Raw genomic sequence first — 144,179 nt, 5'->3', positions numbered from 1 at the left:
CTAATTTGCATATCATTGTTAAAAAACAGAGGAAATTGTACTTGATCACCATGCAGGAACACATTAATTAGCTCATACTGATAATAAGAAGTTCACACAGGCATAAATTTAGACTGAAGCACCTTGTAGAAATGAACTCACATGTATCTACTGTCAAGCTTTTGTTTGGGCCTTCCTTAGAAGCTGGTGTTGCAGCTTCGCACCCATACAAGTTACATGGATTTATTATAGAAACGCATGTATCCGTCACCCTTTCAGATGTTTTAATTAACTATAATGAGCCAGGAGAGGAGGTTAACTTTGGATCATTGCCCCTCCCAAAAGTACTGCCTGGCAAATACAGCTAGACAGGCAACTACAGGTCAGTGATGGACACTCAGACTGGCAATATTCTGAAATAGCCCTCATAAAACATTACATCTTATTACTTAACCACCAGTTTTTTAATCCTGTGTTTTACTACGGCACATTATGACCACTACATCATATTCAGATTTTTTTATTACTGTTTTTTATTACTTTTTATTACTACTGTGAGCTTGTGCAAATGTGTAGATGAGTGTCTGGGAGAAAGAGGTAATAGGGTGTCTTATACTGTCATGTTCACCTATAGGTACTGTATGTGTGTGTGTGTTACCTCATTGGGACTTTTTTTGGTATAATCACTCAACCTTTTGGGACCAGTAGTCCTCATGGGGACCAAAGCCTGGTTCTTATGAAGCAAAAAGTAATTTCTGACATCCTGGTTAAAGTGAGGGTTTTTCTTAGGCTTTCCACAAGGATTGGAAGTTAAAGGTTGAATATGTAGAATATTTATTAAAAGCTATATATTTTTTTAAAAATAATACAGCCACGGGGCGTTTTGAGGGGTACAGAATGAAAGTATTGCTTTTCCATAAAAAAAATATTTAGTCTGAATTAATATTTTTAAATTTTTTTGACGGGTTCGACAATGACGTTCTGACACGTTCTGTGTACATTGTACCAGCCAATTAACGGCCGGAATTGCGGGTTGCCAATATACAGTCTATGGTTGCCAGGGTTGTCTGTTGTTCCGGTGCAGCTACTGTAGGCTGGCACTGGGTGAAATGGAGTTGTAAACAAACACGGCCGTGTTGGACTCACTAAAACCAGCGTTTTTTGCTCTCAAGTACAACTTTTCATCACAAAACTTCGAAGGTAAGACAGAATATCTGTTAGTCACTGTAAATAAGTGGTTGTTTACCTTTGTATGCTGCTGGTTCACTGAGTTTTTAGCGCAATAATAGTGGTACTGTTGAACTCGCCAGGGTCTTAGCTTTCATATGAGATGCTATTTGTTTGTGTACCATGAAGTATCAAAACGGTAGTAATGGAAATGTGGAGAGTGGGTTGACTTTCTGGCGCTATTCGGATTTTGATATTTGATCATTAACCTCTTAACGCACGCTGTTCCGTGCACGGGACGGGACGGATGTTAGGAGGTAGCCACACGGTCTTCTGAATGTTTTAAACACCAACCCTTAAACATATATACTCATGCCGTACATTGTTGGAAAGCTTAGATTGTTCTGATTCATTCAAGACCACTCACGACTTATATGGTTGCTCACAGCCGTAATAGTATTACCGATTAGCTCGGCTAGCCACTCAGCTAAGTGAGAAAAGCTATAATGCCTACATACCTTCAAAGTCTTCCCTTTATCCACAACGATCATCTTATGACTCAGGACTTTCTGTACAGCTCGCCAAGTATCCATTCTTGTGAAATATGAAATCCGTTTTCATAAAACCGGAATATTTTCCACAATATGTCCATGTATTTAGTCCAACACGTAATGTAATAACACAAATAACAAACCATATACGGTCCGTTTACGTCATTTCCTGACCTGCGCGTCCATCTCAGACTACACGTGACTAGATGTTTACGTCTCTGGTTTACGACCGCGAGCCTCTTCTGCTTCTGACGACACCACACACAAGCCAATCGGTGTTTAGGATTAGGCAGTACATGCAGAGACATTGCTGCTACTCCCACTGGCGTTACAATGTAATGTACCTCGGTGGTTTCAAGTCAGTTACAGCGAGGATATGTTCGCTTCCTGTTTTCAAAATAAAAGCACCAACTCTATCGTTATGGTTTTCTTAATAATAAAAGGCAACGGGTGTTTTATTTTGTGAAAATTACCGGAAGTGCGTTACTCGCTACGGCTAACTTGAGTGGTTCCGAATTCGCAGGAACAAAACTTTAAGCAGATGTTATTTGGACAAATTAGCGTCACATTGTGGATCTAAAGGGCTACTTTCTCGCCTAAAAAGGTTAGACATGTGGATAAAGTGGTATATTTACAGAGTTAGAGCTAAAATGAAATCCGGCACCGGACCTGGCAACCCGACTGCTGGAATTACTTTTTGGTTGTTGCGACTACGATCTCGAGACATTAGATGGCGTTGTTCTGCTCATTCTACATATTCTACCTTTAAAGATAGCTACACAAACTTGTAATGTGTGTGTGTGTGTGTTTGTGTGTGTGTGTGTGTGTGTGTGTGTGTGTGTGTGTGTGTGTGTGTGTGTGTGTGTGTGTGTGTGTGTGTGTGTGTTGTCTCAGAATGAATGGTTTGTCCTTTCCACTCCCCTCCAGCAAGGAGAGTAATGAGTTGTTAATGATAGGGCCGGTGAGAGGAGGAACATGGAGCAGTTAGACTGACCTCTACCTCTCTGCACCTCCATCTCTCATCCTCTCCTCTCCTCCTGCTCTCTGTATTCTTTTCATTTTTGTCTTTTCAAAAAGATCTCCATTTATTTCAGACTTGATTATTTATCCACTTCGCCCTTTTCTATACTACTGTACTTCTGTTAGTCATTTATTTGGCTCTCCCACCATGTTTGCATTGTGTGTAACTGTAGGAAGTATCTTAAATAACACTGCATTGTGTCTCTCCCTGTGTTTGCATTTGTCCCCTTAGACAAAGCTGATGATGACCTGGAGATGACCATGGTGTGTCATCGGCCGGAGGGCCTTGACCAGCTAGAAGCTCAAACTAACTTCAGCAAAAGAGAGCTCCAAGTGCTCTACCGGGGCTTCAAGAATGTAAGTGACTATTCAGGTGCACTTCAAAACAAAAGCAAAAAAATTGATGCATTGCATATTGCTTTGTTTTTTTGTGAGACTTGTTCTGCTCTTACCATTAGGTGATGTGTCAGTCAGTACTGTAGATAGTTTGCTCCAGTGCTTATGTGATTTTGGGATTTCTGCATTTTTAAAGTGAAATGCTGATGGAGTGAGGTCTTCACTACAATATGCTTGGAGGTGATGTGTATAGTGTCATAAAACTTTTCCATTAGATTGAATGCATTTAATAAATACAAAAGTTTTACAAGACTGGTTATTAGTCATCAGTTATCTTCTGGACAGTTTATTAAACTTAATTTCAGCACCATTTCAGACCTATTTATTTATTATTTATAGCCCAGTACAGAAAAAAACTCAGACAAGACATTCACATCAAGATTTTAACCCTTTCAGTTTGATGTCCTTTGACATAAATCTGAGCAAGCTTAACAGGGCCCTGAGAAAGAGAGAGAAAGCTCAGAAAACCCCCACCAAGCATGAAATATACAACATTTGATAAACACAAAAAGAAACAATCAACATCACAAAACCACTAAAGGCAAATGAAGGGTTGCTGGGGAGGTGGAGGGAGTTAAACTCTGGAGGCAGTGGTGTCGCAGTAAGGACAACCCACTACAAACTGAATGAGTGCCAAATGTAAGATATGACAGAGGAAGGTCATGGGCATGTCGTTAAATTCGAGGTTGTATGTAACACGTGACTCTAAACTGACTTTCTTGCCTGCCTGAACTACAGCGAGGCTCCATCATCACTTTGTATGTCTCTCACTGCATGGAAAGTATTTATTAGAATGTAAATTAAGGTAATTTAATTGGGATTAAAATGGTTTTATGGATATTTCTCTTAGTGTTGGTATATTCAGTATATCTATGAAACTATATGTTACTAACTGTATGTACTAAGAGGTTTTAATGGAGGCTGGTTTGTTATTACATTGGTGTTTTTGTATGTGTTACTCTGTCAACTGTATTGCAGGTGTGTGTGTTTTCTTCTTTTTTTAACGTTTATAATACATATAAATGTAAGATTGAATTAATGCCAAAGTATTAGTTAGAGTCATTGATCTACCAGCAACACACTGACTGATTTATATTAGTGTTTGTTTGGCTAAGTAGAAGTGCACCACTGACAACAGGAGACAATTACCTAATGCCGGGAAAAAAGTGATCACATCTACGTTTAACCAACAGCTACACTCTGATCTGCCATCAGTCTCTCTAATGCAATGTGGCTTCATATGGTAATACATTATCTGAAGTAAGAGGCCAAATTGTGAGACGTCATAAAGATGGGATTACAAAATCATCGATAGGCTGTTGAACAGAAGCCAAAATACAGTTGCAGTAGTGGTTAGGAGGTACAGGAAGATCCATACCACCAATAACAGAAGGCGCAGTGGCCTTCCTAAAAAAATGACGTGGAAAATCAGTTTTCGCATTGAAAACCTGGCACAAGGATTTTCTGTGGAAAGTGGTGTTTCAGTGACTGCCCAGACAGTGCGACCTCTACTGACACCATCTGAGAAAAAAAACTACTACAGCACAAAACTGCAAGTTTAGAATTTGCCAAAGACGTGAAAAGAAGCCTGATGGATACTGGCAGCACATTATTTGTTCAGAAGAAACCAAAATAAATTGGTTTGGATCAGATAGAGTCCAGCATGTTTAACATGGACCTGACCAGGACTACCACAGTTACAGGAGTGTGCTGATGTGGGGCTATAAACTATACATTCAAGTTAGTATACTCAAACACTGAATAAAAAGATGAACCTTCATGAGATCAGTCTCTTGAAGTTAGACGGATAAATATTGAACAATAAAAGAATGGAGTCTCACTAATGAAGCTTTTGCTGACTTTTGTTGCAGTTCTTAAATACAGACCTTTCATTAGAGTTTATTTAGTCAAACTTATTTCTTTAATTAATTGACTTGATTCTTGTTGGCTTTTTCTAAAAACAAATACATTTGTATTAAACGGACAGGATTTAACATAAATTAACATTTTAGTGATGTTGACCAGGGTGGACTTACATATCCCCCTTCCCACTTTGTCTTTTTTATCTCCCTTTCTGTTTCCAGGAGTGTCCGAGTGGCATTGTAAATGAGGAAACTTTCAAGCAAATATACTCCCAGTTCTTCCCACATGGAGGTAAAGAATGTTTGTTATTATTGTTTGGTGTGTTACTGGTGTCTCTGTATTGTTTCTATGCAGTGTGTTGACAAAAGATTTTCCTCCTCTCCTGCAGATGCCAGCACCTACGCACACTACCTGTTTAATGCATTTGACACAACAAATTCAGGCTCCATAAAGTTTGAGGTTTGCTTGATTCTGTTACAAAAAAAATATTCTTGTTCTATTTTACCATTTATTTTCAGATTATTATACTGTCATTTTGTTTTACCAGGACTTTGTAACAGCTCTGTCCATCTTGCTGAGGGGCTCCATCACTGAGAAACTCCAGTGGACCTTTAACCTCTATGATATCAACAGAGATGGATACATCAACAAAGAAGTGTGTTTTTGTGCGCACATGGCTAACTTTTAATTATATGTTACACATGTGGTTATAATAATCTCACATCTGTGATTTGGTTTCACAGGAGATGACAGACATCGTCAGAGCGATATATGACATGATGGGGAAGTACACATACCCAGTCTTGAAAACTGACGCACCCAAACAGCATGTGGATGCCTTTTTTCAGGTAAAGATATCAGACCTTTTTTTATTAGGACATCAACACAAATAATATGGGCACCAACAAATAACACAAGCTTTGGTTGCTAAAGAGCAAAAAAGGAGCAAAACAAACTTAGAAATGTGAAATTCTTTACTTTTTTATGTTTATGTGTGCTTCAGTTTTTAGGTAGAGATAATCTAGTTTATCAGGCTTATTACTCCCTTCATATTGATTTTTATTTTGTGGTTTGATTTTAACCTGTGCACTTTGTCACATCACAGAAGAATGTGTAACCACTCAGCCAAATGTGAATGAAGTCCTGTATAAAATACACAATTTAAAATAGGCCTTGTTTTCAGTTGGAAGACAAGCAACAAGGCTGATATTTTTTTAAATTAAGTAACATTACGAGCCACTGTTTATTTCTGCATACATTTTGTAGGTAAATACAAGAAGACACATCCTGGGATCAACACAGCTATTGTCTTGAATTGTTTTAGGATGTGATATTTAATATGGTTGTATTGGAGATTTTGTTCTTGATTTATAACTGTGGTGTTTGTGTCTGACATTTTGATGAACTGAGATATATTTTGTGTTATTTGTTTTATGTTGTTTGTCTGTAGTTGTTGTTGCTGCCAGGGCGCACTTGAAAAACAGATTTATAGTCTAAACAAGGTTATCCTGGTTAAGTAAAGGATTACAAAACATGGTAGTGGACACACTGATGAGCAGCAGGTGATCTCTGATAAGTGTGATTCACAAACAAAATAACAAAGCTGCCAAAATGAGAATCATGTCACTGAGTAGGATACTAATCTTTGCGAGTTGCGTCTGTATCTTTGATTTATGTCTTAGCATCTTCACAAGCTTTGACAAATGTCATGACCACATGTGTGTTTCTCTCCACAGAAAATGGACAAAAACAGAGACGGGGTGGTCACTCTTGATGAATTCATCTTTTCTTGTCAAGAGGTACTCTCTCTCTTTTCCCTCCTTCTGTCTTGCATAATGCTGAGGCTCTCTCTAACTTTGCTATAGGCCGTTTTGTGAAAGACATTTAGTTATGTCACAGTAGGAAAATCACGTGTAATTAATAAAATGAATGATGGCTGAATTTCATTTAGCTGTTTTAGTTTCAGGGTCCTGGTATTACACATGCTGGCTCACTGTCACATTGTCATGACTTACTGGGACAATTGAATAGGCAAGAGCCATCTTTAATGTTATTAGTAACACTTGTGCTTTTACGACTATGGCAAGTCATAATGTGTGCTGAGTGGCTTTTTGCACAAAAAGTCAAACAATTTTACTTTCTATATAAAAGGCATTTGTTTTATCCTCCTCCTTTGAAAGTATCATTATACTTGCTATTAATTATGGTCTTTGCTGGTGCAGAAATGTTTTCAGGATGTTTGTAGGCAGTGATTACTCTCCATATAACATTGTCCTCATTTTACAAGCTTTTACTGCCCCCTAGTGGTCTGTAAACTAAATTAAATGGTGATTGTTTGTCGACTTTCTGATTACAATTAGCTTTTCATTCTTCTCTTCACTTGGCACAGGATGAAAACATCATGAGGTCTCTACAGCTCTTTGAAAATGTCATCTAGACAACAAAGAAGAGGGAAATGCAGTGCAACAGACACAAGCACAGACCAAGAGAGGAGGAGAGAACAAAGAAAAAAGAGAAGAGAAGAGAAGATGGTGCAAGAGGGGAACCTGCAGAGAACATACTTGCAGACGAAAGGAAACAAGCACTTTGGGTGTGACAAACTGCATAACACTGTAACGGAGGTGTTTTGTAACAAATCTGTAACAAATCCATGGTGACAAACCATCACTGGTTTTGGGAAATGTCCTTCAGACTCAACCTGTCACCTTCATTCGACCTTTCTGTAATCATTTACATCCATCTTTCTTGTCTGTTGCTGTTTGTTACTTTCTGTCACCTTGGGACAGTGTGTCTTTCACCGCATTGTGTAAATAATGATAATCTCACAAATGGTTGAATACCTTTCTGAAATATGTAAATTGAACAACGTAATCAAGCAGGGCTCCTGGAAGCAGCTTAGCAGTGAGATCAACCAAATCCATAATTGGTGCATTACTGGCTTAAATAATAACTATTCCCATCATGAATTTTCTGTGTCAGTGCATCGAACATAAGCAATATTGTAAAGCATGCAAGACAGAGGCACACAGTGTATTTAACGTGTATGTGCCATTTTAAAAGTGGTGGCAATATACTGACCATCATGCTAAGTGGACTCCTTTTGGAAGACAGGTGTGGGTGTAGCATCACACAACGACACCTCAGCTGTTTTCAGAAGTCTACTAAACTCAGACACAGAGCTGAGCGTGCAACAGTCTTATGTCTTGTGACAGCTTGCGACAAAAAATGCCCACATATCTCATTCTGTGTGTGTGTGAGTGTGTGAGTGAGTGTGTGTGTGTGTGTGTGTGCCAGTGGTGTCAGTCAGTGTTTCAGTGTTGTAACAACTCAACTGTAGATATTTAACTGTTGTATTAGTGGCTTCTACTCGCTGTCCGTGTCTGTCTGTGTGTTTCTCGACTTATCTGTCTGTCTTTCTGTCAGATTGGATATAACTGTAATTCTATTGCCTGACGCTCACTATACACTTTTATTGTCAATTAAAGCAAACATTTAGAGGTTTACTGGCATATAAATGCAGAGCGGGACAGGGATGTGCGTGTGTGTCAGTGTATGTGTGTGAGTCATGATGTAAAGTTTCCGTTTGCCTGAATATAAAAGTGTCTTTTATTCTAGCATGTACTGTATCTTCATCTTGTGGACATTTACAACCAGGTGAACTGACCGTGTCTCTGCTAGAGAGGAGAGTTTTGTCTTCAACTCTTGTCTGTTTAAAAACTCAGAACGACCAACCTTTCACTGTGAGGGAGAGACAGAAAAGTGGGAGCTGGAAGGAGGGACGGTGACAAAAAAGAATAGAAGGGAAGACAAAGATGAGAGAATAATGAGGGAAGATGAGAGTAAAGACCTTTTCACTGACTCTGAAGGAACGGAAGCCATGTTTCAAACAAGAGCCATCGCTTTGAAGATTGAGCAAGACAAAAAAATACAGATTTAAATATGATATAGTGTCATACCCACTCACTGTGCTACCAATAATGTGATAATATTCTTTGTTGAGATGTGCTGTAGCTCATCTCAGATGTACCCAGACAAACTTTCAGACAGACTGACAGACGGAGAACACGAACAGATCGACAGGCATACAGACAGACAGCTTAAAACTGTCAGGATGAAATATTGTGTGTGTTGAAATATTGTATAAAATCATTATATTTATCATTAAAGTTTTCAAGAAACAACATTAATTGTCTGCTTTTTTTTACCTTGTCGCTTTACAACTTCTCTCTGTTATAATTATATGTTAAAAGCTTTTAAAAAATGTTTATGGTGCATCATAAAAAGCATGAGAAAAAGGGTCACAAGAACAGTTTATACTATTATTTACACAGCTATACAATGAAAGTACAAAAAAGGGGTTGTACATCTGTGCCTCCATTCCAACATGGCCTACAAATAAAGCTTATAATGTGCATATGAAAAAACCTCACCACCATTACTGAACATGCATCACTCCCTTTATTACCCAACTTACAGCCTCTTTCATATTTTCTTCACTTCTCGGCCCACTAATCCTGACATCTGTTTTCCCCTTTATTACTGCTTGCAATAGCTTTTTTCATATGTAACACTTTAGGCATCTTTTTTGGGGGCTAAGGTGGTCTACCACACCTGGATATGTGCAGGTGATTGCAGTGGTGCTACAGTAAATGATAAATTAGATGTGAAGAAGATTTTAGCACCAGAATGATAAAACATTTCTCTACATCTGCTTTTTTTTGTGTGAAGATATTTTCATATTTTGATTAAACAGAAGAAGGAGATTCATTAAAAGCAGGTGAATACATTTTGACATGAGTACTCTGTCTTATAGGTGTTGTGTGTAGGGCTCTCCTTGGTTTTCTGTTTCACAAAAAGGAAATAGTTGCATTGAGAGAAAACTCCTCCACAAAACGCTTAATCATGTCATGGCTTAATACGGTGGAGAATTAACTGCCTCCTTCAAGACTGTGGAGTTAATTCCTCACTCCTTTTTTATTGTAATAAACAGAATAAGTACAAGCAGATAAGAACACAATCACAGGGTGACAAGATAATTTCAATGACAACCTCTGTTCAGCACTTTTCTTTTCTTTTTTTTTGGATTTGACAAGTTTCAAAGTAGCCCACAGAGTTGTGAAAATGTCCAAGAAAGTTCAGTTTCTGCTTCAAGACAGACATCACTCACCATCTTTTCAGGTCCTGTTTCACAACCATCCACTCAAAACTGGTGTGACCCATTCTTCAGTTTGTGTTGTCCAACCGTTTTTTCCTCTCCATTGCATGGATCAAAGTAAGTCCCAAAGATGCAGTCCTCATGTAGGCCTAATTTAATTTATTTATCCTCCCAGGGATAATAGATAGTGCTCATTGATTTGAGCGTGGTGTCTGGTCTCTATTCCCTTTCCTCGGCCCACGGTTGGAGGTTCTGCAGGGCGTACAGGGAGGAGTTATGGGCGCACAGCGGATCAGACACCGCTGATTCGCTAAGGGACTTCTGGAGGGCGGATTGCTGCAGCTGCAGGATGAGACGATTGGCCTGCTGACGCTCCGCCTCCCTCTCCTCGGCTGTCTGTCTCCTGACAAGAGACAGGAGAAGAAATTAAACATCAATCAATAGGCTCAATGTAAGATTATGTAAAAAAAAATTAAGAAAAATGTAAAAAAGAGTTTCGTGTCAAAGTGTGACATTTAGTATAAACTGCAACACACTAATGATACAATTTTAGATTAGAAATAAAATGATTTTATCATTTATTTATTTTAAAGATAACAAGATCCGTCTCAAACATGAACAATTTGCAAAGTAAAATGTATATCTTTGACTCGCTTGAATACTTTTCATTAACTTCATTTTTTGACATCTTTAAAATGATTTTAGGCGAGTTCAAATTGAACAAATTGTAGAGCGTATCCCTAAAATATGTTTTTTCAGGGGAGAAAAGGGGAAAATGGCAATGAAATCATTCTAAAGCTTAAATATATTTCAGTTTAGTTTTTAGTATTTCTGTTCTCTGTTAATTAGGTTATTTAACAGGAAAGTATGCATGGGGTCATCTGACACACGGGAAACTTTTTTTCAACTAGGAAACTGGCGTAGGAGGGCTGCAGTGTCCAGGTTTAAACGTATAACCCGTGTTTAACTATAGTTATAAATATAAGTGTACACAACTTTGACTCTGAATATTAGTTTTCATAACAACCTCCACTTCGTCCTGCGGTTTTGGAACCAGGTTTTGACCTGCGCATCTGTCATCTTCAGACTCTTTGCCAGGGCTGCTCGCTCGGCGCTGGCCAGGTATTTCTGCCGGTGGAAGCGCTTCTCCAACTCACAGATCTGAACTCTGGAGAAGGACGTCCGCGGCTTTTTCCGTTTTGGGGGTGTCCGGTTCTGGTACGGGTGTCCTATCCGCCGCGTAACAGCGAATGGCACCAGAGCCGCTGCAGGCAAGACAGAGAAAAAGACGCACGGTGAGTAGAAGAAGAGATTGAAAAATGAGTCAATGTATAGAAATTCATGTCCATACATCACAGATATCTACTATGATTGACAACGATTCCTTAATTAGACTGACGATATATGTGAAACAGGAGTTTGGCAAAAGTATGTTTGACTCCACACTACTAATTACAGAGAAGACAGCAGGCCTTATTCTTTTAATCTGTCCTTTACATACTGTACTGTAGGCCTTTATCATAAAACTTCTATTAATCTTCAATAAAACAAGCACCACTGTCTGTGTGACATAATGTTTTAAATCAACTTTAATTTACAGTATTTTTATTACATTTGTTAAATCCAGACATCCTTTACTAATTTATTCAGTAGTTTTTACTTTTCTTTTACTTTACTTTTACTATTTTATATTCTAATAATTCTTCAAATAGTCAGTCTTATATTTTTAATTTAGCTTATAAATATATTTTCTGCACCACAGGGATGAGATTAGTTGAATGAATACTACACTTTTCTACATGATTTAGAAGAATAAGAAGTAAAATATACAACTCCTAAAACATGAGTGAAGTCAGCAACACAGAAACAAGTCATTATAGAATAAATGTAGTTTGCTTTATTATTTTAAAAATAATCGAAAACTTGTATAATATGTATGATTTTCCTTCTTAATAATTAAAACGAAAAACATTTCAGTTGACTGCAAATAGCCTTTTCAAATATTTGGCACAGGTGTTTGTTTTATTTAATGGTCCAGTAGCAGTTATTGACGTTTATAAATATGGATAAAATATTAATGAAGGGAACCACTGAGTCTAACAGCTGGCCTACCTGATATTCTGTCCTTGGCGAACCTGTTTCCTATCCACGGGAAGCACAGCCCTCCAAACCCAGGGACAGCGCTTTGGACGGAGGCTGGGGGTCCCGGAGCTGTCACGGGTCTGTGGGCCGGGACTCGAATCACTCCCCGGCTGCCCAGACCCCTGCTCTCCCCGTATGAACCTGAAGCCTCCACCGGAGGCATTATACCGGAGAGGGAGATAGACAACGCTGTGTAAGAGGGCGCGCTGGCCCCGGTCGGGCTTCCTAAACTGCAATAACCGTCCGCGTTGCTTAAATCGGATCCACTTTGTCTTCCAGCCGTGCGCGCGTTCTCTGGCTCCGTACCGGCTCCCAGGATCTGGTCGATACCGAAGCTGATGGGTTCGTGATGGGCCGGTTTGGGAGGAGGGCTCGGCGCGCTTGGTGCTTGCTCCATCCCTGTCTCGCTGTCGGAAAAGAAGAACGGAAACAACTGAACAAGATGTTTTCAGGGAAGATTCACAGCAGGGTCAAACTGTTCCAAAAGTCAGTAATGTCTCCATTGCTGTCCAGCCGTCTTGCCCGGAATCCAGCGTGTCCTAGTTGTCTCAAACAGGCCTCTTCTGGAGGACTGGGTCCTCACGACAGGCTGTGGTGAAAGTTTGCTGGGCGTTTGGAGAGATGTGACGCTCTGTCCTCCTCTCAGCGCGTCAAAACGCTCCGTCTAGCAGCTCCGTCCTCCTCCATCTCTCTCCACCTTTCATTGGTTGGCACCAGGATGACTGATTGAATGTTAATGGGGGTAGGCCCACGATTTGGCACAGTAACTAAGATTTCCCATAACCACCGGCATCAGCGTGGTAGCTTCATGCATTCTAAGTGAGTCAGTATTTGATGTTGTCGTTTTTATTCATTTTAATGGAGAACTAAGTAGCAAGCGACAACTTCATGGAAATTTATGATAGTATATGTAAAAAAAAAAAAAAAAATCGCACCACGGATCACAGAAGACCAATGCTCCTCTGAGCTGTTTGGAGATGAACATGTAATATTTTATCGTTTCAACCAAATGGTGTTTTGTCAGTCATTTGTCAGAGTTCCGCTCATCTCCATAAATGTAAACAATATGAAAGGGTTTATACGTTTTGGTGACAAATGATATCAGATGGAAAAACATTTTTACTCACCTTAGAGTTTTATGGATTGACGCTTCTGCCTATTACCACTTTTCAGACTAGACACAAAGTGCGCATCATTTGTCCTCTTGCTGTCTGCGTCTTCTCTTCAGTCTGTATCATTTGACACATGTGGAATGTACGATAATAATAACTTCAGAGGGAAAAAACTGCTTGGCAGCTATTAGGAAGTGCTTTATAACCCGAAGACTATTTATCAGGGACGTTTTATAAAGGATAAACCAAAGGAATAAGTGTCAGTGTCAATTTATATTCCTTTTTATTTAAGTCCTTCGAATGGTCCACACATTGTAACCAAATGCGCAGGAATTAAATGTATTTTTGTGATATCCGCCTGCAAAGTGGCTTTTAATATTCAGCCGTTTAAAAATGTTGGACTTTTTGAAAGAAGAACCCAAAATGAACAAATATCTTAATTTTCACAATTTATTGAATTTAAAGCCCAACAATTGCTGATACCTTTTATAGCCAAAAGCAAAGCCGTCATGTTCATTTATTGGACTTTTGGAAACATTTAAATCTGTGTTGGTTTGATATCAAGTTAGAGAATAGATCATGTAAAAATCACTGAAAAACATTTTAATTTATAATTCATCTTAACTGATTTGATTAAATACGCAAAGTACCTACTTTTATGAAAGCAGAACAAACAATATAAATAAAGACTAATCACTTTACCAGTGCGTAATTACGCACATCCAATTCATGACATGAAACCCACCAAGTCTCTCTTTAACAATAAAAGGACAGCAGCCTTATTGAACATTGGCAGTGAATCACCAACACCTATTGAGCTTGGCACAGATTTGCGTGGCCTTATTTGTTCCTGGTTGCCAGTTCCACATTAAATGACCTGACAAGGGAAGGCCACGGGCTACTTCAGATAAAGTGTCCGGGCTCTGGAAGCTGCTAACCGCTCAGATTCAATGTAACAGGCGCCCAAAGTGACCGGATAATCACATTTTCACTAACTTGTCTCTGGGACAGACAAATGCGCATCGGGTTTGGATGCGGCAGGTGGCTTTTTAGGCTATCACATTACTCTAACAAACCAGCATATTCATTTATTGACAAACGAGGTTTATATTTGTTGTCTTTTTAAAAGGATATCTGCGTTAATGCATTGCTTTTATTCACCTGTATTTAAATTACTGAATTGATTACATTTTAGTTTGGGAGTTATGCTGCTGGATTGGCAAACATTTATGCAATGTTAGCTAGGAACCTATTTGTTCTATAAGCACGCCCCATTATCAAATAAAACTTAATTGGTCTGATACTGTATTTAAAATGACATAGGAAAAATGTTCTGATGAGATAAATGAAAATGTTTGAATTGTAATTTGTGATGCTACAAAGTCAAACGGAAATGCAAGGATTCCGTGGTTGGTAATATATATTTTAAAAGGGATCGCCCTTCACAATATAGTCTTATGAAGCAATATGAGATGGGACGAGGCCCGAGGTGTTTGTTTGGCAATATGGACAGACTGAGTGTTGGCTGGTCCAGCCTGCCATATGTGAGCTCACCGGTGGCTTTTGATGGGGGAGAATTGGTCTGTTATAGCTGTCATCTTTGTGGACATTTTTATGTTTCTCTTGATGACATTTGCAAAATAATTCCCCAACAGCAATTATGTCAAAGTTTGACACAAACACGCGCGCGCGCGCACACACACACACACACACACACACACACACACACACACACACACACACACACACACACACACACACACACACACACACACACATTGTATTTAATTAATGCACAACATTTGCATGCCTACCCTTTATAGGGTGATTCACACCTGGACTACAATTGATTAATTGCGTCACGATGAACATTAATAATTATTGCATTATTTATCCGGACTCCTCCAGAGCGAGGTCAGTCTCTTCAGCCTGCATACATGCAGCAGAAGTGGTCCCACTGGTTGCAGATGTTGGGTGTTACTAATCCGGTGTAATCCAATGATTATGAATGATAATGACACATTAGCTTTGACCTTATCCAAAACCACTCATTGATTAAAGGTAAAAAAAAAAGAAAAAAAAGAAAAAAAGAAAACAAAGAAAGAGAAACAAATGAGAAAAAAAGAAAAAAGAATTGATACCAAGAGTCCACAAAAATCGTTTGGTTATCTCGTTTAGGCCCAAATATTTAGACACCGAACCATCATCATTACGGGCTGTTTTTTGAAAGGCATACAATTAAGATGCACATCAATCCTCGTTTTTTTCCACAGGCAATATAAAAGCTGACACCCTGATTCCAAAAGTCCAAAAAAGAAACGACAACAAAAGAGTGAAAGAGTGCGATTTGTTTGAGAAATTACCACTTGATCTGCATAATCGGGGGTCTGGGCTGCAGCTCGGTACCCGGGGGCTGCGTTTTTATTGCGCGTCTCTTCGCAGTTATCAATTTCAGCAGCGCGCCTGACTTTTTAAAAGGGGGACGAGGCCGGCTGCTTCTGAATAATGAATGACACGCTTTTATATTGTCGCTAAAGTGCCCGTGATGTTACAATATGAAAAGGCAGCGGTAAGTAATAGTGCATTTAAAGGGGATGTAGTGTATTATTATGATGTAAAAGAGAAGGAGAAGAGGGGGGAAGAGAGAGGGAGATGAGTGGAGAGCAGCACCGAGAGAGAGATTGTTTTATTACAATAAGAGGAGATGAGTTTGCCTCGCAGCGAAATGGGGAGCAGTTAATGAAACTTTACCGCAGCTAACGATTTCCCCTCCCTCGCTCTAAAAACGCCCTTATGAAATATTTAAACTATTTAATATAGGTAGTATTAAGCTGAAAGACACTGGCATCTGCCATCTGACAACACTGGATTTTTTAAAGTTAGGTAAACAAAGCTTTACATCCCGTTCTCCCTCAACACACATGCAACAAAAAGCATGCTGTAAATCACGCTCACATTGAGTGCAATATAGTGCAAATGGGTTTTTACTGTTGAGGGGACTTGATTTAGTCTAATTTACACGTTTCTCCACATCGCACCATGCATCTTTACAGTTTACAATCCCATCCTATCAATATGAGCCTGTCTTGTCTATAATGGGAGGGAGAGCCTTGCCCGGCCACTGTGTGGAGGTATAGTGTTTCATATTGACATGCTCAGTGGGATTGTTGGATGAGAAGAGAGGAATGGGATCCCCCATCAGGGACCCGGGCAGGACCATCATCATACGGGCTGTCACTGGACCACTGCTCTAATCCATGTGTTGACACAATTTATCCACCAGGCAGTTAAAAAGCAGATAAACCATGTAAAATGTTACTGTAAATATCAAATATATGGTTTGGTAGATATTAAAGGATTTTAATTGTCTAATATGGAGGCTGTCATCTCAAAATGTTCCTTTATAGCCTTTATACTGTAGGAGGAAAGATAATTCCCTAAATGACAGATGACCAAAGAAAATGTTATTTCACTTGAAGTAATGGTGGATTACTGGATATATATTTTTGTAATGGAAGCAAACAGCAACCAAAAGAGCAACTTTCTGATATACAAATCAGTCAAGAAGGCTTATTTAACCATGTAAAGATGCCCTGATATGGTAGATAGTTGTTGCAATGAACATTGCATTCTTGTTACAGCTGAGGAACAATATGCTTTGACTCTGTGTGCGTGTGTGAGGGTAGACCATGTTACTCTGTCTGATGGTTGAATGCATGGCTGCCTCTTCACGCTGGTTAAAAGTCAGAGAGGGAGGGAGGGAATGAGTGGAGGATGGAGAGGAAGAGAGTGAGAAAGGGAAGTAAGTAACTGCACAGACCTGAATTATAGGGATGGATGCAGAGCAGAGAGCAAAACAGGACGGATGGCAAAGATTGAGATGTGAGAGAAAGAGTTAAAGCATTAATGGGGATCATTTGGGACTGATGATAATTGAACACATGGTTTGAGTTTGCACAAGAGGATTCTCATATCATCGTCTAGTCTTTGTGTGTGTGTGCGTGTGTGTGTGTGTGTGTGTGTGTGTGTGTGTGTGTGTGTGTGTTATCCCTTTGAGAGTTCCTCTGTCTTATCTGTACTAAATAAAAGTTCCTCTTCTGTTTTTGTGGACATCACAAGTCTATGATCCCTCTTAGTAGCTTTCAAAGTCATCTGCCATAGACAAAATGACTGATGTAATTAATAAATGAGCGTGTCTGCTAATGCTTGAATGACTTTTGACTGATTTATGTGTGTGTGTGCAGAGAGAGTGTGCCAGTGTGGGTTTGTGTTTAAGAGCAGCTGAGTTCTGCTGAACGCCCCTGGTTGTGGCGCTAATGTGTTAATTCATTACTGCTTGTAGTTGGTTGCATTGTGTCAGAGCTGTGTTTCCCGTCTCTCTCTGTCTGTGTTGTCTCCGCTTCATAAAAGCCGATTATCCTGCATGTCGCCGCTGTTCCACCAATTCTCTGCTGCCTCTTGACCTCCTCACCCCTCCTGTTGCCTGCCCGCGGGGCGCTCACGCAGGGGAGGAGGGGAGGGAGGGATGGAGCACCAGCTGCCACCAGCCATAGTGCTCTGGTGCCTGGCAGAGGGAGTTACTCCAGCCCCCTGCTTTGCTGGGCCTTCTGGCCCCTCAGGGTTGAGGGGGGGCACCAGCCTCATGCCACCAGCCCCACCTGTCTTGCCCCAGGCGCAGGAGTGTGACCGATTAGACACACACACACAGCTCTGATATACACAGCCACACATACATTTTATTGCAGAGTGATCTCAAAAATGTCAGTTCTCCAGTAGCTTTGATTTGATCCAGTTTCACAAGCTGCAGAATTCAGTTGAATTAAAAAAAGATATAAATAAAAATAAAAATAAATAAAAAGATGGAATTAGTTGTAACAGTAAAACTTACATGCACTAGGGAATAGACATACTTAAGTGTGGCTCCACACACACACTGACACAGATTTCCTCAACACACATGCTCACATAAAGTACACTACACTACACTCCTCCTCATACACAACCACACACACACACATGCAAATACACAGAGGCACTTTGCTGTGAGGCGTGAAAGAGCGAGAGCTAAGTGAGGCCACTCCAGAGCGCTATTCTCTGTATTGATTTCCCATTATCAGACCCCAGTCCCTGTGGAGTCATTAGTGCTGGGATCAAACAGACAGACAGAGAAGGAGACTAATACCAGTCACTTACACCAGCACGGGAGATCACCTTACCTCCCTGAGGGTAGAAAGGCCAGAGAGGAGCAGAGGAGGAGAGGAAACGAGGAGTAAGGGCGGAGGGGGGGGGGTAGTGGATGGACGAGTGCAACGGGCTAACAGATGGAGATGGCAATGTGTAGAGAGGAAGAGGAAAGAGGTGGGGTTTCGCAGTGGAACGTTCATGGATAAATGGTAGACACTCTTTGATCACTTTATTTGGCCTTTCTGTTTTGTCTGTTGGAGCGGAAATATCATATATTGCTCTCTTACTCTCTCATCTCTGCTCTCATTTGCTTCTGAGCTTCCAACTCAGACCCCCAAAAACATGGCTGCCAGTTTCATTACTTTATTCAACTTCTCATGTTTTCACTGACGGGTGACTTTTGTCTTTGTCCAACCTTGTAAAATGTAGCCAATATAGCTCCAGGTCCTCTTTTCTGTCAATAATTTTATGGTAAAGATGCAATGATGAATGGTTTTCATGTAGCCAGCAGCTGTCCCTACACCAGAGAGACAAAGAGAGAGAGGAATGGTGAGAAAGAGGAATATGAAATGTGAGATACTCATTTTGGTCCCTTGCTTCATAATTTCTGTGGATGTTTTTATTCTCTGTGGATTCAGGGGGAACAATGAATTCGTAGTTTGAATCAACACCATCCATCTTATTCACGTCTGCCTGCCAGTGAGCCCTGTGAAGTGGTGGTCAGGCTTTACTCACACACATACACACACAAACTGACACACACACATGAGCGGCTCAGACGGGGGTGACCCTGGCCTGACCCCCCTGCTGACCCCCAATCTGTTCCCCAACCTCACACCATGAGAGACCGGGGCACACCAGGATAGGGACACACATATACACACACACATTGGCATATCGTGCAATGTGTGATCTGACGGATATCTTCTCAGACAGTACCATGTGTGTGGGCAGTGTGCGTGTGGACATTTTGTGTGTGTGTCTAAGTGTGTGTGGTGCCTTACCCTCTGCCCCCTCCCACTGGTGTTAATTGATTCTTGGTGCGCTTTGCTGATTGGTGTGAGGACCCCTAGAGGCGGGCCCAGTCTCTACCAATGCCCCCTCCCCATTTGTGTAGCACCTCTACACTCACACACACACCCACACACACACACACACACACACACACACACACACACACACACACAAATACAGTACACTGCACAAATATACAGTGTATGTATATCTCTATCGGTGTGTGTGTGTGTGTGTGTGTGTTGATACTGTAGCACATGTGTTGATTGCGCATATACTTGTAATAAACACACACACACACACACGCTCATGTCTTTCAGGGGGTTTTCACACCCTGGTAAAGAGGAAGCTGGCTAGCTGACATGAGCAGATTGTGGATCATATGAGACGATCCACACAGAAAAAATCAGTGTCTTAGAGGTGATTCATGAACAATATAGGTGGGCGTAGGTGTGTGTGTGTATGTGTGTGTGAGGGAGAGAGCCAGAAAGACAGTAAGAGAGATGAATCTCTGGTTATTAATTTCCAGCCACGGCCCCTGGGTGAGATGTTAATATAGGGCTGATTGTGACTAATTTCTTATTAATTGCCATCAGCGATTACACAGTGGCCAGTAATGTGGCTAATTTGTTGAAATTAATTTGGTTTTCGGAGGCATTTTAATTGCTGCAGGTGGGCAGCTTCCTCCGCACACTGTCGCTTTTGTTTTTCAGCAGGAAACTTTTGAAGTTGTGCTACTGCTGCGTGTGAATTATTGGTCATATTGTGTGAATTATACAGTAGCATATTACTATAATAATAGCATGTGTACATGTCTGTGCTTGCTGAGTGTTTGTATATGTGTGTCTGACTGAAGACTGAAGACATGCACAAAAACAAATCTTTGCAGCATCATTGTAAGCCATTGATATCTTATTCATCAGGTTTATCCCCCCTCCTACTTCCATATATCTCTACACATTCATGATCATTACAGTGGGGACAGAGGGACATTTAAGTTCTTGCCTTTGTTTGTTGAGTGTTTATAGCTTCCGTTAGCACAGTCACAACGACCACTGAGGAACCAGTAGATACAAAATCCAAATCCCCCTATAAAAGAGGAGATGCCCTCTGGGCAGCCATAGCTCATAGTTGGCCTGATTTAGTGGCAGCCAGGAATCTGGGCTTGAATAAAGACAGAGAGAGCGAGGAGAGAGTGGGAGAGAGAGAGAGAGAGGGGAAAAGATAGCTCCCTGTGTGATAAATAGCCCCGGCTCTCTCTATTGCATTAGCCGTCCGGGCCGATAGATTGCGAGCCCAATAGACCCAGACGTATGCGATTGGTTTCTCATATAAAAGTTGCATATTAAATTCCTTCACAGGACTGTGCCCCCCAAGCATGAAGGAGGGAAGGAAGGAATGGGAGTTAAAAAGCAGAAAGTGGAGAAAGGAATGGAAGAGCAAGAAAAAGGCTTTTTATGAGAGGCGAAACGAAGGCAGAGAGTTGGGGAAGCCGCAGAAGAAGGGGGAAAGATAATGGCAGGAGAAAAGTAGCTTGATGGTAGAAAAGACAAATGGTGATGTCATGTATTTAATAAGTCCATGGATATTGGGCGATGAGTGCGACCGTACGTCCATTTAATCAGTATTGCCTCCCAATGAAGATTTCTCTCTTGTTTTGCGCGCACTCCCCCCTTCCTCTGTTTCCAGCCGCTCTCCACATGCTAACGACCTTTCTAATTGTTTCCAAGCTCATTAAGATGCTGATGTTTTAATAGTAATTAATCCGTCATTTGCCTACATGCAAACACGGACCACTGAGGTTTGTTCATTGCTGTTTCAATACACTGATAATGCAGTAGTGCATTCAAAGGAGACAATATCCTGCTAATTTAGCTCATCACTGTTAATTGGTTGTTAAGTGCCTTTAATTACCAAGCAGGCTTTGGGATTTAGGTCGGCAGAAAGAGAGGGATTGCTATGATTGTCCCTGCCTGTCTAATGGTTCTTGAGTGAACTTTGAAAGCTGGAATAAAGGACCAGCGGGTGAAAAAGAGACATATGTTGACCCTGTTCTTCTTTTCTATCTGTGCCGTTTTCTCTCTTCTCTTTCCTTTTTCCTCCCTTTCCTCCATCCTCCTGTCCCTTCCTCCATCTCTGTCTCACTCCCTATCTCTTTCTCCAGATATTATTAACTCATTAAGTTTTTTCATTATTTTTAATAAAAGATGAGTTATGGCTTTAGCCTCACTGTGGCAACATCCCCCCACACCCTCCTCCTCCTCCTCCTCCTCCCTCTCTCTCTTCCTTCCCCTTTAACCATTTACTCCTCCTACTCCCCCCTGCCCTCCTCCCCCCTTTTTCTCCTTCCTTCTTGGCCATATTGTGGCTCCTCCAATTTGTTTGACCCCTGAACTGCAGTTTCTGACCTCGGTGTTGCTGGTTACAACCTTCTGTCCATCTTCCTCGCTTTCGCCACCCTCACTCACATCTATCAATCATCTCTTTCTCATAGCGCTGAGCAGTCTTTAGATGGCATTCATAAGATTTATGATTCATGATTCTCCCTCTCTTCCTCTGTATGTGTGTGTGTGCGTGTGTGTGTGTGTGTGTGTGTGTGTTTGAGAGAGAGCGAGAGGGGGGGGATAGAAAGAGAGAAAAGGAGAAAGGGAGACAAAGAGAGGCAGAAGAGAGAAGGAGAGGGGCTTGTCAATGACAGTTGAATAATGACAATATCTATGATTGATAGCTTATACAGAGCTAGTCGGGTGTGTGTATTGTATTTGTGTGAGTGTGTGCTTGCGTATTACAGGAAAAGAAAGAGAGAGTTGATATGTTCTGTTTTTTCTCCACATTAATCTGATGTTAAAGAAGCAATGATGAATGGCTTTCATGTAGTTTAAACTGTCAATGGTCACTCAGAGAAAAACGGAGCGAGAGAAAAAGAAGAGTAACAAGTGACCAGCAGAATTGCTGAGGAGCATTTATGTAAGAATAGAGAAGCTCAAGGAGATGAAAGCATAATAAATGTTGTCCAGGTAGACACAACACAGCACAGATAAGTGCACAGTACAGCAACTCTGTGAACATGTTAACCACTAAAGCCATGAAAACTGTCAATGAAATATTTACTGCAAGTGTTTTGTAATTTTCTTCACACTGCAAGTCACATTTTTTGACAACTTTTTTTAAAAGCACTTAAATTATACATTTGGATTTATTGTTGTTGGTTAAGACACTTGCATGCTATACATAGCCTACATGGAAACAGTTGTTATTCATTGTAATCATTGCTCCTCAAGATGCAATCCCTTCCAGCAAAACTACACTGGGATAGAGACCAAAATCCACAGTGATTGTTCTGTGCAATATGCATTTTTAACTTGGCATTCCCTCCTTGTGTTTGCATGCAGTATTGAGAGGAACAGGTCGTGGTATTTGCATGTACTTATTTTTCCAGGACGTAACTCTAGCAATAAGGCTCTGGACTGCCAGACCAAGTAGGCTAACTAAGACAGCATAAGTTTCTTATTTGCTTAGCATTCATGTTCACACTATCATTGGTTCTCGCTGCATCTTGTTTTTGGCTACCAGGTGACTAGTAACATCCAATGACCTTTCTACAAATATGCTAAGCAGCCTTTATGAATTTGCAATGCAACACTGTACCCGATTGTATGCACAACACCACACAACCACCTCCCTATATGATTTACGGTAATTGTTGTCATTTTGCTAAACTCTAATGTTGATATATGTTTACCACTATCTTTGGTTCTTTATCATTATGTATTGGGTGGGTGGAAGCAGCTCTAACTGCAGAATTTTAGTTGCAGTGTAGATACTAAATCTCACTATAAACTCGACTTTGTAACAGTCTCTGAGTGAATGAGCACTATGTATATTGTCTCTCCTATTTTATAGTGTTTTCACATTAGAAGAACATTTACTTTTACTTTTATTGATTTGGCAAATGAGTTTACCCAAAGCAACTTATGAGCAAGGCAAGACAACATGTACAAAGTCTCAAATAGCTGAACAGGTACGAGTGCAGTGAGAAGTAGTCACTTCCTAGCAGAGAGGAAGAATAGCTGGAGTGATCAGAAAGTTACTCAACATACATATTACATGTGAGTACTATGTTACGACAAGTTTGCAAACATTCTTTAACCACCAGTCCCTCAAGTGGTGCTATCTGTCAACAGATAAGGCTTTTAGAAAAGAGGGAGAAAAATCATTAATTCTCAGCAAATCTATCCTGTATAAATAAATCCATGCTGCTGAATGGATTAAATTCTGTGTAAAATCCCCTGCATCACTTTTTTCCAGCTGGTACCTGACGTGCAGAAAGATATTATATACACATCTGTGTTAGTCCTCGAAGGAATTAGCTTGAAGTATGGGGAAGGTTAAGTGTTAATGCTGCAATGGCTCGAGGCGATGTCTGCTGACAGCTGTGATGAATTGTTTTCAATGTACTTGTATACCACTTACACAGGGGTTTCCTCATCATCGCATATGATAATCCCCATTCATGCATGGCCACAGTTCTTCTTTATTGCCTACAAAAATGTTAGCATACTATTTTTTTCTTTATTTAAGCTGCTCTTTATTCGTATGGTTGTATCTTTTCATTTTCAAGAAAATAGTACATCCCATTGTTTTCACTCTTTAGTTACTTTTACAATTTGATATAATACAATTCACACATTTTCCAGTGAAGTAGCAACAGTGAAGACGTCTGGAGGAGACTGTATTCTTTGAAATCTAAACATAATATTAGCTTGCATACTACACATTCAAATGTCACACATTTCAAGAGATCCTAAATGAAGTGAGTGTAATATTAGACCCTTTGCATTTGTCCATTTTTATTTGTCCATTTACTTTGTCCAGGTTTAAGTTGTGATACATCGTGCTTCCACTGGAGTGTACCCTTGAGTTAGCATGAAAAATGTAGTTGAGATTGATGGCCAACAAGTTTATCTGCTGGTTTCATTCAGTCCTCCAAAACTTCAATACTATCCACAGTTAGTTCAAGACACATGTCCCCCTGTGTGTTGGTTGGATGCAGTGGAATGATTTGTGTTGGAAATCTTGAGCTCCTTCCACTTTAGGAGCATCATCATTTGTTTGGACGAATTAAGGCCTGCTGTGTACAGTTGGTTCTTGCTGATGAGATGTGGGGTTGCTGAGGTCCAACTTTTTCCAATTTTTGTTTGTTAAATTATGGATAGAGTGAGTGCTGACACAAGAGACACACAAAGTGAGAATATCAGAATGTTTGTCTCTGTTCTACTCAATCACTTTTGAACTTCAAGTATGCCGGAATAAATATGTGGATTAGTTCTCAGTTTGCTATATCAACAATCACATTCAGCACAGGGCTGCATGTTAACTTTTTAGGAGGTAGGACTGGTGCTACAGAGAGATTAAAAGTCATGTGCATTGACAACAATATAAACGCTCAAACTGCTGTAATAATAATGTTTTGAAACATGAATTCACATCAATTTACAGTTTCATAGTTTTAGCTGTTTAAAAACAAAGTACCAAAAAAGTTCAAACATTTTAAATATTTTGTCAGTAGATGCATGAGAAAAAAAATTAAACAAATACATTAGAAAAAATTGAGATATCAACAACAACCAAAAACAAACAAACAAAAATGAATTATCCTGACTGCTCACTAAAATGGTCCCACGCTTGCTTATTAAGCCTTTTTAAGTCTTTTTTTAAGACTTTGTTTTATTTGTATGTTTTTTTTAACCATATTTGGTTCCATCAAAAATGATATTTCACAAGAGTATGCTTACACTGGCTGACATGGCGACTTTTGCAAAGTGTCATTTGTCTCAAGACTGTCTGCCCCACACACACACACACACACACACACACACACACACACACACACACACACACACACACACACACACACACACACACACACACACACACACACACACACACACACACACACACACACACACACACACACACACACACACACACACACACACACAAGCCATGGATAAACATGCTCAGAAGTCTCTTTATTATGGGATTTTGTTTTGTTGCTTTAACTAATATGCACTTTACAAACATACACATGCAACAAGCAAACCAATTTATCAAAGCTCAGCAAAGAAATCAGAACAGGATGTGAAATAAGGTAATGTAATTCTTCTTTGCTGAAAGCAAATTTCTTGGCTTAATAAGCATAATGCCATATGGCCTGATGCGCTGTGGATGACACCGCTAGGATCAGTGTGTCACAGTTCATTTGCTCTGGGCCACACATGGACTGTGGGGCCTACCGGGATGTCAGTATTGCCTATGTATGTATCTATTTTCATGGTTGTGTTTGGTGTGTTACTTACATTAGTGCTTCTGCTGTGGCACTGAAGACTTCCAAACAGATGGTCTGTAAATTTCTGTCCATCTTTTTGTCTGTCTGGTATTCTTTCTCCTCAGGCTGATGGATTCTGGGGTGGTGTGTTGTAACCACAGTATAGTGACCACAGCATCCACCTCACTAGCACAGGCTCAGCACGACCTGAGCTCATAGACAATAATTAAAGATGAGAGAATTTATTGGATTTTGTGCTTTAGAGTAAGTCAGTGATAGAACATATGATGATGTGTCACACAGTCAGATTAATACATTGATCAAGGCCCTTTCTGAATGAAACAAGCCTTTTTTTGACTGAAAATGAGTGTTGAAGCATTTTTGCCCTTTCTGAGTTGTGACTCTAAATGCAGCTGCTGACATGCCTTGCAGAGACACTATGCTGAATTATAATTTACCTTTCATTGCCATTGACATCTGTGGCAGCAGTGCCATTTGCAAACTGGATTGTTGTTGTTGTGGCTGACGTGCTGCTCATTTCTTGTAGCACAAAGTTCTGATCTGTTTGACCTGCCCTGCAGGAGTCAGGAGTGTGGCCACACAGTAGTGTCACCTCTGTAAGCTGGTCTCTGGCTGAGATGAAGAGGAGAGGATAAATGAAAAGGTGTGAATGTTTGGGGTACGTATTTTATTATGAGAACACATTTTGTTTGTCATAAATAACATGGATAAATAAACTGATGCACTTGAAAAATGCAGATTCTGTATATTAATTCCATCCTTCTTCAGCTTTACCTGCTGTTACAATGGGACATGGCTGGCTGCTTCTCCACCTGCTGTAAATAGGGCATTGACATCTTAGTAGATGGGTGTAGGCTGACCTGAAGTCCCTGTTGAGGGCTCCATAGAGGATAGGGTTGAGGGCTGAGTTGGCATAACCCAGCCATAACACAAAGGGAAATTCTGGTACTGTGTTAGGGTCTGGATGCTCCTTTAGCCCCAACACTGTGAACAAGAGGAAATAAGGCAGCCAGCACACCACAAAAGCCCCTATCACTGCTGCCAGTGTCACTGTGGCTTTGTGCTCCCGCAGAGCTACCGCTGTAACATTAGAAACCAAAGTGGTGTTGGTGGGAGGGTTATTCCTGCAGTCGTAGCTGGTGATGCATGTGGGACGGGCACTGATAATGCGCTTTGCCTGTGCTCGTGCAATGTGAAGTATTCTGAGGTAGGTCCAGCACATTGCCACCAGAGGCAGGTAGAAGGTGAGAAGGGAGTCGGTCAGTACGTAGGGTCTGTTCAGCTCAAAGCGACATGTCCTCTTTGGAGCCCACGGCCCATGGTTTTGTACTGTCCCATTAACGGTGTTCCACCCCATTTGGATGGGCAAGAAAGATACTGCCACAGACACTGTCCAAACGGTCGCCATGGCCACGGCAACTCTCCAAGGTAACACTAGTGAGGCATATCTCAGGGGCATAGTCACTGCCAGGTAGCGGTCCACACTGATGGCCAAGAGAGTGAGGATGGAGGCAGTGCAGAGCATGACATCCATGGAGATGTAGAAGTTGCAGAAGACTGGGCCGAATGGCCAGTCATCAGTGAGCTGGAGGAGGGCGGAGAAAGGGAGCACCAAGAGGCCGAGCAGCAGGTCTGTCACAGCCAAAGACACAATGAAGCAGTTTGTGAGGCAGCGGAGGCGTCGAGAGGCACATACAGCCAGGCACGCCAGCACATTACCAGCAATAGTCAGAAGGATGAGGAGAGATAGGATGACACCCAGTATAATTTTTGACAACATTATTGCTGGTACTTCACTGGAGACAACCTAATGACATCATGGCAAGTGCTTTACTTGAACCATTTTCTTTTCAGATTTAAAATAGATGTATTCACATTATAATCCTTAAGCATATGTATAATGTTATTAAATATGTTCACTCTGAGTGTCTGGTTGTTCTGACTTATCAAGGTGCATTCAATCTAATCTCAATGTCTCCATGGTCAAATTGACTAAAGATCTTAGCCACATGCGATCCCTATGTCTTGCTCTCTCACCTATATTGTATAATTAACCTCACTATTTGTTGTTGTTTCTGGACCTTAATCCCACCCAATCTATCTTTTATCTATGCTGTGCTGTGACTGGACTACACCAGCATTCCTATTCACACTCTCAAGGGAGTCTTGCAAGAAGTTGGTCGAACTACATTTGTCTCTTGACAAATGCTCCTACTGAAAACTGCAAATCACACTGAAATGTCTGTGTTGGCTGTTCAACAGCTTTCTGTCTGTGTGGTTGACAGAGATCCATGGCTTTACGTTGTCTTCAACACCATCTTCTATGGCTGTAGTGACACCTAGTGGACAGACATGAGTAACACAGTCATTGGGACAGCAATTTCAGCTATTTTACAGCCATGAATTAAACAACAAAGAGCAGTTAATTTATCTTTATTTATTATTACTGACATCTTATGTACAGTATAATGTTTTGATAATTCATTGTTGGTTTATACATGTGAAACACAAATTCTACATAGTTCATGTGCCTGCTCTTAAATTCAAAGCCTCAAGCTCTGCTGAATTATGATGGCAAAGAATTCAGCATGTGGCTGCCATAGTTTCAGTTAATCTAGAGACAACATTGAGGATTATGACTAGGACTGTGGTGTTTTTTTAAATTCATGTATCGATAAAATGTTTCAACATGTGCAACTGATTTCATGACCACCATTTTCTAAATGAAATAGGCAATAGTACAGTTGCCATTTCAGCTTATGGGAATTCCAATCAATCTATAACCATAAACCAAGACAGAAGAGGACTTTTGTTGTGAGCACAGTATTTGTTCCTGGCAAAAATTTTGATGCAGCAATGTGGTTAAGCCTTAGAGTAAAATTCTTTTTAGATTCCTCAAAGTGTCACATGGAAATATTGAGTTAGTTATGAGATATTTGGGCTAGATGATGAGAGCTGCCTTGTCATATGATTAGTCCTAATGAAAAGATTCATTGAATCTAATAAATACTATAAGTTGCTAAATAATAGCCATAAATCATAAACATTTTTTAATCAAATGGCAAGTAAACATAATTTCGTCTAGTTTGTTGGGTAAGACCTTTTCTCAAATCACAAAATCATGATCTAATGGATTTTGTTACTTTTTTTTTTCATGGACCTTGTAGCAAGAATAACAGAGTGTAATTTGTCCTCTGTGAATTTATTCATTATTGGCATGCACGCATGAGTTTGTAATGTGTGCTTGGTGGAATGAGGGTAACGACTTGATAAGTGTGTGTGTGGAGTACATGTGTTTGCGTCAGTGGGTGGTGGGTAATGTTTGCTCGTCTATTTTCTAACAGTAATGGATATCGGGACATTTGCCAGACTTGGCCCAGAGCCACTCACTTATCACCTCAAAGAGAGCGAGAGCCATCGAGAGACTGACACACTGGCAGACACATTTCTGTCACTGACTTGCTGCTTTGAACTTCATCCAGAGCAAACACTGATAACACATCCACTAACATATCAAGTGCAGCTCTCAAACACACATGACATCTCAGGCTCAGAGACCACAGACTGAGACTGACCGAGACCACACATTTAACACAACTATTTTCATCATCAAACTCTGTCTCTCTCACTGTCAGTTACTTTCTCGAATTTGTCTGTCTCTCACAGAGACACTGGCTCATACAAACAGTTGGAATGAGGTTTGGCTTTTACCCAACGTGGCTGTGAGGAATGTCCACATATGCACATGTAAAAGTTTTTCAACAAATATAACCTTGTCTTAACCCTGGGAAATAATGTATATGTATATATGTGTGTGTGTGTGTGTGTGTGTGTGTGTGTGTGTGTGTGTGTGTGTGTGTGTTCATACAGGCGTACTTGTTATCTGCCCTCAGCTAAATGCATTAGTTCTTTTTCCCATGTTACAGCGTATGAGAGCATAACCATATTCATTTCCTGTGTTTATTTTAGAATAAACATTGGCGTTTTTAATAAAAAACATATTAATATACAATCTTACCCACTCACTTACCAGGATGCACAAGGCATAACTTTGAATGCATTTGCATTTCATTAGTGCTATGCCACTGTGGCATGTGGGCTATAGTTACAGTAAAACGTAACAGTTAGTCATTCATCATCAGTGTTGAGAAATATCATATCCCCCCATAGTAAATAAAGCATTGCTCTTTTAGACAGTGTGCTATTTTATTACTGACCATCTGTTTTCAGTCACAAACTTCTCATTAATTGTCCTTAATGGAACAGTGGCAAGTGTTTGTATATACAGTACCAGTCAAAAGTTTGGACACAAAGTGTGTCCGTATTTTTGACGAGTATTGTATAATCACAGACACACACACACACACACACGCACGCACACACAAACGCACACACACACGTACACACACACGTACACACACACGCACGCACACACAAACACACACACACACACGTACACACACACGCACACACGAACACTAGCACGGAACCGAAAATATATGCCTTAGTAATGGATTTTGAAGACTGTAATGGATTGTAATGACTGCTGAGTGCTGTGTTTTCTACAGGATGTAAAGACTGTTCTACTTTAAGGGGGTTTCTGCAGAATGATGCTTTTTAAAAATGTTTTTAAGAAACAAAACAGGGTTTATGAGTGTTACGGTGCTGCTTGAAGGGAGCAGTCCTGCAGGACTTTTCTATCAATGTGTCTCTGTGTTATTGAGGTAACACCTAACAGCTGTTGGGTATACTGTAAGAAAGAAGTAATATTAAGTGAACAACTATTAGCAGCTCCTTCCTTCCCATGTCCTCCTATCTTCTAGCACAAGGAAGATGCAAATGAGCTAGATAGGCTTCATTCTGCGCTATCTACACCTTCCATTACTCAATAAATGATCCGCTGAAAAGAGCCCAATTTGGGTATTCAGATGAAAGGCAGGCAGAAAAGAACTTGGAACAGTGACTCTTTACCAGACATGGTCTGGGTACGGAGATGAGTAATGAAGTTATTTAAATCTCAACTAAGAGTCACTGCCTCATTTAACATACTCTCAAAATACCAAGTGTTCATTCTGTGACCTTTTTACAAGCCAGATGTGTCTTTTTTAGAAATAAATGGCCAAGAAGTATTTGAATTGGTTAATTCTACTCTTTAAAATCAGTGCACTATTGAAATTATCTGTCAGCGGGATTCAAAATCAAAGTTTCACATTTTGCATATCTGCCATCCAACGGGTGATAGACAATAGGGCAGTGCCCAACAGTGACGCACTAAACCAAATGGCTTTGGTTTGGTTTTTCTGTGCAATGCAGCTAAAATGTGTGGAAAGCTTTGTGCCAACAGTACTGCACAGCATAAGTGTATTTCATGAGTTCATGTACTTTTGAGCAACAGAATTTTTTGGCAATAGTTGATCAACTGCAGGGTGGATTTAGCATTTTGTCATAGACATTTTTGCATAGGTTTGGAAAGAAACACATGGAATTTTTAACAAGGTCATTTAAAACATTTAGTTGGTGGGCCCTGTATTACTGAAAAAACTACAGATGTTGAAAACAACTTTCCTTCCCTGCATGCAATGTCCATCAGAGCAACATAATCCAATCAGACATTTGAATACTTCATTATCCTGATATAATTCAATTGAGCAGCAAATACTTGGCTCACTCACTTCCTCTACTTTTGCAAAGAAATCTATAGCGGCTTGTTTTTTGTGAACATGCAAACGCCTATGTGTGGGTCTGTACGTGTGTGCTTGAGCATCTGTCTTTCTGTTTGCCTTTGTTTTGTCTTTGACCAAAAGACCTGCGAAAGAGTTCTGGGAAGGTGGGTTGCTTGGTAACAATTGTGTGTCCTCACCAGTGGAGGGAAGCTGTGGAATCTTCACAAAGTGTGAAAATAAAAGGCAATAGAGTGACAGTTACACAGACAGGGGGGATAAGATGCATAAAATATGCATAGACACTAACAGCATGACTTGCTTTAGCGGACACACACATATATACACAGAAACGAATTCAGGTAACATGGGGATCATAGATTACCCTCATTATGTCAGTGTTGACCTTACCACACTTCTGTAACGACAACGTTGCAGCTTCTGTATAGAATGCCTGAACTTAATCAATGCTTGTGTGTGTGTGTGTGTGTGTGTGTGTGTGTGTGTGTGTGTGTGTGTGTGTGTGTGTAATTAGATATACATACTCGACCAGAATATACACATTTCCTGTCATATTTCTTCGTGTCTGAAACTATTTTGTACTGCAGATGTTCTCTGACCAAGTTGTTACTTCACCACATCCTCTTATTTTATGCTTATGGCTGTTTCAACTGATACAAACATAGCCTTTACACATTTAGTTACAGACTCCATTTAATTTGTATCATTTACCTTTTCTCCAAGTTGCTACATGATAATAGTGATTTATCTTATTAGCAATGAATGAAAGAGTTTACATTTCCTTTTCTAAATATTTTCTTGTCATATGATTTGCTTGTATATTCAGACTGTGAGCAAATCAGATAGGTCTTTATCAGTATGGCTTTTAATAGAGTCAATTATTAATCTGCTAATTTGCAAACTCTGATCTACCTTTATAGAATAAGCAAATGAGCATAAAGTTTAGTTCAAGCTCATTGCCTGTTTTTAAGAGCTGGGTATGTCCTTTTCATCTATTTTTTATACTGCCTATCTATGTATCTACAAATAGGCCTGTCTGTCTGCATGTTTGACTGTCTGATGATGTGTTACTAGGGCTATTCACACTGTATTTCTCTGTGAAGTGAAAAAGTGAAGTTCATATGTAGAACAACTTCAATGTATGACACAAAAGTAACAACATGAAAAAGATAAATTCCCTCTCAAACACGAAATAATCTCACTTCCTCATTTGCAGGACTGATTAAATGACCCCATTGTATATTTGTCATTGCGCAGTGTTCACACCAGTTTAAGGAGTGACTCATTCCTCAGGCAAACTCTCTGCCTCTGCAAAGCTATGAATTAAAAAAAAAATGTTTTCCTATTGTTAGTATGCTATTAATTCCCTATAACTCACTGAACAGACAAATGTACCAGGAACTTCTGATGCTGTGAGTCTGTTCATGACACTACGCATTCTATACCACATCTTTTTTTCCCATCTGAAACTGCAATTAATGGTAGCTAATAAAATTACTAAGTATCATAAGTTTAAGTCAGTTAGTGTTAAACAAGAATTCAACTATATTTTCAGTTATTGTATTGTTTAATGCAGTAAGTAAAGCATATTAATTTAGTTAGACACTTACATTTATTCTGTAATAGTATTTGACTGCTGAAATGTGCACCAGTAAATCAGTGCAGACACAGAGCAAATTCTCAGTCAAAGTTAATTATGTTGTCGCACAACAAAGACAATTGTAAGATCTGAATTTCAACACACATCTCTTTTAAATTTGATTATATTGCATGTTTTCTAGTCAATTTAAAGTATGAATTGATCAACTCACCTCAGAGCTGTCTTGCTCTTTCTGTGGCGACCACCCAAGCTACTCTGCTCTGCTTACTGAGAGACTAGAAAACCACAGCCTCGCTCATTTAGCGTGCATATGTGTGGAGAAGAGACGTAAGCGCGCGCGAGAGAGAGAGAGAGAGCGAGAGAGCGAGAGAGCGAGAGAGCGAGAGAGCGAGAGAGAGAGAGAGAGAGAGAGAGAGAGAGAGAACCAATGACTCATATAAAGCTCTTTCTCTTTTTCTTTCACTCTGTCTCCTCCTATTGTTCTTCTCTAACTCTTTAGGGTAATTTGCTTTTGAAATTATTTTAATAGCTCTTCCAGTCTCTCATCATGCCATCTAACTTTCATGCTCCAGCTGCTCTGATAAAGCCTCCTCAACATACTGTTGCTTTTGGAGCTGTATTACCTGAATAATCAAAGCAACCTGTTGCATTCAGCCCTAATGAAATCACTGGCAAATAAGTCCAGTTTATTGTAGGGAGAAAAACAGAAAGGCATGGGATTCATGTATGCACCAAAGTATTTTTTCCTTTCTTTTCATTTCTCATGGCTCTGCTCTCTAAACCATACACAGTTAAGTAATTTAAGGATTCTTTAAAAGCTCGATGGGTAGATGGCTTTTGGATAAATCTCTGAGAATTGGCACCAGTTTGACTGGAGTGATGTCAATGACCCCATAGGTCGGAGAGATTTCTAAATCCATCTCCCTATTTCTAGTGCAGCCTCTCTCTCTGCCTTTGTATGTATTTTTCATGTGCTTTGGCTTGTGATGAGGCTTCTCTTTCCTGCCCAGTATCAATTCATCTTCCGGGTATTCATGAGTCATTATCACTTCTCTTTTAATTCCCTTTGTCCATTTTTGTCTCCCTTTTTCTTATCGGTCTTGCCTGTGCCTGTCTTTGGCTCTTGGTTTCTATGGCCTTGCTCATATCATGGGTGGTCCTGAATGTAGTCTCAGTGTGTCTCTTTTTGTGCCTTTTCTGACTGTTCCTCTTCTCCCTCGTTTTTATTCCTTTATCTGTATGTCACCTCATTTCTGGCTTTTACATTTGTCACTTTTTCTTTTTCTCTACACACCTTTAAGCTCCACCCTTATTTCTCCTTGTGAGTCACAGTAACAAGGTTCCAGTTTTGTACCACCACACAGTGCCATGTGATAACATATCTTTCTTTATCATTTTTTTCTTTTTCTTAGTCCGTCTCTCCTTCTTTCTTCATATTACTGCCTTTCCTTCTCTCACTGTTCTTTGCTAACATACTCAAATTCTGTCACTCATTTCTAAGTGTCACCTCCTCACATGCACCTACTTGTTAATGTGTCTATGCTCACTTTTCTGTCAGTGACTCTGCCTCATCTCATGTTTCCATAACAACAGGACCCAATAGACCCTCTGATGTGTCAGAGTTGGTTGAGGATAACTGATTGGCAATCTCAAGTGTGTCGAACATGTTATTTGTCATTTGGCAATTTTCAGAAGGGTGACAAATGAAAGGAAAAACCAACACAAAATGTCTCATTAAGTTGTTGGGACACCACATGCTGCCAAAACACCTTCAATCTGCCTTGGCATTGATTCTACATGTCTCTGAACTTTACTGGAGGGATAAACACCATTCTTCCAAAAGACATTTCCTCTTTTGGTATTTTGATGATATTGGTGAAGGGCACTCGTCGGTCCAAAATCTCCAACATTTGTTCAATTAGACCTGGTGACTGCGAAGGCCATAATTTATGATACACATCACTTTCATGCTCATCGTACCCTATAGATGGAGCCATTGTGGTCCTGGAAGAGACCATTCCCATCAAGATATTTCATGATAGGATAGCGGTGATCATTCAGAACATCTTTTACAATAATTTGCAGTGACCTTTCCCTCTAAGGGTACAAGTGGGTCCAAACCATGCCAGCTAAATGCCGCCCACAACATAGCGGAACCACCAGATCCCCTCACTGGGGGTCAAGTATTGAGACTTGTACTAATAGACTTCAATGCCTATGGGCCTCAGAGTTCCCATGCAAGGTAGGGTAAGGAAAAGACCATTAATTTAAATTGGTAGCGTGTCAAAAGGCAGTTGGCAATGGTGCCGCAAATTCCATTAGCATTGTACATTTTTGTTATGGGAAGTTAAACTGCAGCTCCCAGACTAGGTCAACAGTGTGTTTAAAATATGCCATATCCTGATAAGATAAGATGATGTAATGCCAGGGACTACCACAAAAAATAAAAGACAAATGAATCAGAGCACTACCGCCCTCTTTTGGATTTGTAAAGGAATTGTGTAATGTTTATGGAAATTAACAGTATTGTAACAGTCTTTAGCAACAGGAAAATACACCCAGCGGGCACCTTGATGTCAAATTGATGTCAGAATAATCAAATCAAATCAAATCAAATCAAATCAAATCAAATCAGACATCAACGTTGATTTGATGTCTGGAAACAAGGCAAAATTGATGTTGCATTGATGTCAGAATAAAACTGCTCTCTATGGACACCCACGATCTACAAAAAGTATTTTTGCAAAGGATGTGATTTTGTTCTAATTTATTTAGGGTGATAACAGACAATTCATTTTTCAAAAAAAATTTAGAAAAATTATCTCAACATTTGAGATAATTATCTCATAAAACAGGGACATTTTATTTGTTTTAATGAATGCCACTAATCAGAAGAAGAAGAAGAAGAAAAAGAAAAGAAGAAGAAGAAGGAGGAGAAGAAGAATATCATCTATCAAGATCATCGTGCCATTGTGTCTCTGATAGCCACGAGAACACCCTGTTGTTGAAATCCTGGCGAGTAACTTGCATTCCCGTTATTGTATTGTCATTACTAGTATTACAAACAATACATTTTAAAGGGTGTAACGTTAGTTTTTCAAATCACAGACATAACGCTAAGCTAATTGGCTAGCTAAAGCTAAGGCATGATCATTTTATTTCGTCTACCAAAATTGAAGCTAATTACGGAAGTGTATTGCTGCCACACCAGAAAGAATAAAAAAACGGATCAGTATCACATTATTACCATAGACTGTATAAAAGAAATGGACGTAACATCCATGATGTCACCTATTGGTTTGTGGACTGCTGCTCGGAAGCCAATATTTTCAAATCTAGGCAGCGCCATCTTGAAAATTTCAGGTGCATGCCGGGAAAAAAAGAACAGGAATTCTACTTATATATGGGCATGAGGTGGAGTCATGGGCGGAAGTATGGGCGGAGCCAACGGTGGAGCCATGGGTGGAGCGGGGAGGTTGCTATGGTTGCGAGGGCTGGATCTCGAAGACATTGGTCAATCAACCTGTCAATCACGACATAGCCACGCCCTAATGCATACCCTGCTTTATCGTCATCAGGGAGGCCAAAATTTCACAAATGAACACCAGACTTCATTGAAGAAGGCTTTAAACTAGCGATTGAGACCATAAACACATTTTGAAAACGTTTACTGAGGTTAGAAATCAAGTGAGAAATTGGTGAATTCTCCATTGACTTGTATTGAGACGGAAGTCCTTTTGAACACAAAACGGTCGCCCCCTGGTGGCCTTTTGATGGAATGCAGCTCTAAGTTACTTTCGCGTTGGCCTCATTTCAGAGGACCGCAACTCCCCGCCTGGTTATAACGTGATAGTTTCTTGTTATAACATAACACTTTTCATATTATAACAAAAAACTTTTCACGTTATAACGATATAATTTATATTGTTATATTATGAAACGTTTCACGTTATAATGTGATAAATTGGTCTCAAGCGGAGGTGGACCCTGGTTAATCAGGTTGTGAACTGGCACTTGGCCTTTTTCAGTGAACCGGCATCACTATGGCCCAAAACACACTAAGGGCTAGGGGGGGCGGCTTCCCAAATGGTAATATGGCAAATTAACGGCCAGCATCAAGCACTTGGACAACAGCAGAATCTCGCCAAGCATGAAGTAGAACTTGATCAAATCCTGTAAATGAGCCATATTCCTCAATTAATCCGTTCTCCACACAGCATTTCCTCATTCCCACAACGTGAAGCATTTATGTTATCATGTTATAACATGAAAAGTTTTGTTATAACAAGAAACTATCACCTTATAACGTGAAAAGTTTTATGTTATGACAAGAAACTACCACGTTATAACATGAAATGTTTCACGTTATAACATGATACTGATCCGTTTTTTTCCTGGCGGAGAAACTATAATATATTATTTTAAGCTAAATGTGCAGTTTAGGTAACCAGTTTCCAGAATAATTTCCAGTGTTTTTTATTTTCTTGTATGTAATTTCCATGCGAACGATTACAGTTTTGCAAGCTTAGAGTAAATATGATCACAATACAGCTACTTTTACCCACTGCCAACTGATGCCACAATTTCCTGTAGGCTACTGTAGGCCACTTTATAACCTTTAGAATGACCTAAAGCCAAAAAACAGCCAAAAAGTTTAAAGATTGTTGTATGCAATTAGCTTAGCTAGCTATCCCACTAGACCATCAGTATATTCAATCAAACAACCAGTCAATCAATCTTTATGTCCCCAGGGTGGGAAATTGGTTTGGTTTGCAAACCACATTTGGTAAGATACAAAAACAGTAACAATAGGTAAACCCACAATACAGTAAAACACAAGCAAAATAACAGACAGTTTATACTTTCCTTCCAGGGAAGAATCTCTTTGCAGGCCACCCAAAGTCTAAATAATTTCTTGAGTCTAGGGGAGAAAAGGTATACGAAGAGTTTAGCTGGCTCATGGCCACTGAAACAAAGGATGTTTTAAACCTTTTTGTCCTTTTTGACTAGATGGAAGTGACTCAGTCTCTGAACAAAGGATGGTTTGGGCAAGCCTGAATAGCCTGGCCTTTCCTAAGAATATGCTTATTATAAGGCTGAGGTTCTCATACCACACCACAGTGCAAAAAGATAAATGAACATCCACAAACATTAAGAGTTAACTTTTCTAAGGAAATAAAGATGCTGTTGATCTTTCCTAAAAACAAAATCAACGTGATTCAAAACACAGTTTGTTTTAGATAACTGTCCCATGACATTTGTAATTTGCTGATTTCGGAGCCCTGTATGACAGTTAATGCTGGCTGGAGGGGTGTTCTTGAAATCAACAATCCTGTCCTTTGTTTTGTTAACATTAAGAAGGAATGAATGGCATCATGATACAGATACAAGACATTAACTAAAGCACTATTACCTTGTTCCACCCCCTGTAAAAGGCTGACAATCATTGTATCATCAGCAAATTTTACAATATGCCGATTCTTACACCGTTTGGCAGTCAGAAACAAGATATAAAGAAGAGTGGACAAGCAGAAACAATGTGCAGCACCAGTGGAAGAGTACCTCACTTAAAAACTATCCAGCGAGTTAGATTTCTATCAAGATTGAAAAGTACCAATGAGACCAGAAAGCATACCATGCTGTAGTGAACAATTTAAACAAAAAACGGAAAAGATTCCATCATTATGTGGGTAGCTTATAGCTTTTTTGTGGTGAATGCTTGTCTCTTCACTCATCAACATAATAAAACTCAAACACATCACCCACACAAACCATCAGCTGTTGATAATATATCAATTGTCTGTGTGTCTGTCAAGTTTTGACAGCCTTACTGGTTAAGAGCCAATCTGCCAAGAAGCCCCTTTATATTACTAATGCTACTTTGGTTGTCCAATATGTTTTTATTTGAACTGTTATTCTGTCCTTCTGAGCATACTGGAGATACTTAACATGTTGTCATGTGGACTGATCATGGCTAGTTTTCAACTAATGGAGACTAGTTACAACCACTTACAGTTACAGTACTTAAGATAGATTAAATTGACAGATTTTATGAAATAGTTCTTAATTAAGGATTTGAGTGCCTTGGGATTGTCATGCTGATCGTGAAGTTTGATGTTAAGATTTTAAGATGGCACATGAAGTGTTAAAATGCTAAATGTTTCTTGATGATCCTTGATATAGTTTAAAAAACAAGAACAAAAACTATGTGTCTGTTTTCCTTTTTCTTTTTAGAAGTAGACGTCTTGTGTCCAACAGCTAAACTCTTGGAAATAAAACATTTTTGCATTTTCATAGATTCTGAAATGCTTAATGAGGGAGTCACTACTTAACTGAAATGTCCATTCTCAGTATGTACAAGTCATGCTTGTAGACATATGCCGTTTTTCACTTCATGCCTGAAGTGAAAAACGGCCTTCTACTGTCAAACTCTGTACATACATCATTCTCCACAGTGAAGCTCAAACATCCAATGAAAGTTACAGTAATAACACACATGTTTTGAGTGGAAGGGGACTTTAAACCTTTTTCAATATTCTGCCCATGCCGTCTTTTAAAACAGAAAACAGTAAAATATTAGTTTTATCATCTTCACCTTATCAAGTCTGATTATGGTGTGTTTTCTAGTCTTATTTTTCTCGTTGCAGGGAGAAAAGTGCAAGTGAGGACTTAACAGGGGTGAGCTGAGGTTGTCTGTAAATGAACATGACATCAAGCTGTTTCCTCTGATGCTGCATCTTCTGATTTAAAACACTTCCACAAGAGGTGAGGGATGATGCAGAAAGAGAAGAAGAGTGCACGCTGCATGAGTGAAGACAGTGTAAGCTGGCAATGATTGAAGTCACCTGCAGGTCAACAACTATGTACACTGTGTAGTATCCAGTACGTTTTGATCAGATATTTGACAGTTAATTGTCACTGTTTTCTGTCACATGTAATTACATCTGCATCTTACAAATAGTAAGATGCAGATGCTCCAATCTGTATAACTGGACTCACATGCTACTGATGTTTGACGTTCAATTATAATATAGATGAGGTGATCCAAATGATCAAAATGGAGACTTCACACATTGTGCAGGCCTGTGTGTTCTATAGGACTCCACCTTGTTGTACTCACCCACTTCCCCTTAACTGCTTGAAGGCAGGAAGAGAGGAGAGACAGAAGAGGAAGAGAGGCAAAGGGGGGATGGGCCTATTGCTTTCATTTTAAGCAAAAAAAAAAAATGCAGAAGTGAGAAGTTAAGCAGACACTCTAAAAACAGAGCGAGAGAGAGAGAGAAATTACAAAGACTCAGAGCACTAAGTGGGTGGAGGACTACATGCAGTCATGGCTCCTTGGGCAAGGACCAAAGTGGAGCGGTATGGTGTAGGTAAGTCGGTGTGCGCCCACTTGTGTGTTCTGCGTGTGTGTGTGTGCACATGCATGTTTCTATAATGTTTGTCTGTTTAAACTATACTTGCTGTGAATAAGAATGGGGGGAAAAATAGTTGCTGTCTAACAGGATGTGAGCAGGTGCTAGCAGCCAAATAGATTTTCAGGGTGTACACATTACATAAGAAGAAGTAATCCCTCCGAAGAACTTAAATTCGAAAATCATATTCACCATTTAACTTCAAGGCAACAAAACTCATAAGAGCAAAAGTGGATTGTGTTGGGGATAAAACATAAACAAATTTACCATCTATCCTAAGCTGATGGAGGAATGAGCGGCAGTCAGTGACCAATCACCATGTAGTACACATTATGCAGTGCATAAACACAGAAGTTAGAATATAAATTATTTCCGGAAATGACAAGTTCAGATGTAGAATGATTGATTTTGGCACCAGAAATAAATCCCTGACTGTGTAAGCGCAACGTCTCACTACAATCTGTAGCTTATCTGGTATGTGTGTTGAATATAGCTGAGCCTCAGCATGTGTTGCTGATAGATATGTGAAACAGACAAATCAAAAAATAAAAGAATTCTGACTCCTGACATAGATTCAAAAAGCAGAGGTTCACTAGCCTATGGCAGACAGTGCATTGATTTTTCAGTTACAGTACTTGTAATTTAGTTGTATACAAAATGGGAAAATAATTGTATGTTTTTCTTCCCCCAAGTTCTACTGCTTGTAGGCGTCTGCTTATCACATTAGGGTTGACAAAATGACAATGGGTTTATTAAAGCCATTTACAATCCATTACTGATACTGTATGGTGATTATTCAGTGAAATATTGTTTATCTATTCTAAGCTGAATAGCTTCCTGGTCTATGTAAGACTACAACACAGGAAGTGGAGGACGGAAGGAAGTTAGTGTCACGTTGTATAACTGAATACTGTAAAACAGGGTGGTTAGAGAAGTAGAGATGGTGTATTTTTATGAAGCGTGTATAGGCTGCATATTAAGTGTGTTCACTGTGAATATATATGCATTTAGCTAAGTATTGATCTTAATTTTATCTTATATAGTCATAAGTCTTACTTTATTCAGCAGTCATTTACTGTGTGTAATCTTAATGTTTAGTGCTCAAAGCTTGTGAGCTTGTGCATACAACGCCATTTTCAGTGTTGCATGTAATGTACTAGACAGTGTATTTATGACCAGTTCTTTGCCCACTCTTTTGCTCTGTGCTGCTGCCAACTAGGTTACTTATTTCCTGCTGCCAGCATGCTGCTACCACTGTTGCAGGTGCTCATACAGTCTAAACTAAATCTAGGGCTGCAATAACGATTACTGGTATTTTCATTATCTGAGGATTTATATTTATTAATTAATGGTTAGGTCGATGACATGCCACAGGATAGTGAAAAAGCCCATCACTATCAGAGCCTGAGTCACCATCTTCAGATTTTTGTCCAACCTTCAACAATCCAATCCCAGAAGATATCCAGTTTACTATCACATGAGACAAAGAACAGCTGCCAGTCATTTGTTGAAAAGTTGGAACCGAACTGTTTTTTGCACTTTTTGCACGAAATTTTGCACTTTTCTACACAAATTATACTAAAAGAGTTAATTCCATCCATAAGTAGGCTAACACAGTAATGTGGGTTCCATACACTTTCTGTAATAAAACGTCTAAAAATCTTCCCTGATGGCCAGCCCTGGGACAAAATCCCAAATGGGGGTCTGTTGTCTAATATCAGTTTAGTCCATGATTTGTAAAAGTTTGAGAACCAGTCATTTCAACTCTAAGAAAATAATTTAAAAAGCAAGTTGACACATTGATGCATTGAATAAGCCTACAGTATTTAAAAAAGAGAGAGAAATTTTTTTAAGGATCCCTTGTTGGCTACTTTGGTGGTTTGATAGATAATCTGCAGTTCCGTCATGAGTTGAACTAGGCCTATTACAACTTTTCTCACTTTAAACCTGAACTTACTTTCTTCCATATAAAAACAGTGGATTTCGAGCATTTTTCCAGAGTCACTTGTGAACGGTCAACTGTTTGTGCCTAACGAAAGTGTGTCCACATTTTGTCCTGTCGGGTTTCAGTTGGTGTTTGTGTCTTTGAGTCTCTCAAATACAACCAACATGACTTAATTCATTTTTAATTTCTAAAATGATTTAAAACATTTTTTTTTTAGTCCTGTGGAACTTTGTTGGCCAAGGAGAGAAGCAGCTTTCTCTGGAGGTGGGAGACACAGTTCACATCCAGGAGGTCTGCGATGGTAAGAATATCACCAAACTATTATGATTGTAACATTTCACTTCGATTACATGTTACTTCCAGAAAACTTTTCATATCCTTTTCCAGCATGTTTATTGCTGAAAATCTTATATATGGAAAACCTTGAAATATGTTATTTGGCTGTTTATTCTCTCCTCATATTATAAATCAATTACCAGTGACCACGATAAGCCAAAATGAAAAAATAAAATATTGTAACGCTAAATACTGATAAAATGTGTTGCTATTTTCTCAAAACAAAACCCTGAATTGGCACCATGTAAATTTGTTTTAAAGATTTATCTTATACAGACCATATCTTTTGTAATTTAAGTTTGGTATTTCATAGAAAAGTCATAATGATAATTGGTTCAGAAACAAAAAATGCCTTCTACATTTATATGTAATAATAATGACAATAATATTTATTATGGTAAATATTTTGATGCCAGCAAAAGATTATATGTACTCCTAATTTTTCCTCCATGTTTCAGTTTCCTCATACAAACCCTAGACACTCCCACGTTTGAGATAGAGATGAGAGACTGTTGTGATGAACTGTTTTTGTCTTTCAGAATGGTATAGGGGCTACCTGTCAAGAAACAAGGCTCAAAAGGTAAGAGTTGATAAACCAGACTGTGCATCATATTGATTTTTAACAGGTGATAATTACACATCATATTGAACAGCTCTATTCAGCAGGGAGATTTTCTGTTCTAGTTTTATGGGTAGGAAAGGTGAGAGCTAACACCTTTTTTTCTTTACATATTCCTCTCCAGGGAGTTTTCCCTGCCAGTGTTGTACATCTTAGGGAGGTCATCATTGAAAAACGAGGGTAGGTGGAATTAAATTCTTTATCCATCCCAAACATTTAGATTTTTTTTTAAATTTAGTGGCACTGCAATGTTTATATGTATGTGTGTGTGACTACAGAGATGAGGAGGTGGTGGTTTCTGCAGAAATGCCCCTGGTGAAGGAGGTGACCACCACTCTGAGAGAGTGGGGAAGTATATGGAAGCAGCTTTTTGTGGTAAAAACAAAACAAGCAAAAACACTCTTTATGTATATGAATAAATAAATGTGTTGGAGTGTATCTAACAACATGTGTCTAATTCTCTAGGCAAACAAACATAAGCGTGTGAAGCAGGTCCAGAGGCTGATGTGGGAGCTGATGGAGTGGCGTTCCCAGCTCCTGTCTGGCACTCTGCCTAGTGACGAATTCAAAGAGCTCAAGCAGAAAGTCACCTCCAAGATTGACTATGGCAACAAGTATGTCTGCATGAAAAGTCACACTTTAATATTTTCATTGTTCAAATTGGATCTTTAAAAAAAAAAATCTGTTTTCTATGTGTAACGCATGCTAATTTACTCCTGTCTCACCTGCTGTGCTTCTGTCTCTGCTCCTCTTTGTTTTACCCCTGTGTCCTCCTCCCTCCTCCATTTTTACCTCCACCTGATGCCCTTTTCCCTTTTTCCTTTCTCCACCCTCCATGAATGTGTTCAACTCTCCTGCTCCCTCCCTAGGATCCTGGAGTTGGACCAGGTGGTTCGAGATGAGGATGGAAGCATCTTGGAACCAGAGCGGGCTAGTGTCATCAGCTTGTTTCGGGCCCACCAGGCAGCCACTGCCAAGATCAATGAACGCATCAAAGAGGAGCAGGTAAGGGAAGGATAAAAATGCATTGTGGTGGGGAGCCAGAAGTACAGAACCCAGGAGAGGGAGGGCAAGTTTCTTGGGACAAAGAGAGGATCTTATAGTCATGTTAATGTGAACACAATTACAGCTTAAGTTATTTGGCAACTCCTTTGATATTGCTTCTGTGGTTTGTCTGCATGTGTGCCATGGGATTTGTAATGAAAAACTGTTCCCTTTCCATGGTCAAGATCACATCAAGTAAAAAACCACCCTAAAATGGATATGGGTAGAATCACAATTGAGTCATTTCTTTTGGATTTTTTAAAGCGGGTAGTAAAATCAAACTGTATTTGCATGGTTAATAAAATTGACTTACCAATCATATCTGCCAGAAAAGCCTAATTAAGTATTAATTTCCTTACAAATTGGCTTGACTTAGATTGAGTTCCTTACACCCTTTTTTACAATTCAGTGATGCAGTGGTTTTATTCTCCTTAACCAAACCCCATTCAAGCAATAGTAGCAGGAGCTTGAAGTGAAAGGCTTCGGCTTGTAATTTGTTCTCTTAAACCTGTGTACCAAGTTAACCTTCTAAAACTAATGTCTTCCCCTGCAGTCTAATGTCCAGACAGATCACAGTGGGATATCAGCACGGATCCAGTCCTCTCCCACCCACAGCCTCTACGTTTTTGTCAGGAACTTTGTCTGTCGCATCGGAGAAGACTCAGAACTCTTTATGTCCCTTTATGACCCCATCAAACAGACCATCATCAGGTATCATTTTCATTGTCTGTTTCTCTTAGCTTTAGTCCCTGGACTCATACAGTGAGCTTCAAAGGGTGTTTGGACAGTGGTACATGTATTGTGGATTTGAGGTGATTTGAAGCTTAGGATTAATATGATGTTTAATTGACAAGCCTGTAAATAGTTTCTGTTTAGGCAAATAAACTGTGATAAATGATAAACTGATGTTAACGGTGAAATCTGGGGCGGTGACTAGAAACTCATGTTTTGTCTTTGTTTAGCTTACTGTATATTGACTTGATTGTGCTTATGATGAGAATCTGAATTTAAAAAGTAAGTAAAAATGAAAAATCCAAAGTAAAATCAAGTATATTAATATTTAATATTTAATTGAATACAATTAAAATATGGGAAAATCATGATTAAGTCAGTTTAGCCTTCTCTGTTTCCCTATCACTGCCTTATTTACTATTGAATGAAAATATCTTTGAATTCATGTTAAGATCCTTTCACCTCGCCTTCATCCCTCTAAAATGCACACAAGCTATTTTTTACTCCTCCATTTCCTCATGTCAGTATACTTCTCCTTGTTTTGTTCCCTCACTTATCCTCTCTCCTTCATTGTTGAACCCCACTAAATTAGAACAATGGTATGCCAAAATTAAATAACACAGAAAACACAAATTATAGAGCAGCAGATACTGACTGGCAGGACTATGTGCTGCCTGACAGTGCTGATGCTAAGCCCTGTCACTCACTGTCATACTGGGTATATCTATGCCTCAGCCCCTACAGCTGGAAACATTAACATAGACCTGAATCTGTCCTCTTTTTCTCCATCTATACACTCCACAATTGGATAATCTTGTACTTTATTGACATTTGTCCTACTGTCTAATGTTCTTCTGTCTCATCTGCTTGTATTTTGTTTGTTAAATGCTCAGCTTTAAAAAAACAAACAAACAAACAATTAATTCCCAAGCATTGTCTATCTGTGTGTCTCTTTGAAAAGGGTTTAATGTCAGAAATATTTTAGGGAGGCATCAACTTTTTCTTGGCTTTGATTCATCAAACTGTAGCTGCTCATCTGTGTGTCTATCTTGCTGTCTGCCTGTCTTTCTATTCATCCCCCTGTTGTTCTCTGGTACGTGTTTATATGTCAGGAAAAATGCAATTTGGCATGGAAGGGTTGTAATTTTAGCTTTGAAATCCACAATAGTATGCAGATGCAGTGGGTAACATTAGGGTCCACGGGCCTGTCATTTAAACTTCATTTTCACAAAAATAATGTACTGTCACATCAGTGAACATAATACAGTATACTCATGTACACCAGGCTCCCTGCTCTGTGATTCTCCCCCAAAGAATACCAAAAAATAAGAGACAATTTAATGGATAGGTTCTCAGACTCAGACTGCTAAAACGTCATATTAGCTTCAGTTTAATTTAAGACTTTTACAAAGAACAAGAACTGGATTTTGTATCTTGCATGTCTTACATTGAAATGACTTTAGGAAGTGATCTTTGTGGCCAGTAGGGACAGCAGGAAGCATTACAGTGACTAGTAATCCTTTGAATGCACATATGGGTATGTGAGCAGGTCCAGGTTAACAGGATTAGACAGAGATAGGATTTCTGTCTTTTGAATTCATAACTTTATGTAGCTGTAGCCAAAACAGAATTTCAGATGATCAAGTTGAGTGGATTTGTATATTTTCAGTTCCTGCTTAACCTTAATTGCAGCAGCAACTTTGATAGTGTGTGTGGTTGTATATTAAACATTGTGTAATGGTTTTACAGAACAGTAATGTAACTGAAGTGATGTGTGCCATTTATTTCTTTGTGCAGTGAGAACTACCTGGTACGTTGGGGCAGCAAAGGTTTCCCTAAGGAGATTGACATGCTCAACAATCTGAAGGTTGTCTTTACAGTAAGTGACCAGAGGGAGGCACTGTCACACTGTTTCATAGTGCTACAAACACTGTGAACACTGTGCAGCTTTGGAATTAATGTACTTATTTTCTCTTAGGTGATTGTACTGAAATGGCTTGTCATTGTATTGATATTTTTTGTTGTTTTTTTCCTCTTTCTTTTTTCTTACCCACTGACTCTTTCTGTCCCCTGACTCCACTACTCCTTTTTTCTTCCTCCCATTCCTCCTTCTTTTGCTTTCTTTCCTCACCGTTGTCCTGCTACCTGTCTGCCTTTAACAGGACTTGGGGAATAAAGACCTGAGCAGGGAGAAGATTTATCTGATCTGTCAGATAGTGAGAGTGGGCAGGATGGACCTGAAAGAGACCAACAGCAAGAAGAGCACTCAGGGTCTTAGACGGCCTTTTGGGGTGGCAGGTACTTGAGGAGAAGCCAGTTTTTTTTAAAGCTTTGGTCACAAGTAAATTGTCAGTTCTAGTAATCAAGAGATCTGCAAAGTATTTATGGTATTTATTGCAGTTATTAGACTTACCAACCAAATGTATCTTCGTTGTCACTATACACAGGTATTACTTTTATGTGCCTTCCTCTGAAAACTGCAATACATTTGACAACAGAGAGGCTATCTCATGCCATTTCCAAATTTCAGAAGTGTTTCCTCCGTAACGGCCTGCAGTAGCCTCTTCAGTCAAGTTTACTGTTGTTCTCTGAAGGTCACTTTAATTTTGTCTGATTTGTCAACTGCTGCAGGTATTATGGTCCATATTTACACTGCTCAGTACAACTGCAGTCATCTTTTGAACAAACAAAACTAAAATATTGATAGTCTACTTTATTTTTCCTTGACAATTCTTACAGAAGTTACCGGTGTCCTCATATAACCTCATAAAACTGCTATCATGATGTGTACTGAGGCATGTTTTGCGATGCTATCATGATATGTAGTGAGGCATGTTTTGCTAGATGAGTATGTGATAGAGAGCTTTTTATACAAAATATGTCTTGGATATTGTCAGCACAAACTCATTTGTTCTCTCTGCAGTGATGGACATCAGTGATATCATCAAAGGGAAGATCGAATGCGATGAGGAGAAGCAGTTTTTCATTCCGTTCTTCCCGTATGTCCTATTTTTCCTCATCTCCTTATTTTTCTATTATTTTGTTCTTTCAGAAACTTAAATCTCTGTTCACAGATACTTCATGTGATTTAAATAGTGCTACTGCTTGATGGTGTCAGTATTAGCACAATTTGTTCTTGTGTTCATGTGTGTCTGTTTGGCCACAGGGTTGTTGCTGAAAATGACTTTCTCCATACCTTGCTGAACAAATTGACAACCTTACGAGGAGACAGTGGTGGCCAAGGTACTGTTCTGCAGTTACAGGCTTTCTGTGTGAATTCTCTGCCAAAGTTAGCGTTTCTTTATGCACTGGACTGTGTATGCTGCAGTCATTTGTGGTCAGATAAAATGGCTGTTTCTCATCGCATCCTTGCCTCCTCTCTCTGCTCTGTGGATGAGAATGAAGGACATTATCCTGATGGATAGCAAGCTCCCTTGAGCCGTTGTTTTCATATTACTTGACCTATATTTCTCTCTCACTAGCCTCCCGCCTCGCTGCTAACTACCCCATGTTTATAGTTGACTTTGAGAGCCCCTTCGGGTGACACTGTCTTGTACCACACAGAGTTACCCCACATGTGGGACTGCACTGTTCAGCTTTTATCTTTCTTCCTGCTCCTGGAGGCCCTGGGCATAACCTAGATATGAAAGCACCCAGACGAGCAGATATGAAAGGAGCACCTGAGGCCACCAGATGCCTGGTCTTAACATTACCCACCCCTAATCTCTCCTTCCTCTCACTTTGAGAGGCTTCTGCCACCAACCACACACATATACATACACACATACATACATGCATACATACATAGTATTCCTCGTAGGTGTGTAGTTAGCCTTAAAAATGTGGGTTTGTGACATAGTATAAATTTCACGAAATATGTATTTCCCTAATATAGCTTTCCTTTTTCCCTTTCTGCCTATTCCTTGTCTTTGCTTTCTCACATAATTTATCTGAAAGTGGGAAAAGCTCAAATTCTTCAGTACATTTCTACCTAATACTTTCCTACTTGAAGTCCGTGTAACGTAACAATAAATATGTATTCTGAGTTTGACATACCATAAAAAAGTTTGTTGTAATCACCCTGCCAAATTTGAATGATTAAAAAAATCGCCAAATATTTGAACTTAGGCTTCAAAGTCCCAAACGCTGTGGGCGTGCCCGCTGAGTCCGCTGAAACCCCGCCCCCTACCAAGTGTCATCTGTCAATCAAAGTCACCACCTCTACCCGAAACATGGACGCTACGTCTGAGAGCTTTCTGCAAGCTGCTAGCTCGGCGGCTAACTCGGCTAACTCAGCTAACTGGCTAACTGTAGACTGTAGTAGTAGTAGTGTTAGATGTAGTAATAATAACTCGCCACTAGGCAGGTTAACCACTGAGGAGAACAGACTCTCGGTCTCATAGACATATAAAGAATATTCTTTATATGTCTATGCTCGGTCTTACATAGTAGGGGAGGGACCAAGGTCATGCGTGCACGCCACTACGTCACGGAGTAGCCCTTTTTTGCAGGCTCAGGAAATCAGGAAAAATGAGAGGGTGAGATTCAGCACTGCATAGTAATCAGTCATTTCACGTGTTTTCTGTAACCATTTACCAACATATATAATATATTTAAAAGTTAATCAATGAATTGACTTTACACAGACTTTAATAAGTCTCCTTCACCTCGCTATTTCACGTGCTTTCACAAACAGGACCTAGAAAGTGTTGATTGCAGTGTAGTCTGCAGCAACAGTAGACATTTTTACATTCCTTGCTTGACCTTGGAACAGTATAACATGATGTTCCCCATAGATAAAGACTGACACTTTTCACAAAGTGGATCACGCTTAAAGCTTTGCTCTAACTTATCAAGATTCAAGGTTTCTGGATGTTTTGAAACAGTCTTGAATTCTGATTTAATAATACCCGGCCTTCAAATGTACTATTCATTCATTTTGCTTACCAGAACTCTTCTTTCAACCCCCTATGTAAATTAGCACTGAGTGGCACCTATTTGACCAAATAAATGCTTTTAAATGTAGTAATTAAAATTTTACACTACGTGGGGATTTAAGATGCCTTGTGTTTACCAGAGTTGTTTTGTGTGATCAGCCTGGGTCACCTTTGAAAAACATAATTAGAGGAAATTTCTTTCAAGCCTATGACTCTACAGTGGTGTACACAAAGAAACAAACACCTGAATATCTGCTAAGGAACAAGTAAATAAATCGATACTAATGGCCAATAAATGACAGAAATCAGCCAGCTACTGATGAGTGCAGTTGTAGAATTGTCTTTACTAATTGAATATGCATTTCATGACTTAATATTCTTCAGATTAGTGATTTATTTGATAACATTTCCCACAGTTTATCCACCTGTAACTCTTGTTGCAGCTTTAAGCAGCTGCACAAATTCTGTTATTAATCCTAGACTTGAAAAATGTATCCTGGTTAAATGTTAATATACAACCTTACCTCCCTCTAGGGCTCTGGGTGACCATGAAGGCTCTGGTAGGGGACATAGTTCAGATTCGGAAGGAATACCCTCACCTGGTGGACCGCAGCACTGTGGTTGCCCGGAAGCTGGGCTTCCCGGAGATCATCATGCCAGGAGATGTTCGAAATGACATCTACCTCACCTTGCAGGGTGGTGACTTCGACAAGTACAACAAGACGACACAGAAAAATGTGGAGGTCATCATGTGGGTCTGTGATGAGGAGGGCAAGGTCATACAGGTTAGCAGCATGAAGAGATAAGGTCGAGGAGGGCTGGGATTTGTGTAAACAGGAATTGCTATTTGTGTGTGAGGTCTGAGGGTTCAGGTGCTGAAGTGTGTGTGCAGTGTTGAAGAGATTGAGGTGATGTGGGCCAGTGAGCAAGCACAGCACTGATCAAGTGCTTACTCAACCTCTCACAGTAAGGGGCACACAGACATGGCTTATTCTCAGAATGAAAATCCATCTTAAGCATACATGGACTCTCACACACATACACACAAACATCAAATCCTCTAGCTCAATATGACACACATTTTTTTCTCTCCCTCCCACTTTTCTAGAACTCCATCTGTCTGGGAGCAGGGGATAAGGCGGTCAGTGAGTACCGTTCTGTCATCTACTACCAAGTCAAACAGCCCCGCTGGATGGAGACATTTAAGGTGTGTGTGTTTTGTGTGTATGTGTGTGAGCCAGTCATAGTTGTACTTCCTTCTTTACGAGACACTAACATTTTTCAGTTTCATTTTTAGGAAACGTCAAGAATATAAATCCTGTAATATCATTTAAAAAGAAAAAAAGATGATATGTATACCTTGTTTTATATTCTTGAATAACATGAATTGTCCTCCAGGTGGCAGTCCCCCTGGAAGAGATGCACAAAATTCATTTACGCTTCATGTTCAGGCATCGCTCCTCCCAGGAGTGTGAGTATGACACTCTTTCCCTGCCTGCTGTTTTCTCCATACATCCACACATGTAACTCCTCTCCTCTCATCCGATCCCCTGAGCATAATGTGATGCTGAAAGGACCGAATGATTAGAAGCAATTTGGAAAATGACCCAAGGCATCATTACACATACTTGATAATACAAATCAGTAGTCTTTCTTCCTCCCATGCCTGAATTCTCATACCTCCCTCCTCCCTTTCTAATCCCCTGATGTGTTTCTCCCGTGACCCTTCCTTATTCTGTTTACACATTTCCTTCATTTCCAGCCAAGGACAAGAGTGAGAAGAACTTTGCTATGGCCTTTGTGCGTCTGATGAAAGAAGATGGGACAGTTCTACAGGATGGACTCCATGACCTTGTCGTCTTCAAGGTCAGAACCCAAAATAAATTGGTTGCAGAAACAGAACAGATTAACTCATGAACGGATTCAGCCTGTTTTCTAATTAATTCCCTTTAAACAGATCAAATAACATATAAAGAGATAGATTTCAGTTTTGCAAGCGGAGATGCTACTTATTCATTGATGCCCAAATCTCACCTTCCTTGACTGCAAAGTTTCAAAATAATGCTATGACGCAACTGAATAGCAGATCAGCTTGCAAAACTTTCAGAAAAATGACATACTAAACATTTTATGATGAGACCTGGTCATAGTTCAGTATCATGTGGGAACAACCAGTGTTGCAATAAACAGCCCAACAACAATAAATATAAAATATCTTGAGATCCTGGATCATAAAATGTGGTCAGCTGCTGATTAATAATACAACCAGCCTAAGGGCAATTTTTGATTTTATATTGATTGATTTAGATTAATCATTCATAATCAGACATGAATCAAGACTGAAGTTCATTTACACTGTACAAAAGCTCATTTCCATTCCCCAGTTAATTCCTGACATTTTTCATTTATACAAAATTGAGAAATGAATCGTAGACTTGACAAATCATTGAAACATACAAGTTTATTTCCTCAAAACATATTTCATGATAGCAGATCAGAGGCAGATAGACTGTCTGAAAAAAAGTTTTATAGGAGAAAAGAATGGGAAGACATTTGCACAATTGTAACAATCATCAAAGCAGACCTAAACATACAGTACAGTGAGTCTGGATGGGAGATTATGGCCGGGCCACCCAGACAGGTTCAGTGAATCCAAATAGATTTCCTGCCAAATGAGCCACAGCTAAGATTGAATCCCCTTATTGATTAAATGCCAAACACAATGCAGATTAATTACTCGTGATTCACTGAAAGACCAAATTGATGGTCCCCCTGTGCCCTCTTTCACGATTATCTCTAGTTATCCCTGAATTCCTCTCGATCCGTGTGCCACTCATGGCTTCAATCTCTTACTCCCTTTTTCCAACCACTCACTCATTATTATTTACTGGTTTGGTATTAAAGAGGGCAGAGCTGAGTTTTGAATATATGGAAAATGTACAGTAAAGTATGATCTAAATAAAACTAAAATTATACTTTTATCTCTCTCTAACTGCTATCTACTATATTATCTTTCAGCACTTCCTAACTCAGAAGAAAAATGCTCTACCAATAGTTAGTGTTGTTGTTTTTACACTCATTTTTCCAATTAGTCCTGACTCCACTGTTTCCAAAGTTATGAGTTTACAAGCTGAAGTTGTGTTGCGCTGAAGCAGATAAGGAATTGTGATCACAGGGGACAACTGCTATGGGACAAGTGACTTCAGTCATTGCTTGTCACTTTTTCCTACAGGGCTGGTCTGATAAATGACTGCAAGGGTATCAAATCCCACTGTCCCTCTGTCTTCTACTCCCATATTTGTATGAAGACATTTTGACCAAATGCAGGACATATAATTCTTGGCCCACTGCTGCTACAACATCCACCAAGTATATGGTGTGTCAGCATTATTGGGTTAGAAATGACTCATTCACATTGTCCGCAGGGTGACAGCAAGCGCATGGAGGATGTGAACTGCTACTTGTCATTGCCCTCCACCCGCCACCACAATGACCCCCACAAGGGGACAACACTGAGTCGCAGCTCCAGCAATGTGTCTGGCAGCGGAGGCCTGTCAGTGAGCTCTAGAGACAGTTTCACCATCTCGACCCTGGTCTGCTCCACCAAGCTTACCCAGAATGGTATGTGTGTTTGTGTTTGTGTGTGTGTGTGGGGTGGGGTGGGGGGGGTGGGGGCAGGTGTTACAGTGCTCAGATAGCCCCTTTGTGACGCTGTGTTGACATTAAGCCACTCTAGGGACTTGAAGTTGACAGGGCAGGACATTTCAATTCACAAACACCCACACCCACATGCACATGCACAAGAAAGGTCAGGGCGGAAATTATGAGGGGAGGGTGTTTGAAATTAAACCTGACGTGTCAAAAAACATTAATTAACATCTTCTTTCAACAAAGTAATAAGGCCAAACCGAGACAATGAATCATCGGTTGGCTGTGAAATTAGTAGAGGACAAATCCAGAGCTAAGAGTTTCAAGTCTGAAAATACTATTTGATTCAGTGTGCATACAGATGTCAAGTTGTGGACTAAATGGTTGAAAAATTCTGAAAACCCAGAAAATTGGTGTTGAAATATATGTAACATTTTTCTGAGCTCCTTAGGCAAAGTATTATTTTTAGATTTACGGTTAAAGGTTTAGATAGGATAATTAAAGGGTAAGGTCGGGTTAGACAAGGGTAAAGGAGACATTCAGCCAATTAATGGTGAGTCAACAATATGGTAATTAGGATGTTGTTGCCAGAAGCATGATTACAAGGGTGTATGAGAGTGTTATGGTCATGGGAAAGTAAGCAAAGGATGGGAGAGCGGTGCGAATACACCGATTTTATTAGTGGGGAGTGTTGTCATTTTGTCCTACACACTCTGGCAGGCAGCCACACAAGCAGATACACACATATACACACTGATGTGCACATCTACAAATTCATACACACACATACACTCCAGACAGTAAAGTGCATCAGACACAGGTGCAGTGGAACAGCTGTTATTGAGGAAGCCAGTCCATCACTATAATGAACATTATCCTTCAATATTAATCACCTGTACCATGGGCGGGCGCAAACACACACGCACATGCACATGCACATGCACACACACACACACACACACACACACACACACACACACACACACACACACACACACACACACACACACACACACACACACACACACACACACACACACACACACACACACACACACACACACACACACACACACACACACACACACACACACACACGCACACACACGCACACACACAGAGTCTTTCAGGCATGCGTGCACAGTGTTGTTTGGGGCCACCCACCAGATGTGCAGCTTGGCTTGGTGTGTCAGAAATTATTGGACAGAGATAGCAGTGAGCTTCAAGTGGCCAGCCCTTCAGAGACATGGAAATCTGCCCCATGTCAAACTGTAGCAGAATTAATGGCAGAAACCACAGAGTTAAACAGTCAGCTGATAGTCTCACAAACCAGATGAACGAGGACTGTCCCCATGACAAATCATCTTTTGACAAATAGCTACTTTGTTGTTGCTCATCAGTCAGAGATGAAAAACACTGTAATACATGTAAAATGTTGCTTCGGTTTATTATAATTCATGTTTTATAAATTGGTTACTTTAATTGAATTATCATTTAGTCCATGAAATGTTAGAAAGCAGGGCTGATTACAGTGTCTCATATTCCATGGTGACAATTTTTAAATGATGTGTTTTGTCTGTATACTGTATGAATTTCAAATATACGTAGAGTATACAGTATATCCAAAGCCCAAACACATTTCATTTAGGATAATACAAACCAAAGAAAGACCACAAATCACACATTTTAGCTGCTGGAACCACCATAAACTTTATGAATGATCAATTATCAAAATTGATGGAGATTTATTATCTGTCAGGTAATCAGTTAATTGACTAAACATTTCAGCTTTACTTTTGAAACAGTGTTACACCATATAAATTTCAATTATATTTTGCATTAAAGAAAAAAAGTGTTGTGTCACTGACAGTTCACTTCAACAACCACATACAGTGTGTGCAACACAGAAGGACATATATACATATTGTCAAACCTTCAAGGAAAACTAACAGCAATTAAGAAAATGAAAGTCAACTAAGAGGACACCTCCATTACAGAAGCTTTGATCAACATCCACTCTCAAGCAAGATAAAGTGTGTATGTGCAACTAAGGCCACTAAACAGAAAACATTCTCCGTGTGTCTGTCCTTGACAGTGGGCCTTCTGGGGCTGCTCAAGTGGAGGACTCGGCCTGAACTCCTCAGAGATAACCTTGAGAAACTCAAAATCATTGATGGAGAGGAGGTGGTCAAGGTCAGTGGTGTAAATACAAGTGTTTTATAAGCAAGCATGTGTGCGTTCTCTCTGGACCTTTTCTTTGTCTGTATATGTTTGCGTAGTTCCTGCAGGACACTCTGGATGCCTTGTTCAACATTATGATGGAGCACTCTCAGACTGATGACTACGACATCCTCGTCTTTGATGCATTGGTGAGTGTGTATGAGTTTGTGGGATGTTTGTTTACTCAGCAAATGCTTGTGTGTCTGACTCTGTGTGTGCCTTGTCAACTGATGCAGCTGATTTCTTGACAGGCTGCCTCTGTATCTACTTAATCTGACATCTTTCTGTCTACCTGTCCATCTCTTTCCAAATAAACATGTCCATCAGATGCTAGTACATAGCTTCTCATCTGCCTTGTAAATGTGTCCTGCTATGTAAACATGTCTGTTCCTCCCCTCTCTCTGCCAGATACACATAATCGGTCTGATTGCTGACAGAAAGTTCCAGCACTTCAACACAGTGTTGGAGGCCTACATCAAGCAACATTTCAGTGCCACACTGGCGTACAAGTAAGTTCCTGTACTTCCTGGTATCGCAAACCACTTCCTTTCATCTCATTCTGTTACTTTTGGTATGAGTTTCCTGAACGACAGAAAGCACTGTGTCACATCTTAACAGTTACAGGGTGTGGCTGTTGTTTCTACTCACACTGTGGCTCCAACCAAGATAGAGAGGTTTAAATTGATATTTTAGGTATTCTTACTGACAAACAAGCAATGTGTATGGAAATGAAATATGGCTCATAGAAGATATGATATATGTAATTTGAACCTTTGCTAGTGCTCTAAAAAGCAGTAAGTGCAACTGCAAGTCGGTATGCTCATGCAACAAACCTGAACCTCAAACAAAATACACCTTACAAGACAGCACCTTTTTCAATCAGCCACAAAATGTTTAAACTTAAACTCAACAAGTGAGATTTTTGGGTGACATAATTTTTGTGTTCACAAAATGTCAGGTTAGTACTTAATTTAGTTTATGACCTTAGGGAAGGCTGAGGACTCTTATAAGTCATGTCACACTTCAGTTGTGAGAAAACAACAACACTCGATTAGCAAGTTTTGCAGTTTTCTTTTTTGCATTTTGAGTGAATCATTATATGTATATGTGAAGTCTTACATTACATTTTTAACCTGTTGTAGTAATATTAAATGTTGCTTGAAGATCTAATGCCAAGAGTATAAATACTGCACTGTGTCCAGCTGCCACTGGAGGTCAGTGTGTGTGTTGGCCTTTGAAGCACTTGACTGAACAACATTAGAATTCACTACTTTACTGTGCTTCAAGCCAGGCAGAGTTTTAACCCTGCATCTCTGTGGAGCATTCAGGCATGCAGCCCAAGCCCCTCTGTCTGCTTCTTACTCTCTGTTAATGTACTTCACTTGATTCAGTGGCCGCTAGAGAACACATTTGTTTGCTTTGCCAAAGCAATGCAAACAAATAAAACACATTTGAAATTAAAAACACTTCGGACTCCTCCTGTTCTTAATTTCCCCTGCATCCTTTCTTGCTCTCCCTAAATGCTTCTCCTCCTCTTAGCCTACTTTACCCAATTTTCTCCAACAACTCTCCTCCTCATTTTCCTCTTTTTCTCTTATACTGTCTGTTCTTCCCATCATCTAGTCATCTTCCTCTCCATCCACTGCATCTCTCCCCTGCCAGTGTGTTGATGTTCACCCTCTTCAAGAGGGTCACTGCAGCTTAACGCCTGTCAGCCCAGAGGTCATTATGTAAAACTCTCTAACTCCCTCTCACTACATTTTAAACTCACTATCTCTTGCTCTTAACCAAAAAGAACACAATTAAATCCACCTGTGCTTGCCTGTCAGCCATGCCCCAAAACAAAACCAGGGAATTGTAATGGTATGATAATAATGCTGATAATATTTATTTTGAATGCCAGCCTGATGGCAGTGAGGCCAGTTTAAAGTTCATTTTTAAGGGGACTTCTATTGTTTAAGAGGATTGGGTAGTTTTAACCAGTTAGTGGGTTATCCCCGCCATTTCACAGAACTAGAACTGCCACAAAGCCACAAGTTTCAGTCCTCTGCTGGGTTACTATTTTATAATGTAATGAATATGTTAGTATTGCAAGTCATTGAGGGCAAAGCTAAAAAAAGGACTGGTCATAAAGTTAGACTGAACTCTGTGCCACCCACATCTCTCTCCAATTGCTGCTTTGACACACCAGCAAATTTATATGTATGTCTAAAGATGCCCGTGGGGTGTGCATGTGAGGGATTTTTTTTTTACCATGAATCTGAGTGCAAATAAAATTTCTGTGAGCTGTGTAAAAGGTACATCTGTTGAGGTGTGAAATACTATTTTTCCATTTTTTCACCTCCACCTCCCTGCCATTCTTCCTCTCTCTCTCTTTCTTTCACTATCAGTTGGTTGCAGTCCTTCTTTCTGCTCTATGGAAGGGAAAAATAGAGTTGGCGATTAACTTTCCAACCTGTGGGACATCGGAAAAAGAATGACAAGTCTGAATGATTTTGATGTTGTTCTCTTTTTTTCTCTTTATACTTTCTGTCTCCCTCTCTTTCTCCCTTTTTCTCATATCACTCTCCTAGAAAGCTGATGTCGGTGTTGAAGAGGTACCTGGATGTCTCTAGCCGAGGGGAGCAGTGTGAACCAATTCTCCGAACCCTTAAAGCCCTCGAGTACATCTTCAAGTTCATCGTTCGCTCACGCATGCTCTACTCCCAGTGAGTGTTTTTGTAGCTTTTGTGGGCTGTTCATTATGATAATGACTTCTACATTCTTCAAATTTCAAATACAGATTGTTAGAGACACAAACACACACACACAGCCCAGTGATGGAGTGCCGGAGGAATCGCTTTTGACAGCTCTTTGAGGAAAGGCTGCTGATTACAGCACTAATGCTGCTAATAAGCATTGATGATTAAGTGCAGTGTCCAAATGAGAGCTAATGACAGGGCAGGTCTACTGAGTGGGTAGCAGGTGATACACCAGCCAGACAAAGTTTCAGCAAGGGAGACTTATGACAACTCCCACACTGAGCTGAGAGCTACACTGAACGACACAGTAAGAGCAAACACTATTTGTAACTGCAGCTCAAAAAATGATGCTGACAGACTAGAAACATGAGCCACAATTGTCTGATATGCCTTGCCTGCAGGTGACTTGAATACCTACAGTGTATGTGTTTGCGTGTGTGTGAAGGTACAAGTATACAAGACACAATCATGTGCAGAATTGCATGTTTGTAAGACTGAAAGGTTTATGTTATTGGTTGTGTGCCTCTGTTGGGAGCACTATATTAGTGTTTGCAGGATTGAGTTGGGACGGGTGTGTATGTGTGTTGCTGGGTGTTTGCCATTCAAAGTCCACTGGTCACTGAAGGTCTGTCTTTTTAATCTTCTAGAGGGCACTTTGAGCTTTGTTTGTTGAAATTGGTGTGTTTGTTTATTGATGTGGTGGGTGTGTTTATTTATTTATTTATAGACTGTGTGCAGATTTGTGTGGATGCATTAGTGGATACCTGAGTGTGTCATGTATAAGCAAACCTCTAAGTATGTATGTATTCACATATACTCACAGGTTTGCTTAAATATGTGTGTGTGTGTTTGTGTGTGTGCATCGCACATTACACTGCTCTTGGACTGACTGAACTCCAGTCGCCAGCCTCCCCTGGGTATATCTGCACCGATAAATCTAACTCTCTTTCTCTCTCCCCCTCTATCTGTTGTCCCCCAACTACCTGCCGCAACTTCAAGTTCTTTTGCATCTAAAGTTTTCACATCACATTTCTCCTCCTATAAGGCCTTGTCATGACAGAAGAGAATCAGGTATTCAAGGGAGCCAGTTGTGCTGTAGGTGCATCTGTATGGCTCCATCATCATCACCATCAAGAGCAGCAGTCATTAATAGTTAAATAGGTGGCACTGAAGATTTATTAGCTTGTCAAATCGGCTTCATGTTCATGCAAAGTCTATTAGGAGCATGTGATGTTTACTTCAAAAAATATGTAAGGCACGCTGTACCAGATTTTGCTCTTTCCTTCACCTTCTTTCTGTCCTTCACGCCCTATAGCTTTTATTACATCCCTGTAGTCTGCTTCATCAGTTGTATCTGTTTCTTTTTCCTTCCCCTGAGCACCTGCTATGTTCTATATTCCTCCTTCTTCTTTCCTTGTCCTCTGTCTATCCATCCCTCCCCTCATCTTTGAAACTCGTCTCCTCTCTTAACTTCATTTTCCTCTTTTATTTTTTTCACAGCCAGAGAAGATTACATTAATCTAAAATCTGTATGTTTTCTACTATGAAGATCTTTTCTCATTAATGTGATATGAATCTATTATTATGAGATGAAATCAGTTCTGTTTCCTATGAGATCTAATTTTAATCTAATTTTTTGTAGTCATCACAAGACCTTTTCAAGGTTATATTTAGTTCCTTTCTAATGTTGTTATCTTACCTATCTTATCTCTCATGTTTAGATCATGCCTCAATATAATAAGAAATACTTTTTGGTAATAATAATAATGATAAAAGCATATACTAGAGAAATTCAATGTACCTATAATAATATTTATAACATGGGGAGCTAAAGTCACAGTGAGAAAGATGCTTGCTTTTATTTTATCCCATCTATATAAAATCTCAAACTTAACAGATCAAGCATTTTTGTGGGCATTCAAGCTTTTTTAACAATTGGCTGATAACTGATTGACCTAAGGGTGACTACACTGTTTGTTTAAATGCATGCATAAATAGATTTTAAAAAGTTATGCATGTCAGCCTTGTTGGTCACTGCACCACTTATTTGCTTACCATATGTAATTCAAAATATCTGCATTTCAAATTTGACCAAACCTGAGGAAACCTTGTATCTCACTGATGAATTGCAGTCTTGAACATTTTAGTGATTTGTGCTGGAGGGAACTGCAATTATACATCAAAACAAGGTGACATTTGTGACTGATTTGCACAGACAGGGATTTCATAATTCATGGGGGACATGTATACTGTTGCTTAGTTGTCTCCTTTTTTTCCCTTTTCCTTTCCTTCACTGTCCCTCACTGTTCTCTCCCCCCTGCCTATTGTATCCCCTTCATCTGTTTCTCTACTTTCCATCTGTCTTCAGTATTAGCTTGCTGAGCTAGTATTATGTATGTGTGTTGCTGTGTGTGTTTTGTGTGAATGTGTGGAGATGAGCTGTAGCAACATCCTATTGTCACTGTTAGCTCGAAATAGCCTACATCTTTTGAGTTAGATTAGGATGGTATTCTGTTACATGCTATACTGTACTAAGTTGGGACACAGTTATGTTATTGAAGTCTATGTGTGTGGCCTGAGTGCAAGACCTGATGTTATCACCCCCCCCCACACACACACACACACAAACACACGCAAACACACATGCGCGCACACAAATTCATGCACAGACAGGGCTGGTGGATTAAGCAGGACAATGCGTCTGTAATCATGACTGTACTCTGAAAAGAGCCCAGTGATAATACCTCTGTGTGTTGCTGCCTAATCCCTCCCCCCACATGGTAAATTCGCTGTGTGTCACATGCTAATCCTTCCCTCCAGCACTCATAATTTCTATTGTAATTAACAACTGCACAGCTCCAATGAATCACAGGGAGATAGTGAAGAGACCAACATAGGAAAAGTTTCCTGGGGGTGGTGGAAGTAGGACTGAAGGGATGTTACAGGGACGTGTGGGTGTGAGGGTGTGATGTTGAATAGCAGGAACAGAGATAAACCATTTGTTTTGTTGTTAAGATAGAGGAGGATTGTTGTAATCACAGCAGTCAGCGTTTATCAATGTTTAATGTAGTAACATAGTGCTGCATTTATTTGCGTCTTTACAATAATGCAGTAAATCAAGTATACACTGGGCTGGTTCTGTAATTACTTTAGCTAGAGGACACATAAAGTATGGTGTTGTGCTCTTATGTGCAAAATGAAATATTGACTTTAGGTTAAAGTGCAATGTAGCACCTTCATGTTGAGTGCATTCACAACCATATTGAAAGATGTGAGGAACTGCTACCAATTCAGTAAATGCCCCATTTCCACAAAAACTCAAGACACTTGTTGCTTGATGACTTTAAGTCAGAGCGGAGAAAGTCGAGGCTGGCTCGATTAAGATGGGGTCAAAAACATTATTATTACCAACCTCGAATCAATTTAAACTTTCATGAAAAACAATTTCTGCACTATAATTTTTCTGTGTATTTCAGTGCAGCCACTTAAAAAAAATCTATAAAAGCCAGTAAATGTTATATGTCAAGGGGATAAAAATGGCTAGTTCTGAACAAATGGGATAGCATCACAATTAAAGTAATAAGGGGAAAAAAAGGTTGACAAGGAAAGATTGCCGACATGACAGAAATTAGTTTAATATTATTTCAAAACTTATTCAATTTATGGATGTAAGGCTAAAGGTCTAAAGTGCATCTAAAAGATTGCTGCAACCAACCTGATGTGTTTATTAGGAACAGGACCTCCAGCATCTGTTTTCATGTGGCATGACAAACATATGACTATATTGCTTAATAATGTTATATATGTGCTGGCAGACAGAGTGTCGGAAATATTTTTTCTTTAACACAATCTTATACAAAGTTTTTAAAAATAAAGCGATGCAGTGTTTCCCACAGGACAGGCATCTATTTGTGGTGGTGTGGTCCTCAGCTCATTTTTGATTCTCCCCAAATGAGAAAATGATCGCTCCCCCGCCACAGTTTGTCACCGGCAACGTAAGGAACATCCTCAAAGCCACATAAACATTAGGGAAGACTAACTGCAGGCCAAACTTCAACATGGTTTTCAGCATATTTGAGGGTGACTTGTCTGTTTCAGCCAACATGAAGGATCGGAACTGCAGACACTTAAAACACGCTGTTCCGCCTACGGGACGGACCGGAAGTTGGGAGGTAGCGACAAGTTATTCTGAATGTTTTAAACACCAACCCTTAAACATTTATATTCATGCCGTACATTGTTAGAAAGCTTAGATTCTCCTGATTCATTCAAGACCACTCATGAATTATATGGTTGCTCACAGCTGTAATAGTATTAGCGGTTAGCTCGGCTAGCCACTAAAGTAAGCTAACAGCTATAATGCTACATACCTTCAAAGTCTTCTCTTTATCCACAACGATCATCTTATGACTCAGGACTTTCTGTACAGCTCGCCAAGTATCCATTCTGGTGAAATATGAAATCCGTTTCAATAAAACCGAAATGTTTTCCTCAATATGTCCATGTATTTAGTCCAACACGTAAGGAAACAGACACGGAACAAACCATATACGGTCCCTTTCACGTCACTTCTTGACCTACACGTGCATCTGTGGGACACTTGACTGTTTTGTTTACGTCCGTGAACTCCTCCTGTTTCATACACACCACACACCAGCAGATAGCCTCTAGCAAAGACATATGTCTATCTTCTTCTTCTTCTTCTGGCCGACCAGGTGAATTAAGTGCGTCTTCTTTGGTTTTATTGCCGCCACCTACTGCCCCGGAATTGTTACGACAAGCTACATTCACAGACAGAGTCCCATTATTATGCCTTTATGAGCGAGGTCGAGCGAGCCAAAATCCGAAAAATCTATTCGTGGCGGACGTAATTCTTCCGTGGCGGCCCGCCACGAAAGAATGAATGTGTGGGAAACACTGCGATGTGTGTCATGTGTGAGCTTCTTCTCAGTTATCTTATTTTGACCCTTTGTCTTTTCACGTCATGTGTTGTTTTCTCCGATCTTTCAATCTCTTCTTCTGTCCTCCCAGTAAATCATGTCATGTCATGTCATGTCATGTACTCTTACACTGCCTTATGCTTTCTGCCTTCCTGCCAATTCTGTTCCTGTTGCATTTCATATAAATTCACATATTTTCACTTAATTCATTAATTTCCTTCTGCCCTCCTAGGTTGTACGAGGGGAAAGAGCAGGCAGAGTTCGAGGAGTCACTGAGGAGGCTTTTTGAGTCCATCAACAACCTGATGAAAACAGACTTCACCACAACTCTGCTGCTCAGGGTAATTAATTGCTGAACCCATACATCACCATCTAGTAATCCTCTTTTTCGTCTCATCTTCATCATTATCATCCTTTTTCCCCTTTTTGATTTCCCATATTTTACTGTCATCTGGGCTCTGTTTCATCTTCCTTCTCCTCTTTACACTTATTAAAGGTGATCCCTCAATTTGATTCTGGCAACATCAGTATTCTGCTACTTAATGGCTTCTTCTCATGCTCACTATGTACTCCAAGCTAGACTTACAAACAGACCCTTTTTGGCAGAGAGTCAAGCAACCCTGTGAAAAATAAAATACATCCTTTCTCACACTTGTGATTAGAGCCTATTTGATGGCAAAGTCACCTTCTATTCACCAACAATTTCAAGATAGTAATTCAACAGTGTAAACTTGTGTGTGTGCATGTGTACGTGTGTGTGTGTCACCAGGTTGCGGCTCTGAAGTATCTGCCAACAGTCCTGCATGATGTTGAGAAAGTATTTGATGCGAAACTCCTTAGGTGAGCTTAACCTTACACAAACACACACAGACACACACAGACACACACACACACACACACACACACACACACACACACACACACACACACACACACACACACACACAAACACACGCACACACACCCCTTATCTTTGGCCTCATTCAGGGACACTGACAGAGAGGATATATGCTTTCAGCTTAGCGCACGTTTTGCTCTGTGCTTTGTCCAGTGACCCTCATCCTTCTGTCCCCCACACATTCCATTTGTGGTCTCGAGCCTTACCTTCTTTATCAGGTGATAAAAATCTCATCCAACTGACATATACACAAGGATACACACTCAAACACACTTTGCAGCTTCTTGATGTGCCTTAGTGTATTGACAATTTCCACGAGCAAAAGCATCAAACAAAACCCATTTGAACCTCTGTCTCTGAGCTTCACTCTCAGCCTTTTGAAGAGCAAACTCCTTGACCCGCAATCAAACTCACAACATACTGTTTAGCCCAGGAAATAACCTCAGTGTAAGTACAATATCAGTCAAAAGTTTTCGCACACTTTCACATTCAACTGAATGGGATAGTGTGGCCAAACTTTTGACTGGTACTGTACTTCACCAGCTGGGAGATTATTGTTTCCACATTAGAAATTTTAAGTACCCTACTAGTCCTCTAGCAGCTCCACAACCAAGCACAGATCCATTGTCTTGGTGTGACCTTCTTACTTATCCGAAAGTAGATGTTAATTGATGTTTTATTGACATGCCACGTTCAATTTCATCCTCATAATTTCTCTCTTCACCTGTTTTTTTTTTTTTTTTTTGTGCATGTGTGTTTGTGGATTATCCATATCTGACAGTTCAGTCCCCTGAGTGACTGGATGTCAACACAGTGTCACAAAGGTGCTACCTGTAACACCTGCCGCACAACCACACAGACACTCACATACACAAACGTACCCAAGCCAATCTGAACTTGAGAGTAAAGTAGTTGTGTGAATTACAATCATTGTGTGTGAGGTGGACGTCAAAGCTTTGTCTTTTTTCATGTATAGTCACATCTGTACAACTTGCAAACTCACCTGTAGTTTTCAGGATGGTGCAAGCATGGTGCAAGGCATTGTCAGCTATGCGTGCATTTTGTTTGTTCTCTGTGTCCTTTGGATGTCCATAGGGTATAGGCTGACATTTCTAGTTTTAATTAGATTCTCTCAGATGATTAGTGGGCCTGATGAGTCTGCACTGAGGGCCAATGTGCCCTAGCGTACCCTTGTGCCAGCTTTTGCACATCAAAAGTCATACAAACCTTGTTGTGTTTTGGAGCATAAGTGGTGCATTTCATTCTTTTATACAATTATTGAAAGTGCTACTGAAGCCTGTAAGGGGTGAATAATTTAAGAAGAGAGAGACAAAGTGAGAGACAGACAAAAAAGGTAGACAAAGGGTTTGGCCTGCTCTGAGCATTCAATCTTTCTAAGTGGCATCGGGGCTTGCGACCAGGCAGTTTAATTATTCTAAAATTGAATTTAGGGTTGAGGATGACTCAAACCTGTGTCTTCATTAGACCATGTTTGGGAACTCATTTGTTTTCACGGGGCATACACTGCTCTGTTTCTGTCTGTGCTGCACTCTGACTCAACCATTGCTTTTGGTGGTTGCATATTTTATTTCTATTAAGGAAAGATATTGAAAGCTTGACTTACAAAGTTGTGGTTGCATTTTTGATCTTTGAATCTGTTCTAGACTATGGAAATGTTTTGTTTAAATTCAAAATCTGTGCATTAAATATATTACTGTTTCCTGGTAAAGACTGCACTAATTTTTTATTCCACCTCCCATTGCTTTCTCTCTCCAGTGAGTTGCTACATGACTTTTATTCCTGCATTCCCCCTGAGAAACTTCAGAAACAGAAGGTGTCTTCTATGACTGAAATTGTCAGCAGCCAACTATTCCAGAAACAAGGTGCGTACATTTTTCCCCAGCTGCAGGGGGCACTGAGCTGCTAACCAACTCTAGACTTCACAGTTATGTGAAAAACCCATCACCAAAAGCAACTTTCAGCCCATTCTGCTTGAAATCTTACAAAGCATTAGCTGCTTCTTATTTAAAGTTGAGATCACATTAAGAAGTCTATCATACAGAGAGTAATACCAGCCCAGCAACAGGAATGATCAGGCAGACAGCTGACCCCGTGTATTTTATGACCAGTAAGGGAGTTCTTTGCTTTAAAGGTTTTATCTTCATACAGCACAGTAGATAAAAACGGTGGAGCTAATACTGCAAGGGCAACGATCCATTCAGTCTGGGGCAATCCTGTAAAGCACTCTGAATAAAGGCATCAGCCTTATGGTGAAAAAGCATACTGATGTTTATGCATTTATGTTATAAATGGTTTACTTCATCATACACACTCAGGTCAATTTAATATATATGTATATATATATATAGAATGTATTTGACATATACATAATTTCCATCTCAGCCTTTTAGATTTGATAAGTTTATTATTACATTCAAAGGCTACATCAAGCTTAAATTAATGTTCTGCTTCGCATTGACATAGAGAAGACATAGATATTTGTGTAACAGGCATTTCTTTGGAGGCTATTTTTTTCAAGATAAAGGAAGGAATAACTCACAGTCAGTGCAATGGACCCCAGTCAGATACCAACTACAACCAGCACTGGCACTGACTGATATACTTCTCCACTGATGGCAAATGTTACTTACGGTGACTGTTTTTGATGCTACAACACATCCACCTAAAAATATATTTACTAAAAAAATATATAGTAATAGGCAATATCTGGTGGTTTTCTTTTGTCCTTGTGGTGTTCATATTCCCTCATCACCCAGACTGAAAATGTCCATGAACCTCATTGCAAGCAGAAAATGAGTACACCGCTCACGCCTCAGTAGGTTTTGGTAATGTTATCCATATTAATGTCACAGGTGATATCTGCCATCTGCCCAAGAAGTAATGTCATAAGTTTGAGTAAGATAAGACAGGAAGTGTTTTCGGAGCACTGCAGTCATTAACGTGTCACTTGTCACACCATGCCTACTCTACTTTGAAATGATTTTCACTAATTTGGCTTAATTACCAGGAACACATGATTTTGTGTGTGTCTAACCTTTTAAAGTGCACTGCACATCAGTGATCATGCACTCTGCACCAATCTTACACCCCCCCACCTCTGTTCAGCCCTGTTATGTCTGCCTAATTTGCTTGTAGTGGGCTGATAAGTGGTGATTTCCCCAGCAGAGGACCACACCATGATGGATAGAACAGGCTAATGTTTTGCTGCTGTATAATACAGACTTGATAAGGGGGGCCATAATCAGGCTTCTGCAGTACCAGCTAAAGAATTGGAAGTAGACTGTGAGTGATTATGTTGGACCAAATTTGGTTTTAGATAGAAATCAGAGTGTCTGTGCTAGACAGATTTAGTCACATCACTGACATTGCGTCAGGTTTGCATACATGCATTCTCATACCTAAGCTGCAAACACAATTGTATGTATTTGTTTCAGAGTGACTGATGACACTATAGCTGGGTGTGAGTGTATTTGTGCATTTCAGTGTTTGCACAGTGATGCATGCTAAAAGGGTGTGCACACTGCCTCGAATGTTTTTTTGCTCATTGTAGCATTGGGTCCACTCATCAGTCAGTCGCTGATGCCAAGTCGGTAGCCAGTCCAGGATTTGGTCTTTTGGTATTGATCCTGGTTCAGATGATTGATTCCCCAGGGCCGAGCGGACTCTCGCTAGCTGTCAACATGTTCAGAGTCACACTCAGTCACCAGGAAAGGAGTGAGAGACGGAAGAAAGAGTTGTCAGGTAGAAAAAGAGAGAGCAGTATTAAGTGGAAAAGGGGAAAGGAATGTAGGGCATCATGCCAAAATGCTCTATATCAATTTTGGCAAACTGAGACCTCTGCTTTATCAGTCAATATGTGAAAGAGATGACTGTCCTGCAACCACATTAAAAAATAAGTTTTGGAAATGACTGTATAAAAAAGTATTTTGAATTAATGCCCACAGTGGAATCATTTTTACTGTTTGTCGTTTTTTAAATGGTGGACTCTGCAGATGCAAAAAAAGATGAAAATGAAGTTAGACAGCACAACAGTAGTGAAGAGACCACTGAGATAGGAAGAAACAGTGGAGGAGAGGATAAGAAAAGGTTAAGAGTACACTTCCTAGTGTAATAATGAGGGCTTTGCCCTACAACATGTTAAATAAACAAGACAAGAAATTTCGGACAAGAAAAAACGTGTATGCTGGTGATGGACCAAATCTATAACAGATATCAGCTTTTGCAAAATGAACCTTATGCAGGACCTTTAACCAAATTAAACTTAGCCAGGCATATGAAGATATAGAGTTGACCCTGACAAGTGCCTTTTCCCACCATTCTTCTGTCACATCAAGCTCAAGCTCCTTTTACCAATTACTCTTAACCTCTGCAAGAGAGGCCACACCTGAGGATGATAAAAGGTCAAATAAAATTGAGATAGTAACACATGCCTCAGGGAGAGAGAGCTCCTCAACAACAAGAGAACCCACTGGAAGCTGAGGGAGGGATGTAAAATATGTGCGAGCATAATTATGAGCTTGAAAACACTGGAAAGAATGAGATTGGGGTAAATTATACTAAAAGTAGCAAATGAGCCATCTAAATATAAATCTGAGAAATGAACCAGGCCTCTCCCTCTCCACAAAGTGGAAGCTGTATCTAAATTAGAGGGAGGAAACAAGTGGTTCTATCAAACTGAGCTGTATGGGAAGGGCGCAGAAAGATTGAGATGTTGTCTGAATTGTTTCCAAATTTTCAAAGAAGACGTACAACTGGATTCCTAATGTATTTGGAACAACAAGAAATCAGAGGAGCACAGACCAGAGCCATTAGCGATGATGGGTGGGAAGAATCACTCATCACACCAGACATAAATGTTTTGAAGACTGGCTGCACAGTAATAAAATAAAAGGTTAGGGAACTGGATGGTTACAACACTTATATTAGTGAAAAATCTTTTTAATGGGGCGCCTCTATTCTCAGCCAACATAACCAACAAAATTGAAAATGTCAAATTTGTGCAGTTTATCTTGGATTATATTGATGCTGAATTGAAAAGAAGACATATGACATATTGTTGTTTAATATTTTAGAGCAATGCGTCTTTGTGGACATGTAATGAATTGCTAGTATGATATATTTTCTTGAAGGACGTTTGGAGTATTATTTTCCCTGGAGAGCACAGGGAGCTTCAGTTAATTGCTTATGTTAATATGCTATTTTTAAAAAGACAGAAACACTAAGTAACTGCTAATGTATGATAAGGTTGTTTGACGTTGACTGCTGTCAATTATTCATTTGATTAATGGTTTGTAGACTAATAGGCTAATGTGTGTTTGTATTGATTACTGACAGTGGCTGATTTGTAGTCAGTTAGCAGTAAGTAAATGGCGTTCATGTTGCAGAAATGGAAAATAACATTCATGTCATGTCATTTTTAGATTATAATCACCTGAAAATAAGAATAACTGTCAAAGTGTACAGATAGATAAAAAGGTTGAAGGTGGTTTCCATGGGCAGCTGTATGTAAATTGTGTAGCTGTTTCAAGTTGTACAAATACCTTGTTTTCCCATGCATCCTGGAAAACCTGGAAATTCAAGGTTTTTTTTAAAGTACAGGAAGACACCTTTTCAAATGTGATTGTCTTAGCAGATAAAATCAAGGAACATTAAGCCTAAACATTTTTACATGCCAAAAAAAAAAGTTAATAACAGGAACAATCAGTGTTTAGTGTCTTTATTTTCTCTTTACAGTTCTGGTTCAGTTATTTCTGAACTAATTTATTGGCTGTTTTTCAGAATAAACCACTGCACACATAAGGTCAACTGTAACCAAAAGCAGCTTAGAGTTCTTCTCTATTGTTTATCAGGATCAGGATGGTAAAATCAAAAGGAATCTAGTTGTTATCTTGCAAAAAGTGACCCTGCCAGAACCCCAGTGTTTGCAAAATCTTATACTCTGTGACTCAAAAGTTTAAAGTATATTTTATTTATATAGCACTTAAAACTGATTGACTTATGATATATTGTCTTTAGATGTGAGAGGGTGTCCGACTTAAGTCTTTTCAAAGTCTTCTAGTGTATGGTTGGCATTAAAAGAAGTGAAGACATAGACTTGAGATATGAAGCAATTGGCTGACTGACATTTAAATTTGATAGGGAAGAGGTCCCTGACTTTATAGTTTGCCCCTTTAGGCCCTCTTCAGAGATATTCTACTTTACCCATGGAGAGCAAGTCAAATTCAGATTGTAGTTTAACCCTTTGGGTATACAGGTCTGGACTGGAAGAGTTAGAACACTATCTATGCTGAGAATTGCTTTAAACAACTCTTGCTGTTTTCATTTATTTTTCCTGGCCAAATGTGTACTGTACAAGATAATCTCTCACTGTATTATGTATAAATATATATAAATAGATCTAACAGCAGAAAGAAGAGCTCTGTCAATGGAAAACTAGTAACATGAGAATAAGCCATGTACAGTACTGTAGAAAAATAGGGAAATTATTTTGTGTCCAGATGATGACAGCACTGGTGGGCTTGGGGTCTATCACTAAATTCAGCCCCCCTCCTCCCCCTGTAATATAAGATGATGAGTATGCACATTTGGAGTACTGGAAAAAAGGAAGGTCATAAAATTGGATTTCTTTTGGAGTTAGGGGCATAAACGCTTACCAAAACAAATTGAGTTTGATATGAAGTGCCACTTACTATAACATACTATAAAAAGAGAAGGCGTGGATGCTATCCTGCTAGCTTTGCCTCTGTAGGCGAGAGAAGTCTGTTGTGCCTGACTTTTCCTGCCTCCTCAAATTGATTTATTCATTCCAGTGCAAATTAAATGTATCATAATTAAAACTAATTTTTGCATTGAAGATAGATAGATAGATAGATAGATAGATAGATAGATAGATGGTAAAGGATGGACAGGGGCAGAGGGATAAGTAAAGGGATGGGAAAGATGGATGACAAAATAATTAGGAAGAGATAAAGGCTACTTGAAAAGAGGAAACGGGATTTGAGAAACATATATAGAGAACAGGTGAACTGAAAACACAAAATAGCTTTGGAGGGGAAAAAAAGTTGTTGAGAGAGAGATGGACTGGTCTTGTTTTGCTATTAAACAATCCAGAAGTGATCAAGGTTTCAGGCCTGCTGTCACTCGATCTGTCAACAAACCTGCATGCAGTTGGTCAATGACACGTAGCTCCTCATATGTTCTCCTCCCCACCCTGCAGCGCTGTGCTTATTTATTTATTTATTTGTTTATTTATTCATTTATACATTGGTCCATTCCATCTCGAACCGTGCCTCACCAAATGAGGGCTGACACTCAGTCTAATTGAGATACATTTTAGCATTGGGATGCTAATCAGAGGGCTTGTATGCTAGGGTGCTATTCGTCCAGGAGGCTGAAATATGCAGCAGATCTAAATTATATATTTATAATGGCTAATGGCCCCCGGTGTCCTATCACTGCACTGCAGTACATATTTAATAACCCTACCTGTCTGTCTATCTGAGCAAGCCTGCCAAGCTTTCTCTCCAGGGAAAAATGTCAAGCCACTGACAGTGTAGAAGAGGTTAGATGATGGAAGGGGATTGAGGGAGGGAGAGAGAAAGAGAGAGAGAGAGAGAGAGAGAAGATGGGGAATCACTCGCTTGTCCATGTTTGACAATATAAAGAAATCTGTGAAAAGCACTTTATTTTATTTTACATATAAAATATTGTACTGTAAAAGTCAGCAGCTTCTTCACCTCCATCCAATGCAAAATTCAGATTAGAATTGGTTTATATTATTTTCTCTTTTTTGGAAAACTTTTTTGGAATATATTTTGGTGACAAAGATGTGGAAAACTGTAAACCTTAACTACTGTATACCATGCTGTATGTAAGATTGTTGCATACTTGTTTGTTAAGTTATTTTGTTGCAGTTTCTCAGTTTGGGAAGCCCTTACTATTTTTATAATGAGGTCCTGTCACATGAGTGCATGTAATCATTTACTCTATAACCCTGGTTTGAGATAATATGTGCGTGTGTGTCACTCATGACTGGTTGCATCCATTGGCAATGTTTGACAGGATTGGATTTCTCTGACTCAAAAGTTCTCTGATTTATTCAACATACGCTCCTGGGATTAAGCGTCTTGGCAAGCTCATACTGTATACACACACAATGCACACAGAATCACACGTGCATAGAGACACATGTGCATCCTGTCATATGGGGTTAATCTGGTTTTGAGACAATATTCACTTTACGAAGCGCATTATGGCTCAATTTAGCTAAATTATAATGCTGTGAGGCAATCACTGTGACAGATTGAGAGCATCAATACTGATAAAGGGAAAAAAAAAGAATGAGAGATCAGGGAGAGGAAAGAGCAGAGGGACAGAGGGATGAGTCTGTCATTTTGTTTGGCCACTCATTTCCCAAAGCTGGTCAAAGTCCCTGATTCAATCCACTAACCCGCTGTAACGTCTCAGCCAAGCCACCATTTCCCCTCCTCCATCTGTACAGCTGGAGATGAGCCTGCTGTCATGTTTCCTGTCTTGTAATACGTACTAAACATATCGAGGGAAACCCCTTACTGTACGTTTTAGTGTAATGCTCTTGTAAGAGTCAATATAACAAATAGGTATCTTTATAACATCACCTAAAATAACAAGTAATGCCCAAAATTTAGAAATGGTGTGATGATCTCTAGAATAAAAGTATTTTTTAAATGCATCATTAATATCAATCCACATAAATGACAGCAATCACATTACTTAAATTGCTTCTATTTACTGCAGCGCTTTATACGGTACTGTTGACATTGTTCACACCCATGTCTATATTTCCCCCCGCTGCGATTATTTAACAGATGCATGTCAGTGCTTGATGAATATGGATGAGTGATGTACTGTACAGTTATTATCGTCAGGAATTAATCAGTGCTGAGTGATCTTGCTTGTCCCAACATTCTCTACCAATCAGCATTAGTGACAGGTCACTTTAGGCCCCAGTTATAATAACGCAGAATGTGGTTTTCTACATCTGGCTTCTAAGAGAGGTTTAGATGACAAAGATATTAACATGTAACTGAGCAGAATGTAGATTCCATGTGATCTAAAGTAATATTAGACTGTGTTGATAACTTAAATATAATAAATCTCTTTAAGCAGTTGTGAAAAAGCAGTGTTTTTAGTAGTGGAAAGAGTATATGATTTATGTGTGAAGGTTAACCAGAGGGTAAGCAAGTGTTTGCATGCATCACAAGGGGCCTGCATTTATTGTTATGTACTTCTTATAGCCTTTCTCAAAGCAGCTGTTTGAGCTATAATTTCAAAGCTGTCAGTTTTACTGCTGCTCAGAGAGAGTGTGTGTGTGTGTGTGTGTGTGTGTGTGTGTTTGAGCGTGCATGCGTGTGTGTGTGTGTTTGTGTGTTTGTTTGCTTGCGCAGGCATGTGTAACAGGTTGCTTGGTGGTCCCACAAGCTGCCATGTGCCTATATGCTTTATCCTTAGTTATATAGATATATTAAGAGATGGACTGTGTGAATCTTAAAAAAAACATGTCATATGGCTGCTATGTCCCCTCAGGCTCTCATACAGTGTTTTTTTCCTGTTCTTCACCATTTTTTCCTTATAAACTCTTACTCTTATAAAATTACTGCATACCTCTTCTCTTCGCTTCTCTTCTCTTCTCTTCTCTTCTCTTCTCTTCTCTTCTCTTCTCTTTTCCGCCTACCTTCTTACCTCTGATAATCTAATATTATTAGGATATGACACATTACATTAGTTTGTTACATCATAGTAAAGTTCATATCATGCCATATAGTAACTGCAGTAAGATCACCCAGCAAGAACTGTGTCCCATACCTGACTGAGAATTATGAAATTAGGTCAAAGACGTGGTGTTCATTCGTGGGTTTGGCAGCACATAAGCCATCTGCCACAAATGATTTTTGATTGTTGTTGTACAGGCTGACTCAAAATAGCTGTGTTTACTGTAGAGCTGTGGGTTGATGCTTCCAGAAGGTTAATGAGAGGGAGAGTTAGTTGGTGCCATTCACTCTCTGCAGTGACGGCAGTTTGGGAGGTTGTGGATGAAACGATAGAAGAAAAGAGGGATGGATGAGACTAATGGAGCAAACTGAATGGAGTTTAATCATTTTGGGAAATGCCTCTGGCTCATACACTCTCCACCTTATTTATATTCTGATCCATTCCTGTGTCTGAGGGGTGATCTTGGTGGAAACTGAATACTGACAAGGACACAATTGTCAGTGAACACGCTCAGCTGTTAATTAATTTGGTATAGATGAATGGAATTTAATGTAAACGAGAGACGGGAGAAACCTGACCAAACAGCACAGTGCTGTCAATAGCTCAGTATCCCCTGCACAGCTAAGCAGGGCCTTTCTGTTTTACTTCTCAGGTAACTGCAAAATAACACAGTGGAAAGCTTAATGATCCCCTTTGGGACAGTGGGTCATTATACAGCAGCTGAACAAGAAGGTGGCATTGAAGATAATTAGACAAATCATTACAACAGTTCAGTAATTTGGAGGTAATATAATAAATAAGGGAAATGTGATTTGCAGATTGAGTGTATATATCAGCTCTACACTCACCCTATTATGAATTCTAAACAAATACGAATCTGGATTTAAAAATCAACATCAGATATAGGCTTAACCACAGCCAGCAGCTTTATGATTTATTACTCTCCTACCAGATGACATTTGGAATAACCCTGTCCATCAGTCAAAGCAATGAGATGGTTCACTGCAAGGCACTTATTTAACATTGATCTGCCTTGGTTAAATTGGTCAAAACTCTGTAGCAACTAATGCTGCCAACAGACTAATTGGGCAATCGATGCAATAGTCATATGGACGACAAAGCAGAGCAGGAAGGCAGAGATGAGGGGTGGCAATTAGTGGATGACTCATAGAAAGTGACTAAGACAGGTGGAAAGACACAGGATATAAACAAAAGCAGAATCTGAAAACAGCATTCATCGGATTATTTGAACAGCAACAACAATATCTAGTACTTGTTGTCCATGCAACAAATCTTTGTGTTTGTGGTAAACATGACAACAATGCCCAATTCTGTCTGGACTAATGAGCAAATGTCAACATGTTTGGTGTTAAACTTTTAAATTGCTTTAATCCCTGTTTTAGTAAGTTCTACTCTATTATTTCTGTGTGTATGGCTACTTGGTAGTTAACATGAGGAAAAGCAATTGTACTCAAGACAACCATGTCAAATATATTCTCCTGACACACTAGCGAGCAATTAAAAACAAGAGCAGCGTGGGGCTTTAAATTTCAGATGGGGTTTAAAGATGGAGCAAAGGAAAAATTGAGAGGGGTGGGAGGAAGATGGATGAAAGATGGAGGGAGAGTGGATGAGAGGAGACACCCACAGTGACATGGAGAGATGAGAAACCTGCTGAGAGAGACATTTAGTCATCACCAAGTGAGGAGATAGTTGGCTCGGTCCCCACCCTCCCTCGACTTGGAAGATTAACTTGTTGTTGTGCCTCCAGACCTCCTCATTATCATCTTTTCTATCACTTTATCTTCCCAAAAGCAAGGGATCACGACTAAAGGGAGGGAAGAGAGATGGATGGAGAGAAAGAGGAAGACACCTCTAATTTACATGCCTCTTAGAAATTGAGATTGTATCTTATTATCATGTGTTATAGTTTATTGTGTTTGGCTGTCAAATGAAAAAAAAGGCACAGAAAAGGGATGAGTTAGCTGCTGAGCCATCAAAGCTCTCTGTGTGCTCGCCTGCCAGCACCGGCCGCTGTCTGCTCTCACAAACTTGGTAACCCAAACACATAACCACAGTCTCACATAGGCACAAAGAGATTCCAGCTCTTACACATCAAATAACAGTGAAGCATTAATTCAGACACAAAAAGGACAATTAGACATTGGTATTAATAATCAAAGGCTGAGATTATGGCTAGAATATATGGATATTTGAATAGGGCTGCAACTAATGATTATTGTCATTATCGATTGTTCGTTAATAATTTTCTCGATTAATTGATTAGTTGTTTGGTCCATAAAATGTAAGAAAATGGTCAAAACAAATGTTGATCAATGTTTCCCTAAGTGGCTGCTTGAGAAGTTGGAAACAGAGATTTTGGACATAAACTTAAAAAAAAAAGTCTTAAGGAATAATTGATTATCAAAATGGTTAGCAATTATTTTGATAGTTGACAACTAGCTGATTAATCACCTAATCATCACAGCTCTAATTTTGAGTTGAATATAGATGGGTACTTGGAGGTCATATGGTGTGGGTTCTGAATCTGTGTATTTCTATTCCTTTTATACACGTGTGAATATCTGCACATGACCGAAACAGTTAAAATGCATCCCTGTGTTTGGCCCAAATCCATGACATCCATTTTTCTGTCAGTGCTTGTTGGCGATGCTTTCTTTAACAGCATGGAAAATTTGATTCACTGCGTTGTTGCACTGCGGGCCATAACTCTTAACATGCAAATAAATCACACATGCATGTGGCGTGTAGAAACACTGTGTGTGCATAGGAGCCATGTGCTGTGTGTGTGTGTGTGTGTGTGTGTGTGTGTGTGTGTGTGTGTGTGTGTGTGTGTGTGTGTGTGTGTGTGTGTGTGTGTCAAACTGCACTATTCTGTTAGAAAATAGCTTAGAAATCGTATGTTTATTTTTGTCAGATAAGTGATATCACAACAACTTGATACATTCAGTTCATATGGCTTGTTTGTCCCTTTTTCCTCTGGTACCATTTGCATTTTTCCTCTACTTCTACCTCTTCATTGACGCTGCTCCCCTCTTGCCTTCAGCTGAACCTCTCAGAGTTTTTAGGTTGCTTCATCACAAAACAGCCCTCGCGCTAGCTCCAACAAACAGACCTCTGCAAAAATGGTTTAGGGTTACAGGATTAGGGCCATGACCGAGGTTAGACCCTGCCAATCCTAGTGAAAGATGCAGGATTTGTATGCAGCCCGAAAGGAAGTTCTGTCTAAGAGGCTCAAGTCAGAGCAGATCTAGAGCAGAGCACATGTCGTACTGTGCTATGCTCACTGAGAAGATGTGCTTGTGACAAGATAAAACTGTGGAGAGACTGGATGAATTAATGAGCAACAAATAACTGATATTTACTGAAACCTTGTGGAGAAATACATTGTTGAAATGCTGAGATTGAAATGTAGACTTGTGAAAGACCGAGCAGAAGGTTTATGTGTCAAAGCCAAGAAATGGGAACCAAGAGGAGAGATGCGAAAATACATTTAAAGGGCAAGAAACAAGATGGAAAAAACAGATGAAAGATTGACAGGGAAAGTAGGAGCTTGTAATAAGAGGAAATGCAGGCAGAAGATACAGATTCAATGGAAAGTTGGATGTCAGTTACATTTTCAAGCTTTTTGCATTTAAAAGCAGATCTAATCTATGTCAAGACATTAGTTGCATTTCTTCAGTAAGGTCTCATGGTATCTGTCATGGTTTTCAATGAAAGTTTATCTGGCTTAGTAATGAGTTAACTACTCAGCCACAATGATGCTACTCTTAAGATTAATTTTGTTTGAATCAATAATTAAAAGTTAACTGAAACGACCTCAGGTGGGTCTGCTTTCATTCTCTTAATAAACACAGCATGTGCCCTTGCAGTATCTGTTTCAAAAGTTCAAGAGGAAATGCAGGAGGCATCAGTTGTGTTTGATTAAATCAATGATGTTATCCACTGTGAGGAGGCATCGTTTGTTGAGAACGTACTTATCAGAGGGCAAGGCTATTTTGCATATGCCTCCATTAGAGTACATACACACATACACTCTGTTCACAGAAGTTTATGGTAAGTGCCTCAGAGCATGTATTCTTTGAAATGGCAATCATTTCAGATGCACTCGTAAAGAATGAACTACCTGAGAACTGCACACGCTTGTAGTTGGTGTTCTTACAAGACTGAAAGCCCTGAGGACCACATTGCAGTTCAAAGAAGTCTGAGAAATACGGCATTCAGGCTGAAGCAGCAGATATTTACATTCCTGATGTTATTCTGGTGCAGGCAAAGCACCGAAAAATACCTGCAATGTTAAAGGCGCTGTTCTGCATCAGTGACTGAGGACTATCACTCTGTACGAGCATTACCAAGGCAGCCTGTACTGCATCATTTTTGAAGCTCATATTCAGGAGCTCCACAGGCCATTTGAAGGGGAATCTAAAATCAAAACAGACAATATGCTCCCTGACAGATCCATCAAAGTAGAAAGATGCTGAAGATGAGTAAGCTATTAGGTTGCTCATGGGTTTTCAATAAGTCTTCTGAATTTTAAGATGAGAAGCGGCTGCTGACTGAACTAAAAGTGTTTTACTCTGTGTACATATGATCTCAGAAGAGAGCAAGATTTACAAGCTGTTCAAAAAACATACGGCTCAAGTTGTTTTTCTATAACTATTTAAATTGGTGAAAATATACTGTTTGTATGTCAGCAGCTGCTGTATAAAGGTCCTTTGCTGATAAATACCAGAGTGGAGCAGATTGTGTCACTATGGACAATAAAATTGTTGCAGTACATAAAATCTGAATATATCTACCTGTCTGTTTCTGGGAGTTTTAGCTGTATTTTTAATTTCAAGTGTTAATTAAATAACCACAAGTAGATAGGAATTACAGTTAAGTCTCCGTTTCTGTTTGGCTGCTCTGTTAATCTCTGTCTTCAGCTCTTTCCTCTTTTTCAACAAAAGCAGCATTTTGTGTGTTATGTAATAGGACAAACCGGGAATGTCAAATGTTTAAGATTTTAAGATCTTTTATCCAAAAAGCAACAGCAACTTATCATATGCTAGAAAGTGTCTGCAACTCATCCTCTTATATAAAACTGCTGCATACCTGTCTATCCAAGCACTGGTGTGCATCAGTGTTAATTTTCTAAATGGTGTAGTGAGGTCATGTGTGGAGCCTCAGTAAATTTATTCCTCCGTCTTCCTGCACATTCACACTGGGTCAAGGTAGGCATAAACCTTGAAACTTGCAATCATGGTTATTTTTTCATTATTCCTGCCTCCTGACAGTAAAAACACAAAGCATGCTGTGTATCACACAACAGGATACCATTTCAACCCCCCACCTGCTATCTATTTCACTTTCCCTCCCCTGAATGTGTTGCAGCAGGAAATATCAGCTGGGTTTATTTCTTAGATCAATAGAAATATAGAAGCAGGTGGCTTAGGGGTCACTGCACCGGGGAATGGAGTCCTCCAAAGGTTTATTGGTACATCCACACCGAGGAAGGCGGATGGATTAATTCTCAAGCTATCTCTCTCTCTCTCTCACTCTCTCGCTCTCTCTCTCTCTCTCTCTCTCACTCTCACTCCATTTCCATTTGAATGGTTGTGTTTAATATTTTATACATGATGGTCAATAGATTAAAGTTACTTTGCACTGAGATCCTATTTTTGTTTTTCATCCAGTCTTTTCCAGTCTTTCATGTCACCCTTTCCCTCCTCTTCCTGCTGAATTCCCTTTACCTGTCCGGGTCCCTCCTCCTTCTCCTCCCTCCATTTCTCAGAGTCATTAAGGGCAATCTGTGACTCATGCATTTTCCCCCCTTCTATCTTTCTGTCTCCCCCTCCCTTTCTCTCTGCATGTTCTCGTGATGGAGTGAGTGTTGCAATGAGGGTCCACTCAGCAGGAGCATAGGCTTGGTTCAGTTAATAATGGAACTAACGAGCATCAGCCCAGATGAGCTTTTAATGGGTTCTGTCTACCTGGGGCTATGAAAGGAGGGATGGTGGGGAGGAGGGGGGAGGTGTTGAGGTGGAGGGGGCAGAAAGATGGAGAAAGAGGAGAAAAAGAAAGGGAGAGGTCAGGCCAGTTGATACGAGGAAAAACACTTGAAATATGATGATACTATCAGCTAATGCCAGAATTTGTTACCATCAGTTTCCTTATACATATTTGCAAATGCATAGTACATAATTTGTAATGACAGTTAAACATTCATATCTGGCAGGTTACTAATTTGGCTTGTGACTGTGATCCATGATCCAAAACCAATTTGTCTAAATTGCGGAACCTGACAGATAATCAAATTGATATGCTCACTGTCTCTACTAGCTATTATTAGTATTTAATAATATTGGAGTTGCTGTAAAGTTGTAGGGCAGCCAAGATGATAATGATAGTGTCTATTTGGTGTGGTCTGGGATTGTGTCTGTCTTTAATGATAAAGCCACCAGCTCTGCTGACTTCTAAATATCGGATGATAATTTGAGTACAACAGCCCCATTAACAATCAATTATTCAAATAGTCTGTCAGACCTTGCCTGGTCACATCCCCAGTCTGATTAAATCATCAAATGGCAGTGCTATTCTTTACAAAATAATGCAGAGTTTTAGAAGTTTAGTCTTGCATCACAATTTGTCAAAAAAAAAGTAAAAGTTTTAGAAAGTGGCCTAAAAGCAAATTCGACCAGTTTACTAAGCACATAGGTGCAATTGTGCATTTTGTGCAGCCTCAGAGGAAGCAGTTGTCTTCTAGCTATGTTAGTTTGTCATGAAAATGCATTTCAGAAACATTATTTCATTTTCTATACAGTGCTTTAGACAATCCATTATTTTGATTTACCACCCTTCATAGTTTGGCATAAAACTTCAATATTGGCCAACATGTGTGTAATCTGGATGACAATCCACTCAACATGCAAGACATTTTACTAATGAATATCAAACACGTTTTGGAAATATTAGTGACCCATTCAGAGAAGCTTAAAAAGAATGTATATTGTTAGACTGCTCCTGCTTCTACCTCAGATTCTACTGCTTTGTATACTTTAGTACTTCAGTGTTTTCCTATAATTATTAGACTGACTTTATACTACAAAAAAAAGCTGTGGCCACCCATGAATTTGCCAGGTATAAATAGTACAAAAATGCAATTGATTAGTTAATTTAAAGTAGGTTTAACTATGTTCGTTTAACATGAATTAAATAATTTTCACACATTAGTGTCCTTTGCTTAGGTATACTCTTTCATTGATGTAATTACTGTAAAAAACGATGTATAAGTCGCACCGGTGTATAAGACGCAGTCTATTTTGCGGGGTGTCATGCTGGGAAAAACACTTTCTTAATAAAGACTGTGTTTTTTTTATGTACCAGTAGCTATTCATCTATAAACACATATGTTTATACTCTAAATCTTTCTCAATTTACTTTTATTTGAAAAACAGTCAAGACACACATCTTACATCTGAAACAGTGTGATGGGTTAATGGTCCGGTAATGACTTGCTTAACTGAACTGGACCGGTATATTAACTCAGACTGGGTTCGGGTTAGGCTATGAGTTTCAATTAAACCTTTTAAAAGAATACGGTAACTTTACATATATACAGTGTGTACAAGTGTGATACTCCAGTCCCAAAAACTCTTCATCAGAGCTGTCGCAGTGCATCAGTAGACTACTGCACCGGAGTCGCACTTTTGCACATCGCGCTTCAACATCAGTTTGTCTGTAAATACTAAAACATCACAGCAACTAATGTCCTGAAATACTTCTGATCAACACACAATCATTTTTCCATACAACATACAGCATCAACGGGTCTATCCATTTTCATTAGCTGCCGAAACAGCTTGACACCGCTGTTTATAGGACGTTATAGTTCATAAGTGTTGACGCTCACATCATTATGTTTAAAATTATAATTATTGTTATTGTTCTTAGTGTGGATGGCCTTTTACATAACTATAATCATATGCAGACCCAACCTCTCTCTGTATTTTACTGGTGAATAGGACACAAGGTGTATAAGCCTCACTTTTAAATGAAAAAGTATTGCGTTAAAGTACACGGGTACTTTTGATTAATTAACTAAAGATTAGGATTAATCAGAGATGGGAAAGAGATATTAGGCCATGGTGATTGATGTGTCTGGCTGACAGAGCAGCAGACATGCATTGGAACTGTAAATAGACACTTGATTGATATTGCTTCATTGTGAAGTCTGGGGTTAGGGTTGAATTTCTTCTTCAGGGTGCAGTAGCCTCATTACACGCTGCTGTGTGGGTGCAGCTGCCTCCACATGTGCAGTACCAATTGATGTAAGGGTGCTGAGTCTAGACTTTGGAGGATTTTTGAAATTGGATTCATATTGAAGTCGATTTTGATGTGTGACTGTTGAGGTTTGTGTTTGAACTTCTTAAGACATTTTTCTGTTTTAGGGCCTTACCCAAAAGAAGTAAATAAAATATCCCTCTCACATACTGAACACATACTGTCTCACACAGTTTTCTCACAGGCTGAGAAGATTATTATGTGTTTTTCCCACACATTAAGCAGGACACTTTTGACCATGTTTACTTTTGTTTCTTCACAGAATGCCGTGATGTTTTGCTACCCATGATGCTACGGGAGCTGAGTGGGGCTCTGGCCAGTATGGCTGATGGACCTCATGATGATAGGAGAAACAGTCTGGAGCTTCTCAACAACATTCTGGAGGTCCTCAGCAGGGACAATGTGGTGAGACACAGAGCAACTCTTTATTGTTGGTATTGAAGTTATTCACATCATCCTATGCAGTGGGACCATAGAACAGTGGAGACGTAGAGTTGGGGTTTGAGGTAAAGAACAGGCTGGTACATGTTGGTGAATAAAGCACAACAAGCTCGTAATATCAGCCTCCACCTGAAGCAAGGCAAGGTCTTTTTCTTCCTCTCTTTACATTGTTATATCATTTCTCTTTTGTCCACCAACATCTTCTATTTTGAGGTTTTCTGTATAGTTTTATACTTTAGATAATATGCAAAATGGCCATGCTAATCTTCTGTAGCTTTCAGCTGGATCAATTGTGTCTTTTTTTCATTTTTTTAACAATAGCTAACTGTTTCCCACACATATAATCAAATGTCTGTGGGAAACAAAATCGGATCCTAAGTGGTCACTTGAGCCACAATTCAAGTGACTCATCCTGATTTCTGGTGCGAGAAGCAACAACAGTAGTCCTCAGTTCATCCAGACACAATTTGCATATATAAAAAGGTGAACATGTCTGTTAAGAATAAAAATAGTAAAACAACCAAGATCATAAAACACTGGATGCTTACAGTTGAAACAGACAAATCGACAGGAACTGATGAGTGACAGACCCGCCAGGCATTGTTTCATTTGAAGTTACACAATACCTCCCTTATGACGCATCTTTATTGTGAAAGTGTGAGGGGAAAAGTTGGGCATTCACCAATTAAAAGACATTTCCTTGATCTTTTTAGCATTATATAATGAATATGAACTACCTCTGAGTTTTATGCCACCCCACTGGAATTTGTCTCCTGAAGAGTAAAGAAAATAGCCTTAAGCTGTTTTGTCCTCAGTCATCCAGTCGTGCAGTGAAGCAGCCCTTGACCAATTAGAATCTAATTGATTTTGTTCCACGGGTGTTGCTGCATGTTAGCCTGTTGAATCAAAATCCAGTTAGCTCCTGAACTAAACACCTTAAATACGGACACACACACACACACATACACACACACACACACACCAAATGCATCTGCAGAATCCAGCTGCGGGCTTTTTAATTGCTCCTGCAAGTTGTTGACAGCCTGCTGAGACTTTGAAGTGAAGGTATTGCTTTTTGCAGATCTGTTTATTTGGGTAGCACTAATGAAGCATAAGCCAAGAGAAGAGAAACAGGGGGAGAAGAGAGAGAAGTAATGAATAGAGTGGAGTGAATTTGATGAGATGAATTTATGTTGGTTGAGGAAAAGAACAAAAGCAGACAGTGACAGAGTGTCAAAAGGACATGACACATACAAATACAATAATGTAGAGAATAGACAAACAGGGACACACAGCTTCATATAGTTTTCTGCCATATTAAACATATTTTCTACATTCATTTCCACCCACACTCCATACTGCTATTTGGCTCCTGTGCCATCTTGTAACACTAAAGCCAAACACACTACGTGTCTAGTGTATACATGTTGCTAGACTGAATGTAGCATAGCTTAATAAAAGGCTTGACCTCAGCAACAGCTCTTTGTAAACCACAGACACTGTTGTTTGTCAATGAAGTGCCCCTCTCTCTCTCTCTCTCACACACACACACACACACGCACGCACGCACGCACGCACGCACGCACACAAACACACACAAATGTGTCATCTAACTGAAAAAGCAAACTATATTTTCTTAATTGTCAGGGGGAAAATGAACAAAAGCAGAAAAGAACAGCGACATTGAAAAATATTCATGGCCATGCACGGAGAGCGAAAAACAGAGTTAAAAATTTGAATAGAAAGACGGAGTGTTAAAATCTAAACAGATGGCAGTAAAAAGGGTCATTTTATTAGACAATAAGGTGGAGGATTTTTTAGAAGAAGCAATACAGAGAGTTAGTGAGATGATAGTATGAAATTGTAAGGTGGGGGTTTGAGAGAGAACATGTGTTATAAGTAAAAAAAAAACAACAGAAGCAGAGGAAGAGGTGACGGGAGACATCTTCACTCCTCACCCTACACACCTACTTTTCTGCACCCCCCTCCTTCTTTGTTTTTCTCCCATTTCTCGGTCCCTCTTTCCCTCTCTCTTGGTGGTACCTGCTAAGTTGTCATAACACAGATGTCTCCAAACTAGAGAGAGAGATGCAAATGGAGAAACCGAGATGGAAGAGGAGAGAATGCGATAGACAGTTGCCTGTGTCTGTGGGAGAATTTGTGTTGAATTCATAAGTAACTTGAGTGTTTATGCAAGTGTGTGTGTGTGTGTGTGTGTGTGTGTGTGTGTGTGTGTGTGTGTGTGTGTGTGATAAAGGAAGATGCATGGCTCACCAAAGCTTGCTGCCTTTTTCTCTCCACTTTATCCCAAAACAATAATTTCTGTTTTTCTTTCTTATATGATGCTGGTATTGCCAGTAGAGATGATAAACCAGCTTGGCTACAGTTTGGAATTAATGAATAGTATCAACTTCCACGTGTTTGTGTTCTGCAGGAGGGAGAAAGAGCATTGTGTCTCATCTCTCATCTTCCTGCTTAGAGACGGCTGTCTGAGAAATGCTTTCCAGGAGACCGAAATACCTACAGTGAGCCAAAAGATTTGGGCTTATTTAGGATCAACAGCTGTGTCTCAACCTAACTATGTGACTGTGTGTGTCTGAGTCTGAGATGGAAATGCTACGCACGATGACACACACAAACACAGTTGTTTACTTTTTATGTGTCCTGTGGCTGTGAGTCAGTGCAATCTAATGTGGTTTAATCATGCCTACTTGATTCTCATCAGGCCCTTAAAATCATCTGCCATCACATCGCGCGCACACACACACACACACACACACACACACACACACACACACACACACACACACACACACACACACACACACACACACACACACACACACTGAGGGAGAGAGTGGCGTTTTTGAAACTTGGTCCTTTTTACCTCCCTTTGTTATTTTTGGACCTTCACTCTTCATCTTTCTACCTTACTGATCAGCTCACACAAGGACACAATAATGATAATGAGGTTGTAAGCACACATACATACACAGACAGACACAGACACACTTGCAAACACACGTATGTACCCACCAGTATTAATTCCAAGGTGTATTTGGATGCAGCAGATGCTTCACTTGTGTGTCACTGCCCCCAGGCAATTCTGAGTCAGTCTCCATTGACCGGTGTGTGTGTGTGTGTGTGTGTGTGTGTGTGTGTAAATTGTTTTTTTTGTTTGTGTATGTGGAGCTATGCCTCTAACAAAAGTGCATATTTTATACATGCATGCAAAGCTTTGGGACGACTTTGTCCTATTTTTTCCGAGTCAGATTTCATTTCTCTGTCCTGCAGTTTTTACACGTCAGCAAACATTGTTTAGTTTTTCTTGGCAAACATAACATGCATTAATAGCTGGCACATTTTCAAAAATGTTTTTGACCTCAGTGGTACTTTGAGCTAAATGCTGGCGTTAGCATTTAGCTCAAAGCACCATTATGCTTGACTACAGCTTCACACAGCTGCTAGCATGGCTGTAGGCTCTTAGTCTTGTTTAGGTCTTTAAGACTGTTTCATAGTTATCTTACAACATTTTCTGAGCTCATGTGAATGTTGTCGCTCAACAAAAGTGAGCAGTGAACAGTGAATCATTCTACGTGTGGGTCATTCATATTCAAATGTAGTTTTGAACATGTTTCCTGAAGCACGAATAGTCATCCCCACAGTATACTGTAATATATATTATATAATATCACAGTAATAAAAGAAAACCTACCACCTTCCTAGGTTTAAGAAACTGTTTTTTATCATCATTACTAAACATAGTTGGTATTTACATTTTGTGAATATTGGGACAAAGCCCACTGTTTATATGGCTGATGCATTGCAAAAGTTGTTACTATAATCCAGTATTCTTATTTTTATTTTGCTTTCAGTGGGTGAAACAACCCAAATAGCAGACAAATCCTTCACATCCTGTGGAAAGCTCTAGTTTGAATAGACTTCAGCCAAAAAGGCAGTAAACAACAACAAGCAGATCATAGCTGATCAAATAGAGCTCTAATCATAGTTAACGTGCCAGTCGTAATATCTATCAACATCTGACCATGCAGATGACATATAAATATGAGATTTTAACCAAAAGTCAAATATTTCTTTTAAACTTGCAGACCTTCTCTAACTAGGAAATAGTCATTTGACTCAGGACAGGTTCAAGCACAAAGACAGATGGACTTAAATTCACTTTGTTCCGTTTCCCTCAAGTTGGATTGAAAAAAAAGGGAAACATGACATGAGTGTCTTTAAAGGGGAAAAAAAGGAATAGCAGAGAAAAATCCCCATGCATGTGTCCAAAAACTCTTGCACTTCAAATGTTCACCCTGAAAATTATTCACTGAATATTTTGCTGAGGCTCATTTTCTGAAAAGTGAACACACTTTAAATTTCAGATTCATAAAACTTTCTTCTCTTTCTTGATTCGTTTGATCTGCCATCCATCCATTCAGCACCTGAGTGAAGCTTTGGACTGTGTGTGTGCATGCAAACGTGGTTGTGTTTGCAGTGAGGATAGTTCATGTGGTGGGTAACTGCTACACAAACAAGACCTGATGAGTCTCTGAAGTTTTGTCGAGAAAAAGTTCTCAAATGTCCTTGGGAGCAACGTGAACAGGACAGAAACTGTTATGCATCTGTATGTGTATTTGTTTTTACACCTGAGGAAATCTAACAAACTTTCACTCATCTTTGTCTTTTTTTCCCCTCTCTATCCTTATCTGTCATCTCTTCCCTGCTCACTGTATCTGTTTTCTTAGGGAGAAACATTTCAACACATCCAGGACATAGTGGTGTCTCTGCTGACGATCATCAACCGGACGGTCATCACGATGGGTCGAGAGCATGCTCTTATCGTAAGTACATGCAACTGTAGCATGTGCCATATATGCTTGGCTGTTTATAAACAGATGTTTCAAACATTGCAGACCCCTCTCTCTCTTGTGTCTTTTTCACACTTTGTCTTCTATTACAATGTTGTTCAAAGTAAATGACCCTTTCTATTCAGGTCCATTCTGAATCACAAAGTATGTCAACAACAGTGCATTTTGTTCAAAATACACACTTTTATTATTCACACAAGAGGAAGATCAGGAAGAGAGGGGCATCGTGGGAGCTCACACACTGTTATGGAACAGCTTATAAAAATGCGAGGACAGGGCATTTTGGATATGGATTGGTTAATTAGTATGTGTGGTATCATCCAGGATTGTAATTGGTGGCAACTTGTCAGCCAGAAGCCGCTGAAGTAGGCCCTTGTGAGATTAGTGGTTTACGCTCTAAACTGCTTTGAACTAAGCATTGTGCAAATGGTGTCTGTCTTTGTGTGTAAATGTGTGTGTGTGTGTGTGTGTGTTTGTGTGTGTGTGCGTGTGCATGTGTGCGCGTGCAACAGGGATAGACCCACACAAGACTTTTACTTTTTTAGTTCTACTTTCCAATAACCGACAACTCTGCTTATATATACTGCAGATTGTTAAAAAAAATACAGTTTTCTTCTACTAATTGTATTGTGATTTTACACAGACACATCTGACAACATACCTTGACCTGAAAAAATACTTTTTTTTAGATTTTGACAAGATGTGTAGACATGTAGTGTGTGATTTTAACATTGAATTTGTTGCTCTACTATGTAGCTTATGTTAATGGCTAGCAGTAGCAGTGTGGCCCGAATGCTACAGACCAGCTTTATAGATACTGGAATATGAATTTTTTATGTGAGGAAGCTGATATTTGTGATTGTGGAATAGATATTGGATACATTTTTTTTGGTTTCTGTATTTACTGAATGAAAGAGACAGTCACAGTTGGTGGCTGCTCAATAACATTAAAGCAGATGGTTTTGGGCTCTCCACATGTGGCCAGCAGAGATTTTTTTTTCCCACAATTTTTTCAACAAGGAATCATCAGCAACTCTAGACATCAACAGCTAGTTCCACTGTAATTCAATCAGAAGCTGTCTCTGCTTTGTTAATACATTTATGAAATATAAATACAAGCCAATAACTAACATTGGATTGATTAGTGGTCTACCCCTATTTTTGTGTTACCTCTATATTTGTGTGTGTGTGTGTCTGTGTTTCCGGGGGCGAGGTGGTGTTGCTTGTGTTTCAGTGAGTGCACTTCATGTGTGCATTAGAGCCTGTGAATGTCCTGTTATGCATATATTTGTATGTGTGTGTGTGTGTGTGTGTGTGTGTGTGTGTGAAAATCCTTGAAGCAAGATTGAGCTCACAGCAGAATACTTCAGTTTTGGATGGTAATAAAGGAGAGAATCAATCACTCTGTCAGTCAGCGTTGACAGAATTTTTAATTATCTGACACAGCCTGTCAGTCTTTGATCAGCTGCCTATCACACTGTCTCTTAATATATTCTTAATACAATCTCCACTCTTCAAAACTGTGATATCCATCCAACAAGCTGTCTTTTTGTAACCCGAGAGCTCCTCAACTTGTTTACCACTCATGTCCCTCACTCATCCACCACTCATATTAATGCTTCAGTTGTTGCTACATTCAAATTTCAGTCCACTGTTTATTGCTGTAATTTAGCCAAAATTGTTGTGTGAAGATTCATTCACAGCTGTAGGTGTGAATCCAACTTGGCATAAGTCTTTACATCTGTCCATCTGTCTAGACAGCCACTCAGCCAAATGACAAGCAGTAAACCCGCCTGTCATCCAAGTGTCAATGGCTCCTCTTTTTGTTGCAGTGTCCTCACTTTCAGCCAAAAGTTAATCACAAATTAGCTGCTTAAGTTCGGCTCCCAAAGAGAGAAGGGAGAAGAGCCGGATAATCAATCGCCCTCTCAGGCAGATCTGAGAACCTCTTTCTTCGGCTCCTTTGGTCCATTATTCCTTCTTTTGTGTGTGTTCTCTTTTTCTTCCTGGTCCCCTGGTGTGTTTCTTCAGTAGTGAGGATGGATCGCCATGGATAAAGTGCCATGAACAGGGATGCTGCTCGGAAAAATTCCTGACCCCCCCTGAATTTCATGACACGTAAACATACTGCACTTCCACAGGACCACAAGAGAGATGCTTTACTGTAGAACTCTGGGTTTCCCATGAAACATAATCCACACCTGTTTGCATCTGCCAGCCAAAAAGGCTTTTATTGTTCTTCCAAAAGATTAGAGCCACCAGAAACACTTCTTGCGGAGTTTCTTGACACGTGCCTTGGTGCTGGGGCGGCTGGAAGAAGAAGGGGCTGGCATGGACTTGGTCAGAGTGGCTGCAGGCACGTCATACTCCCCCTCCAAGGCCTCCATAACCCCCTGGAAGCATCCCTCCTGCTGTCGGAAATCATGCTCCACACTGGAGAGGAGAGAAAGATAGCAGTTAAAGCGGAATGAGACAGGAATGAAGGATGGGCAGCGGGAGCACGATTTAGAGGCTGGGGTAGTGTCAAATCAAGTCAAATTTATTTATATAGCTCATTTTTCACAAAACGAGATAAGATGTGAGAGAGAGAGAGAGAGAGAGAGAGAGAGAGAGAGAGAGAGAGAGAGAGAGAGAGAGAGAGATGTAAGGACAAGTGGAAGTCTACTGAGCAGAGAGCAACATTAGAAAGAGAGCATTTGAGAAAAGGTGAGTACAGGTGTGTAAATGAAATTAAAATGTAGTTGCAAATTGCTAGCACCTTTTAAAGAGAGATTCTACTTGTGCAGTTTTATATGGAGATATGAAATCATTTTGTGTTCTTAACTTGTATATGTGCGCCTTCAGCACACACACATACAGTCACACAGGCCTTGACTCAGCACTCATTTCACGTCCATAGTATTCTTCTGTGCTTTATATACCAATAGATCACAGGCTGTCAAGATGAAAGGAGTAGGAGGAGAATGGAAATAGAAAGCAGGAAAGGAGAGGAGAGAAGAGGAAAGTAGAGGAGAAGAGTATTTGCAAAATGGAGGAGCTAAAGGAGGGAGCAAGAGAGAAACTTTTTCTTTTTTTCCCTCCCACTCTTCTGATGTGTTCAAAGCAGGCCCTCTTGGCTCTCTTTTTCTGTGCTCCACTCATTCCCCCTCCCCTTTCCCATCTCCCTAACACCCCTTTCTCACCATCTCTCTGAAGTGTCCACTGCTGCGGGTCATAGTGTAGTAGACTTTGAGTTTCTCTCTCCTTTTGTAACCAAGCTTTTGTGTGTGAGAAAATACTGTATGTGTGTGTGTGTGTGTGTGTGTGTTGAAGGGATTATAAAGGTGGAGTTGCATAGGACCTGGCATCTGGAGTTAATGAGCCTGATGATGAGGGAAGGAGAGGAGAGAAAACTACCCTCCTCTCTCTCTCTGGTATCCCAGCATCCCACCACACACACACACACACACACACAGACACACACACACACACAGACACACGCTCACACATACTATACAAACACGTATGCTCCCCTGATATCCAAAGTGTACATCTTCCACAACAAGCCCACAGCAGAGTGAGGGGAAAAGGAGATCGTACAGGGACTTATAGATGGAAAGAGAAGAGTAGAAAGAAAGAAACTTCTGGGAGATGGGTGGGATGGATAAATGAAAGAAAGATGGGCTTTAATAAAACAGGGCAAAGAGGTCACTGCAGAATGAAGAAGGGAGACAAAAAAAGAAAGAAGATAGATGGAAGTAAAGGAGGAGAGGATGAGTGCCACCAGGGAAGTGGGCAGAAAAGTCTTGATTATCTTAGAAAGAGCAAGGGGATGGAGGAGTGAAGAAAGAGGAGAAAGTAAAAGCTCTGCTGGGCAACAGAGAAAGGGAGATGGCTTCCATGAATAAATGATAAAGCAGATGTACACACAGGCAGATATTGTTCACACACTCACAAAATATATATATAATGATAAAGTGGTGCACCTGTCCTACATTCAGTTAATTTATAGACCACCTTGTTTTAGAATGGAGGACTTTTCTTTGTCTGGTCTCTCTTCTCCCACACACTTCACTAGATTTCAACCTCCCCCTCTCTCAATCCCATATAACTTCCTCTTTGTCTCTCTCTACCCATATCTACCTCTCTCTCACTATTGTTCATGGGATTATGGCACAGTGGGGAAAGCTGCTACTCTTAATTCATTCTGCAAGCTGTCATCTTTAGCATCTTTGCAAGTGTGTGCGCATTAGTGTGTGTTTTCAATCCTTCACTTTTAGGCTACAAGGATGTAATGTGTGTAGTGTAAATTTTAGATTTGTGTGGATGTGTGATAGAAGTAAATTTATAAGTTCATATAAATGTATTCATATATATATATTCATGCTTAGGTGTAAGTATGACTGAGAGGAAGTGAGAGAATGCATTTCAGTGTGAAGTGTGTATACGCGACTGCATGTGTCTTCATGTGTGTATGTGAGTTGTTTAAGCTTTAGGAGTGAAACAGAGGGGCTGTCTAAAGTTCTCCCCCTTGTCTCTCGTTGTACAGATTAATAATTAGAACTGACAGTTGCAAAACATCTCCGGGCAGCCAGCCCACACCAAAACCTATTCTTTTCACTACAGATCATTAGGATGGATGTTTCAGTCACAAGTGTAATTCATCCTCTGCTGCTGTGTTTCTCTTTCCCCATCTCCTCTACCCAGAATCCTCTTTGATGGTTCGATCAGTCCGTTCCTTTTCAATCAAAAAAAAAAAGAAAAAATGTTTTGCTCTTGTGCGTGCGTGTGTGTTATGGTGGACCACTGTTAATGCGTTTTTCTGCATAGGACATTATTCAGATGTATGAGGGGAAAAATGATTAGGAAGCAGATTCTGCATATCTGTCCAAGTCATTAACATCTATCAAATGAGCATGAAATATATTCACTTCTTTGTGTGTGAGTATGAACGTGTGCATGCATGTATGCATAAAAAATGAGTGCACAGATGTGTCCAATAAAAGCCCCTTGTTTTGTTCATTTAATTCGCATGTGTGTATACATGACTATATTTGCATGTGTCCAGAAAAAACAAAAGAAAATTGAAGCTGGGAAGATAATCTGTGAAACTGAGAAGAGAGAATAGAGGCATGATAACAATGTGAGAGAGCAATGTACTCTTGATATCAGAGTAGCCTCAGGCTCTCCTAAAAGTGTCTAAAACTATCTGATTTGAAGGCCTTTAAGTATTGTAACTGTTTAATTACTGCCGTTAGATATTCTTTTGTGTTACAATTACTGTTACTGTTAACTACATTATGTGTTGATAGGTTTCTCTGCACTGCATGCTCACTTAATTATGTGTAAACAATACTTCCTTATCCACTTTCTAACACTGCTAATCTATACTGTAGGTTGTTTATATAGTTATATTTACTTTTGTAAGCAGTTTGTCTGTCTCTTCTTTCTTTGTCTTTTAAATCCAGTTCCTTCAAGTTCGTCAAAGCTATCTGTGTGGAGATCGATTTAAACATTGTCAGAATGGTGTGTTTTTGTGCAATTATGGGCTGCAATAATGGTTATCTTCATTATCTGTTAATCTTCCTATTATTTTCTCAGTCCTCTCATCTAAAAGATGTAAAACTGTGAAAAAAAATATAATTATTTTCTAAAGCCCAAGCTTCCAATTAATTGTCTGTTAATCGACTAATTGATTAGCTTTAGCTAGAATGCTATATTCTACTGACTTAATTGTGTGTAAACAAATGTGCTTGGTATGTGTTTCCCTGTCTTCATACTTTGTGTTTATGCTTGCTGGATCGCACTCAGTGTAAAGTGGGAATAAATGCGTCCCATTGCGTTTGTGTATCTGTATGCATATGTGTATGGGTAGATGTGTGTGTTTCTATCCTTTCCCCTTGGTGTTCACTACAACTTTCTAGGCTAAGGATCCTGCTGTGTTAATTAACATCAAGGGGAGGAGAGAATAGGATGAGGATGAAGAGGAAAAAAGTGTTTGAGAAAGATATGAAGAGATGCAGAAATGAATTGACAGAGAGAGAGAAAGTACAAACACAGGAGGATTGCAGATGTTGGGCTTCTTTGGCAGCTTTTAGAATTTTCTGAAGAATTGGACAGATAAAGGGCCTGAAAATATGTCTTGTGGCTCGCAAAAGAGATTAATATATGATTGTAAACAAGCAGGAATCAGCTTCAAGGCTTGCTTTGGTTTGCTATACAGAAAAGATTTTGGGCTAAGAGAACAGATTAATCCAGTTACAAGAAGTAAATATTCCTTTTATTCCCTTTTGATTTTTTGTTCTCCATGAAGGATATGTGAAAACCAACATTTCCAGCTTGTGTCAGCAAAGCAGAAAGAAACTGTCCACGTTTAGGTTGGTAGCAGGGAAATTGACAGCTGGAATGAGGCAAGGATGTGCAGAAAAAATCTGTTTGATTGAAAGCCAGAGAAAAAATGGCAGAAAAAGAGATTGAGCAGGCATGGGATGAAAATATGCAATAATTTGCATAATGAAAAAAAACGTGAATGAGTGAAGGATAGGAAGAAGGTGATTGGAGGATTAAACCACAGTATGTGGTATCAGATTATGAGGGAGCTGCTCTGTAAATTGCGGAGGATCTAAGAATGCAATTACTTATTTGGGTCACACACACAAGGGATGGATGTACAAGAAAGACAGATCATTTAGGTGTTGAATTAATCTGCTTGTTTGCACAGAGCTTTCTTTTATGTGTAAATAACTTTCGTGGAGAGAAAATCCACTTTCTAATATGTAGCATACGCATTCATTTCAATATTGATGAGGAAGATCGCTCTTACTCTCTCATTTTTCATACAGCATAATGAGATATATATTATCCAAGCAGTACAATTATCAGGGTAGAAGAAAAGGAAAAAAACAATGTGAAAGTGATTAAAAACCTGGAAAAGCAAAGAAAAACAATGGAATATTTCAAGACTACAAAATGCATACAGTTTTCTATGCACATGAGCTAAGAGAGGTTTCAGGGCTGTTTATGATGCTCTAGGAAAGAACAGTGGTTGGTTATGTAATGCAGTAAGCTCATTATCTTGATCAGGTTACCTGTAGATGATGCAGGCTGTCTTTTGGCAGGTGGGGCAGTTGTTAATGTCCTGACCAGTTCTGTATGAGCTGCGACTGCAGAAATAACAAATGTAAAACATTCACACACTCTTAAAATGAGTTTAATTGAACAGACCTATGCGTGCAGATACTAACTACACTTACTAACTACTAACTATACACTTACTACAGCTAAAGCTGTTTTCTACTGTGTCTATTGTGTTGTTGTTATATTAGTAAAGTAGTATTTGCACATGCTTTGCTGTCTGCTTAAGGAGAAGGAACCACTGTGATATTTTCAACATTGTTTTAACCAAATATTACAACTATTATTGTTTTCTTTCCATTTGTTTTTCAGTAAGTGTAGACTAGGTGATGTCACAGCAAATATTAATAAATGTCTGCTTTTGGTATCAGCAGTTCAGTCCATAGTCTTTCTACACTGAACATGATGAGCCTATATTGAACAGTAAAGGGAAAAAAACTGATGAAATAGCATAATAGACCTCACTTTTCTTGACTGGAAAGAGTCTCGCTCTCTCCACTGCTGATGTCACAACTGTTATTGCTCTCTCCACCCACACATACACAGTGCTGCAACATCAGGTGTGTTCCCTTGGGGTTGCGATAAGGCACAAAATAGCCTGTGATGTTTAGTTCATGTGATATTCCCCAGACCTATCCGGGACATCACCTGAATACTGGTGGGTTGGAACTCAATTGGCTTTCAAGGCGGGTGAAAACAGTCACTATGCAGTATTTTCAGAAACAGAGTTTAGTTTGGAGCCAGACATTAGCTGACATGTATTATAAGCAAAGGGTTTGGATGAGCATGATCTCATCTGCATCTGAAGCTTTCATTTTAGAAAACAGATGTGTTGAAAATTGGCGTGCATTGCAAATATATAATAACACATGCAAACCATGAGCAAGACTACAGAGCTAAAGAAAGTGAGAGATAAAGTCAGATAAAAAAATGACAAGCTCATGGTTACTGCTATGTAATTAAAACACTTTATTTTGCCAAGATATTTTGGCTGCCCCCTTTCTGAACCATGTAGAGGAGGGAGTAGCTGATTTATGTTGATAAAATAGACATTTTAATTACATGGAGAGAGACCGTGTGACTGGCATCAGTTTTCCCCCCTAATAGTCTTTATCAAAGACAGCAGCAAAAGAAGACAAGTATTTGCTTCAGGAGAAAAAAAAATAAAACAAGGAGCCGAGCACAGCGGCAACCTTTTAGCTCAACCGACACTTTTATCACAGCGGCCCACTTAGAGTACTTTCATTTCTGGCACAGCATCAGATACATGCAGTCCCTTCTAGTCACTGATTCTTCCGCACTTTCCTCTCTTTTTTATGTCTGTTTCTCTCTATCTTTTAACTATTTCTCCATCTGTCTCTCTTCCTTCTGTCTGCCTGTCAGTTTGACTTTTTACCCTTTAATTCTCACACACTTAACATGTGACATGTGCGTACACAAACACACTGAACAGCATGAATACATAACCATGCACAGTTACACACATAGTGCAGGAACACTTGTGCACTGAGTTTAGGAGCCTTATTGTGCAGCTTAAACATTAATTACATTTCTCAAATGTAATCTGATAGGGATTAGTCTGGAGCTGGAGACATCTGTAAACCCTGAACAGAAAGGAGGAATGAAACATGTAGAAACATGTAGAAAAAGTTTAGGTACAAATGTATAATTTTTGAGAAAAGGAGGCAACAATGTAAGGAGATGGTTTTAGAATATTTAGGAAGAGAAAAAGAACTGATGGGCACGAAAGATTAGGCAGGAGTGAGAATTACAGTAGAGGTTGAAATATAGGGGATGTTGGGAAGAATTACTGACAGTAAAGGTGAAATTGTAAGGGTGAGGATGAGGAAGGGGAAGTATGGTGAGGAATAGGAAGGGGAAACAAAGCAAGAGTGACACCAAACACATGACAGTATGAGAGAGTGATAGACAGTTTGACGGGCAGAGATAAGAGGAAGATCAAAAGATGGTGAGTGGGCAGAGGATGAAATGCTGTAAGTTGATTGTTAGTTGGAAACCAGAATTTTATATGAAGGTGTAGAAAAAAACAAAGATAAGGAGAGAAAAAAGATAATCAGGGATGTGGGGAAAGATTGCAAAGTTAGATGTGAAGACAGAAATGAGTAGCTTGAAACAGGGTTTAAGAAACCTGGAAAAAGAGTGAGCACATAACTCAGATGCACAAAAAAGAGAAGAACAAAGGATATATGGGTAGGAGAGAGAGAGAAAAGGGAAGTAATATGTTTGCTTTTGGGGGCATAGCAGTGTCTTTAAGGACACCACTGGCAACGTGAGGATGATATACACTGTAAGGTACAGTATGTAAGATAAAAGGACAGAGGAGATACTAGCATTATTGTACATGCTGGCAGGTATCACATATCCCTACAGGTTTAAATCACACGCAATCATGCCCACACACACACACCACCAATCCTCCACAGGCTTGACATTTAAAATCTATTACACAGACTTGAAAGCCTGTCGGTATATATTGCTACAAAAACTCAAATATACTCTTTTCTCAATCTTATGCACTCTCCCGGCACTCTCCCTGGCCCCTCTTTCCCTCTTTATCACTCTAGCTCACTCTCTCACCCTCTTACTTAAGCACTTGCTGTTTCAGTTACTACTTCTACTACTTCTTTATCTTTTTTTTCTCTATCCTTTATCTCTATTTTCACCTTCTATTTATTTTCCCCTCTATTTGCTCTCTGTCGTTGATGTCTAACCTTGTTTTCTGTCTCATTTCACACTTCATTCTCCTCTTCCTTTTATATTTTTAAACCCTCTCTATCTCCCCTCTTTCAATTTTTGTCCCTTGCTCCCTTCTTCCCCCCCCGCTACTTGCTCTCACCCTTCACTCAGGGCCTTGCTCTTCTCCAGGTCTTGAATGACGTTGAGAAGCACCTTGATCTTCTCTTGATTGGACTGCAGGTTCTCCTCCACTCTCTGCAGCTGCTTCTCCAGCCCGCATGGCCCATTCCCTGAATGCCCAGCCAACAATCCTGCCGGAGCCCCGTTACATTGTGCTTTCATATGAGTCTTACAAGGCAGAGTGTGGTCTTCGAATGATTTGCTCTTCTGTTTTGTGTACTCCTTGAGTTTCATCCGTTGTGAGGAAGTTTTTTTGGGAATGTCTGCGGTCTCCTGGGTGTTTTTGTTCTGTGCTACAGGTGTGGCCTTTTTGGAATGAATTGCTTTCGGAGAGGTTTTTGGTGGGAGAGGTGGCGTGTTGCTAGATTTTGAGTCAGTTAGATGAGAGGAGCCTTGAGGTTTGGAGTTGATGCGGACTGATATGTTTTGATGTGTGTGTTCATCAGCCTGCTGGATTTTAGCCAGGTCATGCTTGGGTTTATCTGCTGAATGTGTCTCTGCTGCCTCTGTGGTTGGTGTGTTTGTTTGTTGTGTGTGTGTGGTACCTGTAGTCCGGTCTGTGTTGTTTATCTGAGTGTCTGTTGTTTGTGTGGCTGAGTCCTTGTAATGAGTGAAGTCGGCAGAATGTGGCCTTGTCTGCTTTTTTGAATCTTTTGTTTTGTTCTGACTAGGTGGTATGTGATTGGGATGTGAATTGTGTGTTTTTGGTATAGTGTGAGACAGATGTGGTATTTGCGTAGTCTTTGCTGACGTGTGTGTAGATTTGTTTGCTGTTTCTGTGTTTTTGTTGTCAGACTGGGAATCCAGAGCAGACGCTTTTCTTGACTGGTTGGGGGCCACAAAGTGTCTCCGTGCAGGATTAGGTAAAGTCTGGCTGGCTGTTATTTGAGTTACAGCCCTCTTGCGGCATGCGCCTGTGCACTGTGTCAGCTGTGAGCGTCTCCTCCCACATGTCCCACAGAGGGGGGGTGAGGAAGTCGGAATCATTCGACAGGGTCGAGGTGGGGTGGCGTGCACGGTTGTACAAACACTCGATGTCTTTAATACGGAGCGATGGCCCTCTCCACGCAGAGACTGCACTCTCCTCCTCTCTCGAGTCGGCTCCTTGCCTTCTGTGGCCTCACTACAAACCCCTCCTACCTCGTCAGAGGCTACCACACTGCCATTTGTATATCTAGCTGTCCTTTTACCTTTAGTGTCTTTTGGATTTGTCCGTATAGTTTTGATCTGGCAGTAAACTCCACTACCTGACCCTTGTGAACCCATGTCGTCCTGTGTCAGGCTGTTGATTTCGTTCTGAGATGTCTCCTTGGACACTGGCAGACTGTTGCTGTCACCTCTGTTAACTCCCCCTGTGTCTGCTGCCGTTGTTCTGTCTGTTGCCATGGTGAGGGGCCGTTGTGTCTTAGTCAATTGGCTGCTGTGTCGTTTTATGGAGGGGAGAGTCCGCAGTCCAGGAGATGTCTGCACCCCAACACTGCACAGTGGGCCCCATCGTCCCCCTGCCAGGGGAACCCCCAGTGCAGGCACCGGATTGGTTGGGTCCGCCACCCTTCTGCCCATGCTCCTGAGCAAGTTGGCTCAGCCCCCTGAGGAGCTGAAGGGGAAGGTGGCACGTGGTGACATCAGTCAAAGTCAGCAGGGTTATATCCAATAGAAAGTGGGAATACCTCCAGCTTTTGTCTACACAAATGAATAGATGCGTTTGTGTGGCAGAGAGACAGTTTGTATGTGGAAGCTGGTGACACAAAATCAATATCCAATAAGGATATAAACTCTCAGTGTCCTTCCATTAACGATCTTCTTACTACTTTAGCTACCTCCGATTGGACATCACTGTCAAGGCTTTTCTCAGTTTCTGACCAATGGACCACAGATGATGACTTCAGTGTAGTCTCTGTACATTGCTGGTTTGCTCTGGAGAAAAAAGAGAAAGGCAATGAATGAGAGAAACGATCAAAGAGGAGGAAGAGACAGAGCATAAATGGTCAGATTGGTACAGAGATGCAGACATTAGGCACGTAAAGCACTTATAAAAGCTTCAACCTCGACTGAATGCACACACTGAGCAGATCGATAAAACTCTATCAACCTCTTATTAGACCAGGTGGGTGGGAGTTACAGAGGCAAAATTCCAGATTTCTCTTGAAGAAACAGAAAAGACTAGAGAGGCTAAAAGCATAACCCTATTAAGTTGTGAATTGCACACATGGTTTAGGACCTATGTCAATAAATCTCATGAATTTGGGACTACAGCTGCTGTCACAGTTTTTTATTACGTGATGACACATTTCAAATGATGTTATTTTTGCCTTGCACAGCAGTATGTAAAGTGATGATGCATCATGGCTTGACATCTCAGTTTGAAAATGTGTCTAATGCTTTCAGCATAATGTAATACTCTGCAACATTGTTCCCATCTTGATGTTTTCTGTGGGTTGGACAGACATGCTGCCTGAGGTCAGTGCCTATGTAAATCGAACTTATCTTTCATTGTTTCTGGGTCAGAAAAAAAACATTTTGATGTACAGTTGGGTTTAATTAAAACCTCACAGGGTTGTGTATTTACGTCCTTGGTCAAAATGTATCAAGTGAATGGGAGTGGAGCAAAATGAGCCTTTTAGCCACTTGAGATCACTTGAGAATCAACCTATACCCTTTTTACATCAACATTATCACATGAATGCAGGTTTTTTTAAACTGGTATGTCATGTTCAACATCACAAACATTATTAAAGCTTAGAAGCCACTACAATGTAATGTTGTTTATTTTCAGTCTCTCTTTAAAACTCAACTGAATATTGTCTGAGTGTTGCTTGAAGGGAGACGGATGGAATTTGTTGCACATTTTCCCCAAAGACTGTAAAAAAAAAGAATAAATAATGTTCCTGGTTATTTATGCACCAAACAACCAGAACTTTAATGCGTGTTATAGCATTGCACAGCAAAAAGGGGTGAAGAGTAGCGTGTCCACCCGGGTGTCACGTTTCTATCACTGCCGATGAGAGCTGAAACTGATAAATAACTGTGACTACTGTAGAGTCATTTGAGAGTCATGAATGCCAATTGTACCCTTTCCCACTGAACACAAAAGACCAATATTAATGAGTGTTAGTGGGGGGGTTTTGTGCAGTGTGAAACAGGCTTTAGAATACTTCAGTGTTGCACTGCGTTGATACTGTGATTATCTGATACAATTGGGGCAAGATAATATTACATCAGTAATAGTCCCCATTTTAGGAAATTGGGTCATTGCAGCAGCATGTATTGGCAAAGTACATCAAAGAAAAAATATTAACAAGAAGCTAAATTGAGGTCATTCTAACATGTATATGCAATTTGTACTGTATGTAAGAGCAGAAAAAGTGTCTAGAGTCATATTCATCAGGTTAAAAGTGACCTTTAATTTAAACTAATGGAATGAAGTAATCAAACAAATTAACCTCTTAAGAGTAATTGGCAGTGCTGTGGTTTATAGCCTTAATTATTGTTTGTTTTCAAAGTGTCTCACAACAAATGCAATATATGACACAATGTTGTCGACCTAGGTCTGAATATTTCAGCAAATTTCTTTCAATCCACCTACATTTTAAGCATGTAATGTGGAACTTTTACATATAAATGAACATCCGTTATACTCAAGCCCTTACCAAACACCCAATGTTGTAATCCCTCACTTCCTCCTGACAGAATGACACAAGAGCTGCTCACAATACATCATTTGCACATTAACGTAGGCTGATACAAAACACTCTTATGTCTATATCAATTCCTTATTTCTTTCTTAATAGTATTGTGTTTTAAATGCAGTCAATGTGTGATGTCGAACAAGCTGGCACACACACACACACACAGAAAGAGAAAGGAGCTTATTTTACGCCAGCTGAGGCAACATCACAGCACAGATGTTGCTATATAAGGTCAATGGTGGGACATTGATATTTTTCAAAATAACTGAACTACAAGTTTAAGAATCATGAGTTTACTGACAGACAACTTGTCATTAGTAAGCATGACTCGATGGCAAAAGCAGACGTCAGATTAATATTCATTGATTTCAGACATTTTAGAGATCAGCCTGTCAGGAGTGGCCCTGTAGTAGTTAAAAATATGTCCTCACCACTGAACAGGTAGTAACTCAGACTATGAAGAGCCTGACTACTGCACTAATGGTTCATATGTATTCAGGATGGAAGTCGTCCACACATTCACTCATACCGATCACTCTCTGTGACCTATATCGACTCACTTTGAAGCCTGATGTCACTTGCTGTTTTGACAGCATGAGCAGAATAAAAAGGGACAATTTAGCTCTTTTATTTAATTTTCCCTGACAGCAAGGATAATTAATATTGTCAGACTCTTTGGTATTTCAGTGTTCATTTTAAATCATTAATATTAAAACGAAGTGAACAAAGTTTATTGTGCTGGTGGGTCTGCCAATGGGCTGCGGTACAAGAATGGGAACGGTTTAAATATAGACTGTTTTAGCCTGCATTCCTAATTTATGAAACTGTCAAACGTTAGCTAAGTGTCAAAACTGTACTGTGTGGTCAGTGCTCATGACAAAGAGTTTTGCTGACAGACAGCGGAGCTTTGAAATAGAAGTTATTTATGTAAGACACTGTAGATCAGAGGATACCTGCTTCAGTGACACATTGCTGCTATTTATATAAATATCAGTGTGTTTGGCTCAAGGACTGCTATATTGCCTCAGAGCTAGCAGGGGGTCACACATAATTGACAGCTTGACTGTTTATGATCAGTTACCATGGTAACTATGCCAACCATTGTCCTGGAGTGGAGGACACAGGTCCTGACCCACAGTTCACATATCCTCCAAGGTTTCTGTCTGTGCTTGTGTACAATATCTGGTTTGTGTGTGTGTGTGTGTGTGTGTGTGTGTGTGTGAAATCTATTTTGAAAAGCAAACCAAAGTGATCAGGTGTGGGAGAAACGGACTCAGATGTGTTATTTGCAAAAAGAAATTGCAGATGATGATGATATTTTTTCCTGAGAGACACAGAGAGAGGGAGAAAGCGAGAATGAGGGAGCGAGTGAGACCGACAGTGTTTGCATGTTCGGTAGAGAGAGTGAGCACTGCAGATGTGCATGCATTAGTAAGCGTGTATGTGTTGTCAAGCAGTTTGCTTTGGGATTCAGACTAAGTCAATTGAAGGTAATTTCACTGCAGCTCATTTCCAAGCTTTTGTCTTTCCACCAGCAGTCACACCAGACGCACAAGCACCTGCTGCAACAAACTTTCTCTTTTTCTCACTCTTCTGACTTCATCTATCTGTGTGTGTGTGTGTGTGTGTAAGTATAATATGTGAGTGTGTGTACTCTTTGCCCCTGACCTGCAGGCTGTCAAGCAGAAAGTGACACCATATCCACTTGAAATCAGTTTCTGTCATTCTCACTTGTCTCTGTCTTCCTCTCACTTTGCTCTCTCTCTAACTTTTATTGGAGACCATTTTCCTCTTGTCGTTCCTATATTTGTGTTGTCACACTTTTCCAATCACCCAACTCCTTCTCCATCTCTGTCACGCTGTCTTTGATTTACTGTGTGTTTCTTGCCCTCTCTTTCTCTCTCCCCCCCACCATCTCTATATTTAATCTTAGTCTCTCGCCCACATCGCACCTCTGGCAGTGCAAAATGAACAGGGAGGAGAAAGGGAGGTAAAGCTGTTGGCTAGGGGGATAAAGAGGAGGTGACAAAAGAGAACGGGAGACAGCAGCATAGGGAAGTGCATATAGGTGGTGGAGGGATAACGGGGAGGGAACAGATGAAGGAGAAGGTTCACGGACAAGATGAAAGTGATGCATGAGTGTGTGCTGTGTGTGTGACAGAAGAAGGAATGTAAAGGCCTATTTTGTTGAAATCTCCAATAGTTTCTGATAGGGTCGGTTAAAGAAAGTTAAAGACTAAAGAGAGGAGACTTGAAGAGAGAGATGTGTATAGAGACATAAAAAGAGAGGAAGAAGGGGATCTGAGAAGCCGCACACACTGCTTGCCAGTAATCAATACGAACTGCAAGTGTGCTTGAGCATCTGTCACCCTCACACAAACACACACACAGCCTTGAAACACTACAGGGAGTTTCTCTGACAGGGTGCAGCTCTTTCTGAAATCTGTTTATACGTGCAATGAGTTTAATTTACCAGTCGGTGGGTTTGGGCTGTTGAAGAATTGTCGTCAACGTAGACAGCCTCAGCAGGGCCCTGTGTGTTTTTTTGTGTGTCTGTGTGTGTGTGTGTGTGTGTGTGTGTGTACATATGTCCATGTGTGTGAATGAGTGCGCACTCACGCCTTTGCAGTGGTAACAGAGCACTGAATGCTCCAGCGAATCGAGTCCCCTGTCGTTTCAAGGTGAGCCTCATTTTTCAACCAGCGATTGACAGGCCCTGTGTGTATGTGTGTTTTAGGGAGGCTGAGACTCGCTTTACTGCTCTGTAATCACACCGCTTCTCTCGCTCACTATCTCTCGCCCACTCACCTCCAGAACAGAACGAACGCAGCACTTTATTGGCCCTTTGAGACAGGGCACACACTGCATTTTGGGTAGTGTAGTAAAAAAAAAATTCTGTTGTCCCAGAACAGTAAGGAACACTTTTGTCTAAGAATTAGGGATCCTTTATTACAACAACAACAGGACATAAAAACAAGAACAATATTATATGGCTCTGCTCTTGAAGGCAGTCTTTAAATCAATCCAAACAAATATGTGAGAGCTCTTGCAGTGTTGCACAATAAAGAGGTTTATCCTTCTAGAAATATGAAATCTTAGCACAAATTCAGACATTATTCAGAGGTAGCTTGCACTTGTGTCTGTCAGCAAATATAGTAGAGTAGGTAGGAGTGATGTTTGCACAGATCGCCAGAATGATCTGCTAAGTGCAAGTGTGAGTTGTTGGATTATCAAGATGTCTTCTCTTGTTTTAATGTGACTGATGATAAAAGAATCTGCTTATACAATCAGCTGATGATCTGTGAGACAGGTCAGTCAGACTTATCATCTTATTACAGGTATGACTTCACTGCTTTTCTCAACAAACAGTGCTTCATAACAGAAAAAAACCCTAATTTGTAGTTAAAATGTGTGTGTGTGTGTGTGTGTGTGTGTGTGTGTGTGTGTGTGTGTGTGTGTGTGTGTATGTGTGTGTGTGTGTGTGTGTGTGTGTGTGTGTGTGTGTGTGTGTGTGTGTGTGTGTTCAGTAAAGATACTGTCTGAGAAGCAGGCTTGTTTCAGGGCGGTATTCGTGCCAATGCTTCAGTCTGTTCTTCTGTTTGTACCATATTATTTGGTTCATTTCTTCTTGGAAATTAATATTTGATGTCTGCAGATGTCCAATATTTGCATGCTGCATTGCAGACATAAAGTGTTTCTGTATTTAGTGAACATTGGTCAATTCTAGCCTCTACTGACAATCTGCACGTGAGGTGTTTAGGAGACATCTGTAAATTGTGCCTGTGCCTGTGGGAAATACTACGTACAGTTTGATCTGTTTTGCTTTTGTTTATGTAATTGTTAGTGGTTTCATTTTTCTTTAAGTGTCATGGTATGAATTTATCCCTGCATCTCCGACAGGGACAATAGTTCAGTAATGATCTTCAAAACAATCCAGAGACCTGCTCAGCTTGTTGTTCATTTTAATTGGGTGCAACTGCATTTTCAGGGACAGTCCACTTTAATCAGCATTTCCACTGAAGAGTCAGAAGTCACAAAGGCTAATATCCATATCACTAAAGCCAAACATTGTAGTCAGCCCAGCATAATTAAGGTTAGCTTCTAACAGAGCATTGTTTGGGGCAAATTGTGCATACCTCACTAAACTTAAGTAACTCAAGTGTCTCCTCCAGGCAGCGATAGTAAACTACTTGAAACTGTTGCTGCCTGAAAAACTTGCACCATGAGAAGATTTTTATGAGCAACAGAATAATACATGTAGACTGTGCTCAACAGCACATCATGTACTACGTTTTCATGATAAATTTATATTCCAGTCTAGCTCACCATCCTTTTTTATGCTAATGAGAATTTAACTTTGCACTTAACATGAGGTTTAGGATTCAGAATTATGGCTTCTGTTTCTTTTCTGTAGCTCACAATAAGCTGATCAGTATCACCAATCAATGATCAAGGTCCTATTTGAAGGTCCTGGTTCAAGCTAGAGACCCTAAAGGCTACAGTTTGTTAGCCCGACACCTCACGCCTGAACAAACTCCTTTAAATATATATGCACTTTGTTTAAGTGTAAGTTTGGAATGAGTGATGCACAAATCAGAGAAATGCTGAAAATGAACGCTCAGATAATGATGAGTCTTTTCAGTTCTACGTTGATTGCATGGAAATGGTCGTAGATACAGTAATGTCAGCCATTTTTGCAAATCGGATCATTATTGTATTCCATTCTGTGATCATTGAACATTTTAGAGGAAATTGTCAGGCTATGATTGAAAGTTCATTTGTACCTCTACATGAGTGAATCCTGTCTAAGGCTCATTTTACAAGGTGTAAAATAGGCAGAAAGTACAAAAACTAAAATTATTGTAAAAAAAATATAAATTTTGAGGCCTTTTATACTTGTTTATGAAGGGGTAAATGGAGGGGCTAAATGGGTCATAATTCAAAGTTATCTTCTGTTCACAGGGTCCTCAGAGGAAAAAAAGCAAATTCTATTTAGTTTTATGGTGTAGGGAAATTTACAACCAGTTAGGGACCTGTAACAAGGAAAGGGGTGAAATATAGATAAAGAGTATATTATTGACAAATCCATCTGCCAGCTTGATGAATTTGTTTTATATTTGGCTATAGGATGGATTTTAGTCAAACAGCAAATGGAAAATTGTCACCAATTATGTACTAATCAAAGAGATTTAAAGAGATACATGATAAAGTTGAAAACTAGATTCTGTTAGCTAACAGTGTAAAAAAAAGAGCCTTAAGTTAAAGATGCATGACCACACATACATCCCATCAGCGTGGCTAACAGAGTGTGATACAGTCTGGGTTTCACATTTTTGCTCAAACTGTGCACTCTCCCACTCTCTTTTAGCCTATTCTTCCTGTTACCTTATCTTTGTAGCCCTCTTTTTCACCTGTCTTCGTCCTTTGATTACTCTCTCCCCTTACTCTCCTCTTCTATCATCTCATCTTTCTCTTCTTTGCCATATCATTCATCCTGTCCGCAGGTCCCGTCCAATCTCTCCATCATTAACCCCCAATCTATCTCTCCTCCTCTCATCTCTCCATCCTATTGCCCCCTCTGCCCTCTCTCTGACTCCCTCATCCATCTTCCTGCCCTTCTGACTTTCTAGTCCCTTTCTCTTTCACCACATCTCATCACTTGTTCAACAATCTGTCTGGTTAGCAGAGCGACTATGAGTGGCTGTGACACATAAACGCGCACCCACATGCTCTCACACACACACACACACACAGAAGAATGCACATGTAAGTACACACACATTTATTTTGATGCTGCCTTTCTTCCTGTCAGTCTCATCTCCCTTAACCTTTATTTCTCTTTCTCTCCAGTGTCTGTATTCTCCAGAGAAAAGGCATGTAATTAAAGTCAATGCAGTATATGTCATAACCTACTGTATTGATTAGGTTTCTCTAGTCTGTCATTTGCATTAAACCCCTCCAAATTACCTCTTTATGTCCTTCAGTGTATGTTTATATGTGCCTGCATGTTCAGTATTTATTTATAGCAGTGTGTATTACTGCAACTTTCAAGCAAATTTAACACAAAGTTTTCAAATTTTATAAAAAAAAAAAAAATCTTGAGCAAAAACCAATAAACAAACAAAAAAAAAAGAAAGAAAACATTAATGTACTAAAAGATCTGAATTAATAAGCACATTCATGAGAAAGGTGAAGGAATCTTTAGTGATTCGATTAGTACTAAATCAAATGTTCCGGCTTTTTCCTGCCAGTGTATGTCGGCTATGCATCGTTCTCTCAAGGATAAAAACAGAGAAATGCACTTAGCTATATTTGGATGAGTCACTAATGGCCTCATAACCCCAACAAGCCCATTATACATTCAAGCATTTTGACTTTTAAAAAAATAAATATGTATCAACAAATTCCATTGCTATAGATCCAATATTTATCAGCTTTTTTATCTTCTTCAAGCAAAAAACGGACCTTGCACCTCAAACATTTCTATTTACTTTTCATCTTTGAATGGATCTTAGAATGGAAAAGAGCCGAGTGACACTTGAGAAACATCTGAATATAAATTGAAATGTGACAAAAGGACAGAGACTAAGATGAGTTTTTTAGCAAGTGTTTGACTTGTTGATGTGCCTGTCTGTGCTGGTGAAATACACACACACACACACACACACACATGCACACACACACACACACACGCACACACACACACACACACACGCACACACACACACACACACACACATATTCAGGCTGTAATTTAGATTATACTCTTAACTGACTCATGAGGTTACATAAATGTTAAGTGCATAGGTCATATATATCTACACTTTCTCAATTGTAGATCCTTGCACACACTTATTTCATACACATACACACACACACACACACACACACACACGCACACACAGATCCACAGGGCCAGCATTAGTTTATAAGAGAAGGGTTATTGCAATATAATCCCATATTAAAGCTACACTAGCTGTTCTGACGATTGGTTCAGAGGTTTTTAATAGCAACAGATCCTCACATTCTCTGTCTCATTCACTCTTTTTCTCTTTCTCTCTCTCTCTGTCAATGGTCAAAAACATTGGGAATCCTTGTCAAAAGCAAAACTTGTGATTAATATTTCATGTTAAATCGAAAAAACCAAAGTAGTAATCAATGTTTCATGATAAAACACACACACATACAAATAAGCAACACGCACATGCACAAATGCACAGAGACGTATTCATATCCATCAAAGCCGACTATGACAGATGGAAAGGATTACTCACCTGCCACACACACACATGCACACGCACACACATACACACACACACACACACACACACACACACAGATATCTATACATAGTGTTGATGCTGTAATCAGACTACTTGGTTTAACACAAATGTACACACTGTATCCTGAAACAAAACACACACATATGACCAGAAGTAGAGGCGTGCACACTTTTATCAAAGCGACTGAGTCTGTAGGAAACAAGAGATCCAGCCAAATCCAGATTTAAAGGGTTTTGTTTGTTTTTTTTCGTTCAGAGGTTAAATCCATGGATTTTGTCCATTAGTTCAGTTTGCTCTCTGGCACCCGCTTCCATACAATCACCATTACCTCCATTCATGTTCTGGCCAAGGGCTTAATTCTTGAATGAGCTGATTTGAAAATAAAGTATTAGCTGTGGGCTATGAAACTGCAAAGATTCCTCAGAGGGTCATAATAGAGGGTCTTTCACGCTAACTGTACACACACTAATCTTTTCAAACAACTGTCTTTGATTGTTTTCTCAGTCACTTACCTTTTCTTATCCTCCTCTTTGGACAGCATGCCTCTCCTCTCCCTTGTTCTCGGTGTCGCTCTCTCTCGTCTCTGATAATCCTTTAGTCCTCAGTAGCGCTCTCCTCTGACTCTTTACCGCTCTCTATCTCTCTCTCCCCGTCTCATTCTGTTGCTGTTGATCCTCGCATGCTTACGGAGCCCAGTGATCCTCCCTCTCCTCTCTCTCTTGCTCTCTCTTTTTTACGTCCCTCTCTCCCTCTCTCCCTCTCTCCCTTTGCCTTTCCTTGATCTATCTCTATATTTTTTGCTATATCCAATGCAATCCTCACTCTCTCTCTCTTTCTCTTTAGCTCTCACCTATTTCTTAAATATCATCACTCTGTTGTTAGTCTTTCCACCATCTCTCTCTCTTTCTCTTTCTCTTTCTCCATTTCTCTGTCTTTCTCACTGGCTAATCCCATGCCATGCCCTGGTTTGTGTGTGCGTTGGTGTGTGTCTGCATTGACCCTGGCATGGTGGTAGACCCAGTGAAACTTTGGCAGCACAGAGGTGTCTGCTCCTGGGAGTCGAGCCAGGACACAAACAAACACAAACACACTTGCACACGCACAAACAAGCTCTTGCTTCTATCAGTCAATTTATTTTTATCGTTGTTTCTGTGTGTTCTGGACACGGTCAACTATTGCTTTGCTTTCGCTCTCTCTCTGCCTCTCTCTCTCTGTCTTGTTCGGTCCCTGCTAGTTTCGGCTCACTCCCTCCCTTTGAGCTGTTTTGTCGCTGTCCTCTTACTCCTCCTCTCCTCTCTGCCCCACTTTACCCTCCTCATGCCATTCTCTCCTCTTCTTTTATCTTCATGCCTCCATCTCTCACACTTACCTTCCTCTGTGTTTGGCTTATTTACTGCCCCTCTTCTTTTCTCTCTTTTCTCTCTCTTTTTCCTTCTCTGCTCTCATTCATACCACCCTCATGACGTTGCTTTGTTTCTTGAGGCAAAGGAGCCAAAAAAAAAAAAAAAAGGTGAGATAGACTGAAAAGAAAGTGAGATTAAATGCTGTATGACATCAGGCTCTAATTATACTTAATTATGAGCGCTTCGTCTTTTGTGCATGCCAGGAATTGTGTGTTTGCAAATTAATTTCCTCATTAATCATGCATCACTGGGGATGAGAGTATTTTGCTGGTCTTCTCTTTTTATGGGAGATTTTGAACTTGAACAAGTACTGAAACTTTATGACTTTATTTAAGTTTAGTTTAGATACATTAAATGGTTAATATGTAAATGAATAGGTGTATCCCAGTGGAGTGGAGGTTCTCAAAAATAATACAGTTGTGTTTCTTTTGTGTGCTAATGCTTATGACTGTCAGTGAAATGCTTGTGTGTGCGTGTGTATGAGCAATTTATTATTGCTCTTGTGTATGTGTGTGTGTGTGTGTGTGTGTGTGTGTGTGTGTTCTCTGAGTGGCCCCTAGATGCAGCATCCACGTGAATGTCCCTCCTGACCCCACCTCCATCTGAAAATAACTGGTGATGTATGCGCCACTGCAAAGTGGTTGACTCACCTTGTGTTTCAATTGACCTCTGGTGAGCTGAGCAAAAGGGTGTGTGTGCATGTGACTGTGTGAAAGTGTTTGTTCTCATTACATAAGTAGCCAGAGTGCAGTGCAACACATGGGGCCTTCAAAAATAATACACGTGTGCAAAAAAACAACAACACAAACACACACAAGGTTCACAAACAATGAGTTATACGTGTTAAAGCTGAAAGAATTGGAAGAAAAGCATGTCATTATCAAAGGAGAGTGTGGAGAAAACCTAACCTGCATGACCCACATGATCTGTTTTCTGAATAGTAAAGTTGTGAAATGCAAGCACACATACATAAACCCATACTGGCTCTCTGTATTTCTTTCTTCCGGTCTCTGTCTTTGACAAACACACAGCCACACCATCCTGACACACACAACAACTCCAATTACAACTCCACACAGTCCATCTCTCTCTTTCATCCCCCCTCTACTTTCTACCTCAGCCCCCAGGTGTGTGCGTGTAATAGAGGGGGGTCAGAGATGAACACGTGTCTGTGATTTTAAAGTAAGGAATGCCTCAGGCTTCCAGTGAGAAGGTGTTTTTTAGATGCTCTATTTGAAAAAATGATGAAAAACACAGTTTAGAGCAGTGTGGGGGATTGCCACAAAAGGAACTTCAGGGGAGAGGAGAGTAAATGAAAACAAGGAAATGCTGGTAAGGAATGCAAAATCTGCCTGTTTATAAAGGCAGGAGGTCGACATCAATGAATTGCTAGGAAAAGCATCAATAGACCTAATATGGAATTATTTGAATGGAGGGGTTTATAATGCTCTCCTGTGATATTAATTGAAACACATTCATTCATGTGTTGGGTCTGTTTTGCTGCTTGAATGTCTGTCTGTTTGTCCACCGGTCTTTAAAACAAGTAACATTTTGTAGATATTGGCAATAGGAAAGAACATACAAGTAGACATCAAAATGATCCATGTGTTCCTTGTGGATTTGCACCAGTGGTTCACATCCAGTGATTTGTGACATGTCAGAAACTTTTCTTTTTTTCCCTTAAATGATCAAACCTGACAATTTTAAGTATTTAAATAACGTTTGTCAGAGTTAATGCTCTGTCTTAATTTAAAATTAATGATATGTTAATTATATTTAATTGCATCAATCGTCTTCCTTGTTTATCCCACTGGGCATCTCTTGGGGATAATGAAGTTCAGAAGAATTGTACTTTGTGACTTAAGTGAATTAAGTTTTTGTAACTTTTAAAATAAGAATCAGCATATCTTTTTCTTACAAAGTTAAATTTATAAGCACTTCAATTAACTCTTGCTTTAATCAGTACACTCAGTGCATTTACTGCTGCAGTCTTACTTTATATGCTGTCATGAGTAGTTATGGAGACAAATGTTAGTTAACTTCAGTTCATAAAGATTTTTTGTCATGTTGCTGACTTGATTACTCTTCTAGCTTTTTTCAATGACTGTTACTGAGAATGCTCCCTGCATACGTGAACAGGAATCCAGGTTGAGGTTGAAAGTAAACAAGCCTCCATCACTGCTGTGCCACATCACTTTTAAATCCAAAACTGCGCTAGTTTTCATCACATTTTGGTCCAGTTTTAATCAATAGGTTGACCTCTTTTCACTTTTAAATCAACAGAATCACACTATCTGTTCTGTGCTGTAAAAAGCCTCAAGCCTCTGAAAACCCTCATGTTTGCACCTTAAGTGGCCTACTGACAATGGATTGACCAGAGGCAACCAGTCTGCTGTATGATGTTGATCTGTTGCTAGCCAGGCTGGGTACTCTCTGCATGTGTTTCATGCCTGAAATCCCAATTTTTCTATATCATGCATTTCAGATTTTGATCAAATAGTGTCTCATCTGATTGCAATGCAAGACATCATGAATTGCCAGCTCTGTTGATTAGTAATCATAAGCTACTAGGTAATTCCAGCTGTGTTTAATCATTACAGAGAACTTTCACATGCACAGTGTGGAGCTCTGCAAAAAATATTCATGTGTCTTTTCCAAAGCTATCATAAGCTTTTTCAAACTAGTGATTTGAGACTGAAAAATGTCCACATTTACATCTGTTATAGGGGGTGACTGCCAACCGTGATCAACCCAAACGTCCTTGCTTTTATTGTCAGTAAAAGTGTTCAGTTTGATTCTGCCACTGCAATAATGGCACCATCATTAGACCACAAAATACACATATCAGCTTTGATATGATATGACATGCAGTGAAATTCAAACTGCTGCCGGAGGTGTTAAATCATTTTAATCGTAATTACCATGTCGCATTTTCTCTAGCACAACCCTCAGGACAAGTTGTATTTTATGTGACAGGTTAGTGTACACAAATGGTAAAATCATTGGTATGTGGTTTGTTTAGCTCAACACTTTTGTACTGTGTAGTGTAATGGAAATTGCACCCTCTAGGGATTCCTAGCATGGCTTAGTTTAGATTTATTTCATGTCATGCAGGTGCATTTCCAGGTAACAGACTTTTGATGCAACTAGAAAATTACAGCTGTTAATACATTATTTAAAGTGAATGCGGAGATAAATGGAGAGAAAGTGAAGGAGAGAAGAGGTGGAGGAGGAGGAGGGGAGAGAAATCCCAGACCTCGCCAGCATCTGTGTCCTGTTTTGTCAGTAATCTCTTCACTGTTGCGTAAGGCTTTTGCCTGAGCAAGCCCTGAGCTCCCTCTCCTTCACTCCCTATCTGTCACACACAAACTGTAGTTGTTAGTAGTTTTATTAATATACACACCATACCTCCCTTATGTCTTTGCACTGTATAATATATATATGCAATGTGTTGATGAAACACATTCATGGACAAGGGCACAGACAGTTGATTGTTGGATATGTGATCCTTTGAGCATTTGTGTGTGTGTTTGTGTGTTTTTGGATGGTGTTAGAGAACATTGAGAGCATAAGTCCTTAGAGAAGACCAATTATACTGAAGTAGGGCAATATGTCATGTGATCTACACTTAAACACACACTCACACACAGGCACACACTAAACACAGTAAACATGGCACCAGAAAGTACTAAAATTTAGACAGTTTTGGTGACCGGGTGCATGTGTTCTTAATCCTGTTACTGAACCATTACACACCACGGAGGCAAAAATAAAAAGAGAAATGTTAAGAGACAGAACAGAATCAGAAGGATAGACTCAGAATTAGTGAATTTTTCTATTACAGTAGCTCCTCTTGGTTACTGTCAACTGTGAATGTGTTGGTTACTATTCCATACACTGCAGTACAATGACATGCAGATTATTATAACATTAAAACACACTGACTACTTTTGTATTGTTTTGATCAAATTAAGAATTATAACTTAAAACCAATATTCTATGCTTTGGACCTCTTCACAGCAGTGTTGCACTTGATTGATTTCCCAGCACTTAAAAAGATGACACGTGTGATGGGAACACAAGGAACCAAAAGAAATAAGGGAACGTAGGGGAAAAGAGATTAAAGAAAGTGTACTGACAGGGTCTCTGGTGTCATGCTCAACTGCAAGAGGAGGAAGTTAGGTGGAAGGTGGGGGTGGTTATGCACTGAAGTGAAACACAAATGCATCAAAGCACATACTGTATTCATCTCAAATTAGATATTCTTGTGATGAAGCGAAGTTTTGCTAAAACACCTTGACCTTCCTTTAAAGAGCACTGTGTCAAATTGTGTTCGTGCCTGTCTGACTCTTTAATGGCTTGAAAACTGTACACAGAGAAAGTATTTTTTCGTTAGCATAAGTGACTGAAAAAGGGTGCATTTTTATTAGCATGCAGACAAACACACTGTCCATTTTGAGCAGACGAAAGCTCTCTCCACATTAGATGCTATTCATCTTTCATCTACAATTAGCCATCCATCATTCTTCATCGCTGTTCCCTTTTCTGTCACCAACTCTGCAGGAGAATTTCACCCAAAGCTCAGCTGGTAAGATGAAGCACTAGTACTTGCACACCTGACAAAAAAGTCTGTGAACGTCATTCCAACAACAAAGCTGTATTTTAAGTAATATAAAACAGTATCCTGCACAGACCTGATTTTCAAGACCAGCCCTTGTAACATGTGATGGAATCATTTCAAGCGCTGTTTGTGCTGTAATTTGGTTCGGCAGCAGTTTGTTTAAAGTGATAATTTTGGCTATTTCATATTCATATTTCAGCCTCAACTAGGCTATACTATATCACTCTAATCATTTGGAGATGGAAATATTTCCAGTTTCACTTGACTCAAAACTTGAGTAAAGAGATGCGACACTGTGAGTGTCACAGCCTGTAGAAGGTCAAATATCACATCAATCACAAGACAGCAGGCAAGGAGTTCAAATAAGCAGGCACAGTCCAGTCTGGCCCGCCCTCAACACTGCAGGTAGAGCAGAATACAGAGCTGACACACAAAGCAGATTTAAAAAGGACCAGAAAGGATTGATGTGGTGCGGAGGTCAGAGGATTAAAACATTAAATAGAATTATTATTATTTTAGTTCTATTTTAATATATTTATTATCCACCACCCATGATCCAACCCGCATGTTCTTTGTTTTACCCAGAATCAAACCTGGAAGTAACACAAAACACCACCTGCTAATCACTTTTTTGTGGGTCACCCATTGGGTAACCGCATCTACCCGACCCTGATGCAGGACTCTGATATAAAAGAGTTCTAAACAGGAGAAGTAAAACAAAGAAACATTAAGCAGAACATAAGAAAAGACACATTGCTTCAAAGTGGACATTCACATTGTCCTCTTTAGTAGCCAGACTACTCCTGGTGTCCATTAGGTGCCCAGACTCTTTAAGGCCCATGGTCTCCTTGTTAAAATAGCACCTAAGATAACAAAAGAATGGTGGATGGAAATAGAAAAGTGAAAGAGAAAAATAAAAGAGAAAGACATTTTTCAGGTCCATTTCCTCTGTCAATTTTCTTGTTTTTATTTTCTGTGCTTTCCACTGAAACATTCAATAAAATATACACCATATTCCAATTAAGGTTCTCAAAAGAACATTTTGTCTAGACAGAAAACACAAAGATTCAGGGATAACTACTTAGAGAAAATATTAAAAGTAAAATCAAAGAAATAGTTGGACCACATGCAGAAGCGGAAAGACGAGACAACTTTAGATAGAAGACCATGATTTAACCCCCCAATATAATCAGCTCTCGAGGGGATGAGTTTGTGTTTCTGTCTGTAATATTTGCAAACTGTTTTTATTCATGCCCCTATTCTCTGCTGCTCAGTGGAGTTCAGCCTTTCTCTTTTCTTAAATTTTTCATAAATGTTGTGGTTTCTCTCTCTTTTTTTCGTAGTAACGCTTGCTAGTTCTTCATCATCTTTAGTCTCTAACTCCCCCTCTCTTTCATCTTCTAGTCTCCCTGCTTGTTTTTGTGTTCTCACCTTAGGCCATATTCAGAGTTAAGTGCACATAATGAGGAGTTAATACATCATTAAAAACTCCAACAAATATCTCATTAAAAACTCCAACACTGAAAAACTGCAGTATCAAAAGTAATTGTTCATAGCTGTTACATCCATATATTTAGGAAACTAGATGTTTAATAACCTGTGTTTGAATGTTATCAATTATGTGATTGCTGGAAAAAGTTCATTAAAGTCCTTAAAATGACATTCACTGCCTGGAACTCATTAAAAAGTCCAGAATGTATAGTTGTGGTGTCACAAATCATGCTGTTAGTTTCACACATTAAACTCAGATTAAAGTTGAGCACAATGAAACATCACACCTTCAGGAGATGAATGTGAAAACAGCCTTTTAGCGTCAAACTCTGTACATGCATCATTGTGTACAGTGAAGTAAAGATAAGTACAACACATTTTGAGTGTCTTCTCTATTCCGTTAATGTAAGTTAATCAAATTGAACATGTGATAGTGATTAAGCTTTTCAACTTTCACTATTTGTTTTGAGAGCTTAAATTCTGTTTTATGATTTGTATTATAGTGCAATTCAGAATATGAATTTTTAAAAAAGAATCTGATCTGGTGACAGTGGGCAACAGTGTGAATTACAGATTATGAAGTACAGACTGCAGAGGCTGCTAGTCTTCTTGGCAATAGTTGTGCTTGTTTATTATAATGATGCTAATCTGTGACTAATTGTGTGGTAATGACACATTGATGAATACAATTTCTTTTAAAATAACATCACAGTAATTTCCCTTGTTCAGAGTCCTGCCCTGTTGTTCCAGGTCATGTTGGCAGTGGGTGATGATGTTGCTGCTGTTTGTTCTCAATTGTTGCCCAAATTAGAAAGTCACAGAACTGCAGGTTCATTTGTAACCGTTGCATACACATAACATAGGGCATGAAAGATACGTACGTTACTTCCCATGAAAAAAATTGAATGTATAGAGACAAACTTGAAAGGACAATGTGCAGACCTTTACAGAAACTCTGACCCATGCTTACATACATTTTGGAGATGGGGGGGAAATTGGCGACGCAGATGGTGAGGTGGTGAAGTAAAGCCAGATTGTATAATGATTCCTCTCACATTTCATTTCACTTAATATGAAACATTAATTATAGATACATTTTATCATTAACATTCAAGCCAGCAGGATGACTTGTGCTAATGCTTGTATTGAGCTATAACTATTCCATATGCACCTTTTGATTTTAAAATATAACTCATATCACATCTGTGATGTATTATTGAACTGTTGAAATATTGAGTGCAATATTGCACTTTCTCACCATTGCATTCCCAAACCCCACTCGTGGTCAGTTGTGAAGCAGCACATCACTGCTGAAATGCTAGGATCATGGCAGGATGGTTCCAGGATGAAGCGGGATACTGGAAAATCTGACTTACCTTTCCCCAATATTAAGCGCAAATATACCGATTACTTTCGACCTCAGCCATGTAAAGTATCTGATGAAATAAGATGACATCAAATAACTTTGCAGAATTGCAGATTTAATGATATCCTATAATAGTACCACACACACTCTGCCTTCTCCAGTCACCTCACCCAGCTCATTTTCACCACCTGCAATCATAAATGGATTGAGTAAATTGCATTAATACCAATATGCTGGATTTTAGAGTAAACATATTAATGTAATTTAGAAACTGAGTGTGTGGTCTCATCAGTCATGTATGTGTTTGCAGTGAGCTTTGGTCCCGTGCCTCCAATAGTCCATACCCTGAAAATGTGCAGTGATGCGCTTCTTGGACTTGGAATTTACCTCCATGTCTGTCTACTTTGTTTCATTTCGGGAATTGTTTTGTTTGTTGCACTGACTGCGTTTCTAGCTGCTGCAGCTGTCAGCCTCTCAAACTTTCTGTTACTGCAGCTGTTCTCCATAGGAAAAACATATCACTACATCTGTATTCATGAAGGCTTTTACCTTGACCATTTATGTGTAATTGTGGGAGCAGGATAAAAGGTTCATTTTCAGGTCGATTGTGATTTATAAAGGCACCCAAATTTCAGCTTTTGTGTGTCTGTGCACTTTTGGTATGGATTCTAAGCACTGTTTCATATATCAGGCCCCAGGTCTGAAGTTTTATTTACAGTTCTCTTGCGGCAGCCTTAGACACAATTACCTTAAGAGCAGCTGCTCAGTGCCCAAAAAGTAATGGTGCATCTCTCTCTCCCTCCCTCTGTCTGTCTCTCTCTCCCCCCTCTCTCTCTCTCCCTCACACACACTACCTTTGTAGTCCCGGGTTGTAGCATGCATGACAGCTATCCTGAGCCAGATGGATGATCGTCACTATTCTACATACATCGAAACTTTCTCTGGAACCACAGATCTAGTGGTAAGTGCACACAAACACACACCCACAGATGCAGGTGCGGTACAGGTGCACTGATGGGAAGACAATTAAAACATATTATTGACAAACTACTATGTATTACTGGATATGGTTATATTATTTCAATATTTTTTACGAACCCAGTCTGTACTGCATAAATTTACACACTGATTCTTCTTCTCTTGAACATTTCACTGCAGGACTTTCTAATGGAGTCTTTCCTACTTTTCAAAGACCTGATTGGGAAACATGTGTATCCCTCTGACTGGATGGCCATGATCATGGTACAGAACAGGTACCATACTAAACACACACGCACACACACATTCTCCCAGGATTTTAATCATCATCCTACTGGTCGCAGGTCTGCTTCTTTAGTCTGTGTAGCTGTAACTGCCCAGGTGTGACCTGCCACTGGGCCCATGAGGCTTGGTGGATGTGAATTTAAAAGGATTGTTGATATCTGCAGTCACTTCTGCATCCACACAAACCACACAGGGATAAGTTAGAGATAGTAAAGCCGGGATCAAGGCGGCATTGATGAAAAAGGGCTGATGTGACAAACGTGTCTGTGTGTGTGTGAGCTGATGGAGTGAAAGTTGTCAGTTTATTTTTTTGTGATGTAAGCTAGAGGGGAGGCTGAAGCTGTGTCAGACAGCGATAAAGGAGAGAAGGTAAAAGTAAGAATGAGGAAGTGGAGGAGACAGGTTGATAACTAATCTGCAGAGTCTGGTTGGGGAAGAGATGTGTAGATAAATAAAGACAGAAAAAGAAAAGAAAGAGGGTAAGGAGGGTGAGGTAAAAAGCAGTTGACTGTTGGACAATATTGATAGAATAATATTGGAAACAGATTTGGTACTTAACTTAAGAAATGCATATGATCACAACTCACTGTAACAATTCCACATTGTTTCAGATCATGAGAACAAGTTTAGAATCTGAAATGATATTACAGTCTTGTCTGAAAGAATAATAGAAATATATGAGCTCAAGCAAAAACAAATTTCATAGATTTTTTTAAATTCTTGTTCTTACTTTTTTCCGTAATGATGTTTTTTATTTGATTATCATTTGTCATCAATCAAACCAATGCATTAGGTTAGGCAGTTATTTTTGCATCATTTGATTCTCAACATTCATTTCCATTTCACTTGCTTCAATGCTAATGTGTGTGTTTCTGTCAATTAGGGTGTTCCTGAGGGCCATAAACACCTACGCTGACACGATGAACCAAAAATTCCTCAACAACGATGACTTTGAAGTACAGGTGAGTGGATATTTACAAGCATTGTTCTTCTGTTAACACTCTGTGTATTTTGCCCGCATTGCTTTTACAATGAATCTCTGTCTCTACATCGTCCTCACTCCTCCTTTCCGTCTAGTTGTGGAATAACTACTTCCACTTGGCCGTGGCGTTTATTACCCAGGAGTCTCTGCAGCTTCAGCACTTCTCGCCAACCAAGAGGAACAAGATTCTGGCCAAGTGAGAAAATTATTTACCACACCTACTCTCCCTGCTCTAATTAAACACTCAGTGATTCGTGATCTATTTTGGTGTCTGCATTATTGTTAACACTCCCACCACCTATTAAAACTACTTGTTGTCTGGAGATAGACATCCAATTTATTCGTGTTGGGGCAGATTAGTGCAGCGTTATCTGTCTCAGTGGATTGTTGAGTTTCTGAGGGTGAGAAGAACAGTATTGATCAAGTCATTGTGCTAAAGTAAGGGTCTGATTTCGCTTTGTGTCTCTGTTTCCGTGTGTTTTCTCTTCATCTCTTTTATTTCAGATATGGGGATATGAGAAGGCTCATTGGCTTCGCTATACGTGACATCTGGTACAAACTAGGTAAGAAAATCTTTATGCAAGTGTTGTCTGAGTATGCGTGTACCCACATTTACTTTACTTTATTTTAATGATCACACAACAAGAGTGGAATTTGTTTTGCAGTACAGCATGGGTTCACAGTGGCAGCACCATTTCACAGAGACAGACATCAATATACTGTAACATATCATCACTTTAAATATAATTCAATGTATTTCTTGGCAGCCAGAGAACACTGCTTGGAGAAAAATGCAGCAAAAAATGAAATGCAAATAAATCCTTAAATTAGGAAGCAGACTTCAAAGTCCTTACTGCAGAAGGAAATAACTGGGTTTTAAGTGTGACAGAGTCTTTTTTTTACCTCTGGAGGGAAAACATTTGAACAGGTAGTGAGATGGGTCAGATATGGTGTTTACATGCCCTTCTTGTTGTGTTTTTCTTTCAGGCAGTCATAAGATCTGTTTCATCCCTGGCATGGTCGGTCCCATCCTGGAGATGACTTTGATCCCAGAGGAGGAGTTGAGGAGGGCCACCATCCCCATCTTCTTTGACATGATCACCTGTGAAAATTCACACTCTGGAAATTTCCAAAAGGTAGATGCACCCACACATGTACAAACATATGAATATAGCGTGCATATATACACACAAACATCTAAAGACATTCAAATTCATATACACACACACATAACTTTGCACAGAAATGCTGGCACACACATGTTGTGCTCCTCCATCAATATCCATATGACACTGCACATAAAATTAAAAAAGCACCTTATTTATGTTTCTATTCTTCCTTTCATTTGCTTTCTCATCTCCCTTTTGTCTCTCCTCTTTACTTTCTCTTCGTCTATCTTTTTTTCTGCAGTTTGAGAATGAGATCATTCTGAAGTTGGATCATGAGGTGGAGGGTGGTGGAGGAGATGAGCAATACATGCAACTGCTGGAAACCATGTAGGTCTAAATGTACCATAGTTACAGCAGCAATTAATCCTTACTAGTTTATACTAGATAAACATGTGCATAAGAATTAAAATGATAGGACTGAAAGAATATGGTATATGGACATAAATGGCTACATTTTAAATATCTTGATTGTCGTAGCTTTGCTGTTGTCACAAAAACTTCAGAATGGGGATTTCCTGCTAACATTTATATTTACAAAACCAGTGATACTCTGGCTCTGAATATCAAAGCAAAATCCTTTCAGACGCCTCTGATAATTAACTTGTGGATGCTTGTCTGCCAGCCTGCTGGAATGTGCTTTAGAGAAGCCCACGCTCAGGCCACAGGTGCAGCACTTTGTTGCCTTGGTGAAGGGACTCCTCATTCGTCTCCTTGACTACCGTACAGTGATGAGCGATGACAGCCGCAACAACCGCATGAGCTGCACAGTCAATCTTCTGGTAAGCCCTGTGGTCGTCATCAACTTTACAGGTCCAACCTCCAAGATGCTGAAGTGAGCCTTCTTAAAGTATAGAAACAAATGTCACTACAGAAGAAAGTATCGCTTCAAGAAGTTTCAACATGTTTGTTTTCATTATGTTCTGTTGATGCTAGGTGAAGCTTTGAAAATCTCCCATACATTGTGAATCCATCATGTGTCACCATGGATTTACATTTATTGGCACTAACCTTGTGATTCATGTTATGTACCTTGTAGCTGTAGTATTAAAGCTCACAGCAGAGAGGTGCTGATCTTTCACACACTCACATACATACCAACACACACACACACACACACACACACACACACACACACACACACACACACACACACACACACACACACACACACACACTCATCAATAAACTCATAAATTGAAGAACTACTGTTAGAAGAGATTAGTAAGCAAGTTTGTTCCATACAGACATCATCCTTACCAATAATCTCATTCTTACCAAACTGATTGAAGACGGGTTCATTATGTCTTGTCTTTCATGCCAAGGTCTGTGTATTTCTTTTCCTCTTTTAATTTGTGTGCTGACTGATCTAAAGGAAAAGATTCATCTCTGTGTATGGTCTCAGACTGCTTGCAGAGGGTTACATCAGTTCCTGTCTGTTCCACATCCTTTCTCTTATGTGATCTCCTAATCACATTTTCCCCCACGGTATTCTCAGGTTTAGTAATGGATCCCATCTAATACCATATGATCATCTCCAATGCAGATTAAATTGTATGAGTTGTCCTTCAACACGTACAGTATTCTATATTTGCAGTTTTATTTTTTTATTTTATTTCTGAAGACATTTCTGAGATGCTAACAATTAGGAGGATCTGTTAATGATAAATTGATGTGTGTGTTGTGTTTGTCTCTTATTATGTGTGTGTTTTTTGTCTCCTAAAAAAGGAGGCTGCAGGCACATGACAGATGTGTTTAGCTAGTAGCCTGTGGCAGCTGCCTATTAACTATTCTCTTTCATTTGTTATGCCAGCTAAAAAATCCCTTCTGTAGGCTAGCAGACACTAGTGCACTCTGTTTTCCATGACCCCCCTCGCCCCCTTCCAGGCTAACTTTATCTGGGAAGGACACACACAAACACATACACAAATAGGTATTTGTAATGCTTCCTCAAACAAATGCACTTCCACAGAAATAGAAATACACAGGCCAAAGTGACCTCTGGTAACTGCAAGCAAAAGGCTTTCCACTATGGCTTTGTCTTTCCAGTGACACTTTACACTGCTCACAAAGCATGTTGGTATTGTAGTTTTGACTTTCCCCTTGGTATGGTATGGGGATTTTTAAACAGCTGCCACATTGCTGTGTTGTCAGTTAGGGAAGATACATAAAAGGTGAGAGGTTGGTAAGTTGCAGGTTGTGGTGTCTGTGTTCAAAAGATGTGTCAAAGGCGACTGCTTTGAAGTGCCACCGAGCTAAAACATCTGACCTTCATGTAGACCAGCAGCCTCCAGCAGGAAATCAGCTTACTGAAACTGAATTGCATCGATGCAAACAATGATGCATCTGACCTTTGCGATAATAAATCAAGTCGATATAAATATGCATACAGTATGCTTTGCTTTCACAGAGAAGCTCACAGTAATTGAGCAGGTTTTTTTTTCATGTTTGTGTGTGTGTGTCTTGTACATTTGTGTGTATTACTGTGTCTGCTGGCTCATGCTGGTGATGGGAGGTGGGGTTACATCAGTTCGTTCCACTCCTCTGTTCTCCGTAGATGTCATTAAACCTCATTAAACTGGGAGTTTGTGCAGCTTAACTAACAAATGTACATGCACACACTCCCACACATTAACACACAGAGATAATGTAATATACTGTCACACACACTTACACATGCACGCGCACATACAGCCACATAGACAAACACACAGGGATAGTAACACAAACACATTACTTATATATTTATAGTGACTGCAGTGCAGACTAACACTAACCTGCATTCCCCCTTTTCATTTTGCAGAACTTTTACAAGGACATCAATCGTGAAGGGATGTACATCAGGTATTTACATGCTGAAACATACATATTATACATTTAAATGGTACTTGTCTGGTTTGTTTGTGCATGTGTGTGTCTGAATGTGTGTATATGTGTGCGTGTGTGTGGCTCCATAATCTGACAACGGATTATATGAGTCCCACTGAATTAATGTCAAAATCCACAGGATCAGCTCTTGGTCTGACTGGGGGGAGAGAAAGAGAGACATGATGGGCATGGGGGGGCAGGGGGGGAGGAGGAGAGACAGAGGAAGGCAGGATGATAGCAGGAGAGAAGGAGAGAAAGAGAGGGAATACAGATCCTGTCAGGTCCCATGGTGCATTCTGGCAATGGTTTATAGACATAATTAGTTATCTGTATGTGTGAATGTGAGCTCAGCACTGTGGTTGATCAGCTGCCTCAGTCTGTTCTGTTGAGAATATAGTAACATTTGGCTGGCTCACTCCTTAATGTTAGCAAACAAACATAGATTAGTGCAATCATACATTTAAGTGATACTAATGCATTATGTAAATGCCAAAATGTTATCGTACTCTTACACAAAGTTCTACCTGTATTATTATAGATGCAAACAAAAGCCAAAACTAAGTTCCGTCATGGTAGATTAAAATCTGCGGCGAAACTTCTCATTTATATTGATAGTAGAATTAACAGTTAATGTTAACATAACTTATGAATCTTATCTTGAATGCTTACAGTACATTTGAAGTCCAAACACTTTCAGATAAACTCAGTATTGAATAAGAAAACACTGTCATTCAAAAACTCCTTTGTGCTACTGTCTATAAGAGCCCAGCTCATATTTGCAATTTAAATTTTCTCCCATTCAAAATTCTGAGTCAATGTTAACAAAATCCAACAGAATTAAACTGTACTGTTAACCTTCGCAAAATAACTGCACTGTACTGATTTGATTGTGCCAGTAGTAGTTTCTCCAAACTTTCTTTGAATACAGACATTTTAATCAGTGAAGAAAGAATGCCCACTGAAAAGCAGGAAATAAAGGCTGTAGTTTTTTTACAATCACAGAGTGTACATTAGAAAAGTATCTGGTGAACCATTTGAAGCAAGTATTTCCATTAATTTCATATAGAAATAATAATTAAAATTGACTTGAACAACCAATTTCTTTTCTTTTTTGTATGGAAAGGTATAGAAGAATGAAATCTGCTTCTCCTAGTTGCCTTTGGCCGAGTTTGGCTCTTGAGAATCAGTGGTAAAAAGATTAGCTCAGACATAGAGATGTATGGTGAGGGAAAGATGGAATCAGAAAAGATGAGAAAGACACAAGGAAGAATCACAGAAATATAAATAGCAAAAGAGACAAGTAGACAAAAACAAGCGAGGTTAGTCCAACCAATAGATGAATCTGCAGATTGATGTGGCAAAACAACATAAGGAGTGAATGTTCATATATCTTGCTGTCAACAGCACTTTGATTGTCATAAACACTAGAACAGGTAATAAGTTCACCAGACCCAATTTTGCAGTTGAGTGTTAAGTGAGAAGAAAGAGTTAGGATGAAGTGGGAAGAGAGAACAACATTTCGATAGGTTAGGTCAGGTTAGGTTACTTTATTGGTCTCCCTAGGGAGAAATTTATCTTGGAGACAGGGAAAAGTGTTGCATAAATAACATACAATAAAAAAATAGACAGAATGACCAACTGACTGTAGTTTCATCGCCCAGCCTCTGACCATGTGGCAAAATGTTTTCTCCAGACAGAGAGAGAAGATCAACACTAAAATTAGAAGCATTGTTCCGTAAAAGTGTAAGTTGATTCTCTCAGAGTCCAGTGTTCCCCTTACCTCCTTTGCATGCTGATAAAACGTTATTGGGCTACAGACCATTCAGGCTGTCAGACCACCAGACCTACTGCAATGCTTTATTTATACAAAAGACATGTTGGATTGTGCAGTTGAGTGTGCATATGTGTGTGAATATTTTATGAACAGAGTCAGGTGTGTGTATGAAAGAGACAGTGAAAAGAGTGAGTGAAACAGTGACATACTTGTGATTAATGCGGTTTGCTGGTCTTGAAGTTGCCCAACAGTGACCTCTGGTGGAATAATATATAAGTGACAAATTAATGTGACCTCTGTGGTTGTGTGTGTGTTTGTACACGTGCGTATTCAGGTACCTCTACAAGTTGAAGGACCTTCACCTGGAGGGTGAAAACTACACTGAGGCAGCATACACACTTTTGCTCCATTCTCGCCTGCTCAAGGTAGAACATACACACACACACACACACACACACACACACACACACACACACATTAAGTGAAACTGCGTCATTTAATGCTGTACGTTTTGCAGTGTCTTGTTCTGCCTAATCACTTGTCTGTCTGCCACGAGAAAGACAATTTTTTATTAGCTGATAAATGGTTGCTATGTCGCTGGCCTTGAAAAGATAAAACTCTGAGGTTAGTTTATGGCATGGCATCGGCCACTGTGGCTGCATCGCTATGGTGATTGATGCAGTGAGTGCAGTGTGTGTGTGTGTGTGTGTGTGTGTGCATGTGTGTGTGCGTGTGTCTGAGTGCATTTGACCTCTTTTGTGTCTTCATCTCTTTTATGGGACACTTGGAGGCACGCAGAGAGGCACAGAGGAATAAAGGCACCTCTCGCTTTATCTCTCCTCTCCTCTTCTCTCTGTCTAGTATCATCACATCAAATCAGTTGAACTCTATAATGTTTTTTATAATCTCCATTCATCTCCAACATCAGTTAAGTCATGCTCATTTCACATTAATAGAAAGAATTGGCATGTAACACACTGCTTGCTATATGCCAGATATAGTTCCAATAATAAAAGTTGGTTTTGGAGATCAGTATGTGTTTTTGTTTTGTTTTTATTTTTTATTTTTTTTGTAATTACATTTCTCTTGTAATTTATGTAATAGAAGATGAACTATTGTCTTGTTTGTATAATGAATGAGTGCGGTGCAACTGTTTGTACACGCTGCTCAGAGCTAATATTGATTTATTAGAATAAAGAAACTCTTAGCTGTAAGTTCTCCTCCACTCAGCATAATGATGAATGGGAAAGCAAAAATCAGAGTTGGTCTCACTGCAACTTTTTTTTCTCCTTTGTTTCAGCAGTAATAAATATCTATACTTTTACAAACAGTATCTCTCACATTTTTATATTTGTCTTACCTCCTCCATCCATCCCAGTGGTCAGATGATATGTGCAGCCCCCAGTTTGAGTCCCACGGCGCCCAAACCCAGCGGCAGCAAAAAGAAAATCTTTACGACAACATCATTGACTACTTTGACAAGGGCAAGGTCAGCATCATTTTAGATCATGTCTCCATGTTTTCCATGCGTATGTTGTATAATATTCAAAAAGCGTCAATAAATGCTCCAAAATCAGTTGTAGTAAGATTATTTTCAGTCTTGAGAAAATATTGCAGATTTTATCTTTTACAAATTCTGTCTTTCAGTTGAGTTTTGCTGTTTTCAAGTAGATTTATGAATTTGTTTTGCCAAAAGGTCAACATATCAAAATACCTAAGGCTAAGAAATGTTACCTGAGGCTAAACAAATGCTTCAAATCAGAATGCAATGTACAGACTTTTTGTTTAGTTCAATTTTCCATTTCACTATGATTCATTTGGGAGATTTTAATGAGACAGTGTTGCAATCATGCTGTCATAGCCTCTGTGCAGTATGTTGGTGTCACAATTATTTTTTATTCTCTATGAATGCTTTATGTTCTCTGAAGCAGTGATACAGACATTTCCCTCCACCCTCCAGAGACCTAGAAACAGAGATTTTCACGAGATGAATTCCCACTACAACAGCTGCTGCCGATTTATTAGCAGATGGTGAAATGAAAGATACTTCTGTTTCTGTCCTTGGTGTGTGTGTGTGTTTAGATGTGGGAAGAGGCTATCACTCTGTGCAAGGAGTTGGCTGAACAGTACGAAAACGAGATCTTTGAATACGAGTTACTCAGCAAGCGACTGGTAAGGCATGATAAACTCAAACCTCTGTATCTTCTGCATGTTAATCATGAACTCACAATTTCTCTGTATTTTCGTTTTTCACTGAGTTATCAATCTTTATCCAGGCGTAGGTGACACGGTTAAGGCACCGAGTGTTTGCTGCGCTGGCATAAAATGCCCTGATACACGTGTGCATCCGTGTGTGCGCGTGCGTGACAGCTCCAGCCAGGCCATATTTCTTTGCACCTGAGGCTGAAGTGTAGTTCATGAGCAGCACCCTTACATAGTGTCCCTCCCTTCCAGGTAGGACAGGGCAGTGCATAGGAAATGGCCAAAGGCATCTTCTGCTATGTTTGGGCTGTATGGGAAAGCATTTCATTAATACATGCTTGGTATAAATAAAACATTTGGCCAGATAATTTGGTTTGTTCTTTGGCCTTTAAAGAAAACTAAATCTCAGCAAATTGTCCAGCAGCCAGTCTACATGTTCTAAATTGCAGGGAGTAATAATTTGTCTTCACCTCTGAACATATTGTTCCCAAGAAGCAGTTTCAGTACTAATTTTGTTATACTCACTCTCAAATATTACCAAAGAACCAGCATTCATCATCCCTGTTTAAAAATGAATACTTCCTTAACAATTCAAATCTTCCCTTCAAACCAAGATTTTTTTATGAGGAACTCTGGTTTGGGGTTCTACATTTACCATATGACCCTAAAAGTGTGTTTCCTCATTGCCAATCATCACATACTTCAAATCCCTGCTCAGCCTCCTCCCTGTGTCCTCTCAGTCACTCTTGTTTCTCTCATGTCTTGCTTTGACATCACAGCAGGAGCAGTATCTTCCATACACAAATCCTTACTCGTGGTTAAGCACCACATTCTCCTCTATTTCTCCTTCACTCTACTCTTCTTCTCCCCTCCCCAAAGAGAACTACACTTTTCCCAACCATGGAAAAAATCTCTCTCTTTTTATATCACTACAGCAGTGACTCTCAGCTAATTCTGAATTGATGTGGTTATATAAATGACAGACATTGCCCTTGGATGGCTCACACTTCAATTTTTTATACATCTTTCACCCTCAAAGGCCCAGCATTTTGCTTAGAGTAGCTTTGTCATTGGCCCAAACTGATAAAGCTGCTAGGGCTACACACAGTGCCTGAACACATCCTCTGTTGCTCTCTTTGTCTTTCTGCAGGAGAAACAAGCAAAGTTCTATGAGAACATTATGAAGATCTTGAGGCCAAAGCCAGACTACTTTGCAGTGGGCTACTATGGACAAGGCTACCCTCCATTCCTCAAGGTTTGTGTTTACGTCTCTATTTGGTGAGAGTAGAGTCTACAAGCTCTATGATCACTATTACACTGAATGTTACTTTTCATAGATTTTGAAGCACACACACTCCCCATACACAAAAGTAACAATGACTCTCTTTCCTTATACAATAGGATCAAAAATACTTGTTTCCATTATCAGCACTGAAGCTAAAGTATTTAATATTCCAGCTGTGGGCAAGTTTCTAAAGACAGCAGCTAGATAATTAGTACAGAAGGGGAAATAAAAGAACCTTTTGGGAACATTGTGGATCTGGAGATTTCAACAGACTGCAGATATAAAATATTCTGTTGTTTGTAGCTCTTGTATTCATTAGATTTGGTAAATTTGCAGCCGTAAGGAGTATGAGTATAAGTCAGTGACTCAGCTTTTAGGGGAGCAGGGAAAAATGTAGATGATTAGACCATTCACAAGCCTATCTCCCCAAAGATTAAAGAAACTCATTTTAAGATACTCTATAAAGTCTACCCGGATGCTGAATTTCTAAAAAAAAGATTTCAATTTGAAGTTGACCTGTGTAACTTTTGTAATGCAGCAGATGAAACATTAGAACATATGTTTTTCTCATGCCCTGTGTCCAGACATTTTTGGTTAGAAATAAGAAATTGGTTATTACTTAGAATAGATGACATCTCGGTTTTTGATATTTCTCATATATTCTTTTAGATAGATAATTTGAAATCTAATATCTCTGATATGATAAATATGATTATTCTAATGGGTAAATATCATATTCATTGTAGTAAGTGGAGAAATAGCAAACCCTCCTTTGACTGGTTTATAAATGATTTCAAATTATTTTTCCTATCCCTTAAACAATTGTACTCCAACAAAATAGCTAGAAAGATCTGTGGAGATATATCTCATTTCTTGCTTATTTGATTTAATACTTTACTCCTCCCTAGGTTCTTTGTTACTTTTAATTGCATGCCTGGTGATATAAAAAAATGACTTTCTACTTATACCTTATGAAAACCCCAGTCTTTGTTTTTTTGTTTTATTTGTATTTTTCTTGTATATCTCTTTGCAATTTGGCAACATCTCATTGTACTTAAATTGTATAGTCCTTAATGCTGTAACTACTGGACAGGCTCTTCTGGATGAGGTCAAAATAAAGAGATTTTTCCCATGAAGATTACAGGATAAACAAGTGCATTTTCATTATCATTAACACAAGTTAATTTCCCATGGCTTCAGAACAAGGTGTTTATCCACCGTGGTAAGGAATATGAGCGCAGAGAGGACTTCCAGAACCAGCTGATGAGCCAGTTCCCCAGCTCTGTACGCCTCAACACCACCACCATGCCAGGGGACGATATCAGAAACTCTCCACTCCAGTGTATCCTTCAGGCATTATAAAACCCACACAAAAATAAACAAAGGAGCAGCAGGAAAGACACATTAATGTTAATGCCATACATGGTGTACACTTAGCATTCAAGTGAATTATTTAAAATTCAGTCTGGTGTTTTCCAAAAAACAAAAATGTCATAAAAACAGACATTTTCACAAAAAAGTTCAAAGGAATTCATCCTTCAATTATTAGTTTGTACACTCAGTCACAGGGTTAGAGAGGTGTCTCTCATCATGTTGTGATGTTTTATTCCTGAGCTATCCAAAACAGACATCCAGTGTTTCACAGTGCAGCCTGTCCTCGAGATCCCTCCTCGCCTGAAGAACAAACCGGTCCCTGACCAGATTATCAAGTCAGTGTTGTGTAACTGATCCTATTTTCTTAAACTGTCTGTAAAATGATTTTTAACAGTGACACTTTGCCCTCTTTTGTTATGATTTATTTTATTTTATCGCTCTTTCTCTTGTTTGACATTTACCTCCTTCTCCGTCTTTTAACTCAATGTAGCTTCTACAAGTCCAACTACGTGCAGCGGTTTCACTATTCCAGACCTGTGAGGAAAGGACCTGTGGACCCAAATAATGAGTTTGCTGTGAGTTACTCTTTTTTAAATGAAAAGATTTATGACCATAGGGACTGTGGTCTTTATACTATCTTTTAGATGAGCCTTTTAGATGCTTTTGTACATCGTGTATCGCATTGTTATAAGGCACATGAAAAAATGTGTTCCTGTTCTCTAAAATAATAGGTTTTCATCCAAGAGCAGAGTGTAGAATATGATAAGACATCACATTATGCTTAAGGTTTCAGGTGAGCACTTGTTATGCAACATCAGGTATTACTTTAGAGTGATATGAGATTTTAGATTGTGTAATAAGTTCCTGGTGAGAGTACCAGAGTTTAATACACAATATAGTATCACATTATTCACAAGTGTCATAGATTCATGTCACTGCTTGCCTTGTTTTTCTCCCCTACATCTCTCCGTGTCAGTCTATGTGGATCGAACGCACAACCTTCACCACTGTGTACAAACTGCCAGGGATCCTGCGCTGGTTTGAGGCCACTGATATGAAACATGTAAGTGTGTATTGTGCAGTTATTTTTCTGTTACATCTATCCCTCAAACCCTTCCCACCCTTACTTCATGATCTATCCCCTCTTTGCTCACTCTTTAATTTATGTCCTCCTTCCCTCTGTTTATGCTTCTTCTGGCCTTCGTCTCCAGACTACCTTGTCTCCGCTGGAGAATGCTATTGAGACCATGGAGTCCACAAATGAGAAGATTCTGACCATGATTAACCAATACCAGGCCGACGGGAGCCTTCCCATCAACCCTCTCTCAATGCTGCTCAATGGCATTGTGGACCCTGCTGTCATGGGTGGCTTTGCCAAGTATGAAAAGGTAATCTGTCATGGATCAGCTGTTGAATCAAACCCTCCTCAATCCATCTAATCTATAGCCCTCTGCAAATACCCTTGTGTGGGTCAATGAATTACATTTGCACTACTGATTTAAAGCTCTAATGAATTATTTAATTATGGTACTAATCATATTCTAAATAGTTGATAATGATTCTTTATAATAAACGTGTCATCAGGGCTAAGTCGGGGTCCTATAGAGTTTTAGAGTGAATTTAAAAAATCATCATATTCATTGCACTTTGATTTGTTTTTTCTCTCAGTGGCCTTTCTTATAACAAACAAGATGTGACTGTGTGTGTAGAATTATAAAAGGCATCATGATAAACATTCACCACCTCAGTTCTGTGTCCCAATTATACTGTGAAGAGTCTGTGTCAATGTGCAACTCATATCTCTTAATAAATTGTCTTACATTTAATATCAAGTTTCCCCACCTGAAGCTCTGAATACGATCTGAAGCTAATTTTGCTGTCTAAATGACATCCAATCCAATGAACCTATTAGAGTCTGATTTCTTCATAACTTGAAATAACATCATTCAGTGTTCTAATATCCCACATAGGACGAGATTAGTGTGCTTAGGAAGCACACATTTAGATGAAGAGTCAGTCATTCATTTACAAACTGCCTGAGCAAGTGAAACATTTAGCCATCATTAAATGAGTTTTTAATATTTCTTGTATTAGGCGTTCTTCACTGACGAGTACAACCAGCAGCACCCAGAGGACCGAGATAAACTGCTGCGCATTAAAGATCTCATCGCATGGCAGGTACCAAACACACGTTTGTTGAATCCCTGCACATTCATAACACCTCTTTTATGTGGAAGTTCTGTTGATTTGCATTCATTTTCTGACACACTCTGAGACTGAAATGAACACAAAACCCTCTAACATTTGTATTTATAGATTCCATTACTGGGGGGAGGAATCTCCCTCCATGGCAAGAGAGTGACAGATGATCTGCGTCCATTCCATGAGCGCATGGAAGAGTGTTTCAAACAGCTCAAGAAGAAGGTGGAGAAGGAGTATGGAGTGAGAGAGCTGGTAAGAACTGGAAAAAAGGATGAGGGATGAAGAAGACAGAAATTTAAAACATGGTGTTTCTCTGTAATCCAAAACATGTTCCTCTCTGCTAGGCTATATACAGTTACTGTGGTAGAGTTGGCTTAATTAAGCTACAAATGAGCTGACCCAGGCGAGTTTTAAAGATCAAAGTACTCACAAAAGCCTCTGAGAAAATCGTTGATATGGGATTTGTACCTTTAAATATCTGCATACCCAGAACAGGGCTGGGATGGTCTGACTGGGGCTAAATATGGTCATTAACTTGTAGATTGCCTAAGCCCTTAAGGAGAGATTAAACTAATGATGAGTAGGAGTTATGATACACTGTTTTAAGAGAGATTTCACTAGCATGAACTGTTGCCATGTTTCATTGTCTAAAAACAGCACAACCACTGTAACACTTTTCCTTTTTAAAAAAAATCTACGTATTGATCAACTCTTTCTCAATCTTGCTCCCTTCAGCCTGACCTGGTTGAGAGGAAGTCCACTCGTCCTCGATCCATGCTTCGCTCCATTCGTCAGTCTATCATTTCGATTTCCTCTTTGCAGGGATCTGAATGTGGGACTCCAACCAAGCTCCATGCAGACAGGTAGCACACAGATAACAGATAGTTATAGAAACAGATAGAAAAAAAACAAGAGTAATCATAGCACTATTACATAAACATACATAAATCATCACCAATTCATCTTAATTAGATACAAGGTCAAGCATAACTCATCTCAAACTGTAAAGAGGCATAAGTCATGATTTTGTTTTTCTAAGACAACAATCATTATTCTGCCCTTTCATTTTATCCTCCCACCCTCCCTACTCTCAGGGACCTCCCCCCTGAGTCACCAGTGTCTTGGACCTCCACCCTGCAGCGCTCCAGTGGCAGCGTGAGCATAACCTCAGTGGAGGAGGGGGTGGTGACTGTGGGAGATGCAGAGGTCAAGCTGAGGAAGAGTAAGAAAAAGAAGAAGAGGAGCAGCATGATCTTCATCTCAGAGGAGAGAGAGAGGACAAGTACACTGGACTGCAAACGGGTGAGAATGAGCATAAGTGGAAGGTTAAGGTTTAAGCATGAGAAATGGAGTGGTTAGGGTTAGAAGTTAGTGGTGTGTGGCCCTTGTCACACAGACAGCATTGTTAGGGATGTTGAGTTGTTGTTGAGGTTTATGTGATCTCTGTCTCCCTCTAGCTGTCCAAGAAACAGGAGTTCCGCAGTGACACAAACCTGGCAGATCCTAATGAAGGAAACGTCTCGCTGACCAGTGCAAACTCCAGATCCCTGCCTGCCATCACAGGTGACTAACACACCCACATCAATCCACACAGTGCCACTACCAAAACACTCATTCCTAGAGTTATTTAGGTACACCTATAACCCAAGACCCACAGTGTGAAAAATACAAAGTCATGTCCAGAGAGGAAGTACTGTGGGGTTTTTTTTAGCAGCATGCAAAGGTACATAAACAAGGTCATGACAGGAATATGACTCTGAGGTGTAGTGTATGAAGAAAACAAATCTGTAAGCTTGGGAATGATGCAATAGTAGCCTGACCTAACACAAACTTTCATTTAAACTTTCATTCACTTTTAAACTTTCATTTAAGGTGGCAAATTAGTGAATTGGTCATGCTGGTTCTAGTTTTTCAGAAGTGGGCAGCAGTTTCATCTGATTTATATTTCATTGTTTCAGTTACACAACCTTGCACCTCAAAATAGTGCATCAGACCACAATTCACTGACGTTTCACTGGCCTCCTGCCATGTTGGACCAGCTGAGCCAGCATTGACTGTGGTGTTAAAACACTAACTCTGATTAGCACCTCTGACTACAGGCTGTACTGCCTTACTGAACATACACAGAGTGCTTCCAGTATTGTCAGAGCACACAGTTCATCAGAAGAACAGCTGTGAGAACACAATTGCTCAGAAAAAATTGTCTGGCTGCAGGTAGAGGTACATATTGTGTTGTAACAGGATAATCAGTGAGTTGCAATCAGTAAATCCTTTGTGGTCTCTCTGGATGTAGGTCTTTCCTTGGCAGTGGTGGGGGGAGGAGAGGAGGTGGAAACCACCAGAGCCAGGAGGGACAGTAAAAGCATGTCTGTCTGTGGGACTTCTGATCGGACGGCAGACAGACGCTCAAAGGGCGTCATCAACCTCCTCTTCAAATCCAAGGTAGAAGAAAAGACCAACACATTTAATGCAATATGATAGAGAAACATGGTTGCCATTGAGACTGAATGCTACTGTTAGAGGAATAGTTTGACAGTGTGGTTATTGGTTAGATGAAAAGACTGTTACCATTCTCACGTCTGTATGCTAAGCAACAGCCAGAGGACAGTTAAGATAACTAACTAACATGTCATATATCCTTACTGGTAATTGGTGGATTTGTTTTTACCTTCGGAAAGAGCCATGATAGCCCCCCCCCCCTTTAGTCTTTAAGCTAAGCTAACCATGTCTAGATTGTAATTAATGTACAAATATGACAGTAGTGTAGTATTAATCTTCTCATCTAACTTTTGACAAGAAATAAGAAAAAATAATAATATAAGCAATGTCTAAATGTATATGATCAAAATATATTTATATGTATCGTGTTATATATATTTACACCACCACAATTGTCCATGTAAACGTCTTACAATATGTATTTTTGTTTGTTTCAACAGAGCTCCAAAACAGAGGATGTGAAGCCCAGTGATCCAGCCAAAGACAGTGACAGTCATTTCTAAAATCCATCATTTTAATGTCTCATTTCCTTTACTGATTTATATGCATTTTTTTTTACAAACGGGTTCACATAAACCTTAAGCCAAAACCAAATTTATGCCGTTACTCACTCTCTCTCTCTCTCTCTCAAACACACACACACACACACACACACACACACACACACACACACACACACACACACAGACACACACACACACACACAGTCAGTATTGCTGTTGCCTTAATATAATTGATTTACTTATCAATAAAGGCTTTTTGTTGCATGACCTTTTTTCCTGGTAATTTAAATGATTCCCGAAAAGCTTCTTGTTATACAGTTTTCAGCATTGTTGTGACTGACTTGCATTAATGGGAAAACAGTTATTTGATAAAGCAGAAAGGTTACAGTGTCCTCTCAAGGGCCTTTCAGCATTCATCCACCCATTTTCTTTACTGCTTATCTTCTATGGGGTTGCAGGAGAGGTGGAGCCAATCTCAGCTGAGATTGGGCGAGAGGCTCGGGTACACCCCTGACAGGTTGCCAGTCAATCACAGGGTTAAAATATAGTATAGAGACAAACAATCTGTCACACTCGCATTCACGCCTACAGGCAATTTTAGAGTCACCAATTAACCTAACCTGCATGTTTTCAGTCTGAGAAGAAGGTAGACTACCAAGGGAACACCCATTCAGGGATGGAGAGAACATGCAGACACTGAAAGGCCCAAGCCGGCCAGTAGGTTCAACCCCAGAAATTAGATTGTGCTCACTGCCCCACCAAGCCAATTTGATATAACAAAATCAAATAAATGAAAATACATAGCAAGAAATAGCAAATGCTACAAAATCAGAATGGTCATTACTAATAATAAGTAGTTGTAACATGCAACCTACTGAACTTGTCCTTTTACATGTCTACTTTTGTTTGGTTTAAACAAAAGAGGTATATCATGGTAATAACTGAGCTTTAGAGGTGCTGGTAGGTGAAGTTTTATTAAATTTGGACAGAGCCAGGCCAGCTGTTTCATTTTGCTTCCAGTCTTTATGCAAAGCCAATCAAACCATCTCCTTAATATTTACTGTAGGGACATGAGAGTGGTACTGATATTTTCATCTAAATCTTGGAATGAATCATATCATATTTCCTGTAGTGTCAAGTTACTGCTTTAAACCTGATACACCAAGATGTACATGAAACTTGGAAGTTAGGTGTTGCTCTGTGTTTCTGAGGTCACCACAAAATACTAGAGTTGCAAGCTCTGCTGTGAGCTAGTTTATAAAGTTATAGTATACTGTGTAATATGCAATCTTTGTTGGTATTGCTAGATACCAGGCAAACTATTCCCTGAGGAATCTCTTCTCTGATTTTTGAGTGAGTGCGTGTGTGGAGGGAAAAAAAACTCAAGTTAGGCAGGTGTGCAAGGACAGTGTACAGTACATACAGCTCGCTGGATCAGAAGAACTTTAGTGGGCCAGACGGAAAAACAAACTTCTCTGAGGAGGATAAATGTTGCAACATTCAAGCTTGTAGTGGAGCCTTAGTTTTGGATTCACTAACAGATGATCTCCTGCAAGTCCATCTGGGATTGTTCTGCATTTATGTAACCTTCACTAGTATATGAAGGCCTGTTAGATAGTGATGTGGGCAGTCTTACTTTCTTCATTGACTTCAGTGACATTTAGACATTAAGATTAATTGTTAAAAGAGCAGACAGGCTGCAGCATAAGATGAATATAAATTAGATATCAATGGAATCAATAAGAGGAGTTAATGTATCCATGACATTGGTCAAAGGTCATTACTTTAAAAAATATAGTATGAAATTTGACAGTTTTAATGATTCGTGGATGTGAATGAATATCTCATTTTTGACCAGTGGTGACTTTATTCTCTCCATGGATTTCTCAGTGCTCTCTACTGTGGGTGTACAGACAGTCAAAAGGTGATTAAGAGCAATGGAGACATTTCTCCTCTCCTTTTCTAATAACGCCATTGTCTGGTGCCACATTGACCAAAAGGTTTCTCCAGAGCCAATTTAAAGTTGTAGATAAGCCTTTTAAAACCCATGCAAAGTCCTGTACTGCAATTCTTCAGTCTGGAGTGTGGGAAATGGTCTGATTAAACCATTGCCCCGTGACCACCCAGTGAGTTCAACCCACAGACATCTATTTCATTTCTGCAGAAAAGGTTGGTGGATTGGGTTGGTAGCTAAGTTAAATGATATGCTGTAAATCTTACTGGGAATGAAGGAGCTGCACCGCTGGGCTGATCAACAGATTGATTCCCATCCAATACCAAGACTGTACAGGGAAGTTTGTAAATATACCAAAATGCTGATCGATAAAATGTTGTTTGTGCAGGGGAGAATTTGGAGGCATTGCATTAAAAAAGATTTACTTGACTAAAATAAATATATGACTAATTATTAATGGCTCTTGGCTTTACTCATCACTCATCAAAGTTAATGACCCTGCTCTGTGGTTTCTTTGGTTTTCAGATTGATAACAGTCAGAAACTAAACACACATCTCTTGAAGTTTGAGTACGTGTTACTTGTAGCCTCTGAAGGCATGTCAGACTCATTTCATTTTGGTTGAAGCTTTTATTGAAGCTGGCATTTTGTTTGGTGATGTTACTTGTAACTGGCATTACTGATGTGCAGTAGGCATCTTGCTGACTGTATATTGAGGAGTTATCATGTCAGATGATGTGGATTTTTGAAATTTTATTTTAAAGGATGATTTAATTTTTGATTTAATTTTGTTCCTCCAGTGAGGGATCCAGCTCAACTTTGCAATGACTAGCATCATATTAGTTAAAAATACAGAATACTGTATATGCTTTAAGGTGCAGTGTGCAGGATTTATTGATATCTACACGCAAAGTTACAGATTGCAGCCAAATGAGTATGCCTCCCCTCCCCCTGCAAACATGTAGAATGGCTTACAGTGGCCATGAAACTCACATAAAACACAAACTTCTCTAGAGCCAGTGTTTAGTTTGTCCATTCTGGGCTACTGGGCAGTGCAACATGGCGGGAAGAACCGTTCCCTAAAGTAGATATAAGAGGCTCATTCTAAATTAACAAAAAATCCTAGATTCCTAATCTCCTGAAGATGGATTCTTGTCTTCAGGAGATTATACACTAATTAATCATACTAATCAATATTATGTTCCATTTCTGCCAAGTCCATTATGTGAGATGCCACTAAAACAAGCTGATCCTTTAAACGATGCATATACTGTACTTTGTGCCTTCAGTATATCAGTGTTATAGCTATATTGAAAAAGGGTCTTAATGTCCTGAAACCTCAGAGCTTGTACTAGTAATAATATGCAAATTCCTGATTCTTCATTTTTGCAAGAGTAGTTGTAACATCTGCTGATTTCAAAGTTTTCTATAAAGCAAAAGAAACATTTCTTCTTTCAACAAAACCCCTGTGGGTACAACATTTTTTAATAAATGGTAATGGTTAACTTTTCTCAATAGAAAGAAAAAAGAGTTTTCTGTAAACAAAAAAAACCCTGCAGTGTTTGTCTTTCCCTGACTGCTGTACTTAAGTTGATCCATATAAAAAGACCTTTGTTGCTTCAATTAACTGGACTGCAGGATTTTGTTGTAAAACCTCTGATTGTAGTTAAAGCCTGGATTTATGCATCAGTGGGTCTCCTACCAAACATGATTAAATTAAACACTGTGATGTCAATGTTACTAAAGATATATGTATGATATAGAGGCAGATAAGGCACTGTTTTCAAGGATTTCAACTTCATACAAAGAGGAATAAATCTAACTAACAAACACACAATTTGATGCATTTGTTTGTTGAAACTTTATTCTCAGGGGATACATAATTAAAGCATGGCTGAACATGAAAAAACCCTTTAATGTAATAAGAGTGCAGTAAAGGGCTAGTCAATCAGTCAACTTTGGACTTTTCCGTATCTTGGAAACTGAGCACAGCTGCACAGAGCCCTGCTGTGACCTGACATCTGTACTGCTGGTGCAGCTCTGCTCTGTATCTGCACTGACTGGAGAGTGTCGGACACGACTGAGCAGCTCCAATCTGTCAGAAATCATAATGACATTCACTGTGGGCAGTTGATGGGAAAGTAATGATGGTGGTAACATGAAACAGTGAACTAGTATCTACTAAAGCGTTGATAAGCTCATTTACAGCTGATTTCAAGCATATTATAGATAAGCAAAGGAAATGTCTTTGCAAGCTTTGTCATCATTGTTTAAATTGAGCCAGTGCAAACCCAATATGGTGCCATAATGACTGAGTCTGTAGATCTGAAGCTAGTGGGTTCCTGTCAGCCACATAATCTTGGTGAGGGTTGTAGCAATGCTCCATGTCCACTAGGGGGCAGTAAAACACTGATCTAAAGCTTTAAAGGGCCCCAAAAATTAAAAGTGGATGCCTGTTGTGATTTTGCAGAGAAAAAAACAGTTGCACCAATTCATTATTGAACTTAGAAAGGGATGTATATATATATATATATGTATGTGTGTGTGTGTGTGTGTGTGTGTGTGTGTATGTATATACACATATATCTCACTCTGGTCTGCTGTTAGAGGTGAGCAGGAGAGAGAGGAGAAGTACTGTAGCTGATTTTTCCTGTGCAGACAGTATTTTCTCACATTAGAGAAGTCCCCTGTGGGAATAAAGACCTCAGTGAATCTCTAGTTCTCTAGTTCTCACTTCTGCCTGTGACTGTAGCCATGAGGAAGTGTCAGCTGTAGCATCATGTCACAGCTGCAGGGACACTTCTGCACATTCTCATTCCTAACTAACATCTTTTTCCGCCAAGATGGCTGACAATCAGCAGAATCATGGAAGGTAGCTCATAACTATGAAAGTTGGGCGATAATGTTCACAGGCTTTGTCATGCAAATTGATCCCTTAACCCATATACATCGCTCTACACTCTGAGGAGAAATAATTATGTGATTAGTTAAAAGTTCCTAAAGCGGCTGTGGCTCAGGAGGTAAAGTAGGTCTACCAATTCTATCAGTGGCCCTGGGCTCCTCCAGGGAGCATGTAAAATTGTCCTTGGGCAAGATACTGAACCCTGAAAATTGCTCCCGACGGCTGCACCAACGGCATGTGAATGTGTGAGTGAATGTGAGCTCCCCTGATGAGCAGGTTGGCACCCTGCATGGTGACTTTTAGTATAAAGGCGCTGTCAGTGGTTGGAAGACTAGAAAAGTACTACATAACTATACAGTATAAGTGCAGTCCATTTACCATAACGTGCTGCTTCAGACAGTGGCACAAGCTTTGTAATCGGGGGAATACAGTTGAGCCTCATCTTGCTCTTTAGTCACATCTTGAAGGTTATGACTTTCCTGTTCCCAGATTAAACTTTATGTTCAAGGAGAGTTTTCTGCAGCAGTATGCTTTTGGTCAGCACTGTTTTGATAAATGCCTCCTCCTTGCTCCAGCCAAGAACTAAAAGTATGTTCCAGTATAGTCTTCAGCGTGTTTTGTGTGTAAGTAAAGGATAATTAGGATTAAGGGGCACAATAAATATTTGTCACATCATGTGTCTGGTTATAATATACAGGGGGTGAAAAAGAGCTCAAGATCCATTGCAGCACAAAGCGCAAAAAGATTAAGGGGTGTCTGATGAGTCATTCTGAAGCGCCTTTAATGTGAATTCATGTTTATGATTTCAATTCCCAGTCAGTTTTCTTTATTTTTTTCATTTTGTTTTGTTTTCAAAGCACTAACAATTCCCTCTACAGCCTACAGAGTACAGTGTTGAAATATGCTTGGCAGTGAGCTCACCAACTGTGGTGGCTGGCGGAGGCTGAGGTGTCAGGAACAAAAGCTGCTGAATAGCCTACAACCCTGTTAATCAGGGCTGATAACATGCAAGTAATCACCCATCATTCCTCTGCCAACCTCTACTCTCCTACAGTCATTTCACTTTCCTCCCTCTGCCTCCTTCTAATTGTCTGGTTTTTACCTTGCCAACACTTCATCCCTCTCCTCACTCCTTCCACCCCATTTTGCCCTCCCTCTGATAGCCTACTCTTGGTACTCTCTCCATCTCTCTGACAGGTTTCGCAAACAGCTGATGGGGGAGCAGTAAGTGGAACAGTGCTGCTGTGAGTTTTGGTAATCCATAATCTGACACCTCATCAAACCAGACTGTGTGCTCACATCCTCGTCTTTTTTGGAATCTCTCACCAGGATATGTGAGTTTAACGTTACACATGTAATCTGTTCCTGCAGGCTTATGAAGATGGCATAAGTATACACACTGCATAATATCCTGCAGCACATGGCTCAGACTAAAACTGCAAATGACAAGGTACTAGAGTGTGTCACTGGATAATAGACATATGTTATTGGAGTCTCTCTCTTCACACACAGTGTAACCACATTATTCAAGAAGAAATAGAAATATAGATTTCTTTGGTGCAAAGCTCTGTTTCAAATTGCTCCCTGCAAAGTAGTAATTTCAAACCAGCAAAAATCAATGCAAACCCCAAAAACTGAATCAAACACAGTGTTAAACGCAAACTACAGTGAAGTATGTGTAACAATAGTGCAGCTACTAACGTCATCAGCAAATATCCCACGTTCCCTGTGAGTGGAGAGACAAAATGCATACCAACTGATGTCTGGATCTGACTTGGCTTTTGTAGCTATATGACGTCTTCTATGTGTTGACAAAGAAGAAAAAAGTCAACTTGGACTAATGCTGTAGCTTGTTAAAAAACCCACCATCTTCATCAAAGACCCCTCAAATGCAAGAGAAATCAACACAAAGGGCGATTCAGGAACGCACACCTGTACACAGGTACTTTGACCTTTGTATGTGTACCCAGCATACACTCCTCCTGGTACTGTATGCAGAAAGACGGCATGATTCAACAATTGTGGTGTATACATAACCCGTGGTGTATACACAACTGTGTAGATGCCCAGGCAGCTGTGAGCAATCAGGATTTGAGGCAAACTATATATTGTGTATTGGTCAAACATTCATGGAAAATAAATCTGAGCTCTGTTTTTAGAGATGGAATTTAAAGGAATATGTCAGCATTTTAGGAAATATGCTACTGTGTGTTTCTCAAAACCAGAGGCTGTCTTCTGCAAAGACTAGAGGGTATCCACATGCTGTTCAATATACAATTTAGTCATTCTAGTAAATATACCCAGCATGTTGCAAACTTGTTGTGTGAGCTTTTCCCCCAGGTGACAATCAGCAGCTTCAATTCAAAAATATCCCTCTCTGTCTGTGAATTTTAAATGTACTGGCTAACAAATAGAACCACAGCCAAACTATTATTTGGTTCATATTTTAAAAAATGTACAGTCCCCCTCCACTTAAAAATGTTTTTTCTTTTTGTTACTTCAGTTGGATGTTTTCGTTTCACTGTGCTGAATGATGTATATGCTGAGTTTCACACTAGAAGGCTGTTTTCAGATACACCTGCTGAAGGGGGGCAGTTTCTGTTTCAGTTTTCCTCACATTAAATTTGAGTTTAAGGTATGAACCTATGTGCATGATTTACAATGTCATAACAATTTTGGTGGCAATTGAGGTCTAGTATGCAATTTACACAAGTGTAATATGGAAACTTGAATCCTTTAGTGTACATACACACTGAGATTGGACTTAAAGGTGTAGTAAGTGATAATAATCCAATATTTTTTTGTCAAAATCACAGAATCTCTCTTCACTATCTGTTAGCTGTCCCTTCTAAGTGCATGCTGAAAAAAAGTCTCAATAGGTTTCAATAGTTTCAATACACAGCCTGGCTCTGAGATTCAGCAGATAAATACAACAATGCTCCAGCCAATCAAAGACAAGGAGCATTCGTGCACGTTCACAGTCGTTACATAATGTACCATAGTAGTGTACGCAGTCCGAGCGAGAAACGTGAGGTGACCAAGAAACATCCAGAGAGGACAAAGTTAGAAGAACATTTAATATAAAAGAAGGACTTTGACCAAACAAGGACTCACGAACACATCGGTGTGGTTTTATAACGGCGGAGAGACCGACGGAGACCCGGCGGAGGAACGGAGAGTGAAGGCGGACGCTGATCTGCCAGACAGGTGAGTAACATCAGCTCTGCTTCACATGTACTGTAACTG

At 39.7% G+C, this 144,179-nt stretch overlaps 4 protein-coding genes across 4 annotated transcripts; 2 read left to right on the top strand and 2 right to left on the bottom strand.

The window, feature by feature from the left end:
* Positions 1-2,957: 2,957 nt before the first annotated feature.
* Positions 2,958-7,515, top strand: LOC128362588 (Kv channel-interacting protein 1). Its single transcript, XM_053323392.1, has 7 exons — positions 2,958-3,074; positions 5,198-5,267; positions 5,365-5,435; positions 5,524-5,631; positions 5,720-5,824; positions 6,713-6,775; positions 7,366-7,515. Exons 1-7 carry the CDS (start codon positions 2,973-2,975, stop codon positions 7,411-7,413), a joined length of 567 nt encoding a protein of 188 aa, XP_053179367.1. The 5' UTR covers positions 2,958-2,972; the 3' UTR covers positions 7,414-7,515.
* Positions 7,516-10,350: 2,835 nt separating this feature from the next.
* LOC128362587 (T-cell leukemia homeobox protein 3-like) lies at positions 10,351-12,670 on the bottom strand. The gene is made up of 3 exons (XM_053323391.1): positions 12,244-12,670; positions 11,159-11,396; positions 10,351-10,534 (listed from the first exon to the last, which is right to left on the bottom strand). Exons 1-3 carry the CDS (start codon positions 12,668-12,670, stop codon positions 10,351-10,353), a joined length of 849 nt encoding a protein of 282 aa, XP_053179366.1.
* Positions 12,671-26,082: 13,412 nt separating this feature from the next.
* Positions 26,083-27,712, bottom strand: hrh2a (histamine receptor H2a). The gene is made up of 3 exons (XM_053324144.1): positions 26,707-27,712; positions 26,370-26,544; positions 26,083-26,118 (listed from the first exon to the last, which is right to left on the bottom strand). The coding sequence occupies exons 1-3, from the start codon at positions 27,710-27,712 to the stop codon at positions 26,109-26,111; spliced, it is 1,191 nt and encodes a 396-aa protein (XP_053180119.1). The 3' UTR covers positions 26,083-26,108.
* Positions 27,713-40,504: 12,792 nt separating this feature from the next.
* Positions 40,505-136,267, top strand: LOC128362656 (dedicator of cytokinesis protein 2-like). Its single transcript, XM_053323491.1, has 51 exons — positions 40,505-40,586; positions 42,791-42,874; positions 43,449-43,489; positions 43,653-43,708; positions 43,807-43,903; positions 43,994-44,142; positions 44,398-44,533; positions 45,126-45,283; positions 47,102-47,183; positions 47,467-47,602; positions 48,228-48,303; positions 48,471-48,547; positions 50,776-51,026; positions 51,350-51,448; positions 51,640-51,712; positions 52,004-52,107; positions 53,667-53,862; positions 55,985-56,082; positions 56,169-56,258; positions 56,518-56,618; positions 58,683-58,817; positions 64,023-64,131; positions 64,560-64,630; positions 66,465-66,571; positions 83,065-83,207; positions 87,995-88,090; positions 118,823-118,921; positions 119,119-119,213; positions 120,107-120,185; positions 120,301-120,401; positions 120,710-120,768; positions 121,193-121,341; positions 121,616-121,701; positions 121,997-122,153; positions 124,175-124,215; positions 126,348-126,438; positions 127,392-127,502; positions 128,096-128,185; positions 129,366-129,470; positions 130,701-130,842; positions 131,128-131,209; positions 131,365-131,449; positions 131,851-131,937; positions 132,086-132,262; positions 132,969-133,052; positions 133,191-133,328; positions 133,812-133,939; positions 134,171-134,378; positions 134,534-134,639; positions 135,370-135,518; positions 136,016-136,267. Exons 1-51 carry the CDS (start codon positions 40,544-40,546, stop codon positions 136,076-136,078), a joined length of 5,520 nt encoding a protein of 1,839 aa, XP_053179466.1. The 5' UTR covers positions 40,505-40,543; the 3' UTR covers positions 136,079-136,267.
* The last annotated feature ends 7,912 nt before the right edge of the window (positions 136,268-144,179 follow it).

The sequence above is a fragment of the Scomber japonicus genome, chromosome 8 (genome assembly GCF_027409825.1).
Source record: "Scomber japonicus isolate fScoJap1 chromosome 8, fScoJap1.pri, whole genome shotgun sequence".
Lineage (NCBI taxonomy): Eukaryota > Metazoa > Chordata > Actinopteri > Scombriformes > Scombridae > Scomber > Scomber japonicus.
This window is presented reverse-complemented; position numbering and strand designations above follow the sequence as displayed.

Bases quoted from the DNA above. Each gene is read 5' to 3' on its own strand.
- LOC128362656 (XM_053323491.1), top strand. From the start codon at position 40,544: ATGGCTCCTTGGGCAAGGACCAAAGTGGAGCGGTATGGTGTAG. The intron at 56,259-56,517 runs GTGAGTGTGTAT...TCTCTCTGCCAG, and splicing joins TCCTCGTCTTTGATGCATTG to ATACACATAATCGGTCTGAT. The intron at 131,938-132,085 runs GTAAGTGTGTAT...CTTCGTCTCCAG, and splicing joins AGGCCACTGATATGAAACAT to ACTACCTTGTCTCCGCTGGA.
- hrh2a (XM_053324144.1), bottom strand. From the start codon at position 27,712: ATGTTGTCAAAAATTATACTGGGTGTCATCCTATCTCTCCTCATCCTT. The intron at 26,545-26,706 runs GTAAAGCTGAAG...TCTTCATCTCAG, and splicing joins ATGTCCCATTGTAACAGCAG to CCAGAGACCAGCTTACAGAG.
- LOC128362588 (XM_053323392.1), top strand. From the start codon at position 2,973: ATGACCATGGTGTGTCATCGGCCGGAGGGCCTTGACCAGCTAGAAGCT. The intron at 5,436-5,523 runs GTTTGCTTGATT...TTGTTTTACCAG, and splicing joins CAGGCTCCATAAAGTTTGAG to GACTTTGTAACAGCTCTGTC. The intron at 5,825-6,712 runs GTAAAGATATCA...TTCTCTCCACAG, and splicing joins ATGTGGATGCCTTTTTTCAG to AAAATGGACAAAAACAGAGA.
- LOC128362587 (XM_053323391.1), bottom strand. From the start codon at position 12,670: ATGGAGCAAGCACCAAGCGCGCCGAGCCCTCCTCCCAAACCGGCCCAT. The intron at 11,397-12,243 runs GTAGGCCAGCTG...TCTTGCCTGCAG, and splicing joins CGCCAAGGACAGAATATCAG to CGGCTCTGGTGCCATTCGCT. The intron at 10,535-11,158 runs GTTGTTATGAAA...GTCTCTTGTCAG, and splicing joins AACCGCAGGACGAAGTGGAG to GAGACAGACAGCCGAGGAGA.